Raw genomic sequence first — 144179 nt, 5'->3', positions numbered from 1 at the left:
ACTTTTATTGCAATTGAAGTAGAAATGAAGTTTAATTAACATGAAGTTTAATTGCTATCGGAGTATATAGAGGGTCAAGTGCTTGTTCAGTGGAGTGCGCATTGAGGTAAAGATAATGAAAACTGAACAGCAGAAAAAAGGACAGAGTCGGAATGATTGCCGATAAGTAAACTGACCATAGAACAGATGTAACACACAAGGTAGTGCTGACATTTTCCTGCTCACATCACATCACTCTACCCTCCAGTATTTCTCCTGTTGATCCTTCTTAGCCCACTCTCAGACAGCCCTCTGCATGTCTCTATCTCAGGCCAACAGACTGCTTGACATTGTCTCCTCCTTGCTGAAGCCAAAGTCAGGTTAACATCACAAGCTCTTCATTAGTATTCAGGTGTAGGAGAGCTCTATGGAGCTGAGTGGGCCTCAACTCTTGGCCAAAGCCTGGCTCAGACAAAGAGCTATTGAGAACCGGGAAGCAGCAAGCATCACAATTCATCATTCACATCAGAGCCAGTCTGCAATATTTTTGAATTTTTGTAAACCTTGGTAATCTTACAGTAAGCTCCAGAGGCAGTGCACACTTTGACAGAAGCCACATGCTGTATGCAAAATATGCATGTCACCTTTTTGCTCCAATAATCATGGGATTTGCATGAAATAAAAGTGTGCTCACATCTTATTTTTTCACACCCAGGTTAGATAACAGAGCGTTACTTTGTTTTGTTCCAGAAGAAAACAGATTTTTTTTTTACCCAGTTGTAAAGTCCCGATCACCTAAATCAAAATATAAAAAGATATTTTCTCCCGCTCCTTGCCATGTAAATTGGTGTTCTCTCATCTCCTGAGAATTTGAGCGATCTGTTCCTGATATTACATCTTTGCTAGAAAGATGCTTTTTCCATGGTAAGAGCTGCACAAATGAAATTCCATTAACCCCTATTGTAGGAAATATCAAGGGATATCTGAAAACCTGAGTAGATAAATCAGAGCTGTTTTGAATGAATCAATATCACACCCAAGAAGCTGAAAAAAATGTATTGAAAATTGAGTGAACTGACCCTTTAAAGCAGAGGGCATGGGTAGTTAGAGTGTAAACAAAAATACTCTGTGTAGACTTACTTTGTTTCGATGTAGCCTTTTATATTCTGAGCAGGGTGTGTATTGTAGATAAATGACGTGATTAAAGTAAGAATGCACATCATTTATTAAGTAGTTTCGAGTTCAGTACGCAGCAGTTTGGAGCACCCTCATCCATTCATTTGTCTTGCACTTGAAAAAGAAACCGTGAGATGTCATTATTATTGGAGTGCATAAACAGAGGGAGGCGGAATATGTGCTGTTTGTGCAGATGGATGAGGCACGAATGAAAAAAAGAAAACCCATATGGGAGCCACAAGCGGAGAAGATTTGCCTCTAATAGTGGTCACATTTCATCTTCTCAAGGTTAAAGAAGAAATCAGACAAAACGATTATCGTGGTAAAGTGGCTATGACGCCAAAATCAAAACTGGTTCAGGACGGGAGCTGTGCGAAGGAAACTCAAATCTCATTATATCAGGATCAGTTTATCTCTCCACCCAACCTCACTCTCACTGTTTCGCTGCCTTCATTTAATCTTGATCTGGACCACATATTAGGTTTTCATTCTCTGCCTTATTGTACATCATTTTTCTTTCCCCTCTTGTCCCCCTGTCCAAATTCGGTGTGGCAGTTGAGAGCTTAGAAAGCCAGTAGACCTGCACTGTATTAACACATCAATCTTTAGTGAAAGGATTCCAACATCTGCTGCCATCTCTGAGGCTTTTTCGTCACTACTGCCCTTTTATGTCATGCGTACCACGCACTCTCTCTACAGTCTGAGCCACATCTGTACCCAGGGTAGTTATTTCAAACTAATGATGCCTGGAATAGGAGTTTAGTTGTAAGCCTCTTTTTTTGTCTTTTCTACTTTCTTTATCTCTCTCTCTCTCTTACTACCATATAAATTCAGTGAAAAACAAGGAAGCTGCGACCTTAAAATGTCCTCCTGGCTGTCTGAGTCTAACTGACCTCCGGGTGTGGAAATAGTTGGAAAATAAATAAAGATTTGGACTTTATTTTCCTGCTTCCACACTTATCTTTTTTGAACAACAAACTGTGTATTTGTGCTCTGACAAATTGCAGGCACTGAGGGCTGTTATTGTGATGAGATTTAGAAGACTCTGTCTTTTAATGCCTCATATTGAGATGAATAAAATAAGCTGTACTGTCTTTCTTCTCCTTCTTTCTTTCAAGGTTTACTGTAGCTGACACCCTCTCCCACTCAAAGGGCCCCTTCGTATGTGTAATAACCTTATTTTATATTTCTCAAGCGAACTTTTTGCAAGTTTTCGCATGTAAATTTAGGGCTTTTGTTTATTCATAGACTCTAGTGCAGTGCTTATTTAAAAAGTGCCTGTTCAGAATGAGCAAATTGCTTGGCCTCCGGTATCGCTGCTTGCAGCTTTCTCGAGAAACTCTTTCTAACAACTACACACTCATTACAGCACTTCCAGACGTCCTGAGCAATACAACTACCGTGACATAGCTGTGTCCGCAATGCTAGAGTATACACGTCATTAGCTAAATTTGGGACTGGGCATTTATTCTGAAAGTAACATTGCCAATGCTTAACATATTTGCATTTGATCCTGTGTAACATCTCTCTCTCTTTCTTTGTCTGTTTTATACTTAACTGTGGCAATCGACAGAGCGAGCTGTATCCAGTATGCCAATCGATGGTGTAACAGTTAATAGGGGTCCTCTTTCAATACACTACACAGTGTGCACATAATGTACTGCTCATAAACATGTCCCATAAATCTCAGGAGCTTGCACTTGAAACTGCGCTTCCTTGAGTCTTCAGCAAAACACCCAAACAGTGTGAAGTCGATCAGATAAACGGTTGTAAAGAAAATCGAAGGACATACATGATACGTACAGACAGACAGCAAGACAGAGACTCCTTCAATTTTACTTAGATACACCCTTCTCTGCCTTATCGACAACCTGCCTGGATTGTTATCCGTCTGATTCTGTTTTTAAAGTAGAGGTAAAGTGAAAAGCTACGAGGCTGTCAACACCCTGCATGGAGCATCTACTCTCATTCTGACTGTGGTTCAGCTTCAGACACACACACACACCATATTCTCCTTTTGTCCACAGTCTATTGAAACACACCTCCCAACATGCCGGACAGAAATGAGTAAAGCTCCAAGCAGAGATTATGTCAGGAAAGAGGGTACGGGAAGAATGGTTTCATGTGAAGGTATTGGGATTTGGGGGAGTGGATAGTCTGAAGGAGAGACAGAGGGCGATCATGGCCTGCTGTTGTCATGATCTCTGAGACTAAGAGCCATCCCCGTGCATAATAGAATTTACATGTTAGAAAGAAATACATCTGTTTATAGCCTGAAGGTTGGTGTGAACGCCTGAGTCTGTTTGTATGTGTGTGGGTAGGGGTGGTAGATGGATGGGTATATGCTCATCTCAGAGCGGAAAGCGCTTATAGCCTCGTAGCTTTAATGTCTATGACAGTGCATATTGGAATTTGACTGTTGTGGGGGCTCTGTGAAATGAAGAGTGTCTTCTTGTGAGATGGAGTTCATGTCTGCTATATAGGAATAGAAGGGAGAAAGGTGAAACAGAGAGGAGAAGTCTGATTGCTGATACACAAGGATTACATTCTCGTCTGGCCAGCAATAAAAAAATCACACATCCTAAATGGAAATACCTTGTTTTATTTGATTTCTCAAAGGGTGCACTGGTGCATTTTAGTTCATTATGAGCAAATTGTACACAAGTTTACTGCTGGTAACAATTTTCGAAGGCACACCATGTGTTTTGTGGTTAATTTTCTTCCTTTTAAACCTTTTGGTTTCAGAAGCCACAGACTAGTTTGAGGACAGACTAGTTTACAGATGGAGGCAATAAAAAGAAATTAGAGTTTGAAGCAAATCCTTGTAGTGGTTAATGCTGGCAACATAAACCCCCCAGCTTGTTTATCTTAACTATTAATCTGGATGGAGTCAAGATGGTGGTGGTGGTGTTGGGAAGGTGGCAGTTCGATGTTGACATGAGCAACAGAAGCAGCAGGCAACAGCTCATTAGGTTTGCCTAATTTAGGGATTGCCTCCAGTGTGAGTAAGAGGTATTAACGGTAGTTTTAGGCTTATTGATTAGCTGTAGTGAACCAGGAGGTTGCCTCTCAAAATCTAAATACAAAGAAGCAGGGGAATTAAGAAACGGGTAGGAGCCAAGAGGTGTGGTGAAGAAGAGAGGGAATGAAGTAGTTTTCTTGATTGAAGTTTATTGAATCAGATTGATGAGGTGCAGCTCTCTCTGTAAATCTTTGTGTCTTTGTGTGCTCGGTTAAAACCTTTTAAAATAAGACAATAAATGAATGAACACATTGTATGCAGAATACAGCTGGTCTGGACTGTGGGTAAGATTCACATTAAGTGGGATTAAAGGGTTAGGTTTGCTAGAGATGTTCATGGTGTTCAAAGACACACTGTGGCTAACATACCATCACTGTTTGGTTGTAGTTGTCTGAGCTGTTTGGATGTGAATATGGCTCATTTATGCTCAACTTTAGATATAGGTACACGAACGAATGCTAGGGGTGGTCGGATCAATACCAAAATATTGATACTCTTGATACTATGTTGTCATTTTGAAGATTGATCCTAGTATCAATAGGATTGATACCAAACAAGGGATCAGTTTCTCTCTTCTACGTCGTATCTATTTGTATTTCAAGACAAAAACTGTCTGTACAAACAATGTTCCATTGTCGTGATTGCATCTATTGCATGTACTCTTTGCTTCTCCAATGCCTTTGTGTTGTCTGCACTTAAACAACTTACTCCAGAGCTAGAAGCATCTTCTTAGTTTCACTTTCACCCACAGTAGGAGGATGGTAAGCTCATGACCCAGCCCTCCTATTAACTGCTGGAGGCTAACACGGACCCTCAGTTGTACTATGAATAGAACTGCGTGCATGTCCGTGGACGTTCAGTGTGGAAAGTATGTCTAATTAGTTTAATCAGACACAAAATAGCAATGATGGCTTAATGAAAGAGGAAAAAACATGAGAAAGAGACCTTGAAGCTGCAACTGAAAAGATGGGAGGAAGAGGGAAGTGCCTCAGTATCCAGACCTCTGACACAGAGACAGAGCTCACTGGCAGAGTCATCTCAGAGAGGCTCACACAAGAAATATTCATACTAGCTTAGTGCAATTAACATTTTAGTCAAATCAGATCTATACTATTAGTTAATGTCACATTTTCAAGCTGTAATTGGTCATCATTAGCTGTTACTTAAACAGATTGATTATTCACTTCATGAATCATGATACACTGCTATCCCCTACATAAAAAGGTCACTTTTATTAACAACATGTATTGTATCGCATCGTATTGTATCGTATCACATCGCATCACATTGCATCGTATCGGTATCTGTATCAATATTGGCATTTCTGGCTCTGGATTACTTGGTATTCGACTGAAACCAAATTTGTGGTATTGCCTACCCCTACTGAAAGTTTATGGATGTGGACAAAACAGAGTAGTACAAGTGGAGATTGTGGGATTAGTAGCGTAGTACAAGCAAGTCCACCACTTTGGTCCAGACCGAAATATCTCAACAACTACAACATGGATTTAATTAATTTTGGACAGACGTTTATGGGCCATACAGAATGAAGGTTGCTGATTATGGTGACGCCTTAACTTTCCCTCTTATGCCACCAGCAGGTTAGCACTTTGGACTGTTATTGAAACAACTCAGCAGCTATTGCATGAGTTGCAGTTTGTTCTAGATTAAACATTTGACTGTGACTCACTTCTTAACATTCACACATTGCAGTCTCTGTGACAGTGAAGAAGTTGTGTCAAATCTGTTTTTAAGCACAATATTAGAGGAATGGGATTTTTTTTTTTTTTTCTGGCATGGCTTTTAAACAATCCATCGCTTCAGACCTGCCTATCAACTGATATGGACTTGCAGTAGACATACAGTGTGTTCGGTGCCAGTTGTTATACAGGATGTGCCATCTGTTTTCCACAGCTGGTTCACTGGAAGTTGTTAAATAATTTGTTCATTAAGATAGTGAGGAAGATGAATATTCTTCCTTTGTACACATCTGAGAATGAAGATATTGTATTCATATAGGTTTCTATGCAGTCCAATTACTCCTGCCTGCTGCCATACAATACCCACAAATATGCCATTGTATCTGGAGGCAGTTACACCCTTCAAAGAGAATTTGCTTGATTGGTGCCTCTCACAAAGTGCCTCTGTATTGTATGTGGAAGGAACATGAAACAGTGCTACTGATTGGATACCCAATTACACAATCTGCACTGTGACTCGAGAGCTGCGGTGTCTCCCATAATTTACTCTGATGAATGAAATTGTTGACAATTACAATTACTGTATGTGCTCATTTTCACTGCTGTCCGTGACATTTTCATCATGTTATACAGTACTGCTCCTACTTAAAAATCTCAAAGCTGCATACAGTCATGTAGATATTGTATATTTTCTACCGTATATAGCTAAAAATGATGATGGGTCCTGTTCCTGTTTAGATGAATATTTTGTTGTGGCAGTGGATACTGTATAAGCCAACCATGAATGGAGATATGAGTTGTCTTATGCATAGACTCTGCTGGATGGTTCTCCAGGACTGGCCAACAGCATCACTCTCAACCACGCTGTAACCAGGCAGACAAAGGGGACCAACTGATCTGACTTTATCTTCACAAGGGAGCTCAACTGTTTTAGAAATGCTAGTACATCACTTCACTTCAGGCCCGTGAACAAAACCTTCAGGGCCCATTAAATCCCATTCAGCTTACCGCTTGCAAGGCTCACAAATTTGAGAGTGACGAGCTTATATGGGGCCAGACAGGAAACGCCCACGTATTTCATTATATGCAGACTGATGTTCCATGCATCCTTGTTACTAATAATGGGGATTTTGGCAGTATTGTCATCATCACTCAAATACATTCTTTTAAGAAAAAAAAAAGCTCAGTATATGATTGAATACTGTACTTGGGATAATGGCTGCAAGGAGCACATCTTGCCAAATGTTTGTATGCTTTGGCTTGCTGTATTATCAGAATGTAGTGTAAACTGAGATCAGCCGTCGCAAATAGAGAAGTGGAAGGCAGAAGAGAAAGGGGATCATTATAGATTTGTGGATCTGTCTATAGGGAGATGCAGAGAGGAGAGGCGAAATGCAAAATACATTAAGGGTTGATTTATGCACAAACAGAACTAGTTTGTACAATGTGTTTTCTGACTACTTTGGAAATTAAAATTGTTTATAGTTACACGCCAGAAGGCGGAGTGAAAAGCTGTCCACTGTAGAGAGGGGGGAGATGCAATATTGTTTAAATTTGGAGATAAAGGCTCACATTTTCAGACTGTCTCTGCTGGAGAGCATTCATAGTGTTGCAGTCAGTTGTTCACTTGAAAAGTAGGTCTGTGTATTGGTACTAAAAACTTTTGAAGGTATTGACTGAAATCACCCAGTTCCAAGTAGTTTCAGAACTTCTCCAGGCAAATGATACCTGCAGTCATTCCTTTTGTATTGAAATCTAGAATTTATAGACTATTTGTATGGTTTGCTCGCAACAAATCACCGCAAGTGTTCTTCTACCCTCTATCACAGCAGCTACAACCCATACAATCTGTGGTGTGGCAAAGTATGGCTATACTATACACCTTTGGCGCCTGGCAGCATTTCACACAACTAAATATTTCCATTTACATGATGGGTATTGCATGGCACAGAAGAAAAAACGGTATCAAATAAAATACTCTATTGGTATTGGTGTCACTTTAAGGGTACTGGTATCGGTACTAGAGTTGTAATTTTTTATACTATACCTAGTTCTATTGAAATGGGACAAAATAGCTGTGTCAAGAATGAAAAAAAGAGTTTCAGAGAGGAGTGTATGATGTGGATGTTAGGCAGTTCAACCATCCAATAAACACTCCTAAAGAAGCATAGCCTACTACAGAAAAGGTCTCTTACCTCCAGATTAGTGCATTATCTGGCACTACTGTAAAAGGATTGTTGTACTGCCATTTAACAAAATTCAGTCGAGAGCACTTTAGTAAAAGAAACAAACAAAAAACAACAACTTTATTTGGCCGTATGGCTCTGTTCTGGGGCCTCTTTGCCTTTCCTCAGGCCTATGCAGACAGCCTCTTCCAGACACCTATGTGGAAAGCCTAAGGCATAGAGGGCACACTTCTCCGTCCTTCTGCTTGCCTCTGTGGAAAGCCTTAGGCAGACAGAGCTCATCTCTCTGCCCTTCCACGTGCAAACGAGGAAAACCTGAGGCAGAGAGAGCAAACCGCCCTGCCCTTCCATGCGCCTACATGGAAAGCCTAAGGCAAGGAATGCAGCAGCAAAGACCCCCTGTGAACAGAACAGAGCAGCATCAGTGACAAACAGAAATGACATTGATAAGTCAGACACAGCATGAAAAGGAGGAGCTGGGGTGGAGGTGGGTTGCAAAGCAGCTTGCAGAGGAAGCAGCAACAGTAAACAGGCCAGAGCAGTTTAAATAGGGAGCCCTGAATGACGTTCACCAATTGGTTGCATAGAAAGGAATCATGTGATCTATCAGCTGAGTCCCCTCCATCAATCAGCTGCTCCATCAGTTGATTGGCTGTTTGAGATCAGCTGATGTAGCTGGGATGTGAGCTGAGCTTGACATCATGTCCTGCCTGATCTAACGCTATGCTCAGTTGATGATATTGATATAATATTGATATCTTGCCCAGCCTTATAGAAGAAAGCACTATCCAAAAATGTACTCGCAAGATACAGAGGTGTGAATCAAGTTTCTGAAGCAATGAAGCCGGAGCTTTAACATACTTGATAGGGCAGTGGAGTTTATTGTGAGGTGCTGGGCTCTATCTCTCGGGGTAGCCAGTGTTTCATGTAGAGTTTGACTCTTGTACGCAATCTGCGAGCAGGTTATCTTTAATTACAAGTTACTTTTTTGTGTCATTCAGTTGATCCTCTCAAGCTTGAATAATTTCTTTCTACCACCTCTTTCTTGTTCCCTCTCACACCTTTATTCTCTACTACTCTGTGCGCTGAATGTAATGGAATGAGAATGTGCTGGATATATGTGTGATTAATGGAAATTTCCGTGCCCCAGAGGAAAATGTCTCGTCAGAAGCAGGCCCATTTCAAAGGCACTTCAGTTAGATATGTGCAATTATTTGGCTTTTAGCCCTCTTTCTTGCTCTTCATCCTCTACAAAACGCTCAGTTCAGGAGAGAGCTTTAATATCTCTTAAAATGAAGATAGTACTACATGCCTCATTTCTATGAAAATAGAAGATGGCAAACCTGGATGTGTCTGTGGCATAAATACTAGATAAGTGCTTAGGATGACTTGTAAATGAGTCCGAGAGTGCTTTCAGGAACACCACAAAAGATTCAATTCCTTATTAACATTGATTCAGACATTAAGCACATCATACCTGCTGTTCCTTTTTCAGGAGAGTGACCAGAACAGTATGTACACTGCAAACCGTAAATTTTAGATGCACATACTTAATATATAACATCCTCAACATGTAGGCGTGTGTACTATCCACAGCAGTGTGGTATGATGGTCTATAAATGGATTTACAATTCCCATGGTACACATGTTTATCAGATGAGCAAACGAATGCAGCATCTATTCCTGTACGCACAATCTGAGAAAAATTGACTTTGACTCAAAAAAAGAGAAAACACCTCATGAAGCTGTTTCTGTAGTAATGAAGGAGGATGGATCTGACCCGCTTGCTTAGCGACAAATGTGCTACACGTACCTTGTATGTATTAATATTTGGTAGAAACTGCTGGGCTTCAGTGGAGCTTAAATCCTCTGTGACTGATAAAAGGTGAGCTTACTCAATGGGGGAGTTTTGGGTTTCCATTCAAGCTGTGTGGAATAGTAGGTAGAAGATATGGGAACTTATCACAGCAATTATTATAGCACTATCTATATCTATATGTACATCATAGCATCTATAACAGGAGTGTCAAACATGCACCATGAGCCAGAACCGGGCGCCAAAAGGTCCAATCAGATCCACTGGATGACTTTGCACACCTAACACTGATGCATTTGCCAGGTTTCAGGAGCAGTTTAAACAGCGAGTAGCCTACTTCATACAAAATGAATGCTGCTACAGAGGCTTTTCACCTTGACCAGAATACTGTTCTCCAAAAAAAAACAAAAAAAACAAATACCTATTGTGGTCACATTTAAAGATGTTAAACAAACCCTTTTGCTTAGGCACTGACAGAATGTTTGATTTGTAAATGTAAAGGCGGCTTCCTCCATAGCTCCCACTTTGGTTTGGTGTGGTGATGCCAGCATTACTACACAGGAGTGGAAATGTATGGGAAAATGCACATGTAATGACAGTAGACTGACTGAATGTGGAAAAACTATTGTTGACCTATTGTTGAAATTGCACTTGTTTTTCTTATGACATCTCAGGCTGTTCATCATCTGTTTTGTCAATGGAAAAATGATAATATTGAATGTTCCAGGTTGTTGTGATACAAGCTAGAAACTTCATCTCAGGTGGCACTGCCCTTTAGAAAACTAACTCTGCAGCAAAGGTGTTACCACTGGACCAAGCTTCTTTTTTGTCTTTTTCCTAAAGCGGATTCTTAGCCAGTGCTTACACAGGGCGCTGTTTCTTTTACTCACTGTAATTCAGGGCAAAAAACTTGAGAACATTGACCTTCCTGGGTGGATATATCTCCACAGACTTTTGACTGCATGTAATACAGATTGCCAACTACAACTGAAACTCCTGCAGCTTCTATCTACCTCCAAAAATCTGCACTAAAACTTTTTAGGACAAGTGTGTCTTCAAACCATTGCATTTTCTCTACAACAGATGAGCACATCACTGCAATGTTTTAAACTATAAAAGGTCACAACGTGCATCATATTAATAAGAGGAGCTGCTTAAAATTCAATCATTTTGGCTGGCAATAAACTCAACTGAATTCATGACATCACGGTGAGACTGTAGAATGAACACTGAACTTGTTAACATTTGTTAATTCTCTACAATCAAGTTCACAGCAGCAATTATAGAGGCAGTTAGTGGCAATGGACATCTTGAATCTCAGGCTTCTTCCAACAATGTTTATTAAGTGTGTTTTTAAAAAAGCACATAAACACAACACATGTATTCCCAACATCCAGGCATCCATACATTCTTTATGTGCATGTTTCTTTTGTTGAATATGAGCTGTGAAATGTCCATAAACAGTCTTACATTGTTGGCTGAAGCCATTGTACCACTTTCTCAACAGTGTTTTACAAGGCCACATAAAGAACACCGGTACAATGCAATCCAGTCCAGTAACTCTGTAATAAATGCTGTTTTTATAGCTCATACATTTCAGATAGGATTCAATTGAAGAGTAATTTTTGAGTCTAATCCAGTTTTGTTGTTGTGCTGCATCACATTATGTTATAAGATGTTTTTTTCTTAATCTACGCTGTCACCACCAATGAGAATGGCCTCAAAAAATTGAATCATTGCCTCATTGTAAGCTTCACAACTGTAATATGTATGCAGAATTATTATAGTGTATTGTACAATATGTACATTTTTATTGTGCCCATCTATTGTGTAATCTGTTGCGATGCCTTGTGATGACTCAGACTGATCTTTGAATTTCATCATTTGAAACATCGCTCTAGGTATGTAGATATAACTATCATAAAACTACATAATCATGCCGTAATTGTAAAGGAGGTTTTTACCATCAAACTGTTTTGCACTTTTCTGTTTTCATTACTGTGTTAATGAGGTGAGTAAGATTATGTTGCAAAGAGTGACATTTAATCAAACACAGATGTTTTTACAGCTAGAATTGCTTTTTAGTCACTGATCTTCCTTAATGAGAAGTGCATACACTGATATGTGCTGTACTGTATGTAATGTATGTTTGTGTTTTCTATTCTCATCTCTTTTAAGGTCAAACTTAGAGAGAAAGAGCACACCTTACTGAGTAGTTTGTGTTCTGTCTATAATAAGCTCATTTGATCGGGCTTTTTTTGGGGCTTTTAAATTATTTGTTGTTCTGATATGGTTTCGAGTGGTGATAGAGTGGAATGTGTTTAGATGAGAGATACAGGACCTGAAGTGCTTCTGGGCATGACATTCGAGAGGAGAACACAGGAGCGTCTTCAGCTAACGCATGCAGTTTCCTAGCTAAAGGTCATCAGTAAGTGGAGGCTGAGACTGAGAAAAGGTCAAAGCCTCTTTGAAAATGCTGGTAACAAAAATGCTAAGTATCATAAACAAGAGCAACATAAAGTACGAGGTCCCTGAACTCATGATGGAACAAACAGTACCATTAGTTTTATGAGAAAACATAGTAGATGGTGAATTGATGTCATCCACTGACAGATGTATCGTACAATAGCACTGAGATTTTGAATAATGTGCCAATGAGAGTGTGTTGCCCAGACCAGTGTTGTTGAATGTCACAGCACTTATGGCACAGACAGCATAGATGTTAATGTGACATTTAAACCAGACCTCACACAGTTGGATGTCTTGGCCTTTAACTTCATAAGGACATTGTGTGCCACAGTTTTCTAAGAGATATAATCTAAATGTCTACTGTCACAAGCTTGACCTCACATGGTCAGTATTTGCTTATCAACAAAGACTGTAATCCAGTTTTACATCCAATATTTGTATTACTATGGTAGAATCAGATGTAGATGTAATAACTGACTGAATAAATATTTAAGTGCTTTCGTTTTTCCTCCCATTTTCCACAGGTTTAAGTTAAAGATCTAAGACTTTTTTTAATGCACTTAATAGACTTATGTCTCTCAAATTTTGGTTTAAAGTGTGTTCAGATCAATGTAAGTGAGCACTTCTCCATATCCAAGATAATCCATCCACCAGTCAGTTGTGGCATATCAAGATGCTGGTTATACAGCATCACTACTACACAGATGAACCTTGGGCTGGTCACAATAAAAGGCCACTCTAAAATGTGTAGTTTTATGACACGGTCACACATGAGCGAAATTAGCACTGGCCATTATGTGCCTCCCATTCGCTTCCATTCAGTGCAAGCAGAGGGCAGAGTAAAAACAAATTTACATCTTCGCAGTGTGTGAAGTTTAAAGTGGGTGAACTTTGACCAGCAAAGTCGCAGCCTCAACTGATAAGCAAAGAAGTACGTATGGAGGAGACATTGATGGTTGCTGTGTTTAACAAATACTGTACGATACTGGCCATGAAGAATACAAACTACCTCACATGAAAGACACAGTTTGGGTGGCACTGAGTTAGTAGAATGTACAAAAAACATCATATTTCGTGGTGTTTATTAGCATAGGCTAGCAAGTCAGCTTTTCGTGTCCATCACATCAGGCACTGTTATCATTCCGCACAAATATCACCTGAACAAACGATGGTCACTTGCCTTCGTTCGCTCATGTGTGACTGTACCCTTATTTTTAAAAAGATATTTATTAGGAATTCACATGACTAGCGCTGCAGAAATGCTTTTTTTTTTTTTTCTCAGATACTCCACAGCATCTGGTGTGACCACCATTTGCCTCATGCTGTGTGACGCATCTTGTCCTCATAGAGTTGATCAGGTTGATTATGGCCTGAAGAGTGTCGGCCCACTCCTTTTCAATGGCTGTGCAAAGTTGCTGGATATTGGCAGGAATTGGAACACACTGTCACACACGCTGATCCATACGATCCCAAACATGCTCAATGGATGACATATTTGTTTAGTGTGCAGGCCATCCAAGAGCTGGGATGTTTTCAGCTTCCAGGAATTGTGTACAGATCCTTGCAACATGGGATCATGCATTATCATGCTACAAGATGAGGTCATGGCGGCAGCTGAATGACATGACAGTGGGTCTCAGGATCTCATCACAGTATCTCTATGCATTCAAAATGCACCTGTGTTTGTTGTCTGTAGCTCATGCCAGCCCTTACCATAAGCCCACCGGCACCATGGGGCCCTCTGTTCACAGCGTTGGCATTAGCAAACTGCTTGTCCACACAACGCTGTTTCCAAAGTGCCAGATGCCACTGACAGTAAGCAGTTGCTCACAGGACGACGAGCACACAGATGAGCTTCCTACAGATGGATTCTGATGGTTTGTGCAGAAATTCCTTGATTGTGAAACCAATTGTGGCATCAACTGTCCACGTGGCTGGTCTCAGACGGTCTTGCAGGTGAAGACTCTGGATGTGGAGGTCCTGAGCTGGTGTGGTTACACATGGTCAGCAGCTGTGAGGCCGGTTGGATGTACTGCCAAGTTCACAAAAACGCTAGAGACGCGAGAGACATCTTATGGTGGTGAAATGAACATTCATTTCATGGGCAACAGCTCTGGTGGACATTCCTGCAGTCAGTATGCCAATGGCACACTCCCTTAAAACTTTAGAGCGGCCTTTAATTAAGACAATCCCATGGCACGCCTTTGTGATAATAATGTTGTTTAATCAGCATCTCAACATGACATACCTGTCGGGTGGGTGGATTATGTTGGAAAAGATGCTCCGAAAATTGTGAGAAAGAAGTTGTTTCTGCGTAAGTCCTAGATCTTTAACTTAAGCCTGAAAAAAATGTGGGCAAAAAGTGTTGTGTTTAAATTATTTGTTCAGTGTATGTAAACTGGAAAGGTTGCAATGTACTTTGGCCGTTTCTAAGGTTATTCTAGCGACTGTATCTTCAACAAACTCACTTTTCACTTTCACTTCTCACTTTTACATTCAATTACACTTCAGTCTGTCATTGTTGTGTGTGCGATTCAGTCTGTGTATTGACTACTTGTCATGTTGCTTTATTCTATCTGGTGATGCTCGGCGAGATGACTTATAATAGTGACTTATATCATGTCTGAGGACACCTGAGTGCTGTAACTGGTTTCTTTAATTTGCCTCTGTTGTTGTGAGAGTACCAGTATTTCTCTGCTTGAATTGTGAGGAGAGGTAAAGTCTAAGGCTCTGACACAGATCGTATTGATACCTGTCACAACAGTTTAGTGGAATGAGAATGCTGCCTTAATAGACTGTTTTTTTGTTGTCCAGATTTTCATGCAAAGCTCTCACCAAGCCAGTCTCCAGCAGCTTAACTCTCTATTTTTCCTACCACAGACTAGTGGCAAACTTTGGCTGAGACAGAAACATAATAGCTCCTGACAGGGTGTGTGATTTCCTCAAAGCCATTTAGATATGGCCTGGGTCTCCTAAGAGCTAAAGACAGGATTCAATAAGTAATGCCTCAGCAGGCCCCAGCACCTGGCGATCCCCGTCACCCTCTGGCTGACTGTAATCATTTGTGATAGCCCCCGTACGCTTGCTGGCCTCCCAACAGCACATGTTTCACTCAGGCTTTTAGATGGGCATCAAAATGCATTACCTCAAAAGCAGTGGATGGGGGCCTGGATGCGTGAAGCCAGGGTGGAAATAAAGACATTAACTCTGTCTGCAGACCAAGACTGCTGAACTGTGCTGAGTGACATCAGAGCCATTTATACATATATATCAAGTATCATTAATGCTCTGAAGTTTAGGCTGTGTCAGTCACTGTAATACATATAAACAGCCTGCAGATGTGAACTATATGTCTGAAATGTATAAACCATACGTATTGCAATTAACGTTCAAGAACTACAACTTTCTGACAGGAGTCAAATACGTTTTCTTCTTTCTTCTGTGTCTATATCCTCTAACTATGTCTCTTTCTCCTTCAAATTAAGTGGAAACAACACTATAGATCTTCTCAGATTCTCTGCATATAGCGCTATTGCACGGTAAATATGGCCTTAATGACTCGGCAGCAGGGGGCTAGGCTGTTTAATGAGCAGGCTCTCCTGCTCCACCACGATCAAATGAGAACCTAATTTGATTTTCCCTCTTGACCTCTATTCCTCTCAGAAAACAACAAAGCACAAGGGATTTTTTTTTTTTCAAAGGCTTGTGCAGGAACAGAAAAAATTAAGAGGCGTGTGGAGAAAGAGTGGATTATGATGAGGTCTTGCGCATGAAGATATAAAAAGTATATTATACTCTTGCTAATGCACACATATAGCGTATAATGTGCACCTATTTTATGGATTTACACCAGCATACACAAACAGTGCAAATCAGCACAAATCAGCATTAAATATTGGTCAAAGGAACAGTTAGACATTTTTGGAAATATGCTTAAATTTCTTTGGCAGTGAATTAGATGAGAAGATTGATACCACTCTAATGTTATATCTAACAAATTAGCGCGCCATGAGTGATGTTACGTACTTGACATAAAGTTAGGATATATTTAAGCAAGTAAAGTTATATAGGTTAGGTGTAGGAGAAGAAACATGGTGACAATGTACCTTAAAATGACTTAGAGTTGACATGGTTTTACATGGTTTTGAACACTGATCTTGTGGGGAAAAGTCCTGTGTTGTTTGACCCATCTGCCACCCCAACATGCCTTCAAGGACATGAACAATCAGTCTTTGCACTACGTCATTCTCTATTCCTGTTGGTCTTTCTGAATATGTGGGATATACACATATCACTTGCTCATGGTTACATGGGTTATATACTGCTCAAAAAATTTAAAGGAACACTTAATGGTCACAGTTTAACACCAAGTCAGTTAAACTTCAGGGATATCACTCTGACCATTTAGGAAGCACAAGTGATTATAAATCAGTTTCACCTGCTTTGGTGCAAATGAAAGTGACAACAGGTGCAATGGAGAGGCAAAAGCAAGACAACCCCCAAAAAGGGAATGGTTTTACATGTGGTGGCCACAGACAGTTGCTCTCTCCTTATCCTTCCTCACTGATTCTTCTCTAGTTTTGTGTTCTGCTAGTGTCCTTGTCACTACTGGTAGCATGAGGTGGTACATGCAGCCCGAACAGGTTGCACAGGAAGTCCAGTCCCTTCAGGATGGCACATCCATACGTGCAGTCGCAAGAAGGTTTGCTGTGTGTCCCAGCACAGTCTCAAGAGCATGGAGGAGATATCAGGAGACAGGAGGACAGCTGGACAGGGCTGTCAAAGGGCATCAACCCAGCAGCAGGACCAGTATCTGCTCCTCTGTGTGAGGAGGAACAGGAGGAGCACTGCCAGAGCCCTACAAAATGACCTCCAGCAGGCTACTGGTGTGCATGTTTCTGACTATGACTCTTTCTGACTCTATGTCAGAGTCAACAGTACCCTGACTGCTGTTTGGTACTGGAAATCCTCAGAGTGATTGTCAGACCTTACGCTAGTGCAGTGGGCCCTGGGTTCCTCCTGGTGCAGAACAATGCCTGGCTTCATGTGGCCAGAGTGATCAATGATGAAGGCATTGATGCCATTGACTGGTCCTCTTGTTCCCCTGACCTAAATCCAATCGAGCACCTATGGGACGTTATGTATCTGTGCATCTGACGCCGCCAAGTACCGCCACAGACTGTCCAGGAGCTTAATGATGCCCTGATCCAGGTGTGGGAGGAGATCTCCCAGGACACCATTTGCCGACTCATCAGGAGCATGCCCAGACATTGTCTGGAGTGCATACAGGCACACGGGGGCCATACACACTACTGAGTCACATTATGAGATGCCGTGATAAAATTCAAACAAGTTGGATCAGCCTGTGATTTCAATTTTGATTTTCGGTGTGATTTTGAATCCAGCCCTCAGTGGGTTAATTTTGGTTTCAGTTGACCGTTGTTGTCATTTGGTTCTCAACAAATTATACAATATACATCAGTAAAGATTTTCAACTTGAATAATTCTTTCATTAGGATCTGCTGTGTGATTTAAGTGTTCCCTTTTTTATTTGGCTGTGTGGTGCTATACTTTTTGTAGGTATAGGCTACATACTAACAGTGCATTACAACAGCCTTCTCTCAGCAAGAAAGTGAATGAGCTTATTTCCCAAAATGTTGAAATTTAGCTCAAAGCTTAACATGTGTTTTATATTATGCTGAGTACTAAAAGCAAATTAGATAAGCCAGAACTCTTATTTTAAATGACAGTTGAAATAAAGCACACGTTTTTTTTAAGGAGGTTGTGGGTGAGGATTAAAATCAGCATTTCTATGTGTCTTTGCAAAACTCCTGTCGGAAAACCCGTCCTATGATTTGATCCCCTAGATGTGGCAGTAGAAGAGGCCACTTCAGAGGAAACCAGCAGACCATGGCATCACTACAGAGGAAAACACACAGTGGGTGTCTAGACTAACAGTAACAACCTCATGTGCTGACCACATCCACAGACCACATGTGTTCTGTCAAACTGATGTCAGAGGCGAGAAAGACTTCCGTTTCTTAACACAAGACATGAATCCTTAAACTTTGTGCTTCCCAGTGCTGAATCACTAACTATACACCAACATTTCAGCTGCATTCGAGTCTATATTGCTTCCTCTGTTTAGTTTTTCTACCCATTATTGCTGGTTACATGATTTCATTAAGAAAAAACTAAACTGTCACTCTTTGTGACCCTTTTGCCAAACTATCACGCTGTATGCTTTTAAGTTATTATGTTGTTCGTTTATCTGTCACTGTTTGTATAAATGCTGCGATTTTTTTTCTTCCTTTGAGGTAGTAAATGAAATGCGTTCTGTGGCAAGTCTAGTGAGTGAGATCAAAGCTGGAGGCATTTTTTATTCCTCTTTATAGAATTCTCTTTTATCAGCATGTCAACCAGCCCCAAACCTTTTACATATTGTAGTTTGTGTCACCCAATGGAACGGGAATCAGTGATTAAATAACTTTTGTTTGTCCAGAAAAGGTCAGCGAAAAGTGAAGGCTATTTTCAGCATTGCTGTTTCTCACATCCCTAGTTGCACACACACAAACACACGTACCTGGTAGTGATGCAGTGCATTCACAGTCTCCTACTGTTGCCTCTGAGTAGCTCCCCTGGAGCTGTTGGAGGCTAAGTGCCCCACTCAAGGGCAGCTCAAGAATAGTTGTTGAGGGAATGACAGCTCATAACTCATTCAACTTCACCGCTCACATTTTATTGACTGGTTTGGGAATTCAAAGCAGATTTCCCTGGTCACAAGCTACTTCTCGAACATTATGAAGCAATAAAACATCGAGACATTGTCATCTCTGCAGAGGGTATGTAAAAAAAACAGGAGTTTTAAGTAAAGGAAAACATATTCAGGAACTGCAGACTCTTGTTTGTTGGCTTAGTTGTTTTTTCTTCTAAACAGTTTGTCAGAATAAAATAATGCAACAACGATCAAAAAATATGGTGCTTTTTGCATTTATACTGTATTCCTGTGCCCAGTCTAGAGATACAGCACATATGGACATTTATTACGTTTAACAGTACCGTGGCAAAAGCAATCCAAAGCTTTAAATCTAGAGTGGCCAGCCCTTATGTAATACATGAGGTAAATGTCTGCCAAGCTCTATGCTGTGTGCCATTACGCAGGTCAATATTTTTCCTAAGCTGTTTGTCTGCATTGGTAAAAGGAAACATGAGGATCTTGCGGATGTTGTTCTGATGCGCAGTATATTTTGTAAAAAGGCAGGGAGTAACCTGCGGACTGAAGGTGGTGAAGAGATGCAGCTCAGCAGGGCTGAAAGACAAAATGCTTTCATGACACCTGCTGGTGTAGCGTTCTGCTTTCCAGACTTGGTTCCTTTCCTCCCCCATCATCCATCCATCAACCCAGTGGTAGATGCAGAGAGCATAGCCACTTTCCATTTGTCAGTGCCCATCTGAAGTTGTTGCATTCTCATTACATGTCTGCTGACCCTTTTGAAGACTGAAATAAACTCTGGGGGTGTTGCAAGAAAATGTCACAAAGGATAAAATGTAGCCTTCCTCCTGTGCAAGATTAAGAGGCAAAGAAACGAGAGGGATTACATCAACTCTTTTCAGTTTATCGCTTTGCACCCAGTGTCGTGTTGTTGTTGTGTAACATGTCATGTTTTTATTCCAGCAACTGGAGAACTGTGGTGAACAGACAACTGTCAAAACAAGTGCGGTGGAAGAAAGAAGAAAATGAGAGGGAAAAGGCAGAAAAGAAGGTGAGGAAGATAACAAGAGAGAGGCATTAAGTGAGGATAGATTAAAATGAGATTAGTCTCCTGGAAGGTAGTTTCTTTACCACGGTTTGGTTCAAACACCCACTGTGTTTTACAGACTAGTGCTAACTTCAATCATTAAGGCTTTAAATGGACATAAGTGGAGGAGGTTGGGTGAAGTCTGGCTTTAGAAACCAACACTAAATCACAATGCTTATGTTATTGTGCCAAACAATACATGGTTGATTTTATGAGCTTCTAGTTGCTGAATCAAGCAATCAATAAATCATTGTAGGATAATATATCATGGAAAATAATAAATCAAATGTGCACAAATGTCTTGATTAAATGTCACTCTAACACCATAATTTATTAAATCATACCCTTGGTCATGACCATGAGTAAGGCAAAGTATATTTATAATATATGGGTCTGTTGAAGGTGGCAGTGCTGTTTGGGCTGAGAAAGCCTGTGAGTTCATCTTCTCTATCTCCTTTAACTTTAGCTTATATTGGAGTTAAGATATGTAGCATGTGAAATAGGGTATGGTGAATGTGCTAAGAAAGGTAATATCGGCACGGTCGCTACCTGGAGCTCGCATAAATGGAGCCTGGGCTTGTTGAAGGTGGCAGTGCTGTTTGGGCTGAGAAAGCCATGTGTAGGTGAGGTAAAGGAGGTTGTTGGGTTGGTGCGGGGAGCAGTGAGACCTAGCATTAGGGGAGTGTCTCTGGGACGCCAGAGATCACTGTCTAGCCTCCTGGAGGTGTCGTGGGACCAACTAGACGAAACACTGGTGAAAGGAGGTTCCCACCTGATGACGTGTTAGTTATCACTGCTCACTGGTCTGTATAGTTAAGCGTTGCCATAATAGTTTATCATAGGGCTTAGGAGGTTATTCACTGAGTGCTGATCCGTTATCTAGAGCACAAATTTCTTGTGTTTATTTGAATGAATAAAGCTCAATTTGACAATGAGGCAATTTAAAGTGCTTAACATAAAACACCAAAAGCAATTAAACAAAGTGCAACAGAAACACATCACAAAACGACATTTAAATATAGTTTAAAATGCCATCAAAGAGCTAGGGAGTCGAAAAATAAATACAAGACTAAGAAGAGTATAAAATACAGGAATAAAAGTTACAGTGCCGTGAAAGAAATTAATAAATATTTGATTTAAAGAGAAAAGTCTTCAGCCTTGATTTAAAACAAAACAAAACGTTGCAGCAGTTGTAGTTTTCAGAGAGTTGTTTCAGATATGTGGTGCATGAAAACTAAACACTGCTTCTCCATGTTTAGTATGACTCTGGGAACACAAAGCAGACCTGTCTCAGATGACCTGAGAGGTCTCGATGGTTCATAGTGTACCTGAACTCTATTGATACTGATTTAGAAAGTCTAAAGGTGAGTGGGAAAGTGGAAAGTGTGCGTGTACATGTTAAAATGAAGGAGACGAAGCAGGGTGGGCAAAATCAAAAGAGGACAAAGACAGATGAGGAAGAATCATATAAAACCAATTCATTGCAGGTATGCATGTTTCCCTAGTGAATGACAAATAATTCAAATTCCCCTTGAAAAAATGTGTGAACACTATATGAGTCTTTTATTGACCTCGCAAAGAGTGAACTCTCAAAAACCTTGATCTCTCCTAACAAACTGAACTTTCTGATTCAATCATTCATTCAGGTCATCATCATTGTTGAGGGATCATTGTGAATTTCAGCCGTGGTTCTGAGGGAAATCATAATGTACCAGTATTTTCATTAAAGGGATAGTGCACCCAAAAATGAAAATTCAGCCATTATCTACTCACCCATATGCTGACGGAGGCTCAGGTGAAGCTTTAGAGTCCTCACATCCCTTGCGGAGATCGGCGGGGGAGCGGCTAGCACACCTAATGGCATACGGCGCCCCAGACTAACGTCCAAGAACACAAAATTGAATCCACAAAGTATCTCCACACTGCTCATCCGTAGTGATCCAAGTGTGCTGCAGCCGCGACATAAAAAGTTGTTTCGAAAAACGTCATATGAGCTCTGTTTTTAGTCTCACTGTAGCCTGTAGCTCTAACTGCTTCTCTGTGCTCTGCGCTCACGTGTGCGCGCTTGCGCAAGACCAGCAAAAGTATGAGCTTTGCTCACCCTTGTTTACATCACGTAACAGGGGGGCCTCAGGGGGGCCTCCCCCGTAACGGGGGGGGGGAGACAACGTAACCACAGTAGCTAAAAGATAATTTGCACTACGGTCTTTTAGCAAAGGACCGCCCAACATGTCTGAAGACTTTGAAATTGAGGAGGAACAGCATTTCTTTGTTGAGCCGTATTTGTTTGAGTCCGAGTATACGCACGGAACTCAGGCTACTGGACGAAGCAGCCGCCGCAGCTCATGAGCCTCAGCCAGCCGCAGAATACCGGAGTCGAGCACTGGAAACCTGGTGGTGTAGTTGTTTCAAATGCAAAGCAATGCCAACGGATGAGGAAAGTGTTTGCTGCTCAGACTGGGAATTGGCGATGCTTGCACTTGAGAATCTGGACATCAGTACTGACGAGACTGCTGCTCTTCAGAGACCGTGTATGACCGATCACCCTGAGCGCGCACACGTGAGCGCGGAGCACAGAGAAGCAGTCAGAGCTACAGGCTACAGTGAGGCTAAAAACAGAGTTCATATGACGTTTTGCGTTTTTTTTTATGTCGCAGCTTCAGGACACTTGGATCACTACGGATGAGCAGTATGGAGATATTTTGTGGTTTCAATTTTGTGTTCTTGGACGTTAGTCTGGGGTGCCACCTGCCATTAGGTGTGCTAGCTGCTCCCCCACCGATCTCCGCAAGGGATGTGAGGACTCTAAAACTGGAGTTTGGAGTCTGGAATTCAAGGTAACACAGCATAAACCATTGAGATATAAAGGGTTATTTTGTGGATGAAGAATTCCTTTAATAACACTCCACTAACCTTTCATCTGATGATTTAGAAACCATATATAAAAAACAGCTGATGGTCGGTTTCTACAACTTTTTTTTTTCTACGTTTTTGTTTAAAGAGAGGCAGGTACATCAGAGATGCTGTGGTTGTGTGTAAGATGTGCTCATTGCTCTAACACACATAATGCAAAAATATTTAATCATCCTCAAACAGGTTTGAAATACAAATTCAAAGAGTTTATAAAATGTATGCCCACACATGTAACAATTGTGTTAAAGTGTCCATGAGGTTTGATCTGTGTAGGACAAGCAACCTTAAATTGCATATATCAGAACATAAAGCTGCTATTAGAAATGGAAACATGGACTGTATCATTTCAAGACACTACAGAGATAGGAACTGTGGCTCTGCTGCCTCTCTTAAATGTACTCATATAGAGAGGAATTTTCCTAATCCAAGGGGAGGAAACCTGGTCCAAAATTGTTACAAAAGGAAGCATATTGGATTTTCACTTCGAACTCAACGGAATCACATGGCCTTAATGAGACACTAGATTTAAGCTCTTTTTTGTCGTAATTGACGATCTGCATGTTTTTGCTGATGTCAAGTGATTGCACCTGAGTGAGGGAAAGAAAAGGCTGGACACTCCCTCCTCACTACCTGCTCCCCTCTTTTGAAGGGACTTTGTGCTTTAGGATTCCACTTAGGTGAAATGATGGTTGTTCCTGTGAACTTATTTTGTAATTTATCTTTATCTAACCAGTTATTCTAAGACTTTTTTAAAATATATTTATTGTATTTATGTTTATTGGGTTAATGTTAACCATTGTCGTATTCTAAGTGAAGACTAAATTAAAAGGAGAAGCAATTCAGCCCTCTTGTGAGCAGTGTATCTGCTGATTTGCTATCCATCTGATGTTTCCTGCCATCACCTGCACCAAGTTATGAGGACTGACAGCACAGTGCACTGGGCATGTGCTTTTAAATACGTAACATAACTTCTAAAACTTTGGGGGATTTTTCTGGACCAAATGGCAAATTGACATTTTGATCTGAAGGTGGCGCTAGAATTGGGGCATCATCAAAGTCCGTAGATGTCATCCTCTGGAAACCATGAGAGTCTGTACAAAATTTCATGCCAGTTTATTGAGCTGTTAGTGAGATATTTCAGTCTAGACCAAAATGGTAACAGACTGAATGACGGACCGACATTGGCATCTCAAGAGACATGCTGCTAGTATGGGTGGGGGGACAATGTCAATACAGCATAGTATTGCGATACTTTTGTTTGGCAATATCGTATTATCACACAGTGCCAAGTATTGATTTTTTATTATAGAAATTAATATTGCAAATACATTTTAAACTTTAGGTAGCCTACTAGAATAATACAATTAATTGCTTTTTTAGTCCGATAGAAACATTTTGTTGCTGCAAAAAATGGCTGAGGTGAGATGAACGGACTGAAAACTTAATCTTATTAGATAAAACAGATGTTGAAAAGTTTTCCTTTGGAGACATAAATGACAGTTTTAAAAAAGGTAATAAATCACAATATATTTTATCGCAGTATTCAGGATACATATTCACAATTGCAATAATATTGTATCGTGATTCAAGTATCGTGATAATATTCTCCTGAGAGCCGAACTTTTGTTTAGTATGCATTTTTAATTTCTCCTAGCTATTTGGGATCAGTAGGACCTGATAAGTATAAAAAAACGAAACATTGTCAACAATATTTAAGTCCCAATGTCCTCAAAGGACACGATAATAAAGTCCCAATGTCCTCAAACTAGTACTTCCTAATGAACAGTGTCTTATCTTGTTACTGTGGCTAAAATTGGTCGAAAGTGTTGCCACATCAAACTACAAACATTATTAATCATAAATGAAAAAAAAAAAAAAAACGTTTAGACCATAAAATGTGATCAGTTTTTGGACCACTTCTGTGTTGGGATCAGCTGCAGATTGACTTGGCAGAGATGGCTGCCATCTTGTTTTTACATGGATTAGTGTATTGTTCTCCTACTACCACTAGATGGCACAAAAAAGTGTCCACGAACGAGGACAACAGGTCTAAGTTAAGTAGGGCTGCCACGATTAGTCGACTAATCGATGACTAATCGACTATTAAAATAATCGGTGACTATTTTAGTAGTCGACTAATCGGTTTGAGTCATTTTTCATAGAAAAGTACTATAAAAGTACCCAAAATACTCTTACTGCAGCTTCTTATGTTCAGATATTGGCAGCTTTACACACTCTCCTGTGACAGTGAACTAAAACCCTTTGGCGTGAGTATGAAACAAGACATTAGATGACGTAATTTTGGGGTTTGGGCGAGACAGACCGACATTTTTCAACATTTTAACACATTTTTCGATGAAATGATTAGTCGACTAATCGAAGAAATAATCGACAGATTAGTCAACAATGAAAATAATCGTTAGTGGCAGCCCTAAAGTTAAGTAGAATGCAATATAAGGTCAAGTAAACCCAAAATGTGATGTCCTCAGTGGATCCTCCAGTGATTCCCACCTCTAGCTGCTAATATGTCTAAAATGTTATTGTAAATACACTATGCTACAACCTACAGAGCTCTAAGTGTGTTCATTGAATCTGAAAGGCCAGACTTGACTCTTTGCATGACATCATCTGTGTTTTTCAGATGATTGACATGGCTCAATATTTTCTGAGCGATTCCTTGTCAAGGCAACGTCTTATTTGCTCCACTGATGTGTTAAATCAGGCAGGAGCTCACATACTGGCATCAATCGTGTTACAATGTGGAAATTTAATCATTTCACTTTAGTGCGCCAAGAAAATGAGAGCAAGGCAGCCACCGAGCAGCCAGTGACTTCAACACATATCACTTATAGTTTAATTAGTCACCTAGACAACCGTTTAGCATGCTTTATCAATTCCTTTGTGTGTCTCTGTGTGTGTTCGTGTCTTCTTTAAGGCTCCTGAGTGATGACACACACACACACACACACGCACACACCGCACTGAGAGTTCAGTCCAACTATGTCAAACGTGTTGCCTCCTCTCAGCACTCATTGGTGGGAACGTTTGTCTTTGTTCTCAGTCTGTTGGTTCAGAGTATTCTTCACCTAGGCTGTTTGTAAATAGCTGTGGCCTGCAGCCACGCAGCGCTCATTCCTCTCCTGGCCATCTCCTCGCTCGGACCCCTGCTCTCCTGCTCTGTGTAACCAGTAGGCGCACAGTGTGCAGCTCTCATAGAGCGAGAGTGCAAAGCGCATCCCAGCCAGTCTTCCTCCTCGCTCTCTGTTACTCACACCAGGATGGATCTACCCTCCTAGCAGTGCACAAGTCTACTTCAGCAGTTTGCAAGTTGGGTTCTCATTTAGGAGTGAGACAGGAGCTGGGAACAAACATTTCTTCTCTCCTCCTCTGACAAGATTTCCTTCGTCTCTGCGCGTCAACTTGGCTGTCGGAAACCTACATGATGAGAGCAACCGGGCTACAGTCGCGCCTCATGCTCCTGCTCTGCTTCATCTCCGCCGCAGCGTGCAATATGTTTGCGTTCACCGAGGAGCCCTCTGAGAGAGCCGGGAAAGGAGACGGGTATTGTAGTCGGATATTACGGGCTCAGAGCAATCGGAAGGACGGCAGCAGCGAGTTTCACCTCCGCGTTGAGGGAAACCCGGACAGCTATCAGCCGGGGAGCACATACAGAGGTTGGTGTTTATCCACGAGATTTACGCACACTGCGTTGGTTGGCACTATCTGCGCATTGCCAAATAAACACCAGTGCACGGTCAGTAGGTTATGCAAACTTAAAGTAAGTTTACACAGAGTGCACTTTTGATGCATGCCCTAAAACTAAAGAGATTCCAATAAAGAACTAAGCATTTGAACCATTAAAAGCCAAATAAAAACAATTCATTTTCAACTTAACGTGGACACCCTTGAGTAAATAGTAAGCCATGCCTTAAAAGCTGCTTTAATATCAAACTTTAAAGAGGTTTATATAAAGCTAAATCCCTCTGCGAACTCCTGCATGCTTTTTGGTATTCTCTTTCATAGTTAAAACAGATTTTTAAAATGCCAGCAGTCCCTCATTTCATAGCTTTTGTCTAAAGCTGAAGTTATTGGGAGCTGTTAATGGGCATGTGCCATCTGCTCTGTGAATCTCAGAGGCTCATGCTGTTCTGGACTCCACAATATGTTGCACTGCAGTTAATATTCAGTCTTTTTCAGATTTAATCATAAATAGTTTCATATCACCCAAAGCCAATAACTGAATTAGCTCCAAGTGGGGAGCTGATAATCACATTTTTTGCAATCACCTGTACTAGAAATGTAATTTTAAAGTCTTAAGAGTCTTATCTTAGCGTGCTGATAAAGTTGTCAAGTACAGCAAATTGAATTTTCCCCAAAGTAAATGAACATTCTTTTATGTTCTGCTGCGCTGCAGAAATGCATAAAAACACCATCTTACCGATCTTATGGAAATACTGCCTGACTAAGACTGAGCCATTGTAATTACTGTCATCCTCAAGAACAGCTGAAGTGTTTGATTGTGCATAAAGAAATTGTTACAGTTATATCTGAATATATTAGCCTTTATCCCCCACAGTCCAACACTGTATTATTTTTAATTACTCAGGCAGGTAGTTAATTAAGTCGACTTTAGTCTTGTGTTTGGCACTGAGGATTCTAGCTCTGCTTATTTCTCTGTCAAGTGATGCTTGTTTTCACTCCTGCTTGACTCCATCCAGTGACTGTGTCTGCAACCAGCCCCGCCTACTTCAGAGGGTTCACCCTTATTGCCCTGAGGGAGGGCACCATAGGAGACAGGGACGAGGACTACATTGGAAATTTCCAGGTAAGGTAGCAGCTAAATATGACTGCTTGTGCAGTCAGAGAGGAATATCAATTTCTGTTTTGTCTATTATCTCGGTGCATCTTCATGGTGATTAAGCGATCCTAGTCAGCCACACCTGTTGTTAGACCCTGATAATTACAGTGATGTCCATCCTTCGCACCATCTGTCCTCTGAAGTCTGACACAAGCACTGTGCATGACATGTGTGAGGAGCGAGAAAAAAATGATAAATCTTACAGGTGGGGGGGGGGGGGGGGGGGGGGGGCTCTTGACAGATTTTCTCTGCACAGCCTTCCTGTCTTCACATGTCAAAGTGTGATTATTCTCACCTCACCTCCTCTAATGGGCTTGGTATAACATTTGAGAAGAGCATACTCTCAGCTCCATGTAGCTGTGCTTTTCCAGACTCTGAAGGCACATGTGTGTGGAATTTGAGGAGCGGTGTTGCCCACAAGCAGGCATACAGTTCATGTATGTAGGAAGTGTACAATTGGGAGAGCTGAGAGGCTAATAATCATTTTACACAGGCAGGCCAAGCCGGAGTACTGTAGGAAGCAGGGAGAGAACAGAAGTGGGGCCAACAGTGCGAAAACAAGAGAGAGAGAAGGCAAGGAAACTGGTGCTGTTAGGGACATGTGATAATGGACACATATGTGAGGCTTTTGTAATTATGATGCAGTGTGAGGAGTTGGGTGGTAGAGAAAGAGGAGATTGGTTGATGGGGTGTGTGTCTATTGAGAGTGGAAGAACAATAATCTTGGAATAAACTTAAGACATATTTTTTATTTCTAGAATGATACAAAGTATTATACATGTAGTGCTATCCATGCTGTATTATGTAATGTCCGCAGATGCTATTACACTACATTGACAGTGTAGGACTGCACTGTAAGTTGATGAAACCTCAATGTAAAATCATAACCTTTGAATTTGTTCCCTTTCACTGTTTCTGGTTCCTCTCTCGTGCCTTTTAGCTCGCTAAGTCCTGCCACTGTTTATTTCATCAAGTCAAGGCTGCAGTTTGAAGACACACACAGAGCTTACAGTGCACAACATGACATCCTGTTTTCAAAGGATTTGAAAAGAACTGAGCAACTGAGGAATTGGTTTCACTTTTATCAAGTACTCAAAATGTTAGAAAGATATAGAAGTGTAGTTTACAAAAGTAAAGCCAGTGTATCATGATTCACAGTTTGTTTTTTTTCAGTAAGAGGCAGACATAAGGTTTCAACCTAAGCCAAATTCCCAGTGCTGTCCAGAACTTGAAATCATATGTCTTCTTTGAGCAGGCCTTGTAAAAAAAGCAGTTGTTAAATGGGTTTAACAGCATGTGTGGATTTCTCTTTTTCAGACTTTTGTGAACCTGTCGGTTTCAGTAAAACCCTATTATTTTATTGAACCTGTGGTACATTACACGGGGAGGTTTGCACAGCAGCCCTCAGGCTGCTCTGATCTCAGCTACTGCCATGCTGTGGCACTCTCTGTGAACCTGAGCCTTGAATATGAGAGGACATAAAAACACAAGAACATTTTATTTTTGTACTGTCATTACATGGCACTAACACCGGGAAGAATTTTTTTTAGGTGTTATTTGTCCCTGCAATTGATTTCTGTTGTTCATGCTGTTGTTATTTAGTGCCAGCCTTGAGCTTGCTCTTCAGCCATATGGCGTGGTGTGACAGGGCGCTAAACGTCAAGAGTAAAGATGGGGAAACACTACATCATTTAGTCATGTTCAGTCACTTTGCTCCACACATGGATGACGCCGAGTGTGGGGTGCTCAGAGAGTGATAGATCGAATGTGAACATAGCCTTAAGATGTTGGTATCAACAGTAAAAAGAATGGATGTGTTATTACCGGGACCTGCCTTTGATTAGTTGCCTGCGAGGTTTTAAGAAGTTGAAGGTCTCTTTCACAGCTGCGGATGATCACCTGTTTCGTTACAAGTGCCATGTGACCGCGCAGTAAAAATAAACTGCTGCCCAAAGAGAGATATCCCTCTATCATCACCTGCTCAGTTAGTCTTTCATGTTTTATGTCTTTTATGTCAAAAAAAGTGCGCGCACGCACACACACACACACACACACACACACACACACACACATAGATTTGCGCACACACACCATTCCTCCATTCTGAAAGAGCCCTGGGTGGGCCAGCCTCCAGGCATTGAGAGAAAAGAAAGAAAAAAAAAAGAAGCTGCTACAGAAGACGTCAGGCTTTATTTAACATACAGCTCATTTGAAATCCGTTGGTGTGCCCCGTCTCAGCCGTCTCAGGACAGCTCCCGACTTGATGAAAAGCACTTTTATTGAGCTTTCTGGGAAGGTCAGCTGCCACTGTGTGTATGTGTGTGTGTATGTGTATGTGTGCGTTCGTTGGCAAGAGCGTAAACCAGCGGGCCAAGCTGGTGATGTCTGATGAGACATTACTTCCCAGCAGGGTGAGATGATAGAACAAGAAAAGGCAAACGTGGCTGTGTTAGGGGTGAAATCGGTGCCACTGTGAGGGCAACATACGACATAACCACAGATAATGGCATAGTAGAGGTCGTGGGTGCATTGTTCTGTCCTCACATCATAATTCCACAAGGATGATCTGATGTCAGGGCACGTAACCTCTGTGCAAATTGTGCTGTTTACATTCACTTTCCCAAAAGTCCCCTGTTATTTTAAAGCTGTGGAGTCAAGCACTTTTTCAGATGCACAAGTTTGTGCATAAACCCAGAATCACAACTCAATTTTTCCAATTATGTGTCACATTTTCTCTATTCCCAACACACTCCGTCTCTTTATTGGTAGAAGATTTGAAAATTTGGATTTAGACACGTACAAGACGAAATGGGTCAGAGGTCAGTCAGCAGCAAATTGGTTGCTTCTTTTTGCAAATGGCGTTGAGACCTCACTGGTTTTAACGTGTTGTAGTCTGGTCAGGCCACCCCAGGATGCCTGTTAGAAACCATGGGAACATGGAGGGGGGGCTGGATAATCCGTCAGACCAAAATAGGCTGCGCACACACACTGCACGCTTACACACACACACACACACACACATGCACATAGAGGCATGCACATCCACACACTATCCACTTTAAGAGGGAACTCATTCATAACGTGGCATGACAAAGGAAATTCTCTGCTGACAGCTTTATGGAGTGAGAAAGTTCCCCGTCTTTACTGCCCTGATGTCACTTCCTATCAAACAGATCCTTGCTCTCTGGGCAGTGAATATTAGCTCACCGGCTGCACTCCCTCATGCAACCCTGCTTCACTAATTTCCTGTCCAGTTAAAATCAATGAGATGCTCAGTGTCTCAGGTGAGCACTTGAGTCGAGGGGGCAGCGTGTATTCTTACTCTTCAGTTTGACCCAAAGAGTCTGGGGACTTTATTCTTTTAAAGCTACAGCTGGTAACTTTAATGAAAATAACTTTGTGTCATATTTGCTTAAACTGTCACTATATTTTGGAAGAAGTACATGAGATAGATAGTCTGTGAAAAAATAATGTCCCTCCTACTGCCTCTAATGGCATTATCTGAAATCTACTGCAGCGCCCCCCAAAAAAAACAGTCAGACCAAAGGAGTCTCCAATGCAGCTGTACATCATGTCAATCACTGCTCGTGAACTTCAGTCAAACTGTCAAACTAGGCAGCGCTGATCAAAAATGATTCAAGATTCTATTACTGCATTGTCTATTTCTCAATTCAGATGTTTTCACAGACATATTTTAGTGTACTGTTTAGCTGTAAAATGAGAAAGATTGTGACTCGACCATCATGTTGGAAATGACGTACCAAGCACTGCCCACTCACTGGACCAACTTTTCATTTTACAGCTAAACAGTACTCTAAAATGTGTTTCTAGAAACATTTGAGGTGAGAGATAGGCAATGCAGTAACCAACATTTGATTCATGTTTATCAGTGCTGCCTAGTTTGAAAGTTTGACAGCTGCTTTAGAGGCTCCTTGGCTATGATTGGTTGCATTCGTTCACGTGTGGTAATGCCATTGAAAGTAAATCGAGGGTTGGAAGAACATGATTTTTTCTCATAGATCATCTGTCTCTGCAAATATGACAAAAACTTATTATTATTAAAGTTAAAAACTACAGCTTTTATACTGCCTACAGTGATCGCATCATGTTCTGGTATCTGGGTTCTAACTCTGATCGATTCAATTATCGATGACTTCAAGTCAGTTTAATTTATTTCACCAGGATAAGCCACTCAGTATCAATACCTATGCCCACTAGGCTGACAGACAATATGGAAAGTGGATGAAGTGTCACCCACTCACCAGAGTGGATTAATTACTTTGCTATTTGGAGTCAAATGCCCTAACTAGTTTTTGTACTATGCTGTGCTGAAGAAGCTTGTGTCCTTGTCCCCAACACTCTGACAATGACAGATTTCCACAAGGACTTCAATGAGGAAATCAGCTTTCTCATCTCGCTTTTTCTGACACAGTGGTTTCCAACCTTTTTGGCTTGTAACCCCTTGAAATCAGGCAGCATCTACTCCTTGTTAAAGCTTACGTAGAATTGAGTTGTGATATGAATTCTAACCAGACTAGAAAAGTATCCAATATTTCACAAGAAAAAAAAATAAAGATTAGAGAATAAGATATACAACATTTATTGCCATTTATTTGGCAGAACATTTTTTCCCTTTCTCCTTGCCGGTAATCATAAGTCAGACTGCTTTAACACACACACTGGAGTTTAAACTAGTGGATGTGAGAGGATTCGGTTCAGCAGTGGTGCCTTGCTGCTCCCCCCTCTGGCCTCCCTGATGAAAATAATTTAAGGCAGACATTACTGTCTTTGAAAGGCTTTGGCATATGCATTTTTTAAGCTAGGTGAGACGGTTGCGAAGGTAGTGGTATCTTGTGAAACTAGACAACTTAAGGCATCCATTGGTACAAAGCATGTCAGCGTAGCTTGTTGAGAAGAGGGTTAAAAAACACTCCAAACTTGAGCTAGATTTTCGAGAGGGAACAACTGGCATGACCTCCCACTTCAAGATACCTGAATGATCTGGGTGCCCACGAGTGTCCCCTTAACTTGGGTAGGCTTGTTTCCAGTACATGTTTTGATCCTTACAATCAATGTAGTCTTCAAATTAAAGCTGTGTATTTGCATTTTTGAAGAAAAGGGACATCCAGCAAATTTGGAGAACAATGAATTGCTTAATAGATATGGATACATAACCATTAAAACAGGATTGTTGTGGAGCTCTAACTGACCAGTATTAGTCTATGCACATCAGATAATTAGTAATATAAACTGTAAAATACACCAAAATCAACAGCATAATAGAGTTTATTAAATTCAGTTATGGCTTTTGGTTTTGGTGTCACATCCCAAGATTTTTAGTGGCCCCATCTGGCAACTTCTGTGAAAATTTCTGGGGGTGACACTGCAGTTCAGTTTAACATAATGGCTTCAGAAGTCAGAGGTGTTTGTTGTTTTAATGACTCTCATGTTGTGTATTTGAATATTTGGTTAATTCCCTTGATATGTCCTGAAAATGTGAAATTAATGTCAGTCTCAGACGCTAATTATGTTTATATAGAGCTGACAATGGGAGAGGAAATTAATGTGAAATGGTCCAATGCCTAATGAATACAATCACATGCTGATGTTTCAAGTGCTTTTGAGGCAAGGCTTGTCTGAGGACATTTTTAATCATCACTAATCTGTGTGTGTGTGTGTGTGTGTGTGTGTGTGTGTGTGCGGTGTATGTGTGTCTTACAGATAATTGATGACGAGGAAACACAGTTTATGACCAACTGCCCCCCTGCAGTGACAGAGAGCACTCCTCGCAGACGCACCAGCATCCAGGTGTTTTGGACTGCGCCCCCCGGTGGCTCCGGCTGTGTCAACATTAAGTATGTATACCCCGACTGATGCTGAGCTTGACGAGCTGGGTATCAGCTCAGACGCTTAGAGATACACTGTACATTACTGGTGGGAGATTAACTTTCAGATAACAGGTCCTTGTTCTTGGTAAACTCTAATCTATTATGTTCTAATCTAAAAGGTCTGGTAATGTGGAGAGTGGGCTTTCTTTTTTTTCACTCCCTACATCACAGCCTGCGAATCAGTGGAGAAAACAAGATACGAGCTTATAGTCTACAAGTCCCGAGGATGGATTTGTTTTGTGTTTATCTCCTGCTGACCATTTTCAAAGCGTTCTATAAGCTTTTAAATGTCTTATATCCTCTTGTATTTTTGCGATGGGAATTTATCAGAGCAGATTTGTAGCATTTATATCAACAAGGGTCGACTAAATAACAGAAACACCTTTCTGTATAATGCAATGTAATTCAATGGCACCACAAGCTACCACCTCCAATATACTCGTCGTCGTCGTCGTCGTCCTCCTCCTCCTCCTCCTCCTCCTCCTCCTCCTCCTCCTCCTCCGCTTATCCAGGTCCAGGTTGCGGGGGCAGCAGCCTCAGCAAAGAAGCCCAGACAGTCCTCCCCCCAGCCACTTCCGTCAGCTCTTCCGCGGCCAGCCGGGTGATGTAGTCCCTCCAGCGTGTTCTGGGGTGGCCCCGAGGTCTCCTCCCGGTTGGACACACCCGAAACACCTCCCAAGGGAGGCGTCCGGAAGGCATCCTTACCAGATCCCTGAACCACCTCAACTGGCTCCTCTCGATGTGGAGGAGCAGCGGCTCTACTCCGAGTCCCTCCCGGATGTCTGAGCTCCTCACCCTATCCCCAAGGCTGAGCCCAGCCACCCTGTGGAGGAAACTCATTTCGGCCGCTTGTACTTGCGATCTCATTCTTTCAGTCACTACCCAGAGCTCATGACCATAGGTGAGGGTTGGAACGTAGATGGACCGCTAAATCGAGAGCTTCGCTTTCTGGCTGAGCTCCCTCTTCACCACAACAGACCGGTTAAGCGCCTGCATCACTGCTGACGCCGCCCCAATCCGCCTGTCAATCTCCCGCTCCATCCTACCCTCACTCGTGAACAAGATCCCGAGATACTTAAACTCCTCCACCTGAGGAAGGACCTCCCCCCCCGACCTGGAGTGGGCAATCCACCCTTTTCCAACCCTCACCGGGAACAGGTCCGACTTACTGCCAGCCACGCGAACCAGACTCATGCTCCTTCGGTACAGGGACTGGATGGCCCTTAGCAAGGGACCACCAACCCCATACTCCCGGAGCACCCCCCACAGGATGCCCCTGGGGACACAGTCGTAAGCCTTCTCCAAATCCACAAAACACATGTGGACTGGTTGGGCAAACTCCCATGCCCCCTCCAGCACCCTGGCGAGGGTAAAGAGCTGTTTCACTACCGCAGCAACTTCTGCCCCAGAAATTGGACAACCCGCCTCCGAGACCCCCGTCTCTGTTTCCTCACTGGAATACGTGTTGGTGGGATTGAGGAGCTCCTCAAAGTATTCCTTCCACCGCCCGACAGTGTCCCCAGTTGACGTCAGCAGCTCCCCGCCCCCACTGTAAACAGTGTGAGCAAGTTGCCGCCTTCCCCCCCTGAGGCGCCGGACGGTTTGCCAGAACCTCTTTGGAGCCGATCGATAGTCTTCCTCCATGGCCTCACCGAACTCCTCCCATGCCGCTTGGCCCGCTGGTACCCATCAACTGCTTCCGGAGACCCACAGACCAACCATGCCCTGTAGGCCTCCTTCTTCAGCCTGACGGCTCCCCTCACCTCTGGTGTCCACCAGTGGGTTCGGATTACCGCCGCGACTGGCCCCAGCGGCCTTGCGGCCACAGCTCGCAACCGCCACCTCGACAATGGCAGAGTGGAACAAGGCCCATTCGGACTCAATGTCCCCCTCTGCCCTCGGGACGCGGTTGAAGCTCTCCCGGAGGTGGGAGTTGAAGATCATCTGGACAGGTTCTTCCGCCAGGTGTTCCCAGCAGACCCTCACTGTTCGTTTGGGCCTGCCAGGTCTGCGTGGCGTCTTCCCCCACCATCTGATCCAACTCAGCACCAGGTGGTGATCAGTTGACAGCTCTGCTCCTCTCTTCCCCGAGTGTCCAGAACATATGGCCGCAGGTCAAATGATACGACTACAAAGTCGATCATTGACCTGCGACCTAGGCTGGCCTGGTGCCACGTGCACTGATGGACATCCTTATGTTTGAACATGGTGTTAGTTATGGCCAAACTGCGACCCGCACAGAAGTCCAATAACTGAACACCACTCGGGTTCAGATCGGGCAGGCCGTTCCTCCCAATCACACCCCTCCAGGTCCCGCTGTCATTTCCCACGTGAGCGTTGAAGTCCCCCAGCAGAACAATGGAGTCCCCGGTTGGGGCACTGTTCAGCACCCGTCCCAGGGACTCCAAAAAGGGCGGGTACTCTGAACTGTTGTTCGGCGCATAAGCACAGACAACAGTCAGGACCCGTTCCCCAACCCGAAGGCGCAGGGAAGCAACCCTTTCGTCTACCGGGGTAAACCCCAACGTACAGGCAGAGAGTCTGGGGGCTATCAGAAAGCCCACCCCGGCCCTCCGCCTCTCACCCGGAGCAACTCCAGCGAAGGAGAGAGTCCAACCCCTCTCAAGGACTAGGGTTCCAGATCCGGAACTATGTGTCGAGGTGAGGCCGACTATATCTAGCCAGTAGCGCTCAACCTCTTCCACAAGCTCCGGTTCCTTCCCCGCCAGAGAGGTGACATCCCATGTCCCAAGAGCCAACTTCTGTAACCGAGGATTGGACCGCCAAGGCCCCCGCCTTGGTCTGCTGCCCAATCCACATTGCACCGAACCCTTCTGGATCCCTCTGCGGGTGGTGGGCCTGCAGGGGGATGAGCCCATGTAGCCAGTTCGGGCTGGGCCCGGCCGGACCCCATGGGCAAAGGCCCGACCACCAGGCGCTCGCCCCCGGGCCCCAACCCCAGGCCTGGCTCCAGGGCGGGGCCCCGGTAACCCTTCGGGCCGGGTACACGTGTCCTTGTTTGTATCCATCATCAAGGGTCTTTTGAACCGTTCTTCGTCTGACCCTTCGCCCAGAACCAATGTGCCATGGGAAACCCTACCAGGGGCAAAATGCCCCCGACAGCATAGCTCCTAGGGTCATTAGGGCACTCAAACTCCTCCACCACGATAAGGTGACGGTTCTTGGAGGAGCTCCAATATACTCATAAAGATTTATTGCAGGGGTTTTGGGTTAGACTGCATTATCTTTAGCTATAGATGTACCCATGGCTAAAACTGACAGTGTTTATTGATAGTGGTAACAGTAAATTTTCATGTGAGTGATGTTGGCACACTGTAGTAGGACAGTTTTAAGCATTAGCTGTTCCACTTTTTAACGAAACATTTTACAACATTGATTATCTAGCTTGTATTTAATTCTGTTATACCCAGTAACATCTGAGTTTCAATCATTTAATGTATAGTACTACAGCTCTCTGGGATTGTGAGCTGTACCATCAGCATATATCAAGCATGCATGTACAGTAAATCAGTTTAATTACATCCCTTCCCCCGAGCTAAGTTAAATACACAATGTCTTGTCAAATTTTCCTTCCCACACGGCTTCATAAACTATCCATTACCTTTATTAGTCTTATGGCCAAATGGCATCCATCAACTGTGCTGTTGTGCATACTCTGGGCATGCTTGGATACAGAGGGGTAGTCATGTTCTGCTGGAGACAGATTATGGCAGGAATCCATTTATTAACCCAGCACTGTGGGGGAAATAATGAGAGTACAGGAAGTGGAACGATACAAAGGGACCATGACTCACAAGACCTTCTGATCAATACATTATTTAACTGTTTGTGCACCCAGTCAGTCCCTCTACTGCCTGGTCTGTTCTAATGAACAAACGGATGATGGAAATGTTGCATTCTTTAGTTATGCATGTTATTGTGTGACTGATAGAGAGTGTGATGAGTTTCCCTTTTTTCTGTGTCTCTATGCTTTCCATTTCCCTTGCCCTAATCTTTCTGGAGTATCTTCACGACCTGCCCTCTCAATAACCTCTGAGCTTTTCTATAAGCTCTCTCACTCTTCTTCTGCTCCTCGCTGTGTCCTCCTCTCTTTTTATATCTCTTTGTTTTCATCTTCGCTGTGGTGCTGTCATAGTTTTCTCACAGCAGGTCATGTCATGTGGCACTTCTGCTCTCCTCATAGAGACCAGTGGGATGATTGCGGTATTGTACTCAGTTATAAGCACATGGATAGAGGGAAAAAGTTGAAAGTGTGACGGAGCATACAGCCTAGAAAGAGAGGAGATACTTGAAAGTGCTGAGATGTGGATGTAGTAATACCAGGGCACAGACAATAAGGGAGAGAGAGAGTGAGGACTTCAAAAGAGATGCCTCTGAAAATCATGATTACAGGCAGGGAGTGGGTATTTGCCACTGTTCTTCCCCCTACCTGGCACTCATAAAGATGACAAGGCTTTTTGTATGCCTCTGTGCCGCAACAGAACAAAAGTCTTAATTAAGTCTTATTGATTGGGGAGGTTCAACTCTTGTTCCTAACTGACAAGTGCAGGGCTTTTATATGAAACTGTTCAGAGGGAGAGACATCCTTGTACACTATGGCTTTGTTATAATACAGCCCAACCAGCAGAGAAACATGGGTACTGTACATATACACACATACTGTGTAGCCAACAAATACGCACAGACAGAAACAACATAATAATGTGAAATGATTGCTAATATCGTAGATTAGCTTGAAGAGGACAATTTTGTCACCACCACAGGCTGGGTAAATGTTTGTTTTTAATTTGATTTTGTATCCCGAAAGAGTTCGGTCAGCCTCCCTGCCTGTAAAGTATCATGGTTATTTTCAAAAAAACAACATCTGGCCATGAAATTAGAAGTGTGTGTGTGGCATGTGTGTTTCTGTTAGAGGGCTCCAGAGACTCGTGCCCCTCCCGAGTGGTTTGCTGCAGTATAATTGACAGGCAGTCTCTGTCTTTCAGATGGAAAGACTGAGCTTGGTGGTTTGGTTCCGTCTAAGGTTGGTCCGTGATGATAGGGTCAGGCAAGGATGCTCATTCAAACTCCTGAACTCAGAGCACTGACTTTAAAAGTCTCACCAATCCAATCTGGTTATTTTCAGCTTTCTTACATGCTAGAATCAAATCAGGCCAAGGTTTCCGTCACTGTGTCTCTTAGTGGTATCCCACTCTTGTTTTGTGAAAATGTATTCTATACATGGAAGTGTTGCTAGGTGTTGTGGAACTGAACCATGCACTTCTAAAATCCTATTTTTTGCTGACTTACAGTGGTTGAATTTCTCATCTTCTTGCAGTGATACGGACATGTGTTCAGGGTGTGTTCAGCACAGTTTGACATTGCTGTTAGGTTTGGATGCAGCGGCAACAGGGCACACTCCTGGCAACACCCAGTAGCGATGCAGGGTGCAGTCAGAAGTAGACATGGGGTTCATCATGTTCAAATTCAGTGTACTATTCCTTTCAAATCTCTCATCAGATCTAATTAAAAATGGCTGGACTGGTGGCTGGAGAGGTGCCAGTTCACCTCCTGGGCACTGCCGAAGGTGCCCTTTAGCAAGGCACCGAACCCCCCCAACCACTTGGGGCGTCTCACCAAGGGCAGCCCCCTCACTCTGACATCTCTCCACTTTGTGCATGTATAGGTCCTGTTTGTGCATGTGTGTGTCTTTCGGACCTGTGTGTAATTGACAAGCAAGAGTGAAAACATTGAATTTCCTCTCAGGGGGATTAATAAAGTAAATAAACTTAAACTAAACTAAAATTAGGTTTAGCTGTCTTTTAATTCTTTAATCATCTGTCTAAAACTACTGTACACTTTCACAAGCTACCTGCCTCACCTTATGATAAATAATAATTTTAATAAATTTATTTGGCATAGCACTTTTCACACAAACAAAATTCACAAAGTGCATCACAAAAGAAGATGGTGTTGTTTAATGGTTTCTATGGAGACTGCAGCCGATATGCCTAATGGATCAGAGTTCCGTAGCATTGGAGCCGCTTCTTCAAAGGCATTATCACCTCTTTTGCTTTCAGTCTAGAGCAGAGGACAGCCATTAGGCCCTGATCAGAGGACCAAAGAGACCTGTTGGCAATATAGGGATGGATAGGGTCACAGATGTGCCCAGGTGCCTGACCATGGAGGGCTTTATACATAAGAACAAGTACCTTAAAATGAATCCTGAACCTGATGGGAAGCCAGTGTAAAAGAAACTAAGGAAGTAAAAAAAAGCTGGGAGGACACAAAAGCATGAATAATTACCATAACAAACTACAGATTGTACTTTCTCATTATTGTACGCCCGCCGTCACAGACACAAAGACACGCACACCTCTTTTGCTCTCTTTCTTAAACTCAGATCAAATGGCAAAGCAGAGCAGTGTTAATCAAATATAAACCAAGATTCTGGTGCTGCATTACCTATTTCTCATTTAAAATGTCTTGAGTAACATACTTTAGTTCACTGTTTGCCTGTGATACGAGAGAGTCTGAACAGGAAGTCTGCACCATACTGTTTCCTGTATCGAAAAACAGAGGCTGAAAAAACTCTTCCCACATGTCTCTTTCCACTGACAAATGATCTTTGTTCAGTAAAAGAACACTTATGGAGATCAAGAACACTTTTCCATATTTACTGTCGTATACAATGTACATATAATGTGGCCAAACGTTCATACAATGGATAAAAACTCACTTGTGACGGTTGTCTTCATATGGTCGTCTGTTCCAGGCACATTACTTCAAGTGTTTACATTACATAGCCTACACTGCTACACTTAGTTACATGCTAACATAAGAAAAACATAAAAACTTGGTTGCAGATGTTGTTACTTTCTCCCTCACTTCGTCACTATCATTCTCTTGGCTGCAATTAAGATGCAGAGATGGAAAAGCTGACCAATCAGAGCAGACTGAGCTTTTTTGGAAGGGGGGCTTAAAGAGGCAGGTGCTAAACTGGTGCGTGCGCCCCAAACAAAAGATGAATACAGGTATATGTGTGAGGAAAATAAAGTGTTTTTGAATGTGAAAGCGTGTGGGCATGTTCTTGTAGAAACCCAAAATACAAATATGAACATGAAAATAAATAGGTCCTCCTTAGAAGTTAATGTTAAAGTGGCATTTGTGTTGGCAAAAAGTAATAAGCAGTTAATGGGACCATGGCTGGCTGATATTGGACACAATATTTTTGACCAAATACCTGCCATCCATCCATCCATCCATCCAAAGCACCATAGACGTTCCTCTCCCCAGCAAGGCTTTCCAGCTCCTCCTGGGGGACCCCAAAGCGTTCCCAGGCCAGATGAGATATGTAATCCCTCCAGCGTATTCTGGGTCTGCCCTGGGGCCTCCTACCAGTGGGACATGCTTGAAACATCTCCAGCGGGAGGCGCCCAGGAGGCATCCTGATCATATGTCCGAACCACTTCAACTGACCCCTTTCGACACAAAAGAGCAGCAGCTCTACTCCGAGCTCCCTCCGGATGCCCGAGCTCCTTACCCTATCCCCTGAGGCAGAGTCCAGCCACCCCACGAAATAAACTTATTTCGGCCACTTGTATCCGTGGTCTCATATTTCAGAATTGACTAATAATAATCATTAGTAATGTGGATCTATTGACTAAGTGAATAAAGGTATAAGATTGCACAATGAAGACAGTCTGGTAAGTTTAGAATATTACATGACTTCACTGTATGTGGCCTTTAAAAGAGAGAAAAGACAACAGTAATATTACATTATGTCTAAGACCATATCTGGTCTCATGTCATGATATTGATATAATATTGATGTACTTCCCAGCCACAACTGGAATGTTTTGCTCTTTGCTAATAAAACAGAGCAAGGAGAGATAAATGTGGAAAATTTGTTAGCCTCTAACTTTGACAAATCAGTGTATCATGGCTGTATCCGAGAAACCAGAGCTGAAATTGAACAGGCTAACAGAACCCAAACTGAGTTAGAAGCACTACTACTCCTACTGCTACTTACTTGTTTGCAATAGGGCTTTTTCTACTGCTGCTTGTTTGAACTTAGTAGATGAATGACTGCTAGATACTCTTAAAATGTAAAGACTGCCATTTTAAAACTCCTCATCTCTGTTCCCCTCGTTTTTATCCAGACTGTGTTCAGATGTAACTGTCAAACTTCCCTCACAGCAAGTTTTAGCAGAGAGGGATTTGTCTCATCTTTTTACCCTTTACTTTGTTCTAAATCAAATGTTTAGCTTCATGTCTAATTGGATTGAAAATAATTGGCTTCCATTCTGCTCATTAGGGGACCTTTAATGATAAAATCAAACATGACCTGCAGTTGTCCGACGACAAAAAGTGAAACAGGAGCTATTGTCACAGCTAAATCCTTGCGGTTGGCGCCAGAGTAAGTCACATCAAAATGTTATCCATGTATTGCAGTCGCCATTGAAGTTGCCACTATCTTTTATCTTTCCATTTGTAGGTAGGAAGCAATTTGTTTGTCATCCCCCTCTGGCGTGCAGTATGGAGGACAGTGTGATGTATTCTGATGGGCTGTCTGAGTGAGACAGTGTATCAGTGATCAGATGAATGTCACAACCACATGCAGCTGTCAGAGTCTGTTTATCTCCTTCAGCACAACGACAGGACAGATCACAGAGGACTTCGACGGGCCACTATAGTCAAGCAGACCCATAGAAATTAAATGTAAATACAACTGCTTTGGTGCAGTGGGTTTGTGTAGTGACTCTTAGTTCTTTCTTTTCTTTGTTTGTGGCAGCAGAAAGAACAAAATTAAGTAATTTAATCTCTGGCTGTAGTAGGCAGAAGAAATGAGATCTGTTTAATCTTTGGTTGTAGCAGTAGCTGATACAACAAAATGAGAATTTGTCGTCTTTTATATACTCTTAGGACTTTTTTTTTTTTTTTTTAGGCCTCCACTCCAACACCAGCCGTGGCAGGAGGTAAAAAGTTTTGGGTTGTCTGTCCACCCATATGCCCATCCTGTTCTCTGGAACGCAATATCTCAAGGGAATTTCTTAAATTTGGCACAAATGGATGATTAGATTTTGGCAGTTAAAGGTAATTGTCACTGTGACCTCACGTCTGTTTGTCTCATTCTTGTAAACGCAATACCGCAGGAGTGGCCTGTGGGGATTTCTTCGAATTTGGCACAAAGGTCCACTTGGGCTCAAGGATGAACTTATTAGATTTTGTTGGTCAAAGGTCGAGATCACTGTGACCTCATATCTGTCACATTCTTGCAAGCATGATATCTCAGAAATGCCTTAAAGAAATTCCTTCAAATTTGGCACAAACGTCTATCTGACCTCAAGGATGAACTGATTAGAGTTTGGCAGTCAAAGTCCACGGTCACTGTGACCTTATATCCGTCCCATTCTTGTGAGCATAATATGTCAGGAATGTCCCTATGAAATTCCTTTAGATTTGGCACAAATGTCCACCTGAACTCAAGGATGAAAGATTAGATTTTGGCAGTCAACGGTCAATGTCACTGTGACCTCACATCTGTCTGTCTCATTCTTGTGGACACAATGTCTTAGGAATGCCCTGAAGAGATTTCTTCAAATTTGGCACAAATGTCCACCTGGACTCAAGGATGAACGATTCGATGTTGGCAGTCAAAGGTCATCGTCATTGTGACCTCACGTCTGTCTGTCCCATCCCAGTGGAAGCAATATTTCAGCAATGCTCTGAGGGAATTTCCTCAATTTGGCACAAACATCCACTTGGACTCAAGGGTGAACTAATTAGGTTTTGTTGGTCATAGATCAAGGTCACTGCAACCTCATATCCATCCCATTCTTGTTAGCATGATATCTTAGGAAGGCCTTGAGGGAATTCCTTCAAGTTTGGCACAAATGTCCACCTGGACTCAAGGATGAATGATTAGATTTTGGCAGTGATAGGTCAAGGTCACTGTGACCTCATATCCATCCTATTCTTGTGAGCATGATATCTCAGAAAGGCCTTAAAGGGATAGTGCACCCAAAAATGAAAATTCAGCCATTATCTACTCAACCTCATGCTGAGGAATGTTCTGGTGAAGTTGAAGAGTCCTCACATCCCTTGCGGAGATCGGCGGGGGGAGCGGCTAGCACACCTAATGGCTGACGGCGCCCCAGACTAACGTCCAAGAACACAAAATTGAAATCACAAAATATCTCCAGCATGCTCATCCGTAGTGATCCAAGTGTCCTGAAGCCACGACGTAAAAAGTTGTTTCGAAAAACATCATATGAACTCTGTTTTTAGCCTCACTGTAGCCTGTAGCTCTGACTGCTTCTCTGTGCTCCGCGCTTGCACGAGACCAGCAAAGCATGAGCTTTGCTTACCCGTGTTTATATCACGTGACACATGCACTGCAGGGGGAGACAACGGTAAACACAGAGCTAAAAGATAATTTGCATTACAGTGTTTTAGCAAAGGACAGCCCAACATGTCTGAAGACTTTGAAACTGAGGAGGAACAGCATTTCTTTGTTGAGCCGTATTTGTTTGAGCCCCAGTATACGCACGGAACTCAGGCTACTGGACGAAGCAGCCGCCGCAGCTCACGAGCCTAACCCTTAGCCAGCCGCAGAATACCAGAGTCGAGCACTGGAAACCTGGTGGTGTAGTTGTTTCAAATGCAAAGCAATGCCAACAGATGAGGAAAGTGTTTGCTGCTCAGACTGGGAATTGGCGATGCCTGCACTTGAGAATCTGGACATCAGTACTGACGAGACTGCTGCTCTTCAGAGACCGTGTATGACCGATCACCCTGAGCGCGCACACGTGAGCGCGAAGCACAGAGAAGCAGTCAGAGCTACAGGCTACAGTGAGGCTAAAAACAGAGTTCATATGACGTTTTGCGTTTTTTTTTAATGTCGCGGCTGCAGCACACTTGGATCACTACAGATGAGCATGTTGGAGATATTTTGTGGATTCAATTTTGTGTTCTTGGACATTAGTCTGGGGCGCCGTCTGCCATTAGGTGTGCTAGCCGCTCCCCCTGCCGATCTCCGCAAGGGATGTGAGGACTCTAAAACTTCACCAGGGCCTCCGTCGGCATATGGGTGAGTAGATAATGGCTGAATTTTCATTTTTGGGTGCACTATCCCTTTAAGATAACTCCTTCAAGTTTGGCACAAATGTCTACTTGGACTCAAAGATGAACTGATTAGATTTTGGTGCTCAGAGGTCATTGTCATCGTGACCTCATGTCTGTCCACCCCATTCTTGTGAACGTGATATCTCAATCAATCAATCAATCAATTTTATTTATAAAGTCCAATATCACAAATCACAGTTTGCCTCACAGGGTTTTACAGCATATGACATCCCTCTGTCCTTAGGACCCTCAGGAATGCCCTGAGGAAATTTCTTCAAATTTGGCACAAATGTCCACCTTTGTTGGTCAAAGTCTGGTCGTCTTCAAAAATTGGTTCTTCAGAAACAGACGGTTGTAGGTGGAACGTCAGCATTTCAAAAAGAACTCTTTTGGAGCCCTTATTTCTGACAGTGTACATCTACTGTGTATGCAAATGAAAATATAGCCATAGAAAGACAAAAATCTATCTCGCTCTTTTCTTTTTGCTGTGATTCTCTTTTTTCACTCTCTCTACTTTCTCTCTCTCTTTGTTAAGCTCCAAAACATGCATCCATGCTCCCTCCCACACACACTTACACACACATTCAAATCAGTGCACTTTTGGGGTGATTGGGATCGGTTGCGGTGTGGATCCAGCAAAGTGAGATAGAATTTAAATTGGATGTTAAATAAGCATTACTCCGCTTGATTGTCTGGCCAGCCTGGGAAAGTGGGCAAGCAGTGAGGCAGAGTGCGCTCCTCTCTCTCAGGGAGATATGTGAAATTGGGGTGAGATTGAATTAAAGCGTGAACAATTAGTGATGTGCTGCTGGTGTCGCTTACCTTGAATCATTTCATCCACGTTATGAGAGGCCGTTTTAGCCATAAATCATACTTTTCGTGCGCATACTGTCATAACCTCACATTATACCCTCTATAGTATGCATGAGAGAAAGAATGATAAGAGTGAATTATGGTGTGTTTGAGTGAGACTGAAAATATAAAGTGTTGAAGAGATGGTTTACGTGAGAGAGAACAGAAGTGTGTGAATTATAATGTATGTGACACAGAATGAGTGGACTGACGGTTTACTGTAAAGTATGTGAAAGAGTATACTTGTGTGTGTGTGAGGGTATGATTACATGAGAACGGCTGGTTTTCTGTGAGAAGGAACAACATAGTATCTGAGAGAAAGTATACCTGAAAAGGCAATTTGACTGAAAGGGAAGGCTTGAAATCAAAGTCTGAATCTGCTCAGTGGCACTGCTGATAATTCACTGAAAGGGTAAATGGAGGAGCATTTAATTCAAGATAGTGTGTTTGAGGACAAATTAAAATCCTTAGGTTTTGGTAGAATGATGGGAGGATCACAAATGCTATCACAAGTACTGTCTTTCTTGTGTACTATTCTTCTGTTACTCTGTGAATGTAGCGGTGCATGTAGGAGACTATATAGATGAGTGTAAGAGAGTATTATCAGGCTACAGTAGTGCGTATGAGACCTCTCTAACAGCTGACCTGCATCTCTACGTGGTGTTTTAAGTCCATCATGTTCCTCCGCTCAGTGTGCAGCAGATGACCTGCCTTGACCATCTTTGTTTGAAATGGAAGTTTTGCTATGATTACCTCTTGTTTCTTTCATTTTTGTAGAAGACCGTTCTTTTGCTCTCTGATCTTTTGTTATTTTTCTTTCTGTCCATCTCTTTCACACACTGCTGCTTACATTGCAGTAAAAGGGTAAATTAAGCTGAGAAATACTGAAATGACAGTACGGAAGCCCTGGCTGCTAAAAAGCATCCATGTTTTCTTCCAGATGTAAGACATGACTGTAATGTTACATGACTTTCTTATACACAATATTTACCTTGTTGGGGTGGGTATGTCAAGGCACCTCATGAGTCAGTTTGATTATGATTCAGAGATTCATCATTTGATTATGAAATGATTATTGATATATCATGATGCATCCCTTTGCATCAAAAGTTTTGATTTCTACATCTGATTTATTCTCCTCACTGTATGACTACTTCCAAAATGCTTCCATACCATAGCTTTTAAACCAGGTGGTGCCAGTCGGATTGTACCCATCTGTGGTTAAACACACTAATCCATTGTGGGATATTTATGCTGGCGTAGTGACCAGTGTTTGCACAGTGTAATATTTCACTACAAATAGTGTGCTGTTCATATACTGTTGAATAATAAATGGTCTGCAGCCTTTTTATTTTAAAAAGTTGACTGAATTTGAAAGCACCTTACAGTCTCCTGCCTGTATGGGGATAGCAAACGGAGGGAGCAGCCTCTCTGCTGCACATTAGCTCTGGGAAAAGATGCTGAGTGGGCTAGCCGTAGGGTTTTGAGGTGAAGTGAGGTGAGTTATTTTCTTCACCATGTAGTTGTTTTAAGTTGTTTAATGCTGCACTGTGTGGTCATCTGGTCTCGTTTGTTCACATGCTGATCGCTGCTTCAAGCAGTAAACATTAGTCTCTGGGAGATGGTGTAGAAAGCATTCACAATATACTTAACGTTCGCCTCGCAAATGTAATTTTAGACATTAAAGCATGCTTGCAACCACTGCCTTTTGTGAAGATGAATTACAAGGTAACTACTGTTCTGCCTCTTTAGTTCCGTCAACATGACGTAATTAATAAACATTTAGATAACTGATTATTGGCATTTGTGAATCAATGCCAAATCGTTCACGTCCGTATTGCATCTAGGAATTGATATTTTCCTCATTCCCAGTATCTTGCATTTAGAGAATGTAGAGAAATGAAAACTCACCTTGAAGAAAACATGAATGCTTTTAGTCCTGTATAAAAGATGGGGTCTTGGTGCACCTCAGCCTCTTGTGGCCTAAATGAGTAATAGAACCACAAAACTTGATCATGACATAAAATCACCTGTTCACCCCTTTTATTCACCTATTTTTTTAAATGAAAAGAAGTTACTTAGAAAAATGATTCTCGCAAAAGATTTTTTTTTCACCTGGCAAAACTTTTTTCCCACCTGTTTCACAGAACAAAAAAGGAATTTAGAAAGATCGTCCTGGTCAAACCTTTCTTCACCTGTTCTTCAGTCATAAACACTAGAGAACAAAAACAATTCAGATCAGACCTAGAAAATTCATCATGAGAATTTCTTTTCTCACTTGCCTCTCAGGGCTTTCAGAGAACAGACAATGTTTTCTTTGTGTATTTTTTAGCAAACCTCACAGAGAAAAAGTGAGAGTTTTAGACAAAACAAAATGGCACTGTCATTCACTGATGCTGTAGAGTTGTGTACTGTACAAATACCTATCCCCAAACATACATTCAGAATATCTTTGAAAAGCCAGCTTGAGAGATATATGGGGTCCATTTACGTACACAACTGGCTCATATCTGTATAATATTTCCAGATTAAATTGGAAATGAAGTTACATGAGGTGTACAGCATTTGAATGAATATCTAATTTTCCTCATCCTCTACGTTGATGTCCCCCAAGTTTGCATTTCCTTGCTGCGAGGGACCCGTTGTGGGATCAGCTCAGCTCAATAGAGCACAACACAACACAGCTTAGTCTGATACTCCAGAACAAATGGTATCCAAACAGTCCAGCTGGATGGGGCCCACCTGGATCAGGCCTTACCCTCAGCACCTCCATCCAGCACCTCATTGTTGGGTTTTATCCCCATGGAAACCTTCCTGCAGCCATGGCTGGTGTTTGTGAGGAAGTTAGGTGCCTGGAGGCTTGATTTCTGTTGTTGTTTTCTCAAGTCTGCTGGCCTCTGTAAAGGTTTGTTTGTGGCTGATTTACATGTCAAGGCCCCTCTCAGACCTGTGTTCCCCACCACCCGGTGGAACAAGCCTCTTAGACAGCTCAATCTAGAGAAGCTCCCCTCTGCCAGGCCTCATATTTTAGGGAGCATTACTGTTGGCCTGTCAGTCAGCTCTTATCGACACAGTGCATAGCCCTCTATATAGCACGCCTGTGCATTTCTGTGAACTTTACTTACAAAGTGCTGTAAGGACTTTCCTTATCGCAAAAATACTCTTTTAGCTGCTGTCTTTCTCTCTTTTTCAGTTTTTTCTTCAGCATTTCAGCCTCTCATTTATTGTGTACGGGTATATCTTAATGCTGATGCATGCTTTTTGTGGTCTTTGTATGAGACACTGAATGCCTCCTTCTGAAACACAGCCTGATTTTGCAATTTCCCTGTGGGCTTTGATACCTGCTTTTAGAAGTCCTCTGAAAAAAGAAAGAAAAACATGAAGATGATTATGAATAACTCTGCACCTGTTCCATCTGCCACAATCTGCTGTTCAGAATCTATCACATCTTAAAAGCCAAGATTCTGCACATTTCCTGCTGGCTGTTGTCTTCTCTGTATTTTTAAAACCTCACAGCTCCTCCAAAGTGTTTCTTGTTTTTTTTCCTGCTGTGACATTGACTCATACTTTTGCCCCTCAAGCTATACGTTTGCACTTAGTGCTGCCCCCAACAAACTTCACTCCTCACTGCCTCCATATCTTCTTGTTATCTATGTGCAGGGCAAGCATTGTGCAGAAGAGGATAATCGATTTCCAGGATGAAGGCTCACTCACCAAGCGCATGTGTGAGAAAGGTAGGCTTCTTTTATTTACATGGAATACAATAATGTACTCTGAATTTCTTATTCTTTCAACCCCCCTGATGGTACTCTATAACCTTTCCCTCCTATAGTCTCTTTGTTTTTATTGTCTTCTTTGACTCTTGTTTTGATTCAGGGGCATTCCTCTCTGCTGTTATGCTCTGGCATGTGAATAATTGTAAATGAGTGTGACCCCCCGACTGTGCATGACATTGGATGTCACACTGTGCAACAGATCAGAAGAACTATGCTACACATCCTCCCATTTTGTAATGCCCTCCCTTTCTTCCTCCTGTCAGCTCCCACTCTCTTAAACAACCCATCTCCTGTATGATGGGCCACTCTCATCTGCTTCTTATACTAATGAGCAATCTCTCTACGTCTTTCTCATGGTCTTCTGTATTTCTCTGTCTGGATCTTACTTTTCCCCTCATTTCTGTACAGAATCCCTGTATGGAGACACTACAGAGAAACCTCTTCTCGACTGTTGTGCCTGTGGAACAGCAAAGTACAGAGTCACCTTCTATGGGAACTGGTCAGAAAAGATGCATCCCAAAGACTATCCACGTAAGCAAAACTCCGAGCCATTATTTGTCCTGTGACCTCAGCTTCTTCACACATTAAAAGGCATATTTTATATATTTATCTGGTGCTTTTTTTTTTTTTTTTAACTGTCAAAAAAATCCTATGAAAAGACCTTAACCAGCAGTGAATAGATCATGCCAATAGGTATTGCCAGTGTTGCCCAACCTGTTGCAAGGTGCACATACTTTCTTTTTACTTTCAGTAGGTACTGCAGCTGCCCTTAAAAAGCATGTACTGTTGCATGCAGTATGAACACAGTCGGGACAAACTACTTCCTCATAAAATTCCGCCCTGAACCCTCATGCTTATATATCTGTTACCTTGGAGATAAAACAAAATGCCATTCGCTGAGTCCGCTAGAGACCGAGGTCAACCCGGAGAGCTCTGCTGTTGTTACTTTGCAATGTTCATTCATTCATTTTCCATAACCGCGTGTCCTGTTAGGGGTCGCAGGGGTGCTGGAGCCTATCCCAGCTGACTTTGAGTGAGAGGTGGGGTTCACCCTGGACAGGTGGCCAGACTATCACAGGGCTGACACATAGAGACAGACAACCATTCACACTCACAGTCACGCTTATGGGCAATTTAGAGTCACTAATTAACCTGCATGTCTTTGAACATGGGGGGGGGCTCCCCCACCCTGGGTTCGAACTAGGAACCCTCTTGCTGTGATAGTGCTAACCATCCCACAGTGCCGCCACTTTGCAGTATATGTATATCTATACATATATTTATACATATATGTATATGTACACTGCCTGGCCAAAAAAAAAGTCGCCACCTGGATTTAACTAAGCAAATAGGTACGAGCCTCCTATTGGATAATTACTGCATGGGCGATTATCTTTCAGCTGGTAACAAGTTATTTAACCCCAACTGGTGCAATGAGTTGCTTCTCATTTCCTAAACAACCATGTCGAAAGACACATCCCGTGGTCGTGGAAAAGATGTTAGTCTGTTTGAGAAGGGTCAAATCACTGGCATGCATCAAGCAGAGAAAACATCTAAAGAGATTGCAGAAACTACTAAAATTGGGTTAAGAACTGTCCAACGCATTATTAAAAACTGGAAGGATAGTGGGGACCCATCGTCTTCGAGGAAGAAATGTGGCCGGAAAAAAATCCTCAATGATCGTGATTGGCGATCACTTAAACGTTTGGTGAGATCAAATCGAAGAAAAACAACAGTAGAACTCAGGGCTATGTTTAATAGTGAAAGTAAGAGCATTTCCACACGCACAATATGAAGGGAACTCAAGGGATTGGGACTGAACAGCTGTGTAGCCTTAAGAAAACCACTAATCAGTGAGGCTAACCGGAAAAAAAAGGCTTCAATTTGCTAGGGAGCATAAAGATTGACTCTGGAGCAATGGAAGAAGGTCATGTGGTCTGATGAGTCCAGATTTACCCTGTTCCAGAGTGATGGGCGCATCAGGGTAAGAAGAGAGGCAGATGAAGTGATGCACCCATCATGCCTAGTGCCTACTGTACAAGCCTGTGGGGGCAGTGTTATGATCTGGGGTTGCTGCAGTTGGTCAGGTCTACGTTCAGCAACAGTATGTGCTCAAAGAATGAGGTCAGCTGACTACCTGAATATACTGAATGACCAGGTTATTCCATCAATGGATTTTTTCTTCCCTGATGGCACGGGCATATTCCAAGATGACAATGCCAGGATTCATCGGGCTCAAATTGTGAAAGACTGGTTCAGGGAGCATGAGACATCATTTTCACACATGGATTGGCCACCACAGAGTCCAGACCTTAACCCCATTGAGAATCTTTGGAATGTGCTGGAGAAGGCTTTGCGCAGCAGTCAGACCATCATCAATGCAAGATCTTGGTGAAAAATTAATGCAACACTGGATGGAAATAAATCTTGTGACATTGCAGAAGCTTATCGAAACAATGCCACAGTGAATGCGTGCCGTAATCAAAGCTAAAGGCGGTCCAACGAAATATTAGAGTGTATGACCTTTTTTTTGGTGGTGACTTTTTTTTTGGCCAGGCAGTGTATGTTTGCAACATACGTAGTTTAAACTTTTAAGTAATAAATGGACCTGCACTTTTATAGCGCCTTTCTAGTCATCCGACCACTCAAAGCGCTTTTCCACTACGAGTCACATTCACCCATTTACAGACATATTCATACACTGGTGGCTGAGGCTACAAGGTACAATGTGCCACCTGCTACTCAGTTTTTAACACACTCACACACCGATGGAAGCATCATCAGGAGCAATTTGGGGTTCAGTACCTTACTCAAGGATACTTCGACATGCAGACTGGAGGAGCTGGGGATCGATCCGCTGATCTTCCGATTGGTGGACTATCTGCTCTACCTCTGAGCCACAGCTGCATACATAGGCTATGCATTTCTCTGTTGTTGTTATTTGATATATGTCCTTTTTATGATTCATTTGTTCACTTAATCAATTAATATTCCTATTATTACTATTCGACTGGTCACCAGTCATTTTAATGTTATTTTAATGTCATCCGCCATTTTGACTTCTGTCAAGCTGTCATCTGTTTGCTGCTCAGTTAATGTGATGTATTTCCCGCTGTGCAGAGGATTGTGGGTCAGAATAGCCAGGAGAGCATGCTGGCTTGCACACTGCAAAATCCGAGCGGATGCAGTAGGATAATCTGTTTTTTTGCCAAAATGCATTTGACCTTCTATGTTGTAGGCTACCATGTATCAGGACGTACTAAATCTTTTTCTGCCATACCAAATAGTATGGCAGTATGGGTATTGGAAGGCACTTAGCCCTTGGTTGTTTTCCAGTGAGCATCACCATTTGACTGGTTGACATGTCTCGTCATCACGATGGTCTTGGGTTTTGTAGTTTATTTTTAGCAGATTCTACACACCATCCTGCTGCTCACCACATCTGCAACTAAAATGTGTCCCCAGCAAATGCACCATTACTTCTGTTTGAGTAACTTCTGCTAAAAGCTATTATTCCCAACTGCTTTAGCAAATTATTTAGACTTGTTTAAGTGAAAGTACACTCATGATCCTTTTTTTTGTAACAGATTTAAGTCAAATGAATGTCTGGGCTTTGTGTGAGTGCCACAGACTTCGGGGGGGAGTCAGAATGTATTGAGAAACAGACTAATACATTGTTGATATTGGTCTTTGAATAGGATTTGTTGACAATGACAAAAATTGGCAGCCGTATCCTTTAATCTTGATTGTAGTACCGTAGTCCCAAAAACTCCAGGATATGTTCCCAACATGTGGGTGGTTTAGCCTCCATGCATGGCTCTCAATAGTGATGTGTGTGGTTTGCTACAGCATCACACTATGGTTGAATGCGATGTGTGTATAACCTTGAGCCACACTATCAGGATGTGAATGGACTTAAGGATTACACCGGCTCTCTTGTCTAAGTCAGGCTCTCGCTGGTCAGATCAATATACTGATTAGAGTGGAATAAGATAAACCCTGAGATCGAAAAGGAGCCCTAATTTACTGTCTTATGGAGGGAGTAGCTGGTGTGTGACTCACTCTCACACACAGATACGCAAACACACACCTTGCAGATAGATCAACTTAAAAGAGGATAGGGCACGCTGCGTGGTGCCTGTTTCATCCTGACTCTTAGGATGCTACAGTTGGACTTCTCCTTGCACAAAGTCATTTCCTAGGTAACCAGTTATTATAACACACTGCACATTTTGTACTGGACAATATTATTCACTGAATACAGTCCAGTTAGCACACGATAATCTGTCATCATTTGAATTTTGGTGACACTTTCCATTAAAAAACTAAAAAAAAAATAGCTAGAAGTAAACTTGGTCTGACTTTTCCTTTCTGATGTAAGTAGTGGTTCAGTGGTTGATGTTTTTGCTATCTGAGATAAGCCACTATGTCACATATCATCCCTCTATTTTTAACATGTGTCCTTCAAGTGCAGGAGCCTGAGACCACTGTGGTGACACACATTCCAGACCAAAAATTCACTGTAAAACAGGCCAACAGGACTGTCTTTTTTTATTTTTTTTCTGCAGACATGATAACCTTGACAGTTCTATTTTCTTTCTCCCCTTTTCTGCCCATTGTAAGTCATGCAGCAATGCATGGCTATTCAACCCAAGCACCAGCAGCTCGCTCGGACACAGAGAGTATGTCGAGATGGAGAATGGCCTGGTTGTCAGTAAATATTTTTTTACGGGATTAGCAGGAGATAGAGAGAGAGGAAGCAAAAGAGGGAGAGTGAGTTTAATATTTATTTATTAACCAAAGAAAGAGGGACCGCATCAAAGTCAATTTCCTATTATACAAGGGAAGCAATATGTTGAAGTCCAGACTTGACATGTACCGTAGACCCAAAAACAGCTGCCTTCCATCTTCTCTATATTTAGCCCATCACCTTCCTTCCCTGGACAGAATATAAAGTCGTTTCATATGATTTTTTCATGTGGTATTTATTTCCCAAACACAAGGACATTTCTCATTGCTTTGCAGTGGACGAAATTCACTTTCAGCCGAGCCCCATCAAAGCTCTTGAACACCACAGCTACATTTTGGTTGGTCTCCTTTAAAACAGCATTGTTATTTAAATGTCCAATCAATCAGTTTTATTTGCACCGGCCCCCATAAATAAACGCTGGTTGTGTTTTTCTAACACTACCACACTACAACTGTGAATCATCTGTGTAGGACATGATGTCCAAAGATTCTCTGTTTATTCACAGACAGCTGGCAGTACACAGAACAACACTGGTTGAGTGGGAACAGGGATTTCCAATGTAATCCTTAATTTGATTTAAATGCCTTAATTTACATGATGGCTTCTCATTCAGAATGAAATAAATCTGAATGAAATCATTCGGAAATAAAGTGTTTCCAGGTAGTTTACATGGGAAATATTCATTCCGAATGAGGGTTTACATGGGAGATCAGTTCAATCGCCTTTATTCGGGTGCGCGCAAGGTTTGCGGCAGGGAAGGTTTCTGATTGGATAGGGGGCGGGGCGGATGTTACGTTTACCGGAAGAAAACACTGTAGTCCTCTCTCCGGATAACAAGATGCTTGACGACGCCGTTCTTAGTGCCTTGTTCGGGCTTGTTTTGCTTATATTCTTGAAGCAGCAGTACGACAGCAACCTTGTTCTGCTAATGCTTCGTCTGTTGTGGGGGAGAAGGGAGGTAGAAGGTCGAAGAAGGGAGGTAGAAGACCGTGCTGTGGCGAATGGAAACCGGTGAGTGCAACGAGTCCGACTGCTCTAGCTCAGCCCGTTGCTATGCAGCCCGTTGCTATGTGCGCTATATACGTCATCGCGCCAGAAGTGCAAGGAAACGAGCATGCGCAGAAAGACCGGAATGAACTTAAAGAGGAATGAGTGTGTACATGCACACAAAATTTTTTCCTTTGGAATGACAAACGGAATAAACCACCCCCTTTAATCGGATTTAATTTTCAATCGGAATGACCATTTACATGACCACTTTTAATCGGAATGGCCTTTCATTCCGATTAAAAGTGGAATTAAACTGTCCATGTAAACGTACTGAGTGTTGAAGTCAAATGTGTGATGCTGGAAAGCTCAGTAAACCTCTGTCTGTATCAGCTGCACAACAATTTTGTGCGTCACCACTTAATCAGAGCTCTGTTGAATGTCTCTGTTTAGTCTGCAAGTATTTTCTGAGGTCTAGCAATGGAAAATGGTCCAGAGAGTCCTATTAACCTGTATAGAGAGGTCAGAGGAGGCGGTTATTTCCTTATGGGGCTTCATATTCCTAACACAGCCCTGTAAAATTATAGCAGGTCATTAAAGGACTCTGAGACTATGCAGCTCGGCACATGTCATGTCACTGCTCTATTTCTCTCCCTTGTATCTTATAAAAAACATTTCCACAAATTGAAGATGGACGAGAGCCACAACACTGACCTCAAGCACTAATACCTACTAAAACCGCATTAAAAAGGAGGACAGTGGCGCCCGTTATACCCACCTTTGAAGTAAACTAATACTACCTCAACCTGAGGTGAAATAACCCGATGATGGATATAAAGCTGTGAACCAGAGCCATAATGTTCAAGCAATTTAGATATTGGCAATGACTCCCTGCCAGGCAGGGTCAGATATTTATGAAAGCTCATAGCACAAATAGCCTTAAAATTTCATAAAGGGGCATCAACAAAAAATATTAAACAACTAATGTGTGTGAAATAATCCTTACAGTCAAGACAAATATGGATTGATGGGCAGGTGGTAAGAGGCATCTTCTGCTTCTGTAATCCCTGCCCTTTTCATAACGTTGCTTCCATACTTACAAAGACTTAAAGTCCTTTCAAGATCAAATAAAGAAGAAAATGCACTAAAAGATTTTTTTTTTTATCCTCGTCTTTGCTACATGCAAGGTAGCAACCCATTTCCACTTTTTCATACAGCAGACATCCAAAACTCTTCAAACAAACTTCAGCCTTGTTGACCCTGTGTCCTACTTGACATAAACATTCAGGTACTTGAAAAAGTAAAGCCCTCCTGGCTCTGTAGACTTTCCTCACATTAATTTCCTCGCTGGAGAACACAGCTTTTGGCCAATCTAACTGTTGTTGAGGAGTTACCCAAAACAATCTGTTTTGCCAGATTTGGGCTCATTATCAATGGATGGAAAAACAACAGGCACTTGCTATCAATCACTCAACTCGTGTACTGAAGCTAATGACATAAGCTATTACTAACTAATGAAGAACCAACCAACCAAGGACCACACTGTGCATTTCAATTGCAGATCTCTAAACCTGATTCTGTATTTTGATATTCTCTAACAGCCTAAGGAAAAACCACCACCACTATCCACTCCTCCCCTTAGCTGACCACTCTTACTGCCTCAAGCGAGGGTGTTCAGGTATCACAGAGTCTTGTTCACAAGTGAGGGTAGAATGGAGTGAGAGATGGATCAGTGGTTTGGTGCAGTCTGAAGTGATGTGGGTGCTGTGCCAGAACTTCATGATGACGAGGAAGCTGAGCCGGAAGGCGAACCTTTCAATTTACTGGTCCATCTATGTCCCAACCCTCACCTATGGTCATGAGCTCTGGGTACTGACCGGAAGAATGAGATTGTGGATACAAGAGGCCAAAATGAGTTTCCTCTGTGGGGTGGCTGGGCTCAGCCTTAGAGGTAGGGTGAGGAGCTCGGACATGCAGAGGGAGCTCGGAGTAGAGCCGCTGCTTCTTTGCGTCAAAAGGGGTCAGTTGAGGTGGTTTGGACATCTGATCAGGATGCATCCTGGGCACCTCCCATTATAGGTGTCCCAGGCACGTCCCACTGGAAAAAGGCCCAAAAAGGGTATACCCAGAACATGCTGGAGGGATTACGTGTCTCATCTGGCCTGTGGACACTTTGGGGTCCACAAGGAGAAGCTGGAAAGCGTCGGTGGGGTGAGGGACGTATGGGGTGCTTTGCTTGGCCTGCTGCCCCCGCAACCCCGGCTAGCATTAGAAAGCTGCATGCAGGTTTACAGTGCAAATAAAGTTCAGACAGATTATTAGAGACTACATTACAGAAGCTTTAAAGGAGCAATGTGTGAGATTTAGGGGGATTTCGTGGCCTCTAGTGGTGATGACTGCAGACTGTAACCAGCTGAAACCTCTCCTGGTTAGATCCTTACTGTTAATTGCTCAGGAAAGTTTTGCCAGGAGCCAGAGGTCTCTTCCTCTCCAAAACAAATGGTCAGGGGTTTCATTTATTAACAAATGCAAAGGATCCACACTAAACATGTATACAAACAAAAGCCAAAACTGGCCTGTGCCAAAAAAATAGTTAACAGTTTCTACAATCAGGCTTACACCTCACCATCTGTGTCGCCAATTTCTTGTCTTCAAAATGTTTGTAAGCATGGTTCAAAGTTTTTCCCATCAAGTCTGTTTTTATAGATCTCAACTTTTGTGTAGGACGTGCCATATGTCTCTTTCAGGCCTCGTTTTGTGCATATGCAGTGTTTATAAATGAGGTGATTAAAACCAGTAAGACCCTGAATACAGCGTTACAAATTAGTGTTTCACTTTAGCTGTTTGGCCTATCTGTGATGAGTACCTGCTGATGTGTGTTCACTTTTTTTTCTGATAATTTAACATGTGCTTGCCTTTTTTTCCAATCTAGACATTCAGAGGGTTTTTACCAGGAGGTAAAATATGTCAATGCCAAAAGAGGTCTTTACTTCTCCCAAACAAATAGACCTGGTGATTTAAACCGGTAAAAACACTGAATAAAGCAGTTTCACATTGCAAATCAGTGTTTCTCACAAGCTGTTTAACTTGTCGGAGACAGGTCGCTAGCCCAGCACCTGCTAATGTGTGCTCATCTTTTTCTCTGATAACTTCAGATCTAGACGTTCAGGTGGATTTCAGCAGAAGTCGAATTATCCAAAGAAGTCTCCAAACAAACAGAACCAGTGATTAAACACTGAATACAGCACTTTGACAATAAATAGAAACAGTTTTTTCTGATGCTGCTCGTCATGGAGGGGCTGCTATTAATGGTGGCCGATGTAAAAACACAATAAACACGAATGGCCCTATCTAGAGCCAGTGCTTGGTTTGTCCATTCTAGGCTACTGTAGAAACATGGCCAGCAAAAGGATGCTAGAAAAGGAAATATCTTATTCCACATTTTATACTTATGTAATTAATACAGATTACAGTTGTGAAGAGCTGAATCTAATTCTTTCACTTGGCTGATTGGAAGAGTGTAATCATCATAAGAATGAGACAAGATGTCATGGTATCAGATTTGTCCATACAAGGAAAAATACTGAGCAGTGAACCTTGAAGCGCTGCATGTAAGCAAGGGCTGTGAGGAGTCAAAGCCATTCAGTGACAGAGGAAATTCTGCATTAATCAAAAACACTGTCCAAAACCCAACTTTATCAAAAAGGTTTAACAAAACAAAACAATACACTCAGTATTTGAGACATCAGAAACACTAGAAAGAGCAAGAACCATACTTGATTACATTCATTGCTAGAGGAAGGAGTTTTGTTTTTTTTTTTTTTTGTTAGGGCGTTTTTTTTACCTGCTTCGATCCAAAACTAAAGAGTGTATCGGACATGTTTGATAACCATGTGAAAAATCATGTAATGCAATAATAATCAAAGACAGTAAAATATGTCAAAGCAAATATTCAGTGCAAGAGTAGGACATTGTGAGTCAAGGTCATGCCACGTTTTAGGAAGACAATAGGCAAAGAAATATCAGAGTCCCCTGAGAGCTGCGAAATGTGTTGGTCACTAAGGGGCTACCTGATTTATGAAACAGCAACTGGTCCACCACTAGTCCTGTATAGCTAATACAATCATCCATCTATCTTTGCCTCCAAGCGTTCATCCAGATCTCAGTACAGTACAATTTTGTAGAAGTAAAAAGTCAAGAGAAATAAATCTTATTTTAAAGTGGTCCTACATTAACTTCCTATGAAAAACTGTTTACATTTCCACACTACACTCTGTTACAGGAACACTACAAACAGAGATTAGATTATCAGAGCGATTAATCTTTGTTCACAATCGCACTGGGAACCAGCAGAAGGCAGAAAGGGTGACTTACAGAACTGCAGAGTAAGGGCTCTATTTAGGGCATAAAGATGAGAGGCAGACCTATGACCTATTTGAGTGAACCTCACCTTGACTAAGTAAGAAGTAGAATACCATCCTTACCATCACAACCATAATCCTTCATGTTCCTGAGTGGCTGTCGAAAGCAAATGAAGTTTACAGTTTATCTTCAAAATTAGGGATGTTAGACCCACCAGGACTCAAGCACACATTTTATGTTGATTGAGGCTGTAAAGTCATTATTGTGCTCTCAGGGTTATGTAGCAGGATGTCATTCCAACTCATGTGTACATAATAGCATACTAGGCAGAGGTATAATATGACAGTAGGGGGTAATGAAGGAATATGAGACATCCAATTCCTGTGCTGTTGAGGTAGACAAATCAGACTGCTTAGGACCCACAGTGAGACAGTAAGGATATCCCAAAATGACACGTAAACATCACCAGAGAGCCCATCAATACTAGTTGAACAGCTGTCCTCCATGCTTTATTATGATTGCACAACAGTGGAGGTTACAGCAGGGCTGTAGCTTCCACCCTCTCTAAGTTAATTGTATAAGGCTCAAATATTTAGCTTTGCCTGTGCTGTCACCTCTGATGGATCACTACTGCTGCTGCATTCTCTCTGTGCTCACAGGTTTAAAGCAGATATAGAGCTCGACTATCCCCTTTCCTGTATGTCACTTGGGAACATACACCTTTGCCCTGAATGAGAAGGATGGGGAGACGAGATGATAGGATTATGAGGGAGCATAAAATCAAAGTAATACACTGTAGGTGCTTTGCACCTACAGGGATTAATATTTTGACTGAAACAAATCACTTTGTCGAGTAAATATGAAGCACCAAAGGAGGTGTTTGGTCTGTCAGTCAACGGACTGATGCATCAGTCAGCTGGGCTTTACTAAAGCTGTGCCTTGAAAATGGCAAAAATGATCGGCTAACTGAGTGATTAAGACGTAACTTTGGGATGTCCAACTAATGAGATACTTTATTGTCTATTTCACCAGGTCGTGCCAATCACTGGTCAGCCATCATCGGTGCCTCCCACTCTAAGAATTACGTGCTGTGGGAATATGGTGGCTTTGCTAGCGACGGAGTTAAACAGGTAGCTGAGCTGGGTTCCCCTGTCAAAATGGAGGAGGAGATCAGACAGAAGGTAAGATTCTCCAGCACTTGCAGATTGCCTATGTGCTGTGCATAAACATTTCTTGCAGTTAATGTATTAAACAATGGCATGAGTGTATTCTCTGTTCTCTCTGGGAGTATTTTGCTGTGACTGAAGCTAGGAAGAGATGAGTCGCATAACACCACAGGGGCCTCAGAGGATGTTCTAGGGCTTGCACACCTGATTTCAGCAAGGCATGAATTGCTTGGACATTGTTGTCCACACTGATTAGTGCTTTCAAGCATCTTCACTTCTCTTAGCCTGCCTCTGCATCTACTGTGTGCACATAGGATCTTTGGGGGACCTAATTTGGGTGTTGAAAGAAAAGGTGAGAGGAAAATATCACTCCCGTTGTGTCATGAAATGAAGCCAATTACACGTACCTCCAAAAGGCTCAGCATTCAATTCCTGCACATCAGTTCATCTTTGATCAGAGTTTGGGGGCTTGACACAACCCTCATAATGCTCAGGAGTTGCTTCGGTGGTAGCATCTACAGGAAGAAGCTGTTATTTCCGTCATCAACTCAGTGCTAATTAGTAATCGATTCTAACTAGGCTGAGTTACGTCTCCCCTACTGTGCCCTAGGGAAATTTTCTCTACTCTCACTTTTGAACTGCCTTTCACAGCTTTCACCTGGCTTTTACATATTAAGTTGTAGGTTTTTTTTTATATATCTCGTGTGCTCCACTCTTCACGTTCCTTCTCCCTCCTTGGCTTCTCTTCTCGTTTTTATTTCAACAAACAGCATGGTATATCTTTTTTCTTTCCTTCTTCTCCATGGCGGCTTCTCTCACTCTCAGAATAGCCCATGCTGGTACAGCAGATGGTCCTGCAGAGTGCTTATTGCTGGCTAATATTGAAGACCTGGAGTCACAGCAGATAATGAGTGCATAGTGTGAGCAATGGGGTCTCCGTGTCATTGCTGCCTTCCCACAGCTAATACAGCAGACTGTTTTTGTATTTTTCTCATCTCCCGGCCCGGATCATAGAGGTGAGAGTAAAGTGGCAGTACATTTGATTGACCAGTACAGTAGGTGTGCTGAAAAAACATAAATTTTGCTAGCCATTTATGTTTGAATGTTGTGTTTGCACTTGTGAATATTTCTGGAGCACATACAGAAAAACATGTCATTTAACCACATGATAGATCTTGTTTGCCCACCTGAAAGATCATTTACATAAACCAAGAGAGACAACCCTCTGCATTCTATAGGTGGGTTGCGAATTATTTTCAAGACATCCAGCAGTTTGATTGTACAGTACATGGCTCTTTAAACATCCGCAGATGTGATGAAATGATCGACAAGGAAGAAATGAGGCATTTTCCTCACCACCCGCGATCATATCATCACCAGGTGTGGCGTGGCTCAAGCTGTGGTTGTTGAGGATAATTGCTCAATATTGAAGTGGGACTGGCTGACGCATGAATGGAGGGCAATGATTACACAGGCAATCAATAAAAACTCTGATTAGTCTGATACCAGCAAGCCGCATGCTATTCTTCACTGCTTGAAAAAAGCCAATAAGAAATCAGCCCTTTACAATACCCTGTACATGGCTTAAGTAGTGCCATTTATGTGTGTTGGTTGCCTGTGTGTGTTTGTAAGTGGACCTACAGTACTGTAAATAGGTGACTGCACTGAGCTGTTGTCATGTCATTTTGCCTCACATGACGTGAGTTCTTGGAGGTTGATGCTCACAGCTGCTTTGATACCTGGAAGCTAAAAAGTCTTTTGTTGCCTCAGACAACTGCCGCACACGTTCATTGTACCCACGTTTATACAATTTAGACAACACATATAGTCTGTCGATGCCCTTGAGGTAAAGAGGCCGTGTGAAGGAGGCTCCCTCTTTTGAGCCGTGCAGCGCTTCTTGGTAAACGCTGACACAAACAGAAAGCTGATTCTCTTTTGTGTCAGGTGGTGCATCGGGGGAAGCAGCTAGCGATGAATGCAAAATTGATATTCATAGCCAGGCTCCACTCCAGCCAAGGGGTGCGCTGATCAGAGTGTTCATACAAAGTTTCATTTGCAGAACCAAGCAGGCATGCGGACCGTGCAAACGTGTGCGCACACACACTCTGCACAGAGCCCTCTTTATCCCGCTCATGTCAATTCAGAGTGTGATGGCTTTATTTTCTTTCTAAGTTTTGTCACCCTCTGTGAGCATGGACAAGGGTGTGCTGCACCAGCTGTCTTGCTGCGCATCAGATGTGTGGGGAAAAAGGTCCTCCGGTGATAAATGCATCTTTAGAATCAGAGCTTTCTTAATAAACTGCAGATGACAGTATTTTGCATTTTCTTAGAATTTCCCTTTTAAAAACACAATGTTCATATACCTAAATGAGAAAGAATGTGACATAAACAGTTTGCTAAATTGAATTCGTCCATCTCATACAAGCATGCTGCTCGGCCGCTCCTTTCAGTCCTCACCATGTGACCGGCTGGTAATAAAAATATGATTGCATGTCAGAGCCTCCTCAAAAACAGCCTTTCACCCACACAGTCTCAGCACCTCTGCACAAGCAATCATGACAGTATTCCACTCATCATGTGGCCTGAGATTGTAAGTGCGATCATTACTGCCCTTTTCAAGAATTTATATATTGAAATAAACAGCATAAATTTACAGTGCAGTGGATGAAAAGGCACTTTGATTTGATTCATGATAGCTTTCTACCAGAGATGCAGATTTGTGTTTGTTTAGAGTACTCCTCTGTTAGTGAGCAAGTGGATAGGAGATATGTCTAGAGGTACAGTGCATACATGTATGAATGTAATGGGGATCCATTCTTTACGAATTTCCCAGTCTGGCTCACAGGATGCAGACTGTGGGTATAAGTGGGGCTGTCGCTGTGATGGAATTTCCCTTGCAGTGATTAAGGGTGGCCCAACAGCGCAATATGCAGAATAATGCTATTTTTTGTTGTCCTGATTTTAGTGCTTTGTAAATAAGCATTGTTGTTAGACTATTAGTAGGTACATTGTTGCTTTTAGATGACAAAGATGACACAGTTTTGAAACAAATTAAGTATTTGTTCATTGTAAAATGCAGAACACACAGGAGCAATGAGGGGCGCAGCCTTTTTTTTTTTTTTTTCAGCTGAGAGGCTTTGGTTGCGCCTGGTTGCTATGGTACTGAACATCTGCAGAAGTTAAAATGTTGCCACAAGGTAGAGTACCTCCTTGCTCTGGTCCTTGCTCTGGGTGAAGGGAAGGCTAAAGCATGTAGGGAGAGAGAATGGACTCACTGTGTAGGTTCAGTATTCATTTCTACTCAATTTTTGTTGTTCTGCAATGTGACGGTTAGTCTCTGTGGTATTTGTACTCCTACTGTGTGAGTGGACAGCTGTGTAAAAAGTGAAAATGACAAGCAACTGCAGGGTTTTACTCAACAGGGAATATTATTTAACTCTTAGTGACCACAAAATGTGCAGCACTCAGCGTAGAATAGATGTTCAGCGCCTCATCTGCGATCCCATGAAAAGAAAGAAGCTTGCCATCCCTTGCAGCTGACCAGTCAGTAGTGTGGTGTTTGCAGTATTGGAGGTATCACGACAGCCTTAGATGTCAAGCCAGTCAATTGCCGCCTGTTACAGACAAAATCCCCATTGCTATTAAAACTAGTCTTGCATATCCAGAACCATCTCTGCACTTCATTTGAGTGCTGTGTGTGAAACAACATCAACCTCAGAAGTAGCAACCTTCACACTAAAACGTCTGTTGTTTTATGTGGCGTTTTATTCTGCAGGGATTCAGCTATTATGTATGTGCAAATGTACAAATGTCTCAATACTATTTAGCACCATCACTGCATCCTAGACGAAGCACCACCCAAGATTGTGATTGGTTTAGAGAAATACAAACAGCCCAGAGCTTCTTTTTTTTTAACCTTTGTGCAGAATTCCGATGGCTTCAGGCAGATCTTTTCCAACACTGGCACAGCACAAGATAGGGCTGGCTATGTGAGACTACAAATTTTCAGACCGTAAACAGATGTGCACTACGGTTCCATTTGCCAAATGCAAATGCTCTTCTCAGAAGATTTGGCAGCACAGAGATGCAGCCTGGGACCATCGTTGTTGTCCCTCCTTTCATGTCTGAGGTGATTTGTATTTTCATTCAGTCATTACAGAAGCTCAGTGTGTCACTAATGAGAAGTTTAATGAGACTCTCTCCATGGACCAGCGACCAGGTCCAAGGCCTCAGACGGATTATGAAATCTCGCAGCATGGGGCATTTTTCATTATTGCACAGTGCGGGCGCTTACGGAATCCTCTATTATCCTGAGCTCCACAGCTGGGCCACATAGCAGTGACAACACAACTCATGTTGGAGCAGAAAAGAGACATTACAGATTAATGACAGGAAATAGAGATCTGTGTCACTCGATTCAGCTGATTCTTATTATATTGTCTGGCAGCTTTTCATTTTTACAAGGATACATTTGCAGATGATGCTTTTATGGACCATCCCAGCAGAATGAAAGAAGTTAAATCTGTTATTTCTCAGCAGGATTCATAAAAAAGTTTTAAAAACTGTAATGCTAATTGCTTGTTATTTATCACAGTCGAATTGCCAGGTTGATGAAAGTTCTTTCACAGTCTGCAAGGAGCTTTAGAGCTGACTCACAGATTTCGTTTGCATGATGAGCAAAAGAACAACAGGTATTATGGGAAAAAAATGTCAGCTCTTTGTTAATCTTTCTCCCTCTGCTCCTCTCTGTGTGCTCTTTACAGGGATTCAAATGATAATTTTGCAGTTCAGTTGTCGTGAGAACAGTAAGGTCTGCCATCTGTAAGTGGGAGGCCTGTAGTCAGGAGCGTGGGTAGAGAATAATAGATTTACAGGTTCCTTTGGGTCCTTGATTCTCACTGAATGAGCAGGTGTGTATGTGTTTCTCTTAGAGAGAATTACTTCACAGCCACTTTGCACTGCACAGAAATCCATATTCCCCATGTGTCTTTTGGCACACTTTTAATTACCTTTTGTATAAGCATTGACTGGTGCATCTTAAAAGAGTACATGTTGTGAGAAGTGATGTAACTATTTAGTAAAAGCTCAGGGAGAAATGCTATGACTACTATATTGATCAACTGAGATTGAGGGCGTTCGTGGGAAGGATAAAGTGAAGTTATTTTATTTTATTTAATCATAGCAATCTGTCTGCTGATTCTTTTTTCTGTTATTTTGAGGAATGCTTCCTAGAGTGCTTTCAGACCATTAACTTGTTTCATAGCTGGGTTTCACTCTTGTTATTGTTTAACCGACGGCACACTTAACACAATGTCTTGGAATTGCTCACAAGCGTGTTCACACACAGATTTTACTCCATTCATTTCAATGAGCACAACACAATTAAAGCACAAACTACAAGAGCACACTGCTCTATCTAAGCAAACACTCAATAGTTGACATTTTGATAATGAGCTATTGTGAATTGTCTTTTCCTCCCCAGCACATGGCTGCTGTAAGACCTTAATGATGCCAACAGATTAGAGAAGACTGGATGACTTGGGTCCAGTTATTTTCTTGCATAATTAGGTTTTGTAATGTCTTTTTGAGATCCAATCTCTCATCAAATGACGACAGATGAAACAGGTCTTCACCTTGATGTCATTCAGAATTGGTCTTTCAACCCCCACATTTAATGAACTCCTTGGCCAGCTAATTACCTTGAGCCTGGGTTTACTGTATAAGGGAATATAGGGGGGGTCAATGCAGCATGCATACATGTATGATACATCAATGAAATTCACTCCCTTTTTATCTACCCCTGAACGGGAGGAGTTCATGATTACTCATTCAGAAAATATTGCTGTGACAGTTGTATTTGAGATGTGTTTATGAGACAGTATACCCATACAGTACACCACTGTGCTGTATTCAAGTGTGCTTGAATACAGCACAGTGGTGTACTGTATGGGTATACAGTACACCACTGTGCTGTATTCAAGTGTGCTTTAGACAAGTGGATGCTGAAATGGGTCAAGCTGTGTAGGGGCTGGGGGTTTAAATGCTTTTAGGATTCACAGTGGTTCAGATTTTTCCTCTCCAGGGCCTATGATCTAAATCCTCCCTCAGGCATGTTGTAATATAATGAAGCATGGAGAAGGAAACTCTTCACCAGAGGTGTAATAATCTTTTAATCTTAATGTGGATTAAGTGATGTACAACACGGCAAACTGGTAGCATGTATTATCTCTAGGTACTTCAGAAATTATTATTTATAAGCACAAAATATTGTATGTTGGTTTTTGGAGAAAGTGATTTTGTTCAGCTGTATTTTGTCTTAAAATTTAACATTCATGATAATTTTTAAATATTTAGATGATTGTTAAATGTGGATGCAAAATACTGCTCTAGCTGGGACTGTCGTGGAAGGAATTTCACCCACGATAATTAAGGTTGGGTCATCAGCATAATATGCAGCATTTTTTTTTGTTGTTTTTGCAAACTCCTTCATTTATTTAGTTTTTAGTGCTTTGTAAATCAGCTTTACTATCAGGCTATTATTAGGTATACTGCTGCTTTTTAATTGACAAAGATGACACAGTATTTTAAAAAAAAAACTTGTTTTAGGGCTGCCCCGGATTAAGTATGTTCCTAGTCAACCAATAGTCGTCATTTAGGGCCATTAGTTGACCAGTCACCTGCATGTTTACGATATTAATTTAATTATAAAATTATATTTTGCGCGGGGCAACACAATGGTTTGAGTTCAAGGTCTGCAAAAGAACAGTATAAGTTAACACTGTGCTACATTACAGAGAAATACAAAACCGTACTAATGAACCTTCATTAATATAGGTCTATATTTTATCTACAAGTGCACGTCACACACTGAGTGAGCTGCCTGTTAATGACGCTGTCAGCAAAGCAGTAATGATTGTGCTAAGTGGCTAATGGGCATGTAGCTACTTCCATGTTTCAGATGATACGTCATGTTTGTAGTCGACCAATGAAGATGAGATAACATTTCACCTTGGGTTCATCTTTCACCTTCTCAAAATGATCCCATACTTTTAATTTCCTGCCCGAAATGTTATTAACTAGCCTGTGTGATAACCGCAGGTACCAGCCCTGTAAATTAGGGGCCGTACACATGCCGTGTCTTTAACCGCCTGAAAAACACAAGGTCCAACATTGGGTGCTCCTCTTGTGCCTTTTTGTGCCAGCTCTCAAGAGTGTGGTGGCATGTTGCGTCTGAGTTTGCTAAGCAACCTTAACAAGCATCATATAACCTATTTACCTGAAATCCTGAGTGCTGAATCTTGCCGACTAATGACCTTTCTGGCTGACTAGTGTGTGGTCGACTATTAGGGGGCAGCCCTAGTTTGATCAGTATTAAGTATTAAGTCCTCCTCCATTGTTGTTCAGCGATGTGATGGTTGGTCTTTGTGGTATTTGTTTGCCCCTCCACCACTGTGAGTGGACGGCTGTAAAAAGTGACAGTGAAGAGTCAAAGCAGCGTTTGACCCAAAGTTTAGGGTTTTTTTTTTTGTTTTTTTTTTCAACTCTTGGCAACCAGAAAAAAAAAAGGAAAATGTGCAGAGGTCAGGGCAGAATAGATGCTCAGTGCCTCCTCATGCTGCTGCCAGTTGTAGCATAGTGTAAATACACTGCACTCCCATAGAGAAAAAATCATGAACATGTGGTTGTAGTGGTTGCTTGCCATCCCCTGCGGTTGCCTTGTCAATAGTGCAGTATTGCAATATCACAGTTTTTGCAGCAGCCCTGACTTCAGCCCTCTGGATATAGCAGAGTGGAATGCAGAGGTCGTTAACATAATAATACATACATAAGCTTCAAGCTCTTTTTCTACCTTTGTCTGTTCAAGCTATTGTGTTGTAGTGCCCCGTATTCCTTGTGTATCTTTCTGTGCGCATGCTGCTGCATGAGGCCAGGTTTGCAACAGTGGGATAGCAATTAGCTATAAAGGGGCCTCCTAGAGGGCAAAGTCTTGACCCCACCTCTGTATCCAACCTTACCAAGCCATGGTGCGTCATGCCAAACCCTAGTGGGTGTAAGAGCATGCAGAAAGTCCCGATTTCTTCACCGCCAACCCCCCATGGCTGCCTCTCCCTTGCTACCCTACTCTTCTGTTTGCTTAACATTTTGTTTTCTGGGTATCTTCTCGGATGTCTGTTTAAAAAACAAAGAAGCAAATACCCAAGTTTAGCAGGGAGTAATTCTTTAATTTCAGTTGGCAGTTTTCCCTTGGCCTGTCAAGTCAGCTTTATGAGCCCAGCAGAGATATTCCTGTTTGAGAAAACAAAGCTCTCAAAAACCTTAATGCCTGCCTTGGTTCCCAGGACTGTTATTATGATTGCCGAAATCGAGCAGTACAGCCGGAGGCAAGCACATTTTGAAATGCAGTGAGGTAGAGTTAGCCAATATGTGCTTTGTGTATGTGCATGTGTGTGTCTGATATGCACATGCACATAGTTTGGGCAAATGAGTGGGTCTGTATTTTTCTCATAATGACAAAGTCAGAGAAATGTGTAACTCTATTATTAAGATACACACAGGGTGTAATAGCCTCCCATGCAGGTTTGGATGGTGTGTGTTTGTGGCTAATCGGTATGATTTGTTGGCAGATTCATGCAGGTCTGTTTGCATGTGTCCTCCATTTGTGTATGGTGTATGTGCAGCCCTTAATGTTGACTTAACTGGTCCTTAGTGCAGCTGGCCGGCTCAGGACTCAGGGCTACATCCACAGTCACAGGGATAAAAGCTGGATTATTCTGGAATCTCAGACATCTTGGCCGGAGGCAGCTTTGATAAAGCCGTCCCAGTGTCCATAGAACTGAGTGAAATAAAAGAGTAGTAGCCAGTGACAGAGAGAGGACCGGACACTGCTCCAGTCCCTCTTGTTTAGTGCACCGTAGCATTCATGGATTAGACATTTGCCTTGTTTGTCTTGTGTGGCTCTGCCAGAAATTTCCTCTGCATATTTGTCCGTTCCTGTGAGTGTGAGATGACACAGTTTAGGGAAATTAAAAGTCTAATTTATGCTAAACATTGGGCTGTTTTGAGTTTGCTTTGTATCTGTAGCCTCCAAGGGGAATCTTTCCCCCTTTTATCAGTTATTAATCAAGGCCATTAATATATATCTCTTGTGGTGTTTCATGTGTTTACCTTTTAATATGTATGAGTATTTTGAGTTTATTTATTTCTGAATTTAACTGCCAATGTCATACTTGATGTGTCACGGTCTGTTTATGCTCATGTGCTGCTGGTACCAAAACTGCTGCAGCTTGCAAACACACAGAAGTAAGTAAATAGTTGTGTGGACAGGGGTGGGACAGCGGTGTCAGAGAAAGAGAGGCAGATATGGTACACACGGTGTAGACATATGCATGATACCGTATGCCTCTCAAATGCTTACCCAACTGTAAACGGGTGGTGTTGGATGAAAGAACGTATTACTCATTTCATTTCCATCCCATCTGCTGGGAACTGTAGCCACTGTGATTTTTTCCCACATTAACATTGGTTAACATTTGGTGTGTCCATCGCACATTACAACACAGATACTCCCCCTACAGATTTTCTCAGTGGCTATTTCAAGGTGACATATTTAGAGGTCACAACAGACCCTGCACAGAGCTGAAGTGCTGATTCTCCCGAGTAAGGTTTTAGGATATTGAATAGAGACTTCTCTTATCTCTCTTTAGGATCTTCACAAGATCAAGGCCAGCTAAATACAATAAACCCTCATTATAAATCTTTGTGATCTTTTATTCATGAGGTGGCCTCGACAAATCTGCTTCCAGTAATGGCTCTACCTGTTATGTTGTCCCTATGTAAATGAGATCATGGCTCCGAGGCCCCCCATTCGCTGTAATCTCCATATCATTTGGTCGGTTGGGGACCTGGAGTCTGTCTTCCTCGGCATGGGTCAAACGGATGAAGGAGACAGAATGAGACTGACACTAAAGGGCGTAGTAGATCATCCAGACCATCCTGACACACCAAACCAAACACAAGTGCAATACATTTTCATAGATGTGTGTAAGCACTGTCTAACCAACATTCAGATTGTCTACTGTAAAGTGTCTTATCATCTGTTATCAGCACTATTATTAGTCTGCACTAGCTTTTCATAAGAGTGAAGAAGAAGGCACAGATTTATTATCCAGAAACACTGCTTTTGTACTGTTACGGCGTCTGCTAATTCCAGGGTATTGCTTATTCCATTACTTTAAGTGCAGCATCTTTTATTTCTAATGTTGCATTATTTTGCCTCAAATGCATTAAAAAGCTCATTACTTTCTCTTTGTCTCTCTCTCTGTCTAACTCTGTCTCCCTTTATGTGTGTTCGAGCAACTGAACAGATATAGAGAACTCACAAAAACAAGACATTTGAGTTTCATATTGGATGATGGACTTTAAGGGCAGTGAAGCTGGCCAGTTGTGGCAGTATATTGTAAAGTTGACTCGTCAATTATAACCATTGCATCGTAGTTTCTGTTTGATTTATCAGAGGTGTCAACAGCATCTAAACCATCTTAGTCCTAAGTGTTAATGTGTTTTGAGACTGAAACTTGATGCAGTAACTTATGCCAGCCTTACACCAAACAACTTTTCAAGTGATTTCACTAACCCAGACAAATTTCCAATGTCGGAATAAAATCATGAGAGTTTTACGACAGCTGGGGCGCACTCCCATGACTTGATTTTTTGGTGTAAGATGGTCATAAAATTCAGCCAGTAACTCCAGTAACATGCTGGGGTACTGTCAAATTAGGAAATACTTGTTTAAAGACATTGGGACTTCATTATCATCTCGTTTGAGGACATTGGGACTTAATTATTGTTGACAATGTTTAGTTTTTATACTTATCGGGTCCTACCGATCCTTAATAGCTAGGAGAAATCAAAAATGCATACTAAACAAAAGATCGGGTCCAACGGGGGATATAATGCCTTTTTCTTATATATTCTACAAAGAGATATTAGCTCTGATGTTTCTGTAGTCTTGCATACTGTTTATCTATGCAAAGAAATGTTTTGCCTTTGGCATTTGTTTTTTGTTTTGTTTTTCCCCTTGGAGGCAATGCTGAGTTAATGTCTCTTGTGAGTTTTGGACTTGAATTATGTATTCTGGTGCATAGCTGTGTGTGATACAGTGCTTTAATAAGGATGTATAAGACGTCTCTGATGTTGTATGTATGATAAACGCATGGGTGGATTCTATATGGCTTTCATTCGAAACTTCGGGGCTCAGCCTGAGTCGGTAGAATTGTGTTTTTCATACCTGTGGTGGGGAGTTTCAGGATCATCACACACTCTGCACTGCAGTACATCTAGCCTCAATGGCCACTGACCTCCTTACGGAGCAAGGATTCTGGAAGTAAGAATGAAAGTTAGCAAAACGGGAGAAAAGCTTAGAGAGCGACAGACAGCCTGAACTGGGTCATCAAAGGCAGTTACCTCAATTCATCTCTAATAATATCCCCTAGCCCTGGGCCCAGGTCTGCTGGAGTTGCCTGTATAATGGCTCAGGCTGCTTGATGAATGAGTGTGCCAGGCAGCACTATAGGCTTCCAGACTGTGCTGTGAGGCTCAGAGATTGCCACCGAGGACAACCTTGGTCAGCAAATCAATTCACAGCTCCCTAAAGGAGTAGTCAGCGCTTACAAACTCATCTGCCTTAAGCACAGATGATTCTCTTGTCACCACGTTTCCTGCTGAGCATGCGGGATGTTCTCCTGTCCTGTTTTGAGCAAGATCGGTGTGACTGAAGTGACTTCACCTATGCAGTATCTGAACTGCTGCTTATTCTGCGGGACAGGATATGGGTATGTCAGTGGAGATTTAATTAACACCCGAAGGCTGTGTAAGCCTCTACGCTGTGCGATGATAACAGCCAGCCTGCATCCCATTGGAATTTCGAAGCAATTTTTTATGTCTATTAATAGTTTAGAGTACGTGCTGGGACAGACAGATCAGATATTCCTGGGCAGAACTTTGATTACAACATCAGAGGAGCCTCTATCTCACCTGGGGAAAAGGCCTCCTTTAGACCAAGTGGGGCTTTGGCTCACAGCTTTTAATTTCAGCTAATAGTGCAGCGATGTTGATAGGTTTTCAGTGTAGTGAGTCCCAGGGACTCACAGGTGGTCATTTAAATGGGCCCCAGGGAAAATGAGTAGGTCCTCAATTACTTTTTTTTTCAACCCACTGTAGTGTTACTTTTGTGTTTGATCTGGTTATGGTTCTAGTTATGGTTATTTGTAAATTGAAGGTATAGAGAGTACCAATATCATCTACCCAGTACCAGGTAAATCGAATGCAATGCTGAATAGATTGATAGTTCAACATTTGAGAAGTATCCTTATTCTCTTTCTTTTTGTGAAGAGCTTGTTTTTTTCCTTTCACTCATTGAGACTATGAACATATGGGATCTTGTTCTACGTGAGATATATGCGCATACACAAAATTTCAATGCTGAAATGTTTTTTTCAACGCCACAGGTCCCTTGGATGGTAAGGCATCATTGTGTCATCAGTGGCGATGTGGACATGCACAGCATCGGCTGTTTTTGAAAAGACAATATTCCTACCGAGCTGTTCACATGAATGAAAATAAATATTCTATTAATATTCCTGTTTATGCAGCCATGCATACTCTGATTACCGTGCTCTAACATGTCGTTTCTCATGTCAGAATACTGATAAGTGCAACAGCCGGAGCCGCTTGTCATTTTGCTTCTTTGCATCAAAGTAGGATTTTTTCAAAGTGTCCTATTTGTGGCAGACTTGTTGGACCTTCAACCATCTTCTTCAAAAGGTGCGATATTTGTGCTTTTCCAAAAACCTGTTGATATCCAAGTCTTTCATAATGTTCAAAAGTAGATGTTTTTCTCCTTCCGACCACAAATATGGACTTTTCTATGGGCATGCATCTCTACCCCACAGCCTTGCAAACTGTTGGTGAGTTGGTTTGTGTACAACATATCCATGACGACACACACAGCTGACGATAAATGGACAAGAGGCCCGGTTGAGATGCATATTTAGATTGTACTGTATACATGTCCAAAGAATGCTTCTAAAACCCAGAAAAAAAGCCTCTTTTGGAAAATCCAAATGGATTATGCTGTTCACATGACCTGCATCAAATTCAGAATACTGTCACATTGTAATAATACTGGAATATTAGTGTGCCTGTAAACGTACTCAGAGACATGAGTCAATGGGCCCATAGGATCAGCTATCACAGCAGATGTTGATTACAGGAAAATCTGTAGTAATATCCTATATATTTGTAAAATCGGGCACATGTTATGGACCTAAAATATATGGGTATTGTCTACAGGTGGTCACAAGGAACCTCTGTGCTGCAAACTCTGCAGCCCTTTTTAGCCAGAAAAAAGCCGCACACAGCTTCAAAAAGCCGGGGATGAGAGCATGTGGGCGGGCAAGCAGGCAGGTATCAGATCTATGCAGGAGGGGAACAAAAACACCGCCACATCACTGACAGTATAATGATAACATCCAAAAACAAGATTAGCTCGTAGTGGTTTCTGTGACATGAGAAATAGCCTACTAATGTTATGAATGTTACAGAAATGGACATAATGCACAGAGCAACAGTAGCCATACCTCTGTTTCTGTGATTTTAACATGTATTTGCTGTTAAGAATGTAGCATTATCAGGGAAAAATAGGGTGCATTGATAGGGTTTTACAGCATCCCCTCAGATTTGAATGCATCAGAGATATACAGCGCGTGTTCAGCAACATCACTGATTCTGGTTGCCGAGGGAATAGTTTGACTAGTTAAAATACCATCGTGAGGCTGAGCTGAATCTTTCCGACACACAGCTGGGCTTAAAACTAACAAAGTTACGCAACAATATAATAAACAAAGGCGTATTTAGCAATTTAATTTTAAGTTGCTTATTATTTGTGTTCAGAAATTGTAAACTCTGTTCAGCATCTCACATTGCACCAGGAGATAAGGTAGAAATTTATGCGGTGGTCGTTCTCCTGCGACAGATTGGATGTTTACATGTCACAATCACTATTTTCAGGTTGATCTGAAATATTATAGTGGTGACAAAAGCATGCGCATGATTTATCTGCATAGTTGTGCACTCAGAGGGAATGAGTGTTTCCAATAATATTAATGAGGTGAAAAACAACAAAGGTATTTGCATGGTAATTAGCATTAATGATCTTTTTAGCATGATGATTATATGAGCATGTGCTGTGGCTGATAGTCCAAAGGGATGTGAAAAAGGCAGAAGCTCCAGCTGTTCCTGCTTCACTTGGATGTCCTCCTGCTTTTGCAGCAAGTGAAGAGACGTTACCTCCCTCATGTTGTTAGCATAGCCACGAGGAACTGGGAATAGCCATTAGTATCATTTCTCCCCTGAAACTGTGTGAATGAGGCAATTTCAAAGCGGTCTCCTCTCTGCTTTTGCTCCAGTGTCAGACTGACTTTGGCATGAGAGATGCTAATATGGTTTTATTTGCATTGGGAACCTGGTCATCTGCACCACTTTGTCTGTTTTTTTAGAGCAGTTCTCGGGGACTCAGGGAAATCACCATTACTGTTTAATGAAAATTCAACCTAGAAGAAGCTATGTTTCTATTTTATAGATGGCAGATGCATTCTAGGGACCTTTTAAATGTTGATTAATCTAAAATACAAAATTTAAATACGATTGTTTCGTGCAGTGCTTGAGTACGATTGCCACCCTCCTTCCTCCCTGTTGTTCTGCTTTCACATTTTACAGTAAGGTTGTTCCATACCCAACTGCATCTGTCATCATTTCTTTTATGATTGTTTATATTGTTGCTACAGCGTAGAAAAGAGTGGCAATTGCAAGGTCCCAAGCTCATTCAGTGGAGTTGAACTTCACATTATACCTACTAATGTTCAGATGTGAATAGATAATGTCAAGAACGACCATCTTGCCTGCATTCCTACTTTTCTTTTCACCAGTGGCCGTGCAGTTTAAAGGAAGAGATCAGCGCCTACTGCAGAATTTTGCATTTTTTTAGGAGACCAGCAGCATTATAAAACGCCTTTGCAACTCTACTTGCAAACTGCCGCTCACATTAAATAGAAATCCACTTCTGTGTTTTGGTACAATTGGTTTTCACATCTGATGTGAACCCTGCATGAGTACACTAACTGTACTTGAGACAACCTTTTCAAGTAGATCTGGGCTTGAGTTGAGCTAACTGGACTTTGGGGTCAAGTGTACTCAGATCCAGGTCTGGCTTCCGAATGTAAAAGCCTACATTAAGTATCACAGAGTCATAAAGCTTGAAGATGGATTGTTTGTCTACATCAGTGCGTCTTACATGGTGTGCTGAGGGATTGATGCCAATCCATATGTGCTGTGGTATTATACTGTAAGATAACCACACATTACTATGGCAATATTCAGCTGGGTCCCTACATAAAGTTATGAATACATTTGTAATTGACTGTATCAGTGTGTTGTGTGCACCCATAAACTCTTGCTAAAAAATGTAATTTAATTGAATTTAATTAAAAAAAACATCACAGGGAACCTATTTGTTGCCGTTCATGCGTGGGAATTATAAGTGTGTGACACATCAAAAGCCCTGATTGGCAGCCAGTGTGAGGGATGATAACATTTAAAAGGAGAAAGCTGTGAGTGGGACAATGGATCACTTTATTGTACGGAGCAACCGAAAGAAAAAAAAAACACTTTCAGTAGACAGCATCACAAAAGCTATTTGTCTTATTTTCCTTATTTTCAGTGTCTTATGTTATGACAAGAGTGATAACCCACATTATAGAAGTTATTGTGCACACATACAGGTGCACCTTGAGATGTTGGCTTGCCCTTTGGTGTGCCTTGGGCACAAAAAGGTTAAAAAACCCTGGTCCACACACAGTCACACAAAACACATAAGTCAGAACAGTCTTTTTCAATTAATGGACTTCGAAACACCATCAGGTGGATTCTTGTGCGAGTAAATGATGTAATAGGCCTTTGTTTTTTCAACAGTGAAAGTTGGTAGTGGCGGCCTGAGGGCGAGTGGTATATTCACTGTGGAAGGGTTGAGATGGATCAGCAAGGATTTCCTTTACCACAAATTAGATGATTTGGCGTCTGTCTTGAGTGCTGTTGTGATCATTTATGTAGAGCGCAAAGAATAATGAGAGTAATGAGAACACATCCTGGAATGACCTATGCATATCTGGTAATGAAGGAGGATTGGCCCTTATTAATCAGGATCCACTGTTCACAAGCCAAGTATCCATCCAAATGTAGCACCAAATTTTAGCTACATTTCCAGAAACTCAGCAATAGAAAAATGAATGACTGATTGTTTCAATCCAGGAGTTGGCTTATCAAGATAATCTACCAGCTTTTCCACCTCTGCTAAGACATTTTTACAATATTTCAACTTTTCTTGAATTGTCAGTGGTTCCATTCAAGTTTTTCAGTTGAATTGAAACACATGTATTTTCTGCCAATATATTTTTAATCCTTACAGTCAGCTAGATGTTGATATCAATCTCCTTTAGCTTCCTCCCAATGTTATTGGGAGTTAAAGGCCAAGACGTTTTTGCAATATTTCAACTTTTTCTTGAATTTTCAGTGTTTCCATTCAATTTTTTTGGGTGTATTGAAACCTATTTATTTTGTGATAATATATTTTTAATCCTTCGAGTCAGCTGGTTGTTGATATCCATCTCCTGTAGCCTCCTCCCAAGATTATTGGGTGTTAAAGGCCAATTTAAATTCAGAAAACACAATGTGAACATATGCACAATGTGTTTCAAGGTGTTTGTAGACCAGGTACAGTAAGGTTACTGGTGCCTCCTATTTTCCATTACCACATCAGATTGAGTTGTCTCGGTCCATTTTAACATTTAAGCAGACATTTCTATTTATGTAGGTTGATGCTTGTGGTGCCACTGATGTAGTGATGATTACTGTCAGTATGGATATCATTATTTGAATAGAAACTGCTGGCTGCAATTTATTTAGATGAGTCACTGTTGTGTTATTGTGTTTTATATGGATGGCATATTGGCGTGATTGCCTCCGGTCAGATGGTGCAGCAGGTGGTCTGCAATTTGTGTTTGCATTCAAATTTTTGTTTGTTCTGTATATTCAAGACTGCATTCACATGCTCCTCTGATATTTGGTGTGTTCATGAGCTTTAAGTCATAATGTGGAAACAAAATCAAAATCGACCCTACAAACAAGTGTTGTATTTTATTACTCAGGGCATTTAAAGAACATGAGTGGGTTTGTCCCAAACTTCTTGCTGCACCACTACATCCCCTAAAACTACTAAAATATTGTTTTACATGACAGGTGCTACTTAATAACTTTTCTAACTAAAGCCCTTTTTAGATAGGAATTGTGCAAATGTGCAGGAAAGCCCAATCACCTACTTTTGTTTATACAGAATGCGCCTTTTTCAGGGCAATGGGGGGCGTGAGCAAGTAACAAAACATGTGGCTCAGCGTGTGACGTAAACAGTGACGTGGGAGGGAAGCCGCGGCTAGTCAGGTGGCGATTCTCTCATAATGGGCCCGTTCTTCACCGTCCCCGTCATCTGACGGTTAATGGCCTCTTCGTTTGCGAGGGCAAGGAGGGTGCGCAATTCCTTCTCTCCCTAGTTGCTCATCTTTACAGTGTCTGTCAGGTTTGCGTTTCCCTCTTGCTACTACCTGCTCGCTAATTCCTGCTATCAACTGTTTCCTGTTTATCCACCGCCAGTGGATCGCACGTGTGGCGTCATCAACAGCTCCTCCCACAAGTCATCAACAGCCCCTCCCGTTGCGGAAGGCCGCCTCGGTCTGTTTAAACTAAAAGGGTTCCACGAATATGACTACCCTACGAGGCGGAAAATTGGGCGCCTCGGATCAACTCACCATTCCGCTTCTGTGTGTATAAATGCTCGCAGCTGGCCGGCAAAACGGCCCAACATTCACGGAAAATCTGGCAGTGTAAAAGGGGCTTAAAGTGAAACTGAAGTGAGCCTGACATACGCGCAGTTGCTTCACCCTCGCCGGCTTGGTAGCGAGGTTCATCCCAATCGACACAAGCCAAAGTTGCCTACGGGTTACATCTGTAACAGGAAACCGATGGAATTGGGAGCCGGCAATGTTTTTATTCCCACTGCTGTTCGCACCATTTTGGTATTCCTCTGTTTACCTACAGTGGCTGACGAGGGTGTGTCGTGAGCCTGAGCTGGTGTTTGCGCTGTAGTAGTAGGTATATATAGGGCTAGTACATCTTCTTCCTCACTAATAATAGCCTACTGGTTCTCTGTTGGAAACAGCCGATGAAGTTTTTGTTAGCCGTTGCTATCCTGCTCACCTGCATAGCGTGGTGATGAACTGTCTTATTGATTTCTGTTGCGGTGCTGTCTTGCGGGCCTGCACGGCGGAGTGATACTGGCCAGAAAATAGTCCCAATTGATAGCAAGGTCTGACGTAATGCGGGGATGTTTTAAAATTATTGAAATAGTCTAACAAAACACATGCATACTTTTTGTAGCTTAAAACCTTTTGGTTACGTGTCCCCCGTACATCTTCAGAACTACTTTTTCTCCGGTAAGCTACGGGCGATTTCTCAGAGCAGGAGGCTCGTTGAGAGTAGTGACACGGTCACATCAGAGCTACAGATGGTCAGCGTTTCACACAACTTCATGTACAAAAACCTGCATTATCACTTTAAGATAGGTCGCTCTACGTTGACAGCAACTAACAGTTACAATCTTATACCATATTACCATATTTACTTTCGATATGTCAGTTAATAAAAAGTTTATTACCATTAACCAAACGTTTACTTTCGTCTGCCATATCACTGCAAAATGACATTACCTTGGCACCTCATTTACCAACATTTTTGCTGACTTTCTGAGTTGTTGTTCTGACTTAAGAGGGCATTCATGTGAATTTTCCCAGTCAGGAACTCATTTTTCAGATTATTCCAACACAACATGAATGCAGGGTTAAAACAAAGTGATTACAAGGAGAGGATTACTTACTAAACTAGCTTATAAACATCCCATAGGCCCTCGTGCTTCGCTGTGACTTAAAGGATTCTGATAGCCGTGGCACCTGCATCACGTCAAGAGTTTTCCAGGCGACAACGCAGAGATTGACTCACAATTTGGAACAGCGCTGCCGCTGCACAGTTGCCCCCACAAATGCAAATCATTGATTTCTAAATGAATGGATATGTGGGTTTATTTTTGGCATTTAGGAGAAACACTCCTTATAACAGAAATGCTGCATTTAAGTGCTTTAAACAGATTTGTTTAGCAAATTTAATGTAGTTGCTTGACTGCAGCAGTTTCTGTGGCAGTTCATTCTGTAGCATGAGAGCACATTCACTACTATATGGTTGTCATCTTGCCTATATGTATATTAACCCAATACAAATGTCAGTGGAGCAAACAGGCAATATTAAACCATATTAGAACTGTGACTCCATTCCCACAACCATTTCTTATTTGTGACGATGCCAGTTTAAATGCCGTTTCTTGCCTAACAGGGAATTACAAATGCTAAATCAAGCATTGCAAATGAAGGTTCACTGCGCTTGTCAGGACTAGATGGAAATTATTCATGCAATATGAATTTTTTCCCTCCAAGATGAGAGAGTATGTCATCCGCACTGCATGATGTTTCCTCTTTAATGGATACAAGCAGTTCTCTGTTCTGGAAATGACTCCACTGAGCTTTTTACAATATTTTTTTTTCTCAGCATAAGCCAGTTTGTTTGAGTGAGCAAACATATTAAGAAATAAAAACAAGTTCAAGCCAGTCTACACAGCAGTTACCTACAGATAAAGTCTTTGCATATATATCAATGCTTCAGTAGCCTGAACTCCCCGGCTCTCAGGTCTCACAGGTGGGAAAGAAATCTCTCTATACTGTGAATGTACAACCTGTTAGCAGGTTCACACTCTCATACTGGGAGCCTTGAGACCCAGCATATACTTCGTCTAATTATGTTTTAAGTTAAGCTATATTTTGAAGTTTTTCCTGGACATCCTGTGAGGAATGTGAGGTATATTGTGCCTTTGTTTGTGGTATATTGCCTTTGTACCCTTTTACACTTTGATTTGTGCCTTTTGTCCACATTTACATCTAATCAAATAGAAAGTACACAGCCACTCCCAGAAATGCCAGAGCAGCATATTTGGTAATATGTGCTCCTTAAAACGCAGTTTATCTGTTATGTTGTTGCTAAACCTTTCTTCTTCATTTGATTGATTTGATGGGGCACTTCCACATATACTTTGCTTTATGCTTATCACAGTAATATATCTGTATGCTCCTTCATGACAGAGACTAATTTCTCCTGAGGAAAATGCGTGGCTATTTAAGCATAGTGCACATGTGGTTTGTGTTAAAGAATTTAGATTATACAGTAGCTAATGCACATCTGCTCAATGTCCACATATTGACCATAATGATGTGTCAATGTTAAAGGAAATCTTGCTGTAAAACTAAAGTGACTTTAAATATTCACCAGGCAGTCTCTATGGAAAGTCGCTGACAAACGGTCCACAAGTTGCATTTTAAAAAATCATGATATTAAAATCATAATATTTACCATTCACAAATGACAGCTTTGTTACTGTGTAGCTGCAGGCAGATGTGTCACATGCATCAATTATGCATTTGATGAGGGTTTATGAATTGATTTACAAGTAGAGAATTTTTTTGTCCTGACATGTAGAGAGTCAGTCTTTTGCTTTAACTTTACACCAATATTACTCAGGCACATTATTTCCCTTCAGTCAGTCTAACTCTCATTGAAGTTGTCAAACTTCCCAGTTATGACAGATGTATGACAGGACTTTGGCTTTCTTTTTGAAACATTTTTTAAAACCGGTTTAAAGCCTACGTATTTATGTGATGTTCATTATGTGTGAAATTCATTGTCATTTATGAGCTCCTGCTGTTATTTTAAGTTTTGTATTGCTCTTTCTTTGGTCCTACAACTTTTACCCTTAGCGTTCATGCTGTCTCCTTTTCTGCCAATTTGTAAAGTCTTATTAGCTATACAAAACTGCTGCCTGGGGACCAGTATGTGTTATGACTGTTGAAGAGGAAGTAGAGCAGACAGTAGAGTGGAGTCTTTCCAATGAGTTTAAAGGTATACTATGCAGGATTGTCACTTATGGGTTGTAAACATGTTCACCAGCGAAAGTGAAAATAAAAGCCAACCCCAGATTTACTCGTTTGGTGTTTTAACTTGCTATATTTGCATTTTCTTTCACGCTGTGTCTACTGGATGCCTGCTGCTTATGGTCTTGCAGCAGGTCACTATCCTTTTATGAAGCCCCAGCCTCACCTGAGCACTATGGGGATACACACCCATAAACATCCCGAACATCTCTGCAGATAAACATACTGCCACACACTTCTAGTGGCTCATAGGTTTTAGGAAAATCCTGCATAGAGTATCTTTAAAAATATGGTGTCACCATAGACTATAAAAATAATGGACGCAGCTACCGTGACGTCACCCACTGGTTTGTGGACTGCCATTTTGAAGCCTCAAGTTTGGCATATCAGCTGTCACCCTCTTAGTTTTTTGGAGCCAGAAGTGACCATATTTGGGCAAGAGGCTGGTGCTGTGGAGAGGAAAGGGGTCGATCTGACTGAGAAGCTAGGGACTAGAGGGTGACACGGGAGTGGATTTTCAGTCCCATCCCATCCCACTCCCACAAAAATAATCCCATCCCGTCCCAATCGCACAAGAATGACTCCCGTCCCATCCCGCTCCCATGTTGTGTTTCAGTTACAGTAAAAAAAAAAAAATATATATATATATATATAGTACATGGATCATACAATGCCTACCTTAGTTGAATATAAACACAAATATGACATCTAATGTTGTGTTTTGATGTTTATTGCCTAATTACTTTCACATTCACTCCACCTTGATGCTGTTCAGAATGACAAACACATTTGATTTCTGATGTGGTCAGACAACACGTCATAAGAACCAGTTCTGAGAGAAAAAAATGTAGTTAAAGTATTGCAGTAGAAGTAGTGTTTGGTTCCTCTGACTGATATTATTATATATGGCATCATTAGATTATTAATACTGAAGCATCAGTGTTAGAGCAGCATGTTACTGTTGTAGCAGGTGTGCAGTTAAGTTGTTCGTATTCGCTCTTTTTGTTGAGATGGTTTTAGAACAAACCCGGCACACCAGCTCGTCCAAATTACTGGGCTGCCCTCTGTCATTTGGTTTAAATCCAAAACACTCCCACACAGGGCCCGTGGCATTTGGTTTAGGAACAAGTTCCATGTCTTTCTCTTAAGCTCAACTCTCTGTTTTCTTCTCCGCCTTGTCTCCCCCTCACGAAGATCGCACTGTGTGTGTGTAGCCCAGAGCCCCGCCTCCCCCACAGAGACAAAGACACTCGATGACAAGAGCTTTCCCTCCGTTCATTACGCTAATGAACCAACTCACCTGGCTGCCAGATGATGCACGGAAGTGAACGCTCTTGTTGTCCAGTCTCTTTGGTAGAGAGAGACGAGGAAAACAAACACGCATGAATATGGCAATTAATCCCTTTTAATTTACCGTGCAATTAACCGACTTAGGGCTTATCGCGACAATTATGATTCCCAGTCCCTCCCGCTCCTGTTGACTTTTTTTCCCATCCTGTCCCAATCACGTGAAGAATAGTGAAACTGATTCCCATCCCGTGGGAATCCCACGGAAATCACGTGACCCGTGGGACTCCCGAAAAAATGTCAGCCTCAACTAGGGACACAGTCGGCTTAATTATGTGCAACTTAAAGCCTCAATAAAACATAAATCGGTGAGTTATTTAAAATTCCTCACCTGTACCAGGCTGCAAACATTATTATTTCTGCTGCAAAGTTCGGCATTTTAACATAGGCGTCTATAGGAATTGACTGGCATCTGGAGCCAGCCTCAAGTGGCCATTCAAAGAACTGCAGTTTTTGTTGGCTTCATTTATCAGCACTTGGGTGTCACTAGTTGAGTAGTTTTGTTGAGCAACATGTACAGCATGGACTTCATCTTAATGTCTGCAGTGCATGCATTAAGGATTACAAACTCTTCAGATTTCTCAGCAAGAACATCTTAAATGTCCATGTAACTTCATCACTGAGTAGTTACTCAATACTTATTATCTATATGCCCGCCCTTCTCATGTCCAATTGATTTCCGCCTGCAGGCTCTAAGATGGTTCAGTCTCTCTGTGGGCTGTGTTTTCTATCACCACTAACTACAAGTGGTAAATAAAACCAGCTACGCTCTTTACCTTCATTATTTCTGCTCTAACAGGTACGCACTCATTTTCAGGGAGGTTGGCTCTATCATCATCTCAGGCGTTTGTATAGGAATGTTAAAATGAGGCTTGATAATGTAATTCAGAATGACACTCCAGCCGTCTTTTCCAGAGGGGAAAACTGCTCTCAGTAATTCCAGGGATCATACTAGACTTGTGATACTAATGACTCTCTAAGAAGACAAAAGCATGAAAGAAAACTGTCATCTCTTGCTGCCTAAGGCTCTCATTTCTTTAATGGTCCACTCTTTTCCTGTCTCTGTCTGTGTGCTGTCTTATCCAAACTCCCACTGTCCCTCAACATCACATCCAGAGCCGATGGAAAAGTAAAATTATAACATTATCTGTCATTTTTGAAGATAATAATGGCTACGGAACACATCACATATTATTCATTTCTCACATTTGTATTTTTGATACAGCTGATACAGGGGATTTAGGGAAAACACAGTCATACACACATATCAATAAGTTAGAAAGCACAAGATGTGCATTTATACAAGTCATTATGTATGCGATCATTATTTTTGGGGGGCATAGCCACTCTGCTTACCTCCCTACTTGGGATGAATATCAAACCACACCAAATTAAAATATACAAGTGGAAAGGGAAAAGGCATAACCATCTCATTTCTTTTGACGACCTCTTAATTCATCCTTGGACCAAGATGCTGCAACTAAACAAATTCATAACAACCGAGCTAAAATATAATGAAACACAAAACTGTGACACTCTTCACCCCACAGAGGGGCATCAGAATTATGCTTCTTTAACACTTGTAGCTGTGATATGATGGCAGAGTGAACTCCTTTTTTTGAACATCAGACTCCCTCTTTCAGTATTCCCTGTACATTTACACATAGTGTTTCCCAAAAGGATGTTTTCTGGTACGGTCAGTACTGATTTCCACTGATAGATGTGCTGAAGCTGTTCTGGGTGTTAAGAGTTTTGCTCGAATAGGGGAGGAAAAAGCTAACTTTCACTTTTGCATGTCAGGTTTTAATGGTGGATATTAAGAAATGGCACTTTATCAGCAACAGCAGATAATTACTATTGCCAATATCAGTCTGTTAATGTTATTTATTCAGTATTTTACTGTTTCATTTTGTTGTAGATCTGTCAACAATGGTAAAATACTCTATTGTTTGCTAACAACACATTCTAGCTGTCACGAGTTAATGATGTCTTAGTGATGTGAAAGGCGTACAGGTGTAGAGTTTAATTAATACCTCTGATACAGAGTCAACTAAATCTAAGCATAATGAACTTCCCAAAGATACGATTTAGTGCAGGGCTGTTGTATTAGTTTAGATCAGGTTAATTGCTAATTATTCATACTTAATGTGATGTTGTGTTTAAATTTTACAAACATAAAAACAGAAACTGAAACTACTGTAAATTAGTAGATGATCATAATACGTCACACAGTTTCACATTGTGAGGTCATGACTGCAGAGGCTAATGCAAACTCCACTTACTGTCTCAGCTTGAAAATATGCTTGAGATGAGTTTACTTGTCTAACAGCAGATATCAACCTTCTGTGATCCACTGTGGTAAATGACAGCACAGAGAATGCTTTGCGTTGGTGTCAGTGGGGACCGCACACCCGTGCGCAAACATAAACTTGCACAGATGTTCAGAACTGCTTACAGCGTATGACCAGGATGGCATTTGAAAGCCAATTAATGCATGAGCAGGCATGTAGTCATGTCACCCCGTCAATAAAAGGCTTAGGTGCAGCACAGATCGACATGCACACAGACACAAATCCCACATATGGAAATGTATATATTCACACATACACACACACACACACACACACACACACACACACACACACTGCTTAACATGCAAACAGACAAGAATATATTCCCCAGATACCACCTGCGCCATGAGACAACACAACACGTGTCAGTGTTTCCTCACAGGTTGAGTTTATTTTTGGTGGTCTGCGCTCTGAAATCCAGCACCTGAGGGGTGACTGCCACACAGCATTGCATTTACTAGCAATCAAAGTAATTTGTCCTATAATATTGTACTGTTTGGATTTCAAGTAATCCACACTTTGAACTTTAATGTCAACCAGACTTTTAACACGTCACTGAGGACCTTCCATTGAGTTTAAACACTGATATCTCAACAAGACGAGAAAATACAGCCAGAGCCAGACCAGAGGGTCATAGATGGCACATGCAGAAATAGTAAGGTAAGGCAAGTTTGATTGTATAGTACATTTAAGCAACAGGGCGATTCAAAGAGCTTTACATACAAAGTACTAAAGAAACACATCATAATTGCTATTATTGCTAGGAGGAAGCCTGTGAACACTCCCGATGTTATTACTGCTCGGGGAAAGAGGTTGTCACTTCTTACAGATATCTCGGTATTTGGCTTGACGGCTCCATTTCTTTTTAACCTCAGGTTGATAATCTTCTTAAAAAACTGAGGCTGAAGTTAGGGTTTTATTTCAGAAACAAGTGTTGAAAGAGACTGGTTACTGCTGCATTTTTATCGGTTCTGGATTCCAGTGGTGTGTTATACATGAATGCGTCTGCACATTGCTTTCACATGTTAGATACTGCATGTTACAGTGCTCCAAGATTTGTTACAAATTGTAAAGCCTTCAAGCATCACCTTGTGCTTTATTCCAGGGCTGGTTGGCCATCTTTGACCCTTCGTAGGCTCAGCCATACTGGGCAAACTCCTTTCATACATTTGTACTTTGATTGAACAGACATCTGACTGCAGCTATAGTCTGAGATTTGGTTGTCTGTTCCTGGTGCTCGGACTAAGCTGGGAAAGAACGCTGTTATGTGCTCTGCTCCCGTCACTTGGTATAGTCTTCAAAAAGATTTGAAACTAAGTGACTTGGTCTCTCTGCATGATTTTAAAGCTCTCATAAGTACAAGGATGAATGACTCGGTTGGTTCTTGTCATTGTGCGTGGGTAGTCTAATATTTCCACATGTTACCGTGTATCTTTTATGGTTTTTATTGTGTTGTTGCTGGCTGTAACTTTTTCTTACACTGCTGTCTTGGCCAGGTCTCCCTTGAGAAAGAGTTAGTTGATCTCAACGGGGGAGTTACCTGGGTAAAAATGAATAAAACTAAAATACAAACTGACTTTTTGATACAAATAAAAACAGTCATCAAAGAGCCAACAGAATAAAAAATACAAACTACTGTAGAATAAGACAGGTATGAAATACAAGAATAAAAGATGCAGTGCAGAGTGAGAAATTATTATTTAATGTAACATAAGGCAGCGGCAAGTAGTATTCAGCCTTGATTTAAGAGATGCAGTGGACCAGTTGCTGTTTTCTAGGAGTTTGTTCTAGATATATGGTGCGTAAAAAGTGAATGCTGCTTCTCCATGCTCCGTTTTAACTCTGGGGAAAGAAAGCAGACATGTCCCAGATGACCTGAGAGGTCCCAGTGGTTCATAGTAAGAGTAACTACACTAAAACGTGTCCCGTAATAAACCCTACATCCTTCACAACTCATCACTGTGAAGCAAGGTATTGCCTGGGAAGCACAAGAGCTCCTGTGGGTATGAAGAACAACAACCCTGCACAGTTGTCTTGGTAATGGAGGCAAAGGAAAAGATGTGAGGGTTGCTAAGGTTTTCTGCGCCAATGAGGGAACCATGCACTACTTGGGTATTATCTCGCTGAGGCAGTATTTAAAGACTACACCCTCGGCCTGCCTTGAGCCAATTTCATGGCTGATCTCCTCAGTGTGAGGGACTACGACAGGGCAGTTCCACCCCAGCAGGATAGACTTGGCCTCGGGGGTTCAGAGGCCTCTGACAATGGGCTCAAATCTAGCCCATGGTGTCTCTATTTAACAGGTCAAGAGCAAAATCAAATACAAATTAAGGAGAAGCTAATTTTAATGGCAACACTGATGTACATATCCATTTCTGTCCCTGTTAGTGGTCTGTAGAACCATTATAAACTACTGAACCGCAGTCTTGAAGGTTAAATCGGAGGAAAAAGCTAAAAAAAAAAGAGGAAGTAAAACAACTCGAAGTTGGGAAGTAAACCAAACTTCTTTAAAGGCATCACTATACCATCACGATATGTTGCATTTCCAAGAAACTGCAAGACGGTTTGATCACAATCTGATGGTCAAATGACTCAGTGACACTGTGTTCTGATGACAGAGGCGCAGCAGGATCCGCTTTCAGTCAGGTTTAACAGTTCTGTGATAACTTTTGATGGTGTGGAGTTGTAGAGATGTGTTTGACCATGTATGGATTGCCCAAATAATAGTAAGAACACACAGCTTATCTGTGGTTCTTTTAATAATCAAGCCTACAATTAAGAGATCCATTATATTTGCCTAAATGGTGAATCAGAAAGCAGATAAAACCTAAAACTTGGGAGTCTAGATTTAGTTCTCTGGTTTGTCTGTCTGTTTCAGTATTAAAGCTGCAGTGTCCTCATGCATTTTCAGACAAATCAGCCGCAGTATTTAATCACCAACAGATTTACAATAAAGGGGTGTGTCGGCCCGGTAAAAGACCTCCACATAGACTCGTCTCTTGTATCCTCGCTGATGTCTCCTCAGAGATTCTCTCCTCGTTCCTCGCTCCACAGAGCAGAAACAAGAGCACTGGAAAGACCTCATGATGGTGGACGGGAATGATTTCCCAGTCAAGCAAGCAAGGAGGGAGGAACGATCAAAGAAGGGAATTGAGATGTGAAGCTGTGGATCCTTGCTGATAACTGAAATCAAACCGATTCTGTTGGATGAAATAATATGAAACAGCATAGTTTTTACAGATATTTTCAGTATCAGTGAAAATTTCTCAATAAAAGACTGCAAACATAAACCACTTTTATAAAACGCTACATGCATACTGAATATTCCACTATTATTGCAAATATGGCAATATTCTGAATTTGATATGGTTCATGTAAACAATATAGTACATTTGGATATTTCATTTCCAAATGAAGCATTTTCTGATGAAGACAGACATGTATACAGCACATTCCAAATATGCAACACACACAGCCTCTTGCCTGTTTATGGTCATCTCTATGCATTATCATGGATGCATTCTGCACTAACCAACAGGCCAACAGTTTGTGGAGCTGGGGTAGAGATGCATGCCCAAAGAAAAGCCCACATTTCTGGTCAGAGGGCAAACTCGCCCATGTTTACACATTATGAATAACTTGGATATCAACTTGTTTTTGGATATGCACAAATTTTGAAACACTGGTCTTTTCAAGAAGACAGTTGAAGGACTGAGAGAGGGAAGTTGTGTTTGCACAGTCCAACAAGTCTGACACTGGTGGAAAACCGAAATAATCCTACTTTGATTCAAAGAAGCAAAATGACAAGCAGCTCCAGTTGTTCCACACTTAAGCATTTTGACTTGATAACCGACATGTTAGAGTACATTAGTCAGAGTATGCACTTAAATGAGAATATTAGCGGAATATTCATTTTCATTAGCCATGTAAACTGCATAGTAAGGGTATTGTCTATTAGGACTAATGGCAAAAACGAAGGTCACTATATTCATTCATATACTGTAGGGGTCATTGAGGAGCCTGGAGCCTATCCCAGCTGACATTGGGCGAGAGGCAGGGTACACCCTGGACAGGTCACCAGACTATCACAGGGCTGACACATAGAGACAGACAACCATTCACACTCACATTCACACCTTCGTGCAGTTTAGAGTCACCAATTAACCTGCATGTCTTTGTACTGTGGGAGGAAGCCAGAGTACTTGGAGAAAACCCATGCTGACACGGGGAGAGCATGCAAACTGCGCACAGAGGAGCTCCCCCACCCTGGGTTCAAACCAGGAACCCTCTTGCTGTGAGGTGATAGTGCTAACCACTGCCCCAATGTGCCGCCACTTTGCAAAATATGTATACACTATCACAGGGCTGACACGTAGAGACAGACAACCATTCACAATCACATTCACATCTGCGGCCAATTTAAAATGACAAGTTAACCTAAGGATAAGTTAGGTTAGGTCACCATATTGTAACCCAATTTCTGTTGGCACAGGATGCTGAGACCATCATACATGTCCTAAATACATATTGTGAGCTCCATGTGTATTCGAGGGGGCGTGCCCTGATTGGCTAGCTATGTTTATGCAGAAGTCAGTGGGTGACTGCGTGCTTCTGATTGGAGAAGAGTATCACCCAGTAGAGGGTGCAGCCTGTGTGAGATAGAATGGGAATATTTTGTGCATGTAAATGTTGTTACTATTGAAAATGCCCTTAGAACAAGAGTTGAAGACATCTGATGTGGCCACCTAACAGCTCATTGTTTGTCTAACTTTGCAAAATTCATCAGTAATTTGATACACTTTTGCTTTCTTTTAGAGTTTTCAGATTTGACAACAACTGGGTAATAATTCATAGCTGTGTTATTCTCTGCCACATGAGAAATGTTGGTCATCAATTATTAAAAAGTGTGTTTTTTAAATTTGCTGCCACATAACACCCCTTTCATGAGCGTGCCTCTTTTGGATTAAAGAAAACAAAACATATGAGGAGTGAATAACTTGCCTGACTTTGATAAATGTGCTGTAGTTCTGCTGGACTATGGTGAGATCATTGAGTCGGAGCAGATGTTGTGTTATTGTATAGAATATTTTAATAAGTCACACTTTGTACTCTGTGATTGGAGCCATGGTGTTTGTCCAGTTGGGCAGATGTGTCCGGCTGCTGTGGTGTGACAGTGATTAATGACACAGGGATTGGGATGCACACCATGATGCCTCAACACAATATGATTGATTACAAAAACAGATTTGCATTCCTTTCTGATATGTTTGGAGAAATTATAAGAGTTATGGTGATTCTCAGTGGAATGACAAAAAATAAAGTCAAAGGTAACATCAGAGCGCTCGGAGAAAAACAAAACACATGAAGAGAGGAGGACTGGCTGTAATGCATCACTATTCATTTATGCAGTGAACTCTGTGGTGCTTCACAGGCAATGAAAGCACAGTATTTCCTAAATGCATCTATTCAAGACGGCAATAAATCACTATTATTTTTTTGACTGACTGGAACATATTTTGAAGCAGCACATGTTTTGAAGGAACTTGATGGGACTCGGGGTCATGCAACTTAGTCAGCATAAACAGTATTATAAATTGGTAATTCAATTAAAAACGAGAAAACAGTGAAATTGGATCCTTGAAATGTGAAAGCAGCGAGAGGCAGTATGTGGGTTTATTAGTTACTAATGGCTTGCCGTTCTAAAGCATATAAATTGAAAATACACTTCTTGAGCCCACCCTAATGATTTCCTGAGAGGTTGTTCCTTAGCTGCCACCATGCAAGATGCAACAGAATTATAGATTTGCTTTTGCTCAATATTAAATTAGTAGAGGGAAATGACATGCCCTCTGAAAAGCTAACTACTGTGTGTGCTGGGCAGGAGAAGCAGGGGACAAGTTACATTGCTAATAGGGTTCAGCTTTAGACATCCCTGTCATTAGTGGAAATCCACTCCATTTGAGCAGCAGAAGGTCTACTTACACGTAGTCTTTGAAATTCTATCCCTCTCTGCCTGCCTTTGACATATGGGGAAAAGTAGGGAGTGGATTTAGAAATAATTCTGCCAGTGGGAAGACTTTAATTAGTGGGGTAAGATGTCCAATTACCAGCTCATCAAAAGATCCTTCAGTTACTCTTCTGAAAATGGAAATGTATGGTGGCCCTAACGTGCAAAAAAACATTTCAGCAAACAGATTCATTAAGCAGAAATACAGTATTAAGAAAACCGCTAAAAATAAAACACTTCAAAACATGTTTTTCCAAATCTCATTGTTTACAGAGACAGTCATGTTGCATTTGCAGGCAGGGACATGGCTCCAGGGATTTACTGTAGTGCACCTCACCATCCTTTGTGATTCTGAAATGAAGAGGAGACAAGACATGTAGTTGTGTGCAACTGCACCTCTTGCAGTCATGTTCTTGTAGCAGCATGAGAAACTACAGTATAACAGGTGCACTGGGCAGGAAAATAAGATTTCTTCTACTACATATACATATATATATATATATATATATATATATATATATATATATAAAGTTAACTTTTGCAGCCAGGAAGGTTTGTGCTTTGAAGCAGATTGTGCTTTGTGTTGCAAAGGCATGACACTTTTTTATTGAGTGACTACAATACCTGTACATATAGTGGCTGTCATGTAACGTCCACCTGTAAGTGCCTATCTGTTGTTAGTGGGTGCAAATGGATTTATAAATGATACAGAAGATGACTGTTAAAAGAGCAGTGTGTAGGATTCAGAGGCATCTAGCAGTGAGGACTGCAGATTGTAACCAGCTGAAACTCCTCCCACGTGCCAAGTGTGAACTCCTGGTTAAGATTCCTTCACTGTTCTTTGTTCAGGAGGTTTTTATGGGGAGCAAAATTATCTGCAAATCATGTTACAGATCAGTGTTTCTCCTACGCAGCTCGGCTCATCGTAGACGGTCTGCTAGCCCAACACCTGTTACTGTGTGCTCACCTTTTTTTCACTGCTAACTTAAGTTCCAGATGTTCAGAGGGTTTTTAACAGGTACCGAATTATCCCCAGAGGTCTCTTCCTCTCAAAACAAATGGATGTGGTGATTTAAACCAATAAAAACACTGAATAAAGCAGTTTCATGTTACTGTTAAGTGTTTTTCCAAAGCTGTTTGGCTCATCATGGAGCAACCGCTATCTGTGGTGGCCGTGGCAAAAACACGAATAACCCTAAACATAGCGGTGCATTTATTTATTTTTTTTTTTTTTTATATCTTTTTAAATTTGATAGGAACGATGCAATTAAACATAGTTTGAATACAGAGTATCCACACACTACAATACACACTACAGTACCTATAGCCTACCACAATACAAACATTGCAACATATCCCACAATACATCTGCTACAATAGACATACCACAATACACATACTAAAGTACATGCACCACAATACACCGAAACACTCACACTCATACCTCTTAAAAGTTAAAGCCACAGTGTGTAGGAATTTCTCCCATCTAACATTGAAATCATGTACTGCATTCAAACGTATAGCGCACTCTAGCACCTCACTGTTTCAAATGCGTATTGCAACTACAGTAGCTGCTGTGTACCAAAAACCTATGATACCGTTGATGAAACCATGTCATCCAATACTTTATGGAATATTCATTCAGGCTCCTACACAGACACATGCAACGCAAATTGACAACCCTCCCCCACCACCACCACCACCACCATGCTGGCTGTGTTTACAATGTAGGACTGTTGGGGCAGGTGTAAATCGAAACAAACCAATCACGTCTTGTCTTATGACAACTGACAAGTGGCTCAACCTCGCACACCTCATCCCTCTCCTCGCATCACTGTGCCACTAACAGCTGTTAGCGGCTAGCGGCGCTGGCCTGTGATTGCATTACCTTTCTCCTTTAACAGCTCTCTCCACCTGGGAAAGGCTACCCCGATGTTGGTCCTCGTTTTTTGAATTTGCTGGTCATGTTGCCTTTTTGATTCCCATTTGTGTTTTCTTGGCAACGAGAATTGCGTCTCCCGTGATGTTGCATATGCATGATCCTGCATTATGCTCAAAGAGTGGGACTTTGTTCTGATGCAGTAGTGCTAGGGTAGTAGTGAAGCACCACTTGCTCCTTTCCTTCGGCTCCTCAGTCACGCAGGGCTGGCCTGGTTCTCAACGAAAATGCTGAAGGAGGTGCTGTATGTCCCTTGCTGGCAGATGTATTCTCAAGATGGCAAAACGTTATGGAACCTCTCAGATGACTTGCCCGCATAATGTACAAACAAATCCGAAATTCTCCTTTTACAAGAATAAGTCGGATTATTGGTGGAGGTAATAGTACACCAATGGTGACATATTTATGAATGCAGACATCAATTTTTGGCAATAAACAACTGAAAATGTTACACAGTGTCCCTTTAAAGAGCACATTTAGCTCAGAGTGGGTACAGCTCTGGTTATCTTTTAGCAGGCACTTGACCTTTGTTGTGAAGGATTTAAATCTGTAATCAGTTTGATTTCACTTTGTAATGTGTTCCAGAGTTGACAGCCCTCTATAGAAAAAGCTGATTTTTGACAGTTGCCATACATGCTGCTCCTTGTTACTCTATTACCGTCTTGTGTTTGAATAAATCTGGAAAGAGGCTCTGGAACTAATGATACATTTGAAAATTAATTTAGGAAACAAAAGTTAATGAAGCTGACAAAGCTGAAAAGATTGTATCACTCTGATATGCGACAGTGGTGCCACTGGACAGGCTTTTTGTCCATTACTGTCAGTGCCTGATTGTATAAAGATGTAAGGTGTCTTATTGTAGATGGTGATGCTTGAGCCCATCCTGTCATGCAATATGACAGTTGAGAGATGATAATGGCACACTCCGAGGACAAGGAACCACTTCCTAGATATAAACGGCTCATTCCAAGGTGATGAAAACAACAACTCTGCCAGTATATCCCCCTAAATCCTAAACACTGGACCTTTAACTCAATCTGTTACAATAAGTTTAAGTGCTTGTCTAAAGTTGTGAAAGTACATGTAAGCAGGTGACAGCTTGTCAAATTGTTCCACTTCTGATCCGTTCTGCACATACTCAGACACCTGCTCCTACATTTCTGTAATATGTCTGTTGTATACGTCATTCTTGGACGCCCTTTGTCACTCTTTAGAAACAGGCAGCAACTTTCTTCTTCTTTTTTACCTCTGGCATACTAATGGTGTAACTGATGCGAGTGCAGTCATACTTGTTAATTGAGAAATGCATTCAGAGTCTTGGGATTCTGTGCCAAGGTAATGATCTGTTGCAAATTTTGTCATTAAGCCAATAAATCTCTGTGCTACCAGTCATTAAACCCAACGGCAAAGTTATGTGAAGCGGTAAAAGTGAGTTTATTTATGGCAGCGTGTTTTGATATTTATCTCTAATGAAAGGACACATCGAAATATTGCTGCTTTCTCCCTTGAGTCCATAAGAAGAGAGGTTTACAGTCGCATACAGGAGAGAAAAAAGCAAACATTAGTAATGCACTTGTGAAAGATTAGAAATTGAAAAATTGAAACCTTCATGCAAGTCAAACTGCAACATAGGGGAGTGAAGGTCAGATTTTAGCAAACATTTGCAGAAATGACAAAATGACAATGCTATAACCATGTTTTAATGAAGGGTGAAAAGTCTTTTTGTGCCATATTTTGACCATGCATATGTTTACCATTATGATTAGATTATTATTGCTTTATCCATATACCATTGTTGCTGGTTATCTGAAAACCAAATAGTGTTAACTTTGATAATTTTATAATATTTAAAATTTATTCGAAAAAATACACACAGCCCTTTATAGACTAGAAGCACAACCAAGCAGCTACCTCCATGGCTGAAAAGTGAAGCCAGTGCCAGGGTGCAAAAAACTGCAGTTCCTCGAATGGCCACTTGAGGCTGGCTCCAAGAGTGAGTAAATCTCCTGTAGACTACCATGTTAAAATGTCCAGCTTTGGTCTTTATAGCTATGTAATACATTCATGCCAATTGTATGAGGGGATGCATTTTCATAAAACTCACCCGTTTCCAAGGCTTAATTTTATGAATATTTAAGGGCAGGAACTGTTGAGTGACAGGCTGTCTGCAAGGATCGCTACAGTTACGAGTCAGATCCACCCCTCGCTCCTCCACAGTTCCATCCTCTCATCCAAATATGGTCACTTCTGGCCCCAAAAATGAGACGACGTGTCGAAATCGAGGCGTTACAGCTGGAGTCCTCAAAGCAACGGGTGATGTCACAGTGGCTACCTCCATTATTATATACACTCTATGAGCACGAGACTTCCAATAGTAGTGAATGAAGTATAGTGTAAACAATAGCAAACTAAAAAAAAGATGTTCATGACATTTTTTGATAGTTTTGAAAAGCTATTTAAATCAGGATCTACTCATAGAACCTCTGTCACCATATCAGTGATCAAGGTGGAGCTCTGACCCAGAGATGTTGTAAGATGAAAGGTCAGGGGGCACCAGAGCCATTAGGAATCATCGACTGAGCAACATCCTATCAACACACTGTATCTCTGTGCAGATGTTAAGTGCCTGCAGCTTTTAAGGAGGGCTGCACGATTAGTCCTGTAAACAATTGTAAACAATGGAATAAATTTGTGGTAATAAATAAGAATTATACATGTAAAATGGAAATACAAAAACCATTGTTGTCAGTTGTCTCCATTTTATTCTGTCATGTGAATTTGAATATAAGTATGATAATAGTATATTTCTTTAAGTATGGAGGATACAACACAACAAACTTCATAGATAGTCTCTGCCAGAACAATGCCAAGAAAGATAAAGGAATACCTGAGGACTTGTATTACACGGAGGGCAATTCATATCAGTGTCAAAAGCAGTCCATTAGGGTGTAAGGGTCCCTGACTTGGTAGATTAATATTCTAGCTGAAGTTCGCAAGCTGTACTTTTGGTGATGGAGGTTACTTGCTTGTGTAATGTTCTTGATTTGCATAAATCTTTTACTGACTAAGATGAAAAATCGTAGCGCTAAGCTCAAGCAAGGTAAGCGCAAAAAAAAAAAAAAAGAAGTAAATTCTACATGCAAATTGCCCTTGCCACACAAACTTAGTGAATCTGAACCCAGTGTACCACAAGATATATTGATGTCTGTGTGATTATAACTGTGCACCTCTAAGATGTAATGTCAAAGTTAAGTCAGCACACTATTACATTTAAGCATTAATCATAATACATTTCAATGCTGCAAATACATCTTCACCAAAAGGAGAAGGTCACTGATGATGTCAGTTACTTTATAAGGAAATAAAAAAATGAATGGTACTCTCCCGAGGGGCAGATGAGCCTCTGGCTACAGCGTTGCTTGCGGACAGTGAACTGACAAGTCTGCAATTAATTATGAAACTTATCCATTCCATCAAAATGTCGAGGGAGTTACTAAGTGATGGGTTTCTGGTAATTAGTAAGTAATGATGGGAAATATTGGATCACATCCTCTATATTGATCCTACAGAGACTTTCTACATTTGACTGAAGACTCAATTATGGCTGAAGGGAGTGAGAGCTAACAGTGAGACTCTACTCTGCAGCCTGCTTTATATATATATATGTAGGAAAAAGTTAAGCTCATGGTGTGTTGGGGAATATGAATATTATGAGACCGTTTCAATACGTTTATCAATCTGTTGATGTAATTGTCCTGGTTATGAACTAAAAAAGGTCACATTCATGTTACTTAATACGACAATTACTTGAAATGGAAAGCTATAAACGATGTCTCTGTTATCTATTTGAAAGTCAGCAATCCATGTCTGTGACACAGGGATTACTGCATGTCTGGTGGACATGTGGGGAGGTTCTTGCAGCTGTGTGTGTTAGTGTGTGTAAATACACACTTAGTTTTGTTTAGTCTAAATGCTTTTCAGAGTTTCATGGTGGCTTACCTCTGGGATGAGACAGTTTAGTGCAGAGAAAATGGGTAACTTAGTAAGTTTTTGCTGAAGTAATTGAAAAGGTTCAGTTTGATTTGAGTGTTCAGTGTCCTTGGCTCTTTAGCCATGAACTTTGCAACTGTGTCACCAGTGGAGACGCTTAAGCCAGGAGTCTAATACCCCTTTTCCACAAACATGGAATGGGTCCTGTTCCAGTTCACACACCTAATTTTGAACCTTTCAGACTATTTTGACCAAAAATATATTGGTTCAAAGTACAAAAAGTTGGTTCCCAGCTGGGACCAAAAAATAGCAGGTTTTCCTTGACCTGAATTGTGAACTGTGACGAAAACAGTGGGTCATATTCTACAGGTTGGAAAGAGAGGATGGAGAAGGCAACAATAGAGAAATCAATTGAGAAATTGTGAGGAAAAAGAACATGCAGTTCTCTCAATTATAGTTGGTCAATTCATGTTTTTTGAAGAAAAATAAATATCTGTAACAACAGAACAAAAGCTCGCTGATAGAGGAAACCAATGCTATCTTGTTACTCCTTGATTACAATGGTTCCTCTCAAAACTGTTGGAAATGTAGGCTACTTTGCTAGATGGCACAAAAGTTGGGATGCACAATACTGAATTTTTGCTGATATCCAACATGCCGATCTATAACAATTCATCTAACCAATAATCGATACCTATATTGATATATCCACTTTTTCCCCGCCTAAGTTTAGTGATCATCAGGTCTCTTCAGTAGTGGAATTAACATCATGTTATGCGTGCATACTCTTTTTGTGATGGCCCACCAGCAGATGGAGACATGAAATAGAATGCTTTTCAGTGTATGTAATATTCATTCATTGTGCAAAATAAGGAAAAGCATGTTGGCTGATTCTAATAGTTCATTTTCAAGCTGATATTGGCCGATACTGATGATGTGCCAGTATTATCAGCATGTTGGCTGAGTCTGATATTTAATTTTTAAGCCAATATTAGTAAATACCGATGATGAGCTGATATTATCGCGCATCCCTACACCAAAGTTTCAAGAATCCTGGGAGGCATCAGTTCAAAAACCAGAGCTAATTTTGTGGAAAAGGGTTCAAACTGAATCTCCAGCCCTCATAATCTTCCGATGCTGGAAAGAAGGGATTGGTGATTCCATTCAGTGGCCAGTGGATGTGCAGCTTTCATGTAAGAGATAGTGGAGAGGTTTTATTGTCTGGTGTCAAAGGTCGAGGAAAAATGTGCTTTCTTGTTTGGATTTTTATTAATGCTGGAGTGAAAGTGCTGCTTTTACCCTCCACACAGTTTATATTATTAATACATTGATATACATATGTAATACATGCGCAACAGTAATTGCAAATAAAATGTTTTTTGTGTGAAAGGTCTCGAGGCTAATGTGTGTATTTGATAACTGATTAGAGGCTACTGATGAGCATCATAGCCTGAAACATGAAGCTCTACTTTAAAAAGCCAAGAAAAGTTGGCGTTTTACTTTCATACATGTTGCTAACTAGTTTTTCTGTCATATTATGCAGTGGTCTTGTGGTGTTTTTATGTCCAGGGGCACACAGTGTGCCCACTGATATTTCTTGAATGGTTAAAAGCTGGCATCAATTACATCCAATCACATCAGCTCCTCTGATCCCCGTTAAAAGAGGTGCCCTCACCAGCATGACTTACTAACACTTTGGGGAAGGAGCCGCATCCACACTCTCCTAAGAAGTAACAAAAAATTATCTTATCAGTGAGGTTCAGAGTTGCACCACTCCGCAAATCCACACACTAGTCTCCTCTTTGATATTTTATAATCACTTCATAGTGTAGAAATGCATTTTTCTCACCTTTTTTCACCTTCAAAGCAGAAGCAGAATGCTAAATTTCCATGATTTTAGGAGGCTTGGGTGATTCAAAAGCCTGTTGTTTATGCTGCCATTCAGGTGTGGTTATTTTGGGATGTTCAAGAGCAAAGTAGAGAGAGACAGAGATGAAGAAAACTGTTGTGTTGTTTTTGGGGTTGCAGGTTGCAGAACATGAAATGTGTCCTTTTCAGCAGTTACGAGTCGCATCTTGACAGTTCAATTTGTTCTGCAAATGGCTGCCAAAAGACTAAATTGTCGGTGAGGGTGTTTTTTTTTTTTAGCTCGCTCACTATAATAGTGATCCTTCCCAGCGTCTCGGACGCTGCAGGTTGTGAGATATGTGTTTCTCTAAAGGTCTTACAGAAAGATTTACAAGCTCTGTTCTTCATTAGACGTGTATTTCCAAGCTCCTTTTCTTTTCATGTTTAGTCAGGGCTGTTGGTTGGTAAAAACCTCTGTCCTGGATCACATTTAAGACAGAGATGGTCTGATTCAAACACAGTTTATTCTTTCTAAATATTTATCTGCAGTACCTTGAGAAGCTTCATTACTGTCACAGCTTGTGTGTATATTCAAGACAGATAAGCATGGTTCCTTATGTAGAAGAACCAACTTTGAATTCACTTGAGAACCTGAACAGAAAGTGGCACTGTGACTTCTTTTATTTTTGCACTTGTCAAATGCTGTTCACTTTAAGTTTGATTTAATGCTGACTGAAATGTTTACTCGAAAGTATAAAGCTTCCCTGAGAATGCAACAGTGTTGGGGTGGAAACATGCAAAAAGCCTGAGTACATGATATGTGAATCCTCAGCACAGGCACAGCCCATCAGTAACATCCCTGAATCTGAAATAGGATTAGTGTGCTGTGCTTATTATCAGCCTGTCAGATTTGCTGCAATGTAATTCAATAACACGGAGCAGGAGATGGGGGGGGGGGCTGTCATTTTGGTTACTGGAACAAACATTATTCTCTGACCACAGGAAGTAGGGTTACTGACATCCATTCAACAACTCAGCACATTGTAAACATCCTTAGACTCCTTTAATTTGCATGAAAAGTAAACTCTTTTCATCTGTTTGGCATTGTGTCAAAGGAACATTTGTGGATCCCCTCTTTGGGCGTTTGACTAGATGGTTGCAAGTTTGATCGATCCTCTCATCGGCAAAATTCATTTTCAACATGACAGATTTTCTGCTTCTCATGTGTCTGCCCTGAGCATACATATCTCTGTACCTGAGGGCAAATACAGTCTGATGTTCCGCTGTTAACACAAAAGGTGCTCAAAAGAAAGAGTACTTTATTGTTTTATTGCAATGCCAAAACATAAAATGTATCCAACAGAGGTTAAAAACAATAACACGATAGCTCAGCAGTAAATACTGTACTTGTCAAGCTCATAATGTCCGTGTTCAGTCGCTGTCGTGTCATTTTATTGGATTTCATGATATTGTGCTCCCTTTTGTGGACTTTGCTTTTGCTGGTGTCCCTGGCAGTCTTCACTTCAGTTATTGTATGCATAACCCCATTTACTATTAAGGATGAGACGCACACCGATTTCATGATAAACCTTAAAAAGTAAAATTCCTGAAGGTTAGTGTAACCATTTTCAATTTTTATTATCAACAAAACTGTCTTTGAAAAACTCAAGGTAAACACTCTTCAGCATCAACCAAGCTTAGCAACAGTCTGCCAGATGCAGGCACCCAGGTGCAGCATGCAAGGTGGGTTTGTTGTTCGTCAATTAAAGCATGGCCGTAGGCTGTGACAGCACTCCGGAAAATTCTTTCAGCCTTTTAAAAGGACTAAGTTTGAAGTGGGGTCATATTTTAGTTTTCAAAAGAGTGCGGAAGGAAACTAAATCAGAGATGGTCACGCTGTCTATAAAACATCCAAAAAGAAAAGCTCTTTGAAAGGGGGCAACACTTCAACTCTTAACTATCATCTTCGTGACCACCGACATTGACCGAGATATTATTTAGTCACATTTACTTTTAAAGAAGCACAAGAGCATACAGAACATCAAGCGTCAGACATGTTTGAAATATCTTCTATTAAAGCTACCAGATGACATGACACCAAATGCTTCTGTTAGTTAAAGGACAACTTTGGTATTTTTCAACCTGGGCCCTATTTCCCCATGTGTATGTGTGTGTATGATTCATAGGTACAACTCGTTCTAAAATTGGTTCAGTATTGAGGGATGCAGCCGGGAGCTGCGAAACGAGCTAAAACGGTAACAGGGGCAAATGCGTCCCGTTTAAGTTTGCACATTAAAAGTACTTTTTTTCGCCACTGACCGGTTCAGATCGCCATTGTTATCTTTCGGCCCACATACTGCTGTGTTGTGCTATGGCCTATTCAAGTGCTGGAATTTGTTATTCACCTAACAAAGCCTGAACGCAACACAGGCTGCAGCGTGTTTGACTGTGTATAACAGCAGCCTTTTGATGGTCATTTTCACAATGTCCCTGTGTGATCACCATGATAACAATAACTTTGTCAGGTAACAAACTGCATCAGGCTCGAGGAAGTCTGTCAGGGTCGGGCCAGGCTTGACTATAACCGTCTCAGACTTGGATCGGGTTCGTTTAGGAAAATGCGGTCCGAGTCACACTCTATTCTACAATAGCCCAGAATGGACAAAGCAAACACTGGGTCTGTTTTGGGCCATTTGTGTTTTTTGTTGCCACTGAACTTCTCCCACATGCTTGGCAAATGGGAGTTTTAGTTGGTAACGATCTCCAACCTCACCACTAGATGCCAATTACATCAGACCTTTATTGACAAGAGGTGATCCTTGTATGCACGTTTTGTATTAAGGATGTGCCAACCACCGCTCACCTCTCAAAAGCATGTTGAGGCAGATGAACTCAAGCAAAGCCCAATCTAAAAAGTGGAATCTTTTGGCCACACAGACCATCTTTACCCACTGACCATAATGACTTTATAGATTAAAGTGTGGAAATGGCAGAAGTCTTCCATTGATCCCTTTTAATCATTCACCTGTGAAGCGTGATGGTTCAAGCGTGAAATGTCGATTACTTCGGGGGGACTGAGATTGAGTTTTTGTGTCTTTTTGTCTGTCTCTCTTCTGCAGGGTGATGAGGTCCTGACAGTCATCAAAATGAAAGCACAGTGGCCAGCCTGGCAACCACTTAATGTGTAAGTAATATATCCTGATTACCATAATGTTCACCACACATTTGCTGCGGACTGTGCTGCTGGTTTTGCGAGTTTAATCAAAAATGTAATAAAAATTGCAAATCATCTGCATTACTTTTCACTATTATACAAAGTTTCCACACACCCAGTGGTTTCCCATTAATTTAAATTTAAATTACAGTCTACAGTCAACTTGTGGATACATAAAACTGGCTGGAGGTCTGTCACAGGATTTCATCACAGATTCCAAGGCCCTCGTCCGTTCTCATTAATCTTATTAAAGCTATCATGAGGGTTTTCTGTCTATCAAAATGCTGTCCATGATATTCAAGACCATAGAAACCAGAGACCTAATCACCCCACTATAGAAAATTAAACATCTAGCCTTGTCTTCACAGACAGTGAGTTCCCGTGACTGATGAATAGTATATATTGCGTTATGACTGAATTAATGCATGAATGAATTAAGTTTTAACACTTGTATCATGCATAAAACTATTCTAAACCCACTTAGGCTTGCAGTGCAAGACACCATGAATTTAAATGAGCCAGATCAGAGCGCTCTATATACATTTTAAAACAATATTACTGCTAATATTACAACAAAAAAGACAATTGAACCTTCAGACCTCCACTGTCTACCAAAAAATCCATAAATCACTGCCAAAAACATTTACCATGAAGTGCTGTAGAAATCTGGATGAATACTGAGACAAAGCCAGCAAACTCCCTCTTAAACCATCATAGATTGGGCAGTACAAAATACAGTTGGATTCACTTTCCACTTCATGAGTTATTCTCTAACCAACACCTCTAGTCTTTAGTATCTCGGAGGTAAGTGGATGCATCAGGACTGATGCGGTATGGAACTTTAAAGACAAGTAAAAAGTCATGGTCTGTTTTTGTGGTTTTGTCTTTTAAGTCAAAGGCGTTACGTTGCTCTTATACATGTCTGATGTAATGCATATGTAGACACAGGATTACCTCAAATTGTTTGTAGGGAAAGGAGTGTTGATTTACAGCAGACCTGTCACAGGTGGAGTCTGGGATTACAACCACTCTGCTTTAATAGTCGGCTTTGCGACTAATGTTCATCTAGTACTGGTCTCACCCCTGCTGTGGATTTGTAAGATGCTGTAATCATTCTTGTGCAACTCCATAGCGTCTGTAATGGGTCCATGGTATGTAAGCATTGCCACTTTTTTAATTTGACAGTGGTGTTTGACGTGTTTAGAATTTAAGGTCGGAGTAAATCCGTCACTTCTCTGCCAGATGCAGTCATTAAAATGGAAGATGTTCAGCATACTCCCTAGTAGATATGTCCACCGTGATGGATTGTTGAAGTTTACTACATACAGAGTGCAACTTAAGAAATCAACACAAAAAATTTAAGGGAACACTTAATAATAACAACAGCAAAATAGCATTTATATAAAGCATCCACACTTCATGCTGATGGGCCACAACATTCTCAAACACTTTGAGTCTCTTAAATACATAAAATTAAATTAATTTACATATAGGTCCTAAGGTTTTAGGGCTTAAAAGGAAACTTTGCAGGTTTACAATCAGCTCTGTGTCGTCGCAGTGTAGGCTATGTGTGCAGAACAATGTTAAGCTTCCCCTTGTGATGCAAGCCCCCAGAACTTCCCACTCATTCACCAGCGGAGGTCCGTCACCTAGCGGAATTATGTTAGCAGGTGTGTGGTGAAGTGCTGCGGGCGCTTGCAGCACAGGGGAGAAGCAAACACTGTTCATCTGCACAAACTGACTGCTGCAATCACACAAAGCTGGTTGAAAATCAACAAAGTTTCCCTTTTAAAGGTTTCGGAGCCTACAGTATGAACTTAGTATCCAAAATTGGACCCGTGCTTGCTGATCAGTGAAATATCAACTCAAAGGTGCCCTGGAACTGCCATCCACACCACACTTACAGTGTACATGCTCATTTACTCCTAAATTCACAGGAGCTATTTAATCTCTTATGCATGAGAAAAACAAGAAGCTTGTTGGCTCAGCTGGCTCTGAAGAACTTCAGTGGTAAAGGCCTGTGCAGCGTTGTTTCCTCAACCACAGGGCGTTAGCAAGGGCCACGAGTTTAGTCTCCAAAGGGTGGAACACAGGAATAGAAACAGTGATATCCACTAATTAGCCTACGCTGTGCTGTACAGGCAACCAATTAATTGTTTCACACAGTGATTGTGTACAGCACATGCAGGCGTGTGTCAGATAAATCACGTTAGTTTGGAGCAAGACAAAGGAAGGACATTTTGTATTGATAGCTAATGTTCCTCATTATGGAAATAGGCTTAAAAAAGTCTGTTTTACTCAGCCGGTTCAAAGATGTACCTTGTTAAAACTTAAATGAGTCTTTAAAGAGTTCATTAGCTTTACATACGAGCGGCATGAAAAGTGCATTGATGCATATTTATGGCATGTTTCATAGTTAGATGTGTGTGCTTGTGTGTTACAGTTTCAGCAAATATGCATGTTTGTGTTATTTTGGGTGTACGTGTACAGTGTGGGTGCATGAAGTGGGAATTTCTTTGTCATTTAAAACAAAGCTTACCCTCATTTAGAGTTAGTGATCTTCTCATCCCCAACCAATTTTTAAGCTGATGATTTTTTGTTTCTTTTAAATGGTGGTTGTCGATTAAGACTTCCAACATTCCTTGCTTTGAGAAATTTGAAGATGAGACACAGGAGAAGAAAGAAACCGAGAATGAGAAAGGAAAACAACAACCTTACAGAAAGAGAAAGTGATTAAATAAAGCTTCTAAGAAGACCAGGGTTTAATTACATTAGTGGTGCGTCTTTTTTAGGTTAGTACATCCACATAAACCAAGCTTTCAATTTCATTTGGCTATAAAAAGCAAAATGGTCGCTGGAACAAAGGGCAAAGCAGCAGAGATGTAGAAGGAGAATAGAGGTGGGAGATGAGAAAGGAACGAGGCTGAAGAAGTGACAGCCATTATCACACATATTACAGCAGTATGTCTACAGCAGTGGCTCTCCTGAGACCCAATACATAATAGGAAAAAAGAACCTGAGTACAGTAAGAAATTCTCTTCCAGAAAATAAGGTGTACTCGACAGATCCTTGTAGGAAGAAAGAGATGACTTAACTACCTGTCCATACGTTTCAGGGTCACTGTGCTTTCAATGAATAAGTAAACCCCAATAGAATAGAGACGCTGTTTTATGCCAGTAATTAAACAAAAGAAGATACTGTACAATACAACAGAAGAAAACACAGGTGAGGTTCCAAGCATGGTGGTCTAAATTTCAAAGACTATTTCATATTTCACCGTTATGGGGCTGTACAAACTGTGGTGGTCCGCGAAGTCCTTTAAAACTGCAACTGCATTGACACCATGCTGCATATTACTAGAAAAAAAGGCCATTTTGTTGCTAAGCGAGCCTGTCCCACAGTGCCTATAGGTCCGACAGATGTTCTTTACATCCAACCCAGTCTCACTCCCAGCTTGTCAATTACCAATCCTTGGTCAGTGGCTCTTGGCGTCAGATACTGACACACCAAGGCACCCTTTAGCGACAGTATGAGATGTACCAGACGGCAGCATTTTTTTTTTAAACTCCAAGGGACTGTCTTCGTATAAAGAGCGAGAAAGTCCATTCAGGGTTGGTGTCACAGGGTATCTGGACTTTTAACTGGGAGACCGTTGTCAGTGTTTTGTGTGAAACTAAAAGTCAACTGAATTATTTTAATAACAGTGTAGTTTGCTAGCATGTGTAGCACACAATGCTGGTAATATTACATTAAGATAGTGACGTGCACTTGTGCAATTTGACTTAAGTTCTTTGTAAAACATGGGAAGAAGGCAATGAGCAATGAAAGAAGAAATGACCCAAAAAATTAGCAAGAAATTCGTAAAAAAGTGAAAAATGATTAAAAACAAGAAAATTAGCAAAAAAAAAAAACAAAACAAAACGCAAATTTAAAAACAAGAAAATCAGCAAATAAATAAATAAAATTAAAAAACAAGAAAATTAGCACTAAAAAACACCCAAACAAACAAAAAACCATAATAGTTCCGTAACATAATTTTAAAATGTTAATAATTTTTTAAAAAAATTTCTAGATCTATTTTTTTTTTCTTTTTTTGTTGCAATTTGTGGGGCCTTTCCCACCAAGTTGCTCAATCCCTTTTTTTTTTTTTTTTTTTTTTTTACCATGTTTTTGAAAGAAATCACACCAGTTTGTTCAGGGTTCAGAGGTTTAAATACTTGTGAAAAGCGTCTGAAAGCAGCACAAAGAAAGTGATTTCACTCCAGGTTTCAAAGGGTTAAGCTAAACCAACCTAACCACGTGGTTTTGTTGCCTGAACCTAAGGGAGTAAACCTCAGAAGAAAGTGTCTTACCTACATCCTAAGTTTATTTTGAAGAGAGACTATGCATTTAATGAGCGGAAACTGTATGTTTCCTGGGAAACAGAAGTTTATCATGAAGAGTCATAATGCATGTAAAAAGTGTAAATTGACACACTGTCCCTGAGCGCCCAAAACTGACTCTGGGGGGTATTTAGAGCATCATAGTTTGACGTGTAGGGCCACTGACCAAGGGTTGGTATTTGACAAGTTGGGAGTAAGACTGTGTTCCTAGGTCAAATTTTTGTTCCTGACCTGATAGTCCTCTCACTGCCACACAATTTGCAGCTAGTGTATACAGAAATGACTGATGGAAATGGCCATTCACTTAGTTTTTTTCCCCAAATTCAAAAGCTGATGCTATTTTCTTTATTGAGTAATATTTTCCTTCTGATCTTAGTCAGCCCATGCAAATGACTCAGTCTGTATTCTTAAAAGTCAGTGATTACAAAATAGGTCAGGCGACCAATAAATGTCACAAGTGATGCTGGAATTATGCTTCTCCAAAGATGCACGCAAACGTCTCTGCAGGCTCACACAGATAAGGCTGTTACAGTACATTAGTGTTACAGTAGGGTGCTACAGTAGCGGCTGGCAGAGGGGCCGACGTGCACACCTCCATAACAATAGTAGAACTATTGCTCTGTAATGAGACATCAACTATTAGCTTGACAGGAAATAATATTATAAGGATTTTGATATTTTGTGACAATACTTAGTCCTCAGAGTAGGAAGTGGCTTTGCACAGTGAAAATAAAAAGCAACATAAACCAAATCTGAAAATGTAATATATTATATATCACAAATGACTTTACAAATAATTTTCACTTATAATTTGGGCTAATTGGAGCATCCTTCCAAGTCAGGCCAGTGCAATCACCCTGCCTCAGCTCCCCTTGTGCTGTAACCATTTGGACAAAAAGCATGGTGTGATATGATGGCTTTCTACACTGCTCAGTATCTTAGAAGATGACGCAGAGGCTGAAGTCTATTCATTTCCTTTATGAAATTGTATCATGGAGTTACATATGCTGAAAGTAGGGATGGAAATTTTATTTAGAACTTGACATTTAAATGTTAGTTATGTCACTGACTACCTACACAGACAAAGACTTCAGAGTGTATCAGTGGGCAGGCACTGAGATAGCAGGTTTGCACTAATAATGCCAGTCCAGCTGCTGTAGCCTCAGTATGAGATCAGGTTACTGAAACTGAAACAGACTGTCCCCACTTCAGACACACTGCATATCAGTGAGGTGCCTCTTTTTTTAAATTAAAGTATTGCTTACTCAGTTTGAGTACGAATGTGTCCAATTGTGCTAGGACTGTCACACACAAGTGAACACCAGATTCTGATGCAGAAACACCACACAAGCAGCGTCGTTTCTTACAGACCTTACAGCTCTCAAGTAACTGTAAAAAACTCTACCTCTGACTGTCTTTGCTGCACTGCATCCTCCAAGTATCTACCAAATCACACTGTACACCTTATACTGGATTAAAATGGTTACATCCATGACAGCTTTAATACCTCCATGACACTCAGCTTGCTCCCTGTCGTCTCCCTGCTCCCGCTCTCTCTCGTCAGGTGTCTTTCTAATAACCAGCGGACTGCTTTGGTGTTCTGTGGGTCACATTCACAGCTAAGAAAAATGGTTGTCAACGGTGTGAAATAAGGAGCTTTTGAAGAATATAGCCATTAATGAGCTGGCTTCTTTATTTCTGTCACTCTCAGAACTAGTTGTTCTGGGTAGATAGCAGTGGTTTATGTGTGTGTGTACTGTGGCACAGTGGTGTAGTGAGCCTCTGTTCTACTAGCTACTGTGCAGCCAAGTAGTTTTGCATACTAAAAACATGTGACAAATAAAATTAAGGTTGTCTAAAATGTCCCAGCTTTCAACAAAACAGTTAAATGGAATGATTAAATGTTTACTTGTTGTCCATTGTGCTCTTTATAAATGCCACACTCAGTTAAATTATTGACTACAAACTGGTAAAAGAATCTGCTAACGTTACCCTTGTATTGTTAGCTAGCAGTGCAGCACTAAGATGCAGTCAATCAACTTTTCGAATATCCATTAAATATTCACCTACTAGCATTCATTTTAACACCTCTCAAAAAACCCAGCGTGCATTTATAAACAAAAACATCTTGGAATAACAAAAGCATTTCACTGTGGTTATCTATGGAGATTAATCCCCTCATCATTTGTCTCCAGGCTTGCTCCGTCTCTCCTTTTCTGTCGGTTGCACTTTACCTTTTTGTAGGGCCCAAGTAGCTGTCTGAGATAAACCTCAGACTTGCAGTATACTCACTGAGCAGAGGCCTGGGAGAGTTGAGTAAAGCTGCATGTTCCCAGGGGATAAGGGCTATTTCACATCCTCAGAGGCCATCATTAGTAGAGCGCGCAAGGGCAGGACTGAGTTGGCTGAAGTCAAATGGATTTATATGGGCATGTTGACAGGTGAAAGGGATCACTGGCAAATTGTCTATGTTACAACAAGACTCTTTCCACTCCTAATTAATCTTGTATTGGCTGGGAAAATTCTTAATTAGTTTAGCTGTCAATCATTGGTCAACACAGATGGCCAGAGGCGTCTCTGTGTGTGTATGTGTGTGTTTCCTGTGCTGGAACAGAACAAATGTGGAGTGAAGATAGATGTGGTCTGGCAATGTGAGTCTAGAATATGTCAACTAAATATTTGTCAGTTGCTATAATTTTTTAGGCAGTGTAAGTACCTTTCCTTTCTCTCCCTAAAGGAGTCACGGTTCCCACTTCCATGTGAGCTTGCAATCTGACTTCTAACACCCTGAAATACACAGATACAATAATCTCCATTGGAAACTAGAGTGTTTCAGGAAGTTGCGTTCTTCCATTTAAACCTTCATTCATACCATTTCAGGAATTTAAGATCATAAACTTAATAGTCTTGAACCAGGACCTGCAGGACCAAGTTGCTCATGAAAAATAAGGTGTGCCAATCGCCAAACTCAGTATAGGCTACATTTGTAATTAAATCCAGATTCAGTCAGCTTTGCATGTTGTCTGCTGCTGTGTATATGTATATATACTATGCATACTGAGTATCTTGGGCAAAATGGGGTTTTTTTCTGGGATGAAATTGAAATTAGTTCTGCCTTATCTCATTTTCAGGTTGTAGCAAAATGGCTTCGGTATCAGCACATATACAGTATGAACAGCCTCAGGGCCAAAAACCTGGATCTGGATATCCCTTGTGTGTACCAGATTGGTGGATCAATTATACTGTGTAAACCTCCCCACGGGATGAGTTTTACATTCAATTCCCTCCAGTCTCCTATTCAGGGACTAGCATCGTGGCATCCTGTCTTTGCTCCTCATTCCTGTTAACCTGGTACAGTGTAGGGCTGTGTATTGGCATAAATCTGGTCATATGATGTGTATCACAATACAGGGGTAAAGATTCAATACATTGCAGTTTTGTAAGGTGATATATTGCAATTTTTGAAAATCGTATTTTTAGGAAAAACATCTTAGTGTAAAGAACACACAACACATGCATAAGAAGGTTTACTTTTACTACTTTTTGAAAAAATTGTCGCCTCATGGCAAGAGAGCTCCAGGTTCGAACTCGGGTGGGGGCATTGAATGCCGGGGTGGGGGAACCCCTCTGTGTGGAGCTTGCATGTTCGCCCCCTGTTGTTTTCTTCATGTACTCCGGCTTCCTCCCACAGTCCAAAGACATGCAGGTTAATTGGTGACTCTAACTTGGCCATAGGTGCGAATGTGAGTGCGAATGGTTTTCTTTCTCTATGAGTCATGTGACATCTATGACTTTTCAAGTTGACAAGGAGCACCTTTGGTCAACTGAGATTGTTTTTAAATGTGCTTTATAAATAAAGTTTGACTTGACTTGACTTGACCTCAATGCATCATGCTTCTGTTCAGGCCGGACATCTCATGTAAGGTGGAGCAGGTACAGCCTCGCCGCAGGTCTTCTGAAGGACTCATCTTCGTGGGCTAGTTGGGATGCAGCTGACATCTCCATCCCTTACTCACATTTACAAACTGCTTTAAATCACACAGACCTCATTCTTGTTCTCCACCTCAGGCGGGCTGCCCCCTCAGCTGAATTCTCAGTGGACCGGAGCCGCCACCTCATGTCCTTCCTGACCATGTTGGGGCCCAGTCCGGACTGGAATGTGGGTCTGTCTGCTGAGGACTTGTGTACCAAGGAGTGTGGCTGGGTACAGAGGGTGGTGCAGGACCTGATTCCCTGGGACGCAGGCACTGACAGTGGGGTGACATATGAGGTCAGTAAAAAACATTGTTCCATTTTAATATTAATTACCAAAAACTTTAGGTTATTAAAATGTTGTGTCACCTCAGAAAAAAAAAATTAAGAATGCTTCCTCCTTCTGTTGCACGTGCTTGTGTTATGTACAGTGACTGATCTGCTGTAACTTTGTGATGTTACATGACTCCTTGAGTGGAGCATTAGTTAACTGGTAATAGTTATATTTTAAACTGTAGCTTTATGGCCGAAACACATGGGACATGATCACGTCGCGATACATCTGCCTCAGCATGCCAGCAGCAGAGCGTGTCCATTATAATAAGCCGAAGCTGCTACACTGACCACGCTGACCACCCTGCGTGCTCACCCACGTGGCACCATGTTGCTCACCATCAATTAGTCTATTTATTTTTCCCTGCATGCAGCTCTGTGGCTTTCCAACAGGTAAAACCTAAACAAAACAGGGTAAAAATGAGTTCAGTCTAATTAAAAATGATAAAAATAAATACCTCATTGTGCCAGAGATGATGCAGAGCAACCTCCTGTGTGTGGTATTACAGTTCACATTAAAATAAATCACTGAAATCAGTGCATCCTGTAGTTAGAACGATTAAGGTAATTTATTCAGTACCAGTAAATGTTGCCTACACTTCCAAACCCTCCATAACCAACTGCATTATCACTTGGTAAAACTCAGTGCATGAACAGTGAAGCTGGCAGCAACCACACCCTGCAAAGACCTTGCTCTGCTCTGCCTACGTGACATGTCGCATCTGTGCCGCATGTAGCTCAGCTGTTAGAGTCATTGAAAGTGCCTTAGTACAAATTTTAATTGACAAGTAAATTTGACACATTACTTTTTTTTTTTTTTAAATATATTACATTTTAAAAATCACCAATGACCGTTATTTTAACTCAAAGACAAGGGGGGAAGTAGCTCTCTATCATCTTTGTGCAATAAAAACAGTAGTGTCCCTCTAAATGCGTGTTTCAACTCAGGTTACAACCCCACAATCCCACAGCAATCACAGCCTTCTGCAAACCGCTGTTCTCTCCACCTTTTACCCCCTGGATAACCTTCCTCCTCACTCTCGTCACCAGCTGAGTCTTCCCTTCACACTCGCATTTTGACCTTGTCATCACGCCAACCTCTTCATCTGCCTGTCTGCTCATATTCACAATCATTCCCCCTCTCACCTCCTCACATACTGCCAGTCTGCGACAATTGTCATCATCACAAGTGTCATCACCCAACCAATTCTCCTTTAACAGCCTTGAATGTCTCCCCCTCCCGCCTTCACCCTGAGGTGCTGTCTGCTGTGTGCTCACTGTCTCCAGTCAGCGCCAACAGAATAGGCTGTGCGTGCGCATGTTTGACCAAACTCTGTGACGACATGTGTGAAACCTTTGGCTGATCTCTCGGAGCTCGTAGATGAACCCACTGAACTGTGTTCTCTTGCTTGTTTTGGCCAGCCTGAAGAATAACTTCACTCTTCCTCTTCCCCTTCTCTGTCTCTCTCTCACTCACACACTTCATGGCTCACACTGACTAAATCGAACTTTACTGTAAGGGCAAGTCAGGCATATTCAGGAATTTTCAGTCTGTTTTCTTTTTGACTCTGAATACTATTGACTAGACAGAGTGTGTCTTCTGTTAAGAGACTAAAAGGAACTCTCAAAAAGTTTGTTTACACAGTTTTTTTTTCTTGGTATACCATTTCAGCTTGCCAACTCCGTAATCCTTAACAACAACAAAAACATGTCAGAGGAAAACATCTGTAAAATCATTTGTAAGCTGAAAATGCAAATGAAAATTTGAATTTTATGAAGCAGGAGTTTTTCCCCTGCAGGGAAAAGACATAAGGCAAAGACACTCAGTGTTAGGCTGTGATAAAGGCAATTATGGTACTTTAAAACCTCAACATCAGATTACTGCAGTTAGCATCAAAAATGGTATGGTTATGGTGTACTTAAAGGGATACTTTGCTGATTTTCAACCAGCTTTGTATCATAAAAATAAGGATAGTATGTGTGAATTAATTATGGTAAACTTCCCTTTATCTGCCAAGATGCTCCTAGTCTCGCCACCAGACAATCAGAGATCTCCACCTTCTGATAGTCTGGGGACACTACTTTCTAAAGTGTGTTTAACACACCAGCGAAAACGGCCAGCAACAAAGCAACGCCTCTTGCATTTTTGAAAAGGACACGCCTTCTCGGAAACGTGCGCTCCCCCTTTTCTCGTCTGCAAGGAAACAAACACACAGAGAGCTTGAAAATGGATGCCGAGAGATTAAACTCCGTTTTATCAAACATGTGCTCATCCGTGAAGAAAATATTTTTTCCAGCGGATGTCTTAGTTACAACATTATTGAGCTAACTGGAGTAGTTTCATGTCGTATCCGACAACGGGAGGCTTTTAACAGATGACGTCCTGATGTTAGCCTTGCTGCTAGTGTTAGCTGTCCCTGTCAGCTGCAGCCACTGATGCTTTCTAGACATCGTGATTTCCCAAAACTGAATAAATACCACACATAGCAACACAAAACTGCTTTGCTAGCTCAATCATGTTGTAACTAAGATATCCGCTGGAAAAAATATTTTTTTCACGGACCATTTAATGAGTTATTACCTATTACAGACACCGCTAACGGCTAAGTAATAGTAATGTTTGTTCAATCATTGTGTTTATAGACTTCACAAACATCGGATTAGTCTAAACGGTGATACAGTGATGTGAAAAATGTGATATACATACATATATATATATATATATATATATATATATATATATATATATATAGCTAAAAGCTCTGCTGGTTTTCTACCCGGAAGTATTTGTAAACAACAAGGCGATTGCCTCTATAGTCCGGCCGGATGGATGAGTCATGGCCTTGTAAAAGATTATGTTTGTTTCTTTTAGTTGGTGAGAATGTGTCGCCGCAAATGCGACAAACATCCACTAACTTTGACGGTGTTTTCTGCGAGCGCGGCTGAGCCATTTTGTACCGCTACATGTGTTTCTAGTGGGACTATGTTTACAAGCACGAGTTCAGCGAGCCACCGAAGGACCGCCCTGCAGATTTACTATTGGTTCTGCAACGTAGGGAGTTTTTTTAAACTCTGAAATTGTATCCGCCCATCTAAACACAAAATCAGGGAGAAAGTCATCAGTCTTTAGTTAAGCAATGCGTCTAAAGACTGACTTGTGAGTCTAAGATGCTCCCTGCTCCCCTCCCAGTGAACCTCTGCTTATGACACAAAACACATCTTGGGCTGTTGCTCAAACTACAGGCTGTACTTCTGCATTTTCATATTGCCCACCACCCATGCCGGCACCGTGGGACACAAAGAGTATAGAAGTGGATCAACAGACAGACCCACCCCCTCTCTCTGTCTCTAACTCCAACCAAAGTCCAATGGAACGGTATAACTAGACTGATCGAAGATAAACTAACATTATGGTGCTGTACCACCTGTTTCTCACCTAGAATGTTTCAGAAACATATTTTAGTGACCTGTTTAGCTGTAAAAGCGAGAGTTTGTGAGAACAGGAAGTGGGCGCCATACTGTTTTGTGTATTGTAGAAATGAGATCAAATGATCAAACTAGGCAGCGCTGATCAAATATAAACCAAGATTCTGTCCCTGCCTATTTCTCACATCAAATGTTTTCAGAAACATGTTTTAGGTCACCATTTAACTGCCATACAAGTTTGTTTGTTAACAGCTGGCTGCCATTGTGTCAAACGGGCAACGTTTGCATTACATCACCCACCAGTGCAAGCGTTTATTGGTCCGGTGTGGTGCTGTGCAGTTTGATAGTTGTTCTTGAGCTAAAGAGAATGCCACAATCGTTTTTCTCTGTTTTCTCTGATCATAAAACACCAGATTCAAAAGTGTCTGTGTCCTTCTACTGGATAGATGGCCTAGTTTTACGAAAGGACCGTCTTTCCAAACACAGGATACTGAAAGGCGAGGAGACAGGGATGAAGTAGAAACAGTGGACCTTGTGCATGAATGTTTTTTCATTTTTCTCTTATATTTGCTCTTGCACTCAGCAATGAGAGGACAATAAAAAACTTACATGGAATCGATCACCCAAGAGCTCAGTTGGATGAGCAGGTGTCCCACGAACAAAGGCAGCGTCCTTGCTGCAGTGGCCGCAGGTTTGAATCTAGCCTGTAGCTGCAAGTCTTCCTTTCACACTCTCCCCCTTTCACACTTAAACTGTCCTGTTGAATGAAGGCAAAAGAAAAAGAAGAAACTTGCGTGGAATCTATGAATCTTGCGCTAAGCCAAGTCCAAGCCAAATCCACAGAGTACGTTAATGAATTGTATTTGATCTTAAATTCGATGCATCTGCCAGGCACTTTGCAATTAGCATAGGGAAATGCCCCGGTGAACACATAAGGGCAGCACAGCTAAGTGCCGTGTGCAAGTCACAAACCAATCAGCCACTGAGACTTGACGGGTAGCATCACATTCCAAACTAAGGCCACCTCTTAGTGTGTGTGTGTGTGTGTGTGTGTGTGTGTGTGTGTCTGCAGGAATATTGATCTGAAGTTTACTTACTAAAATTGCTTTTTCATCATCTTTATTAATATATCACAGCACAAAACTCAAGTTGGCTTCTGTGTGTATTGGCTTCTGTGTGTATTGGCTTCTGTGTGTATTGGCTTACGTGTGGTCTAGGGCACTCTAAAATTTTCATCTTACCTCAGAACAAGGGGGAAGTACGCAGGTATTCATGAATGCCACAAAGGTTCCAAGTCTCACATGTACAATTTAAAATCAAATCTGTGCATATGCACAATTCATACATAAGGCCCATTGTATTTATTTTACATGGAAGGTGGGGAAAAGAAAATGCAGGCGTGGGGAATCTTGGGCAGGTAACTGGGAAACTGGGGTAGTGACTGGGGCTGGAAGCTGTTTAGAGTGGGGGTCCAGGGAAGAGCAGCAGGAGACGGGTCCAGAGCCAGAGCAGACAGAACTGCAGGGAACAGGAGACAGAATTAGGCAAGGATAAACATGCAACAACAAGAAACCAGGATAAATGCAGGGGAAGTGGGTTGAAGCGTAGCAACAGTGACGGGTAGCAGAGCCTACAGCCTGCCAACAAGTGGGTGAAGAGCCGGGGTTGATTTACAGCCCAGATAATGAGCTGATCATTGGCAGATGTGAAAGCAGAGGGAGGTGATGAGCCGATTGCTGGCAGGTGTTAAGGTAGACTGGGTCCATGTGGATGACAGGACAGGAACAGACAAAGGGACACATACACAGATAAACTGGGGGCATGGAAGACATGAGGAGTGGGGAGCACTGGAAAACACAAGGAAGAGACAGGAATGCGGCCGTGGCCTTGACATCGCTCTTCTTCTGGGATTCAGAGGCCGTTTACACGTCACCGGCTATTTTCATAAACGGACATTTCACCGTCTCCGTTTTCAAAAAGATCTTTGTTTACACTTACCCGTGTATATATACACAAGAGCATGCCAAACCTGTAGGTGGCAGTGTAACGAGAAGCTCAAGCCTTCCATGTATCCATTGTCACCATAGCAACATAGGTCGCACTTTTTACACAGGCGCAAGTTCCGGCGCATAATGTGACGTGGGCTGCCTATAACTCCATTTATCTGCGTTTATCTCAGTTTACATGCAAACGCGCAACCGGAGTTTTCCAAAATCTCCACTCTGGCCGGAGTTTTTAGAAAGACTCGTTTTCAGAGGAGAAATCTCCGTTTGCGTGTAAACGAAGGGCACAAACGAAGGAAGATGTCTCCGTTTATCAAAATCACCGTGTACGTGTAAACGGCCTCTCATATCTCGTTCAAATCAAAAACACGCTTCTTATAACTCCAGGTCCTGTCTGAGAATCAACATGTGTCTAAGTTGTCTTCAGGATCAAATTAATCCAGTTATAGTTGCCTGTAACACCCAGTACACAGTACTCTTAATCTCAGGTACATACTCATGCCCTTTATTTCCAAATACATGACTTTCAATAAAATGAAAAGACTCCCAGGAGTTTACACAGCTGAAATCTCAAAGATGTAGATATTAAATGCCAACAGAACAAATATTGCCCTGTCTTTAAATAACAACTTGCCCAAACCGCACTTTCCATTTAGTTGAGGATAATGGCAGAACACACACGTATCATGTTTAAGCTTTCCAGAAAGATCAATGAAAGAAACCCTCTATCTAAAAATACATTGTGCAGCAGAGGAGGATAGTGGAACGGACGCTATTCTGGAAGTAGGGTGGGACTTTGGCTCTGTTACAAAACTGTTAAAGGCACAGGCCTGTAACAGAATAATGAGAGCCATTCTCTGTGCTATTACTTTTACTGTATCTTTTAATTAGTGGCCACTCATTACCCTTCTCCTATCTCCCTCTCGCTCACAAACACAAACAGAACGGCTCTTTGCCTGAGTTTTTTTTTTTCTCCATTTGGCCTCAGTGGGGGGTGAAGGATGAGCTGGTCTTCTGCCTCCAGACAGCCTCTGGCAGTGGTGCTTCTATCAACCCCATGCTGGCAGACCTTTACTGTTGACTAATAAGAGCATCTACAATATAAACTACAGCGCTCCTCCGCAGCTGCTCACCGACTTTGTGACTTGTCCTTTGTGTGACTTGCGCTTTGTGTAACTTTGAGTGACTTTGTGCTCGTTGTAATGTATTTTTCAAACAAATCCTGACAGTGTGTTATTTTGGAAATCCCAAAGATCCATGGCTTTGAGTTTTTTATTTTTTGTCTTTCTGTGTGCTTCTTTTAGTCTCCCAACAAGCCCATAGAGCCCCAGGACAAGATCCGTCCTCTGACCAGTCTGGATCATCCACAGAGCCCTTTCTATGATCCTGAAGGGGGCGCCATCACGCCTGTGGCCAGGGTGGTTGTGGAACGCATCGCCAGAAAGGTCTGACTGTTTTCCATAATGTGGATTCTTTGTAGCCTTTGTAGGATAATGATCATAATGCAGGCAATTGCATCATGGCAGCATATTCTAACAGATAATGGCAGACATTTAGACTATCACAGTGTTTGCAGTTGATAACCATAATGATATACTAAAACGAAAATGTCCTTGTTTGGTCTGTTCTGCTTTGATTGCTTCTCTTAAAGTTTTTCTCTTTCCATAGTCACTGATACCTTTGCTTTATTTGTAAGTTGATCCTCCAGTACTTCCAGCTCAGCTCTGCACCTCCTCGTCACAAATAATGCTTAGTTCACTCTCAACCCTCTTGATTCAATGCTACACTAATAAATCAGCCAAATTAGATTAACATAAAAAAGAAGAGGCATCCTTTACTATGTGCTGTCATTGTGAAGTATAGATGCCTTTAAAAGCTTTAAAAACAGAGACAAAGTGGAGGGGAGAGACGCCTTTCCTCTTTCTTTATCACTGCTCAGCAGGTACGAGGGTGAGTTCAGTCCTGTCCATCAATACAGGAATTGATCAGAGCCGGATGTACTACCTGTATTTGTGGTGTCTGGGTGGGAGGAGTGTTTCACAAGGTGAAAAGAAATCACTGGGATACCTGTCAACAAGTTTTATTACTGCTTTCCAGATTGAGCGAAAATGAAATATAACCTTATCAAAATATACTTTATCTTACAAAATGTCATTTAGGGGCAATTTGAGATACAGACAGTTGAGCACAACAAAACAGACACCCAGTATCCAGTATCACACAATCAGTACGTTTACATGAATGCAGTAGTCATGCTACGCTCATAGCTCGGCTAATCAGTCAAGTCGGACTTCTCGTCTTGTCTGAGTATACATGCAGAAGACAAAATCGAATTTCTGACCAAGTACGTCTGACTCCGCATTGATAGGCGGCGCTGTGTCCTTTTTAATATAGCACATATTGAACTAGTTTTGGTTCTTTTTTAGAAACTTTTTTAAATAAATCCGCATTTAGCAATTTCCTACCATCCATAAACTTCAAAATGTTTAGCTCCTTTAGCTGTCGGAGCATGAATGTAGTTTCCTTGTCCATCCAGAATTGTGTCTTTTGCTTCTCGGTCGCCATGGTGTTTATTTGTTTGTTTTTCTGGGAGTTACTGCACTGCTGCTACGTCATCTTCTTCTTCCGGGTGAAAGCCCGCGAAAGAAAAAGTGGTGCGTGTGCAGAACGCCGAGTCCAACTCCAGCTGGACTATGTGGTCCAATTTCAGTCGGACTAAGCTGTTTACATGCATTTAAAAGTCCAGTTTCAGTTGGACTAAGCCAATAATTCGATTTTCTCAAGCTGCATGTAAACGTACTGACTGTCAGAGGTAAATCATGGACATTAAAAGTAATAGCAGACAGGACAAAGGACGATCTTTAATGTTATGCTGCATTTAGCAAGGCAAAATTTCAGCCCTGATGGAAGCATCTGAAACTCAACAAAGAGGGGATGTTGGGAGTCTGAGACTACAGATCAAGCTTTAGAGGTCACCCTCGCTTCATACAGATGCTGAAAGTTATTAAAAGTAGATCTAACAACCCATTTTTTATAACTTGTCCTTGTTTCTAAGGCTCAGATTACCAAACCAACAGACAATGTTAAAAGAAAGAACAGACTTAATAAAAGCAGAATAGAACATTTTCATGATGGTCCTATCTACATCAGAACTCTTCAGCTTCCTTAAAAAGAATAGGCATTGGTTTGCCTTCTTAGAGATGCCGTCAGTGTTCACATCAAAATTCAACTTGTCATCTAAGACACTGCACTGCTGTTTCCAGTTTTCAGTAGTGCAGTTCAGTTTAAAGTATATCAAACAACTCCTCTTCAAAGTAGATAGGGTATAATTACAAAAATGGATATGAAGGGTGGTGATGGGTAACATTTTGGCTAATCATCACCAGTGTCAATTATTCCTAATATATATCAAGAATAATAAATGACATAATGCCTCAAATGCATTGTGATGCAGCTTTTAAAAGGACTTTAAACAATGGTAAAATGAAATAAAAAACGACACAACACATTAAAAGTGAATTTACAAATGTATGGCAGGTACTAAATGTCACTCTCTATGAAATATGTAAACTTATTCTAATTATAATTTGATGGGTGGTGAAACACGTTCCCTGGGAACTGGCTGAAAATATGAAAGGGATAAAAGGTTAGCAGTCCTTCAGTGGCATCTAGAGGCAGCTGTGGGGAGTTTACTCTGTGAGCCACAATCCATCTTTCATCTTTTACTTACACACATGCCCACACACTCAGTTTACACTTGCAGAACTGCAAAATGCATAGACTTTCAATCTTTTACAGTATGTCTCTCACTTTGAATCGCGTGGAAACCACAACTAAGAGAGTTTGTAAGCTCACACTGAGCTTCTCATTTGCCGGCTGTCACTCCCTCTGATCGCTATCAGAGACAGAGGGATTTAAACAGAGCAAACAGCAAACCGAAGCAATGTAGCACCTACAGAGTGCTGAAGTGTGTTATAACATTTCTGTGTGTGTGTCTGCAGGGCGAACAGTGCAACATTGTGCCGGACAATGTGGATGACATTGTAGCAGATATTGCCCAGGAGGAAAAAGAGGAAGGTCTGGATCCTCCTCCCATTTCTCTCTCTGACACACACACACACACACACACACACACACAATAAAATAAATAGTTTACAGTGTTAGGCAATTACAGTATCTTTATTCCCTTCACCATGTTGCAGACGACACCCCTGAGACGTGTATCTACTCCAACTGGTCTCCATGGTCCGCCTGCAGCTCGGCCACTTGTGAGAAGGGCAAGCGGATGAGGCAGAGGATGCTGAAGGCCCAGTTGGACCTTAGTGTGCCCTGCCCACACACCCAGGATTTTGAGCCTTGCATGGGGCCTGGATGCAGTGATGAGGGTGAGCATCTATCTATGAAGACGCAAAAGACATCTGAATGAATGAGAGTTTTCTAAAAGTTTGCCATCTCCCAAGCATCATTTTCAGAAATGTTAGAATCATGACTTTAATTGGTGTTTTGACACTCTAAAAAGTGAGGGTATGTTTAAAAGCTTTATTATCGTAGGCCATCGTTAATACACAAGGTACCATTCTACTGCAGCGATGAATCGAGAGCAGAAGGAGAAGCAAGGAGAGCGCTTTATGGCAGGCTTTTAAATTTTATGGCAACTGAAGTTAAATTGCATGAGGCCATTAAATATATTTTTTAAGATGTTAAGACAAAAAGACATTATGTCTGCTGGTTGTTCAAGATTTATATTCTACTCTTTCCATCGTCTCTGTTAATGTAGCTTTCTGTCTCACCTCAATCATCTTGGCCCCAGAGGCAGCAGGTTGGAGATCAGTCAGTCTGTCACTCATTGCGTTACAGCGGTTTGGTCTTATCTAATGCTTAATGTAATGACTTCACTGATCCCTTGACCTTGGGTTTCCTTTGACCAATATGTCCATGGCAAGTATGGATGATTTATATCAATCATTTCACATAGATGATTGAATGACATATTGAGGAAACCAAACGTGGTTACCCGTTAAGGTTGATCAGTAGGTTGGATTTTCCTATTAGTATTGTCAGATTCATAGCGGACAGATTGGGCTTTTAGAGGTTAATTATTTGTGTCATGTTTTACACCTTCAATGCAGAATTTGCAGAAATTTAAAGATGCTTACTTATGATAACATGGTTAAATTTATTTATATAACATCTCTTAAAACGACGCTACAAAGTGCTTCACGGCAGGGAAAACGAACAGTTCATCATTAACAGTTCAATAAAAGCAGGCAAATAAAAGGAGAAAATGAAATAGAATAAAATATGCCACAATAAAACCGCTCATTTGTTCCAATTAACTGTGCTGAGAAAATAACTGCTGCTTCCTCCTGCCTGTGGGTGCACATAACACATGCACACTGGTGTCCTTCTTCAGCGTAGCCTGGCTGACTGCCTACACACATTATCAATGGCACGAAAATAACATCCTGGAGAGACTATGTATAAAACGGGCTGTAATTCCTACATGGTTCATCTGATGTGGATATAAGCACCCTGAAATTAAAGCTGAAAGTTGGCATTTTAACCTCACAACCACTGTTTCATTTCAGATCCACTGAGCTGGAGTACAGATCCAGTGCAACAGGAAAATATGGCACTGTCCTGATTTTTACCCTCTGCTGCTTCACCTGAACACCCAAGCTGAAATGCTGCTGGACCATGGACCTATTCCCTTTATTAGTCCATTTTTAAATCTCCAAATAATTAATTTATTTACCATTTTATTTCACTTTCACATTAGAGAATGACAGGACAAGTGGGTGCAGGGGAACAGAGGTAGAAACATAGTGTGAAAGGCATTATTTGATGCCCATCACAATCTGATGAGTCCCAACAGCAGTGGTGATATTTAAAGGAACACTTCACCTGCAAAATGACCACATAGTAAATCAGTTAGTCATGCCGTGTTAACCTTGAATCCCTGAAGAAAACTTGAATGTCTCCATGCTAAATGCCAACATACTGCTGTATTGATTACTCTGGGGACCTCTCTTAACAACAGCAAAACTACATCAAAACATCCATTCATAAACTTGTGCAGTATAATCCAATTCTCATGTATGCAGTTATATGCTCGGTACTTCCTAAACACATGCATTAACACTGAAGAACCTTAGTACTGGAGTCTGGCTTTAAAGAGAGCATAGGTAAGTTTCACTTTCAGTTCAGTCAGGAAAGACTTGTTTTTATGGTAAAAGAATATTTATTACATGTGAACGTATGAATAAGAATGTGGAAAGGCGATTAGACCCTGAAGAGATGGTTTGATTTAAGGAGGGTGATGAATCCATAGTTGAATAGGGAACAACAACAGGTGATGAAGATGAGATGAGAGGAAGATGGAGAAGTGCTGATGATCTGGATGAGTGGAGGAATGTGTCTTTGAGAGCTTGTCCTGGACTCTGGATATGATGGCTGGAGGTGACCAGGGTGGAGGAGGGTGCGAAGATTCTGCCTAAAATGATGGCTGGCATCAGCAGAAGAGAGAGCAGATTTAAAATTTTGCAGTGGCATCCTGATTGGCTGAGAGATCGTGGCAAAGTGTGATTGGATGAACACCCATAGCTGATTAGAGGGAGTAATGAGAGTGGGATGGAGAGAAATGTGAAAGGGTGAGCACAAAGGTCTTCCTGATTGAACTTACACTGAGCTTCATTTCAGTTTTAAATAGTAATGTTTAAGTGGAAATGCATGATATGGGAAGTACTGAGAATATAACTGGATAAATGCAACTGGATTATATTGCAGGAGTTGTGTGAGAGTTTGTAAACATGGTCCCCAAACAACCAATAAATCAATATGTTCTCAGTTTTACATGGAGGAATGTCAGCGTGCACTGGCATTTCTGCACAGATAGCTGGTGATTATTGTAAAGAACTGTGTTTGGAAGAACTGACCCTTTAATACTCAAATTTCTGCCAACTATTGCCATCAGGTATCGGTGGACAATTGACCTTTCGCTAAGCCCCGTCCCTTTGTGATGGTCCAACAAGCTGTCGGAGTAAGCATGGAGCCCACACTGTAACTAACTGCACTCCCTGAAGAAATATGATCATATTTTTGGAAAAATGAAAGAGTGATTCCAGAGAGAAGCAGACAGAGGGGTCTACAGTCTGTGTTTGAAGGATATATCCAGGATGTCAAACTGACTCAGCAGCAACAACAGGTTAAAAAGACAAAGATAGTTAGAAGCTAAAGCCGAACTATAGGCTACAGATCACAGTGTAACAGTGAACCACCACATCACTGCTGATCGCCACAGAAGACAATGAATATAAAGGGGAACTTCGCTGATATTGAACCAACTGTGTGGCATCGCAGTGTGTGCAGATGAACGGTGTTTGGCTTTGTCCCTGTGGTGCTGCCAGCAACCGGACCTCTGCTTCCAGGCATGCAGGGATGTCCTGGGCGATAACACACAGCTGGTTCAATATCAGCAAAGTTTCCCTGCTTCCCTTCACTGGTACCTGTACAGCAGGGTCGGCCTTTTTTTCACTGTTATAATCATTAAAAAGCAAAAGCAGCATGTGTATACATTCAGTAGGCTATATCTTCAGTAGCTAGCTAACGTTAGATAACCCTACATTTTACAGGGTTTGATATTGGTTTTGGAACAGGGAGGAAACGTATATCTTTTTCCAACCTCTCCAGGTAACGAGTATCATTAACACACAATGTGCCCCAGGCACAACATTTAGCTCCAAATCCACAAAACCAGCCTGAAAATGAAGGAAATCTGAAACGATTGCATTAGAGTCAGTGGAGCGCAGCTGTGTCGTTGTCGGACCCTGGTCTGAGACGGCCTGATACTGCGTTATGATCGGCCAGTCTGTATCCGGGGGCGGGACTTAGCGAAGAGTCAATTGCTAATTATAGATTGAAAAGGCGCAATTTTTTTTTGTCTGCTGAGTGCTATCTGGTTTTAAAATCTGATTCATTTTACCACTTTAATAATGCCAGTCACACATATGTCATTTTATACTCAACACACATAAATGTATTTACTGTACTGGCCTTAGAAAACTCGCCTGTTTGTGCTGAAAGTCTTTCATTTCTTCTGGATATAAATCCTGAACCAACTGGTTGGATTCTGCAGCAGCAGCTTGTTGCACTACTTGTTCATTTCACCTTTCATTCCTGCTCATGTTGACGCTGACTCTGACCGTGTCATTAACTGATCTCCACTCACTGGGTGTAATTGTTTTCTGTGTAAAAATACATAACAAGCTTTTTAAAAAAAGAGAGAGTTCTTCCATGTATCCTCAGCTAAACTGGAATATTAACTTCTTACTTCACTAATGTCCTTCTTGCTGGTGGAGCTAGTTACTTTTATATGTTTTACAAACAGAAAGTGAAGCAGAGCTGCTGGTGTCGTCCATTAGAGTTGCTTGTGTTCACTGATCTAAAATGACAGGCAGAATTGAGACTGGATGATGCCCTACATCTAAGACTTATCTTTTTTTCCATTCCCTGTTTGTCTCCTACGTTTGAAAACAAACAGCTACAAATTTATTTTGACAAGAACGAAGGTGTGTTGATTTGCGTGGCGTGGAACCTGGACATTTTTAATGAGCCTACATTTACATTTAGCACCTCCTCATGTTTGCAAGAGTATTGTTTCAACAATGTTCAAACATATGAGGACTACGAGCACACGAAGCACGAGAACATTCAGAATAAACTAATGAGCTGTTGGGATTCACTTAACTGTATCAAATCCATTTTACTGTCATCCAGGTTTTTGTTGACGTTATTATTATTAGTTATATAGAAACTTTGATACGAGAAATGCAGCTCAAAGTGATGTCCATATTCACCTTTATACTAAAAAGGGAAAAGGATAATGCTGATTAACTTCAAATCCAGCAAAAATGATTTATAATGAGGGCAGTGCTGGTGATGGTGAGTTCATTAGCAGTCACTTGAAAGCCTGATTTTCTGTCCTCAGATCTGAAGGTAGACTGTTCCCGAAGGCAGCTTCACTGTCGGTTTCTGTTTTGTCTCTCTCTGTTTGGTGCATTGAACAGTGGAGAGAAAGATCGGACGGCTCCATCAGGGACTCATTTGGGAGCCCAGCGGGCAAGTCTGTGAATATTATATTAGACTTATAGACAAGTAATGGGATCCATCCTAAAACTAACTGGAGGACAGTGTGAGAACTGAAGAATGTGGATGGTGTGAGCTTTTTGTAGAAACTACGATGGATTTATAGACTTTTTGCAAGTCATGCAAGAACTAATCAGGCCTACTTGTAATGAAACCATGCATACGATCCTCTGTATCTCAGGTAATAGTGGTAATGTTTAGAAAAGAAACACACAGTACACCCTAACTTCTTTCCTGCACTCTAATTTGCCGAGATGGTGTAGTTAATCGTAAGAAAAGTTACTTCCCTTGCGCTCCTAGACCCAAAATCGAACCTCTCTTTACAATTCAGTCACCCTAATGTCTTAACTTACAGTCTCTCTAAAGCTGAGTTTATTGCTCTGGGCTGTAACAATAAATAAACCATCCTGAATAATTAAATAACAAACCTCTTATCAGTTTTATATTATACATTTAATTACTGTGATGCATTTGTGTATCGCCACTTTAACTCTCGCTTTATCTGCTCAAGTGGTTGTGTAGGGACTATAAAATGCAGAGGCTCACATAATTACATAAGAAACCAGCAGCAAAGCAAAGCAAGTCGCAATTGTCTTTGTCAATTAAGTGTTATTGTGTGTTTGAGCCATTATCTTTAGATAAGAGACGGGCATCTATATGTGTTTTCTGCAAGAACAATTTATGCCTTTGTTTCGAGTTAGAATTGCGCTGATTTTTCCAAATGCCAGGACAATATGGGCATTTCAGTTAGATGCAAATAAAATCTATGACCATGACGTAAACGGCAAAGTATAGCAACACACAAACACGGCACACACTATAAAGGTAACAAAGGGATCTCACAGCCGTAAACTGTACATGACATGAGCTCCCAACAACGAGGGCTGTAAACACTCCAGGGCAGTTTAAGTTCAACCCAACAAGGAACCAAATGAAAAGTTGTTTGTGTTAATCACATCTCTCACAATGACATGAAAAGTGTAACCACTGCATTCATCTCCTCAAGGTTCGACTGTTGCTACTCTCTGTACCTGGGTGTAGGCTAGTCATCTTTAGCTCCATTTCCACCGAACGGTACGGTACACTTTTTTTTCCGTTTCCACTGTGAAAAGTTGTGGATGGTACAGATGGAACTGTTCCTAAACGTTACCGTTTTTGGTACCCCTTCTGTTGGGGTACCTAGCACACAGATCTGGTGTCTCGCTTGCAGCTTGGGAAGAATGCTGCGGTGAGACTCACTGGTGCTAGAAAAAGAGACAGCATTACACCAGTGCTAGCATCCCTGCACTGGCTACCTATCAAATACAGGATTGATTTTAAGGTTCATTTATTTGTTTTTAAAGCCATACATGGGCTGGCAGTATACTGCTGAAATGCTCTGCCCGCACTCCAGCTCCCGACCTCTTGGATCCTCAGAACAATCATGTCTTTTAACTGTCTAGTGATTGAAGCTGGTGGGCAAGATCCTGCCTTTGCAGTTGCTGCTCCAAAGCTCTGGAATAGCCTTCCACTCTCAATCAAGTGCTCCCCCTCCATTGACACTTTCAAGACAAATCTTAAAACGTACATGTTTTCAATGGCCTTTGGTTGTTAATCACTGTTAATCGCACATCAAAGGAGATGCTCAGGTGGAGCAGTGATCCCTGTTTGAACTGTCTTTCTCTGTGAGCAAACAGGGCAACTAGGAAATATAGATAATGACATTTAGGCAAAGAAACATAATTTTGATGACCTTTGTAATAGCTAGTGCCAAGACAACATACATTATTAACAGCTATTAAACTGCCAATTTCAGAATCTGAGTTTACTTTGCCTTAAATCTTTTGTCATTTACCCAATCACTGACCTCTCTGACCACCTCTGTCTCTTTGTCGTTCGGCTTTATAGATGCTTCCACCTGTATGATGTCTGAGTGGATCACCTGGTCTCCCTGTAGTCTGACCTGTGGGATGGGCACACGTTCCCGGGAGCGTTATGTGAAGCAGTTCCCAGATGACGGCTCAGTCTGCACCCTGCCCACAGAGGAGACTGAAAACTGTGTGGTCAACGAGGAATGCTGTGAGTTTTCCCTTTTCCTTTCCACTTGTCAAACTGACCTACTGAGAGCTTCTTCTGTATCATATCATTCTATAGAGCTAATCTAAGTATCACTGTAGGTTTACTGTACCTTCTCTTTCCCTGTTGGCCTCAGCTCCCAGCAGTTGTCTGGTGACAGAATGGGCTGAATGGGATGTGTGCAGTGCCACTTGTGGTCTTGGCATGAAGAGGAGAGAGCGCATGGTGAAGATGCCTCCCGCAGACGGCTCTATTTGTGGAGCAGAGGTGTTAGAAGTGGAGAAGTGCATGATGCCAGAATGTCGTGAGTAGCAGCATTTTCAGGACTACCCTGACCACAGGCTGTATAAAAGAAGGGGATGTAGCCTCTGGGTCAATGCACAAGTGCCTTAAACCTGCATTGTTTCTAATGGCCAGCAGGGGGCAACCCCACTGGCTGCAACATGAATCAGATTGAATACAACTCTATGGGAAAATAGACTTGTGACACCTCACTTCTCACTGGAGTGGTTACCTCAGTAAACATTTTCAAGTCCTCTTCAATACAACATACAATACAATGTTCATTTTGTAAATTACGCTCCCATTTAGACTACATCAGACGATAAATGAGGGTAGGCTTTAGGATGTGGCTACTTTGTGATTGACAAGTTGCTACTACAGTGCTGTGCCTTGTGTCCTCGGGCTCTCAGTCAGATCCACTTCTTGCTTCTCCACAGCTCCACCCTTAAAATATAGTCGCTTCTGGCTCTAAAAAACTAAAATGATGAAGGCCAAAATACCAGACTCGAGGTTTCAGTATGGTCGTCCACAGACATCCACTTCTTTATACATACTGTGATCCTGACACCTCTAACACTTTTGTCTCATTAAGCAGCTGGATACAAGGGGCTGGTAGCCTAGATCCATGTGAGGAGCACTGATGATGAGACAGTCTTACTTTTAGTTTTCCCATAGCAACTCTCTGAACTTTAATCAAGGAGGATTTTCTTTCTGATTTAACTCCTAAACAATAAAAATCAGAAAAACAAATCTTTCAAATCAGCTTTTCCTTCCATAAAAAAATTGCCAGATGCTGTTCTACTTTTTGAAACATGGGTTTGATGCTAAACTACATCTGAACATTAGAGCTATGTGTTACTGACTGACTCCTGTTTCGCACAGACACCATCCCCTGCATGCTGACTCCATGGTCTGACTGGAGTGACTGCAGCGTGACGTGCGGGAAGGGTACAAGGACACGACAGCGTGTGCTCAAGTCCCCCGTGGAGCTGGGAGAGTGTACGGAGGAGTTAGAACAGGTGGAGAAGTGCATGCTACCAGAGTGTCGTAAGTATTTCTGTCTGCACACCCACATACTGTACATATATAATTTATGGAAATGTATGATAATTTCATCTTTGTTATGCAACCTGGTGCCTTGATGCGGTTACATACACTACTGATGGGGGTTGCACAGTGAAGAGAAAGAAGGTCAACTACCTTTGTGCTGTGTACCTGATCTAAATTTACAGTAATTTGGTGCTTGCTGGTGTATATGAGAAGAAACAGATGAGTTCATGTGCTGTATTCATATTTAAGCTTAAATTAAAACTCCTGCAAAGTGCTGTAGAGGATTTGCAGTAGTGCATGAAACATGACTTGGAAAGTCTTAATGAGAGGTCTAAGATTAGGAAGGGATTATAAAAAAATGTGATGAAAATAAGCAAAGATTTTGAGGTTATTCAGAGCTGTAAGACCTCAGTGGAATTTATTACAATGTGTATGAGGTAATGTAGAAACAATAACTACATTAACGTGCACAAAATATTCTGCCTTTTGCCCTTATTTTTAAAAAGATAATGTTCCTGCTAAGCTGTTTGCATGGCTAATGGAAATGCATATTCCAGAAATATTCCTGTTTAATTCAGTCGTTCAACCTTCAGTAAACGTTCCCTGACATTTTGTGTATCACGTCAACTTCAGCTGGTGGTGAACTTGTTGGATCATGCAAACACAGTCTCCTCTTTCATTCCTTTAACCATCTTCTTATAAAGGTCAGCACTGCACACAAATGCAAACTCTGCACAGCCTTTCTGTGTGAAGTTTACATGTTCTCCCTGTGCCAATGTGGGCTTTCTCAGGGTACTCCAGCTTCCTCCCACAGTCCAAAGACATGCAGGTTAATTGGTGACTCTAAATTGCCCGTAGGTGTGAATGCGAGTGTGAATGGTTGTCTGTCTCCAGCACCACCATGACCCCTAACAGGATAAGCTGTTACAGAAAATGAATGAACTGTGATATCTGCACCTATCTTAAACCCTGCTGATATCCAAGTTTTTCATAATGTTTTAAAGTAGGCGTGTTTCCTCATTCAGCCAGAAATGTGGGCTTTTCTTTTGGGCATGCATCTCTACTCCACAGCCTTAGAAACTGTTGGCTAATTGGTTTGTGTACAGCATATACATGACGTCAACCAGAGCTGGTGTGAACAGGCAAGAGGCCATGTGTCACAAACTGCAGTAAAAACCACAGTTGAGATGCATATTTTAAATGTGCTGTATACATGTCCAAAGAATGCTCCTAAAAGCTGAATAATACCAACATATCCCACATGTCTTAATGATTTGGAATATCTAAACAGAATATGCTGTTCACAAGACCAGAATCAAATTCACAATAGTCATATTTTGAATTAAACTGAGCCAGTGTCTCTATTAAATATTTTTCCTTAAGTTTATTTTCCACATGTGCAGGATTTTTAAAATCAGATATTATAACTGGCTTCAAAAAGCCAGGATCCATTGTACTTTTTAATCCACCGTTTGTTTTTCTCTGTTAAATTATGTAACAGATATTCCATGTTGAGCTGTGTGGTTGTCAAAAACTGCCTGAAGCAGAGGCATATTTTAAAGCTATACACACTTTATTATAGATGAAATGCTCTGGCTTTTTTTTATCCTGCTTTCATTAGATAAATGATACTTGAAGCAACATAAACTGTTGCCAAACCAGCCAAAACATGAACCTACCAGGAGAAACCTAATTTATCACAGCGTCCCCCACAAGGATTCTAATTTATGTACAAATCCATGTTGTTGTTTGTGGACTTACAGTTGTTAATATATACTGTATGTATTTATTTTTCATGTCAGAGTGTATCACTTACAGCAGTGGTGAGGATGCAACATCAGAGCCATGTGAAACAAATCACTCCCTTTGGACTCATATATAATCCATGACTTAGAGTACACAGAGCATTGAATCAAACTCTATCGTCCTCCTCATCAGTTTTCTGCTCTGTCACAACTTCCTCTAAACCACAATTCTTTCTCCTCAGCCATAAACTGTGTCATGTCAGAGTGGACCGAGTGGTCAGAGTGCAACAAATCCTGTGGGAAGGGTCACACGATCCGAACACGCATGGTGAAGCTGGAGCCGCAGTTTGGAGGAGACACGTGTCCTGAAACCATCCAGAGGAAGAAGTGTAAGATCAGGAAGTGCAACCGGGGACAAGCTAACAGTGACGAGAAGAAACGCCGCAAGGAACAGCGGGAGAAGAGGAGGAGCAAACAGGGCAGAGCTGAGGTCGCTTCGGAGCATCCAGGTTGGTATTCGCCCTCATCAGTACGCAACACAGAAAATTAAAAAAATTCTGATGGTCTCTTTCTTTTCCTTTTTCTTGATTTTCGTCTTCAGGGTGTAAAATGAGGCCGTGGTCGAGTTGGACGGAATGTACCAAGCTGTGCGGTGGAGGTATTCAAGAGCGGCTCATGACAGTGAAGCAAAGGTTTAAGACTGCCCAGCTGTCCAGCTGCAAGGACAGGAAGGAGATCAGGGCTTGTAACGTGCACCCCTGCTAAGAAGCAGTAGGGGAACAGGGTGACGTGGAAGGGAGGGAGGGGGGGGGGGGGGGGGGGGGGGGGGGGGGGGGCGGTGAGGCTGGGAACAGGACAGGGCATGGCACACTGTCGCACAATGATCCAATGCACTCTGTTTAGGGCTGTAATGGCGCATGCTTGAAACTGTCTGGGTTAAATCCTGAGCTCGGGTCAGTTGTCATCGAAAGAGGATGAACTGGAAGACTCTGGATTTAAACTCGGCCGATTCTTCCGTGCTTTCAAACGAGCTCTTGTACGCAGACGACTCTTTTGCAAGATTACTGTAAACTTGTTGTGGTATAATATATCTTGAAAAATATAATTATGAAATATAAATTGATTTAATAATAAGATAAAGAACTGTTATATCTTGTGGTATCCTTCAGTAGTACAGTATACTCCAGACTTTAAAGCACAGGTGCCCAGCCATTCCAGTGTTTTATATGCCTTCAATTGTTCAGTTGTTTCTAGGACACAAAATGCCCAGTTGGCTTTTTACCCAGCTATAATGTTGTACATGTAGATTCACCACGATTGAGATCTATATGATTTTGAGCATTATTAGAAGATTTTGTTATTTTTTTGCTGTGGAATTTTTTGATAAGAATGTGTCCCAAGATTCTTACCAAAGTCTTGTGTAGATGTTTTCTAGGTGTCTTCTCCTCCTTTTCTTTATCTCTGTTCCTCTAACATATTAATATTTTGGAATAATATCACCTTTACAATAAAAGTAAATGTGACAACTTGTCACCTGGATCTGTCTTTTTATTTTGGTGGACAAAGGTGTAATGTCTTTTTCTGCCACTAGATGGCGAGAGCTAGCTTCAAACCTTTGCCTTGCATGAGGGAAGTGGTCAGTCCTGATGATGCTGTGCTGTACCAGCTGACTTATCACTTATCTCCCCCTTGTGCCTTTCTCCATAGATATATAAGCCACAAGGGGGCAGTGTGATAAATAGAAGACACATTCAAAATTCCAAAGGGGTATTTTATTAATTTTTTTCATTGTAATTTAATCAGTGTTGGAAGTCGGACTCAGATCACTTGCTTTGGTAAAATAGCAATAGCACAGTGTAGAAATACTCAGTTACAAGTAAAAGTCCTTCATTCAAAATTTGACTTCAGCAAAAGTACAAATGTTTTGCCATCAAAATATGCAACATATAAAGTACTAAAAGTAAAAATACTCATGCAGAATGGCCCATCTTAAAGTAATATATTATTGATATCATTGATAAATTGAAAGCATCACTTAAAGGTTGCAGCTGGTAAAAGTAGGGCTAATTTTAATTACTTAAACTGCTGTTTAGCTTAATCTATCATAATTTATCATATTTTATTGGGTAACAAAATTGAAGTACTATTTGTAGTATGGGATAAAGTATCCAGTATTTCCCTCTGAAAAAAGTATTGCTGACATAAATTGTTATTGCTCAGGTAAAAGTGCATTAAATTGTACTTAAAGGTCCGGTGCAGTGATACTCAACTCATGGCCGGCAGACTAAATCTGGTGCCCGATAGGGTGCCAGGTGGCCAGCCGAACATTTTCTAGTTCACAATGAAAATAAATTGATTCACACTGGCATTTTCTTTAATTTGAATGTAAAAAAAGAGCTTGTTTATAAAAAATAATTTTTAAAAAAGGATCCTGCAGACCCCCAACAGAGTTTCAGGCTAAGTCCTAAAATCCTAGGAATGTCCTTGTGTACAGCTGACCTGTGAACACCTGACCTGTGCAGGGCTACTAGATTTGCCTCATTTATTCATTTCATCTGATAAATATTACTATTTTTTGTTTATGAAGTGGCCCCTGGCCTCCCGTCTATTTGTAAAAGTGGCCCCCAGGCATAGCAAGTTGAGTATTCCTTGTCTAGTGTTTAGGTTTTAGTGGCATCTAGTGGTGAGGCTGCAGAATTTAAACCTCATCTGTGTACCAAATATGGAGGAGGATGAGCCGGTGTTTGGCTTGTCCCTTCTGTGCTACCATAGAACAACATGGCTGACTCCATAGGGGAGGACCCACTTCATATGTAGATGTAAATGGCTTATTCAAAGGTGACAAAAACACAGTTTTCCTTTCCTTTTGGGTGATTAAAAACTAATGAAAACATAATTATGAATGTTATTTGCTATATCTATCAATAGATGCGCCCAAATCCTACACACTGGACCTTTAAGTACAGTAGACAGTAAATATCCATAGTTACATTCCACCACTGAATTTAATATACAAGTGATATTTGAAACCTGCCTAAAAATGACCAGGATCATATGCAGTACTTTATGTTTCATACAGCAGCAGTAGTACTTCACGTCAAAAGGCAGCGGAACGAGAAAATAATTTAATAGTAATGGTCTTCTACACAGAAACTGAAGAGCATTCAAAGGTCTTTTATGACACTACAGAGACGGCGCACTCGCACTCGTACATTTAACCCACATGTGAAATCCACCCTCTCCCCTCCTCCCTCCCCTTTACCTCCTCTCCTGTGTAAAAGGTGGGGGGAAGGGATGGTGTGAGGCTTTCCTCACTGTGGGGACAGGGGTGAAAAATTCAATACACACATCACAATGCCATTCCTGTTTCCATGCCAACACAACCACACATGGGGAAAGCCTACACACTTCACAAGCGTTGGAACATGGAGGGGGAATTTTAACAGTCGTGATTGAAGCTGTTAAAACAGAAAATTGCTGCGGAGACAGCGACAAGAGGTGAGTGGTTAAAAAAAAAAGGAAAGAAATGGACAAAGGGTGTGTATTTGTTTATCTCTGTGTGTGGTTTGTTGTAAACCCCTCTAGACCCCAGCCAGTGTAGTGCAGTGCAGGCTGGTGGTTATTCTGAGATCAGACTGGAAATCAACTCAAAGCTGCAGTTGTGCCAGTAGACCCTCCATGTCTCTGTGATATTATATGAGTTTCCTCTGTCTGTGGACACATTGATGAATATTTATATTCTGGGTGCAGGCCACACTGGTGACATAAAAACTGATCTCTCCAACCTCTCTCTCATTTAGCCTGTTTCTCACTGAACCTCAAAGGTTTCACTAAGTGTGGGAAATATTCTGCTCCATGCTGGGAGGACAGAGCGACTCTGCCACATGAGTTCAATAGCATCTCTTAGCATCTCTCATCTGAAAAAGACTAGTTTTATTTTTGTGCCTCAAAATCTATGTGAGGCAAGATTCATGTTCCTGTAGGTTACTGCAACACTCTTCCCTATTTCAAAAATGCCACTGTGTGCAGTGGGTTTATGCATAAGGGGTTAATTTACAGTATCAATAAAACTCATTGAACACAGACCATCAGGCTCCAAGTCCTCTGAGTGATTTTGTATAAAGCCAAGTCAGAATCTTGTTAAAACTCTTGCCTCTTCATCACAAATACTGACTCAACCTGTGTACCAAGTCTGCAACAGAGATGCTGTTCCTTTAATTATCATCTTTCAAACTGTGAACATCTGTGTGCAGTGCACATCTAATAATGAACCAAAGCTATAAATAGATTACCTGTGAGAGATAGAGGGACTTTTTTCTGTTTAACATCATGACTACTGCTATAATGGAGACAGTTTTTTTTTAGCTAATGCTAACTTTAGCAAGCCAACATGCTTATAATGACAATGATAACATGGTGATGTTTAGTAGGTATGCACACACCTGCCACTTTATTAGGTACACCTTGATAGGACTGGGTTGGACCCCCCTTTTGTCCTCAGAACTGCCTTAATTCTTTGTGGCATAGAACATGCTGGAAACATTCCTCAGAGATTTTGGTCCATATTGACATGATAGCATCACACAGTTGCTGTAGATTTGTCATGATGTGATTCTCCCGTTTCACCACATCCCAAAGGCGCTCTATTGGACTGAGATCTGGTGACTGTGGAGGCCTTTGGAGTACAGTGAACTCAAGGTAATGTTCAAGAAACCAGTTTGAGATGATGTGAGCTTTGTGACATGGTGCGTTATCCTGCTGGCAGTAGCCATCAGAAGATGGGCACACTGTGGTCATAAAGGGATGGACACGGTCAGCAACAATACTCAGGTAGGCTGTGGTGTTTAAACCATGCTCAGTTGGTACTAATGAGCCAAAAATGGGCCAAGAACTTGATGACATACTATTCAATGACTTTTTAATTACATTTTTATGACTATTTTATAATAAACCATACTAGGGCTTTTTATGACACTTCTAGGACTTTTTTATGACATACTATACTATGAAATTTCTATGACTATTTTAGAACACATCCTTTTTTAGAACATTTTTAAGATTTTTTTTAATTTTGATGTACTTTTTTATGACATGCCATACTGTACAGTGTTTTGACATTTAAAGATCACTATACTATAACTACACAAGTTACTTTTGTCATGACATTTTACGACTTTTTTATTACATTCTATTCTGTGACTTTCCTTATGACATACTATACTATGACTTTTTGCCATGGTATACTATGACTTTTTTATGACATACTATACTATGACATTTTTTGCCATACTATACAGTGATTTTTTTATGACATACAATACTATGACTTTTTATGACATACTATACTATGACTTTGTTATGTAATACAATACTATGACTTTTTTATGACAAACTATATTATGACTTTTTATGACATACTATACTATGACCTTTTTATGACATACTATATTATGACTTTTTTTTATGACATACTATACTATGACGATTGTTTGCCATACTATACTATGACCTTTTTATGACATACTATACTATGACCTTTTTATGACATACTATACTATTACCATTGGTTGCCATACTATGACTTTTTTTGCCATACTATAATATTACCATTGGTTGCCATACCATACTATGACTTTTTTATGACATACTATATTATGACTTTTTTATGACAAACTATACTATGACCTTTTTTGCCATACCATACTATGACTTTTTTATGACATACTATATTATGACTTTTTTATGACAAACTATACTATGACCTTTTTTGCCATACCATACTATGACCTTTTTATGACATACTATATTATGACTTTTTTATGACAAACTATACTATGACCTTTTTTGGCATACTATACTATGACCTTTTTATGACATACTATATTATGACTTTTTTATGACAAACTATACTATGACCTTTTTTGGCATACTATACTATGACCTTTTTATGACATACTATACTATGACATTTTTGACGAAATTTGCACGACATACTATACTATGACTGTTTTGGTGAAATTTGGATGACATAGTATACTATGACTTTTTTGGGTCAAATTTGGACGATATACTATACTATGACTGTTTTGGTGAAATTTGGATGACATAGTATACTATGACTTTTTTGGGTCAAATTTGGACGATATACTATAGTATGAATTTTTTGGATGAAATTTGGACGACATACTATACTATGACTTTTTTGGGTGAAATTTGGACGACAAAGTATACTATGACTTTTTTGGTGAAATTTGGACGACATACTATACTATGACCTTTTTGGATGAAATTTGGATGACATACTATACTATAACTTTTTTGGTGAAATTTTGTCAACATGCTATACTATGATTTTTTTTTTTTTTTGTGAAATTTTGTCAACATACTATGACTTTTTTGGATGAAATTTGGATGACATACTATACTATGACTTTTTTGATGAATTTTGGATGACATGCTATACAATGACTTTTTTGGATGAATTTTGGATGACATACTATACTATAACTTTTTTGGTGAAATTTTGTCAACATACTATGAGGTTTTTGATGAATTTTGGACAACATACCATACTATGATTTTTTTTTGATGAATTTTGGGCGACATACCATACTATGATTTTTTTGATGAATTTTGGATGACATACTATATAATGACTTTTTTGGATGAATTTTGGATGACATACTATAATGTTTTTGGTGAAATTTGGACAACATGCTATACTATGACGTTTTTGGTGAAATTTGGACAACATGCTAAACTATGACTTTTTTTTTTTAAAGATATTTTTTAGGGCTTTTTAGCCTTTAATGTATGGGACAGACAAGCGTGAAGGGGGGAAAGAGAGAGGGAGTGACATGCAGCAAAGGGCCACAGGCTGGAGTCAAACCCAGGCCACTGCGGCAACAGTCTTATACATGGGGCGCCTGCTCTACCACTAAGCCACCAGCGCCCCATACTATGACTTTTTTGATGGAATTTTTTCACCATACTAAAGCTATGATTTTTTTTATGACATACTTAAGAATGACTTTTCTATGGTATACTTAACTTTGACTTTTTTGACATACAATAGTATGACTTTATGACATACTCCACTATGGCTTTTTTATGCCATACTATACTATGAATTTTTTATGCCACACAATACTGTGATTTTTTTTAGTGGTGAGCAGGGGAACCATGATAAGATGATTGGTAGAGTCAGATGAACACAGCAGGTTGAAGTGCAGTTTAGCCACCAGTGGGCATTTATTGAGTTTGGCATGGGCAAAGGTTTGACATTTATAGCAAAGGAAAAAACTGAAAAACATGGGAAATAATATTAGTAATGATGATGATGATGATTATCATGAATGAATGGTGAATGGAGAAGATGAAGTCCAGGTGGTTTCTCAGTAGAACAGGAGTTTCAGTGCAGGGGAGAGCTGATGTGATTCCGGATTCCAAGTGGAGAAGGAGTGGAGCAGGAAGTAGGAGTCAAACCGGAATAATGCTGTTGGCACAGGGAAACAAGTATTAGCAAGCCAATCAATAGTGAAGGATTAACAAACTGGCTCAAACGTGACGGACTGGTAAGCTGGGTCTATGATCTGGCAGGGTGTTGATGTTGGAGCCTGGTATTTGAAGCAGAGTAGATTGAAGATGATTTGCAGCTGCGGTCACTCCTGCGTACAGATACCACACCTATAATCAGAGAGAGAGAGAGGAGGCTGCAGCAGAGGCTGTGACACTATACTAAGACTTTTTATGACAAACTATAGCATGACTTTTTTTAATGATGTACTATACTATGATTTATGGCATATTATACTATGACTTTTTTATGACATACTATACTATGACTTTTTTATGATATACTATACTTTGACTTTTTTATGGCGTACTATACTATGACTTTTTTTATGACATATTATACTATGATTTTTTTATGGCATACAATACTATGACTTTTTTATGACAGCTTGTACTTTGTCACAACTTTTTTAATGATATTATATCCCATAACTTTTTATGGCATTATTACTACTTTTTTAAAATTACATACTATATATGACTTTTTATGACATACTATAACCTTGATTTTTTGCATGACATTTTAAATCTTTTTATGACATTATACACCATTAATTTGTATTTCATTTTCACAACTTATTTATGGCATGTACTACTTTTTTCTGATTTTTAATGACACAGTATACTATGAGTTCTTCTTCTGACACTATTACGCATTTTTTATGACATAGGCCTACTACACTATGGCTTTGTATGAAATACTGTACAATAACTGTTTTATGACCTTTTCTAAACTGACACTTTACAAAAACTAAAACAACTGACAACTGACAGCTTTTTGGCCTACATGACACTCATATCATGGGGAATCATTTCTGTCCACTGATGTTATTACTTTTGTAATTTGCTTTTGAAACAGATCCTGGTGAGAAAGGAGTAGGAAAGAAAATAAAATGTCGACCCCATGGTGATCTTGCCTCTAATTAAAGCAAAAATGCTCAAACACATGTATTTTCTTCCTGAAGAGCATCTGTGCCTTGTAGCAATATTTGTATGATGTTTGGATAAAACTGTGCCAAAAGTTAAACTGTCTGTTTTCTATTTGTCTTTTGTCTGTCTTGTTTGTCAAGTTTAAACTGTCCTCTATAACTAAATCTGAATATGTTTGGTGTACAAGATAACAATAAGTTAGGGAATGTGACTGTCCGCCTATCTGCATGATTACACAATTGTAACCTCCTATCATCATAAAGCTATTTAAGAATTTAAGCTCTTAATAATGACACCTAACTACCCCTTTCCCCTTTGGTAATCTGCATGATAATATACATATTAATCAAGCTAAATATCAGCAATATTGTTTCACTTAATTATATATTCTTAATGAATCATTTTACAAAGGAACAAAGCCTAGTCTTCAGATTGTTGCATGACACATATTGCAGGCGTGCCTCATACTGGTATGACATCTGTCTCATGATGTGACAATCTCTAATTTTTGTTGAGCAGTTTAAACAATCATTTGTCTCCCTTTTAAATTCTTCTGAATGACAGGGGAAAACTTCAGCTGAATGGGGCTTGGTTATATAAAGTGGATTATTATTATTTTGTTTCATTTTGACAGCAGATGTTTTGTTTTGCTTTGTAAAGCCAGTGAGGCGTGAGTGGAGAAAGCTTTGTGGAAGTCAAATGGTGGGTGATTAAGTTGGCAAACTCTGCTCACTTTGGTTTGATTTGTTTCTGAGTCTTTTCGAATGTGACAGGGTCAGACTATTCACTGACAAAACCCACAAAAGGAAGGAAGAAATAAATGCGGCTGCCTTCAAATTTTGTATTTCAGGAATGAAATACAGGTACAGTATAGCTCACCTCTTTATTTGCCCAGAAGGCAGTTCCTCAGCTTGGACAGACAGAAAGAGGAAATATCAGATTTCATAAACTAATAAACCTCAGAGGGAAAATCAATATGGTTGCTAGCCCTGCAAAGGCTCTTTCCCGCAAATTTATAGACCACAGCAGCAATCAATGTCCTAAGTTTATAACCTGTTCAGACTGGCAACAAGAGGAATCTGTGAAATGTCAGTTAGTATTACAGCATCCTCAGAATATTTAGTTAAATAAACAATTATAGTCTGTAAGGCAGAGCCGGGGGCCTTTTGTGTGAAGTTTGCAGCCGCGGGCAGCATATTGCCTCCCTGAGGGTATGGCTCATTATCTGGCTTCAGTGTTATGCATGCTTAATTTCAAAACTGAATTGGCTATTCTGCTTATTGTCCTGCTCATTTTTTCCCCCTTCATTTCATTTGCTGTCACCTCTCTCTAGTGCTGGCAAAGACTAGGAAAACCCTTTTACAGTGATAACACAAGATGATTTTCCTGTCATGTTATCTTTCTGTTGCTGGGGAAACGCATTTTGCAGGGATTCACAGAGCACTAATCTGAAATTGACTGGCATTCCACAGCAAGGCTACAGACACTCACCATGAGGCTTCTGTGGAGACTGATTGTCATTGTGAATTAAAGCTTGGATGGGTGACAACACAAATATAAAACAAGACATTGAATAATGTAAGATTATTGTAGGACATTCAACTCATTCCCACCCTAGGTATAGACTGTACGTATATAAGTAACTGTATTGTTTTATTTTATTTCATTTTAATCTATTCTAATATATGTTATTGTATGCAGGCCAGTGTTTTAATGTGTGTGGCATGAAGGGGCTACAACTTACATTTCATTGTGCAGCCCATAACAGATAAACAAACCCTGTCGGGACCTTGTATTATAATCCTAAATTCTAGCAGAAATTCTAATCTTTGCTGCTACTTCCTCAACTTTAACCTAATAAATGTCTCTCTTTGTCTTTGTGAAGCTTTGTGTGAAGGTCTGGGATGAACTCTATTTTTGAATAGACCCAATGCCCCAGGGGACATGCTGAAAACCTAAGTAGGTGGATAGGTTTTTTACCCTTTGCATGGCAGAATGTATACTAGCTTCAGGGTATCGTATGTTGGATTGTGAGAAATCATTTTCCCTGATGGGCAATAATGGTCCAGAGTGTAGGATTTAGGGGGATATATAGGCAGAGATGGCATATAATGTAATAAGCCTGTCCTAAGGGCTATATCATAGGCAACTGGACTTGCTTGTGTTTCTTGAAGACGTTTCACTTCTCATCCAAGAAGCTTCTTCAGTTCATCTTCTTGGATGAGAGGTGAAATGTCTTCAAGAAACACAAGCAAGTCCACTTGCCTGCTATATAGCACTTACCATGACCTGGATGACTGAGAATCTTCACCGACATAATAAGCCTGGATTCTTTAGTGCATAATCACCTGAAAATAAGAATTGTCCTGTTTTTGCTACCTGAGAATGAGGCATTTACATCTTCATTGGGAGCGGGTCCTTGTCCATGGAATATGTCATGTTGCACTGCCATGTATCTATAGTAGCCCAGAATGGACAAACTGAACCCGGGCTCTAGATAGACCCATTCACGTTGTTGCATCTTTGTGTCAGTCACTGTAGTCAACAGCCCCCCTGCGAAGAGCAGTGTTGGAAAAAACACAGATTTTTTTTTTGAAACTCCACCAACAGAAACTGCTGTTTTTCAGTGTTTTGCCTGTTTAAATCACCTAGTCCGGTTTTGTTTTGGAGAGGAAGAGACTTCTGCAGATAATTTAAGCCATGTTTCCACCAAACACTTTCAGTATGGTACCTTTGGAACCAAAAATAACCCCTCAGACATGGTACCTAGACCCTAGGTCCGCTTAGTCTTTCCACCACAAACAGTACTGATAAATGTGGGTGGGGTTGTTGTCACCTAACGCTCCATCCAGCACCGATTGTATTTCCTACTTTATCAGTCTGCACCATGTTTATCGTCCACAGAATGAGGTTGCGCAACGTCATTTTCAGAACAAAATAAAACAGGCTTCAGTGAGAGTCTCTCTCCATGGGGTATTCAAAAATAGCGTGTTTTTGCATTTCGTCCTTCTCAGGCAAGCTCAGGGGTTTAGTGTGAAGTCCACAGGAACAACGCTTCCTCAACGCTTTTTTTTTTCTTCAAGTGAGCATTAAAATATATGCAGTTCACATAATCTGGTCGAAATGAATATATATTTCTAAATGCTTAAAGTTCCACTCATTACTAAAGGTGTATGTCATCCAAAACAGACAAGAAAAACTAAAGTAATGGTCAAAGTTATCAATGATATATAAGGTGTGTTGATTGAGTCATGTCGTCAACTGCATGAGTAACATTACAAGCAAACGTTCCACCTTAAAAGTTGCCAGCAGGCGGCCCAGTGAATAATTTTTTTTTCAGACTATAGCTGCAGCAAGAGGCAGCAAAATATCCTTTCATTTTATAGTTACAGTTTACTAATATATCTAAAACTCTCCACAGTATGAACAGTGGTTATGTGAGCCTTAAAACCAGCCACATCTTGGCCCTGAGCAGAGTGACTGTCTTCTATTGATCAACAGACTGCAGTGTTCACAGCTCCACCTTTTAGTACCAGATCTGTGTGCTAGGTATCCCAACAGAGGGGGGACCAAAAATGTGGAACATAGGCAACGGCTCTATTGGTACCATCCACAACTTTTCATAGTGGAAATGGAAAAAAAAAGGATGCCAAACTGAACTGTACCGTATCGCACTGATCGGTGGAAACAGGGCTTTAGTTCCTTGTAAAAACCTCCTTGAACACTATCTGTTTCACCTGGTTGCAATCTGCATTCCTCACCGCTAAATGCCACTAGATCCAACACACTGTTCCTTTAAGTACTTATGATGTCCAATTACTGCCCCTTATACACAGCTGGCCAGTTAAACATTGAATGCTGTAAAGTGGTGGCAAATACACACTAACTAAAACTGCTAAAATCTTAATTAGAAATATACATTTTCAACAACATGCAGAGAGAAAATAGGAACGATTAACTATTTCTGTTCCAGTTTAGTGGATATTCTCACTATCTAATTGAAAATGATTTATTGTGTTGGCCAGCAGCTTCATATGTTTCTGTGTAGCAATCCAATACTGTGACAGTGACTGATTCAGAGTGTGCTTGTGAAGATGTCTTGCCCTGTCAACTCCCCAGCCACACTCCAGTTATCAACGTCGAATGCTTTGCGGTGTTAACATTTTGTTTGAGGGTCTTATTGCTACCATGACAACACAGCCATTCCAATAACTCTTGAATTACCATATGAACTTTAAAGTGATAGCTCATGCATTTCCTACCAATTCTCCTGCCTTTTAAATTGCATTTCATCAGTAGTGTCACAGACAAGCTCAAGCCAAAAGCAAATTTTTCTCTGCTGCCAGTGGATCATTTTTGTCAAAATAAGATCAGTGTACTCACTGGGGGTTAAAGTTAGACTGAGCACTGCTGTCAGTATTGCACAACGTTTAAACGAGTATTAAATAATGTTGAATAATTAACGTCAAACTCTCCAGTTTCAAGTATTCAAATTTAACTTCCAAGCATTTGGACCTTGCCTCAAACCACATTAAAAATGTTGAAAGCCTTGGATGTATAGACTGGAAT

At 41.1% G+C, this 144179-nt stretch overlaps 1 protein-coding gene across 1 annotated transcript; it reads left to right on the top strand.

The window, feature by feature from the left end:
• The first annotated feature begins 26100 nt into the window (after positions 1–26100).
• On the top strand, positions 26101–131903 carry spon1a (spondin 1a). The gene is made up of 16 exons (XM_033631114.2): positions 26101–26734; positions 27779–27885; positions 33640–33773; positions 49446–49519; positions 49970–50092; positions 60693–60841; positions 102619–102683; positions 111164–111365; positions 118134–118274; positions 120831–120906; positions 121032–121214; positions 127861–128031; positions 128165–128332; positions 129193–129357; positions 131348–131614; positions 131707–131903. Exons 1-16 carry the CDS (start codon positions 26500–26502, stop codon positions 131868–131870), a joined length of 2424 nt encoding a protein of 807 aa, XP_033487005.1. The 5' UTR covers positions 26101–26499; the 3' UTR covers positions 131871–131903.
• The last annotated feature ends 12276 nt before the right edge of the window (positions 131904–144179 follow it).

Source organism: Epinephelus lanceolatus, chromosome 2, assembly GCF_041903045.1.
Source record: "Epinephelus lanceolatus isolate andai-2023 chromosome 2, ASM4190304v1, whole genome shotgun sequence".
Classification (NCBI taxonomy): Eukaryota; Metazoa; Chordata; class Actinopteri; order Perciformes; family Serranidae; genus Epinephelus; species Epinephelus lanceolatus.
The sequence above is the reverse complement of the archived record's forward strand: the minus strand, read 5'-3'. Positions and strand labels throughout refer to the sequence as shown.

Coding starts and splice junctions, on each gene's coding strand:
- spon1a (XM_033631114.2), top strand. CDS start 26,500: ATGATGAGAGCAACCGGGCTACAGTCGCGCCTCATGCTCCTGCTCTGC. Junction 33,774..49,445: donor TCCGGCTGTGTCAACATTAA/GTATGTATACCC, acceptor ATCTATGTGCAG/GGCAAGCATTGTGCAGAAGA. Junction 111,366..118,133: donor ACAGTGGGGTGACATATGAG/GTCAGTAAAAAA, acceptor TGCTTCTTTTAG/TCTCCCAACAAGCCCATAGA.